Genomic DNA, 144,179 nt, shown 5'->3' with positions numbered 1-144,179 from the left:
AGTCTTGGACAAGACCGTCCACGACAGATAAAACTGTTATACAGTACATTGTGAATCTGCGTGACAACCTATCTCGTATGACTGAGCAAGCGCACCAATCTCTCGCTCAGGCACAAGTGAAACAAAAGACTTGGTACGATAAGAAAGCAAGACAGCGCAGCCTCGAACCAGGGCAAAAGGTGCTCGTCTTATTGCCCTCCCATCCCAGCAAAATGATCACACGCTGGCAGGGACCATATACAGTAACCAAACGGGTTAATGACCTCAATTATGAAATTGACATTGGGCAAAACAAAAGAAAACTGAAGGTCTACCACATAAACCTACTACAGTTATATCACGACAGACAAGCTGACAATACTACAGAAGCTGTCTGTCTTATGATACAGACAAGCTTAGATACTGTTGACCCAGGTACAGAGGATTGGTCTCCTCCTGAACCACCACTTAGTATGTTTCAAACTGAAACATATCAAGACATAGACATATCAGATGACCTGACAGAATCGCAGAAATACCAAATGCTATCGGTCCTGAAAAACTATGAAAAGGTAATGAGTGATGTCCCAGGCCGAACCGATTTAATGGAACATAGTATACGACTAACCTCTGAAACGCCCATACGTAGCAAAGCCTACAGATTACCCCCATCAAAAGAAATAGAGGTAAAGAAAGAAATTGAGAGAATGTTAGAATTGGGATTAATTGAGGAATCCAGATCACCCTATGCCTCCCCAATTGTTACAGTTCCCAAGCCTAACGGCACACTTAGGACTTGTACAAATTACAGGGCCCTGAACAAAATCACAATATTTGATGCGTACCCTATGGCTCGCATAGATGAGATTATTGACAAAGTAGGTCAAGCCAGGTATATTACAACCTTGGATTTGACACAGGGATATTATCAAATCCCACTTGCAGATGATACCAAAGAAAAATCTGCGTTTATTACCCCTTTTGGCCTGTACCAATACAATGTCCTGCCATTCGGAATGTGTGGATCTGGCGCCACTTTTCAACGCTTAGTAGACACAGTACTCAGGGGGTGTGAAGATTTTGCAAGAGCATATATTGACGACATAGCGATATATAGCATGGACTGGATTTCTCATTTGAAACATGTAGGAGAAATTCTGTCTCGCCTTGAAAAGGCCGGCTTAACAGCCAAACCCAGCAAATGTCACTTTGCTAGAGAGTCGGTCTCCTACCTAGGCCACATCATCGGCAATGGTAAGACCAGCCCTCACCCAGGGAAAATAGAAGCTATTGAGCAATTTCCACGACCCGTCACCAAGAAACATATCAGATCTTTCCTTGGGATAGTTAACTACTATAGAAAATATATGGGGTCCGATATGGCTAGCATAGCACTCCCCCTGACTGACTCAACTAAGAAAACTGAACCAACTACCGTCAATTGGACAGACGACAAAGAAACAGCATTTCAAACCCTGAAACACAGACTCTCCCATACCCCTGTATTAAGAACTCCAGATATGACCAAAGACTTCTTGATACAGACAGACGCAAGTAACCGTGGGCTGGGTGCAGTTTTGAGCCAACTTGACGACAATTCGGATGAGCACCCAGTGGCCTATTTGAGTCGGAAACTTTCTCCAACAGAAGAGAAATACTCTATTATGGAGAAAGAATGCCTAGCAATAATCTGGGCAATTAAACAATGGCATGTATACTTGTACGGACGTACATTCCATGTTCAAACAGACCACCAGGCAATTCAGTGGCTAGATCGAATGAAAAATACAAATAATCGACTGACACGTTGGAGCCTAGCACTCCAGCCGTACCATTTCACAGTGACCTACCGAAAAGGCTCAGCTAATGCTAATGCTGATACACTGTCCAGAATCTAGTATTAGACACTGAAAACAAAAATTCAGGCTGTTTAAAATTGCCTAAGAAGGACATTGAATAACTTTTCCAGAGATAAGAGACCAAAAAAAACCAAAATTAGGTTACCCTATTGATTTTCTGATGTGGATTTTATTATCGACAAAACTATTCAAAACAAATTTTAAACGAAAATAACTAAAATTGTAAAGAACAATTTAAATTGAGTATTTAATAAGCACCATTTGATTGTTATATTATATTTACTAATGGATAACTTGCTTGCAGTTCGCAAGGGGAAGAAGGTAATTCTAATGCCATGCCGTTTACGTTAGGCATGAACAGAGCAGAGACAATGCATTTTAGTAACACTCGATCTGCAGCTCTGATTGAATGAGATAACTTTAAGTTCCAGTTAGGAACTATGCTGATAAACTATGCTGATTTACCTGAACTATATTTATGCTGCTTATAGAAATCATCTCTGCCAGATTTTCCTCCAGAGAACACTATATGAACTATGACTATATATTCCATATTATATATCCTATATGGCGAAATGCTGAATGACAAAAAACTGTTCCAGTCAACTTCAAATTGTTTGTACATGTATAACCTGTGTATCCTGCTTACATGTACTATTCAACCCAGTTTTATGTGTAAAATGCTAATACACATATCTATCCATCCAGCTTGTATTCTGTATTCATGGTATTGTGACAAACTGTAGCTGAACCAAGGGCAAAGGTCATTTTGACCATGCAGATTTCCATGGTAACACAGGAATTTTGACATTTCCAGAAATGTTTTATGGCTTTGCAACAAGACACAGTAACTACATGTATGAGTGCAGGATTTCTACATAAGGGATCACCTTCAACTATGTCAACAAACTGTTTTACATGAAATAACTTTTAAAATGGTTGATATCAACGAGGACAAGGAGACTGGCTGTATTCAGAGAACATTGTTTTACACTTACAGGCATGTTTCAATGCAGATGTTCACGTCACAGAACTTTCCACTGAACAGACTTTCATGAAGATCATGGTCATATGCATTGGAAATGATAAACCGTCTGAACTCTATGTCACGTTTGACTTTTTGTAACTTTTAATTTCACCATTAATCTGCCCCGAGCAAATCTACTCATGGAAACACCGTTCCATTCTTAGAGAAGGGGGCATGTGACATAGGATGTTCCCCAATTGAGGGATATTTTGATAAAGAACAAATTGCTATTCATAATTGTTCACTATTTATGTTCATATTTATAGATTTAGTTTCAATTATAATTGTGTACCAAACAGTATACAGATTGACAAAACCATATATAATAGAATAGCTTTTAGTATTCAAAGAGAAAGTTAAAAGGCCCACCCTTGTACAGAGTTAAAGTTCGGGGTGAGAAAGTGAAACTTCTCACACATCAAAGTGAGGAGATACATTCCTAAAATGACCATGTCCACCAGGACAGATGGTATGTTCAAAGTAATGGCCAAATAGATCCTGCTTGCCGACTATTTGGCTAAATAATCATAAATGTGGTTTCGGCCAAGGAAATAACATGTCAAAATATTATTAATTAGTCCCTTCTTGGCCAAGCTTTTTCCGTTGTCAGGATGTAGACCATCTCAAGGGACACCGCCCACCTTGTTGGTGATCGGAGTCACACCAGTCCTGTGATTGGTCTAAAGTTAAATGAAAGTTAATATTATAAGCCTACTTGGAAGTTTGTGATTGGTCAGGAAAGTTAGTACCAATCACTGCTAGAAAGCTTCCTATTGGATGAGATTAATTATGATTCCTTCCATAATTGTATGTATATGGAGAAACTTCCTCTCCATCTTTAGTCTACTTTCCATCAGGACTCAGAGACCACCTGTCTGAGGTGGTCAATAAAGATATCTAACGAAGTTAATCGCCATCGAAATGTATAAAGCCTATATGAAGAAATAAATGAGTTACGCTTAATGATTGAACTTCATCAAATGAGTGTACTTTTGTGTTATTGCCACGCCACCACTTCGTTACAGCAGCCATTCAGGTCTCCCGTCTTAATTTTTCATTCCTTTGTTATGTCCATAGTTCTCCTAGTGATGCACTTGCAATTGTTCCTTCGATCTTGATGGACCAAAAAATCCCACCCACCCTCCCAAAAGCTGGAAGGGTGAATCAGTTAACTAAATATGGTTAAAGATACTCCAATAAAATGGTATGTCCAATTATGCTGCTTTATGCTTAAAAATAGAGGCTTTGTATGGAATTTCTTCAAATCTTGAAGAATATCATTAGTAGATGTCTCCACTTTCTACTGCGTTTTATAGAAGGGGAATGAATGCTTTGTATGGAGTTTCTTCAAAACCTGAAGAATCTCGTCAGTAGATTGTCTCCACTTTCTACTGCGTTTTCTTTTTATAGAGGGTGGTGGAGTTTCTTCAAAACCTGAAGAATCTCGTCAGTAGATTGTCTCCACTTTCTACTGCGTTTTTTTATAGAGGGTGGTGGAGTTTCTTCGAAACCTGAAGAATCTTGTCAGTAGATTGTCTCCACTTTCTACTGCGTTTTATGGTATTGATTGGTTTTATTGGGCTATTGAATGCTTTGTATGGAGTTTCTTCAAAACCTGAAGAATCTCGTCAGTAGATTGTCTCCACTTTCTACTGCGTTTTTATAGAGGGTGGTGGAGTTTCTTCAAAACCTGAAGAATCTCGTCAGTAGATTGTCTCCACTTTCTACTCGCGCGTTTTTATAGAGGGTGGTGGAGTTTCTTCAAAACCTGAAGAATCTCGTCAGTAGATTGTCTCCACTTTCTACTGCGTTTTATGGTATTGAATGGTTTTATTGGGCTATTGTTTGCTTTGTATGGAGTTTCTTCAAAACCTGAAGAATCTCGTCAGTAGATTGTCTCCACTTTCTACTGTGTTTTATGGTATTGGTTGGTTTTATTGGGCTATTGTTTGCTTTGTATGGAGTTTCTTCAAAACCTGAAGAATCTCGTCAGTAGATTGTCTCCACTTTCTACTGCATTTTATGGTATTGGTTGGTTTTATTGGGCTATTGTTTGCTTTGTATGGAGTTTCTTCAAAACCTGAAGAATCTCGTCAGTAGATTGTCTCCACTTTCTACTGCGTTTTTATAGAGGGTGGTGGAGTTTCTTCAAAACCTGAAGAATCTCGTCAGTAGATTGTCTCCACTTTCTACTGCGTTTTTTATTGAGGGTGGTGGAGTTTCTTCAAAACCTGAAGAATCTCGTCAGTAGATTGTCTCCACTTTCTACTGCGTTTTATAGTGGGCTATTGGTTGCCTTCATGCTTTCCTCCCTTTCTACTGCGTTTTTATACCAGGGTTATAAATGCTTTGTTGCTTATTTGGAGTATCTTTATTTACTTGGTTGTAAATACCGGTGGATTTAATAATATATTGTATATCAGTATTACATGTATGGTTTAAGCATTGATGCTGGATCTTGCTGAATACAAAATATTTGTTTCCTAGTGTTGGCATTGTTTATTCTTTTGGAGATTTCTAATTATTTAATTGCGGTTAAAAATGCTGTTTTCCAATCCAATCCTCTGTTTGATCCAAAGATGTATCTGCTTAAGATTTGCTTAAGATGAAATTTGGTTAAATGTGATTCAGAAGTCAACTTTTGTTTGTCCAGCCTGTATGGTTGGCTTGTACACATTTTTCCAATAATTCGTATATTTATTGATTTATATGAAGATAATAAATAATTCCAAATGCTTGCTGCAATTAATTATCTCAATGTATATAATTTGTTTAATTGATATGAAATCTGTTATTATCTCAATATAGTCTTAATTTCTATGAGATTGTGAAATTATTATAAATAAGCTTATGTGTATTAAATGGTCCTCCTGATCGTGGGGGCAATGCAGAGTCTATTCTTTGCGTTGTTGTGCTTTCCTGCTGTCTCGAGACAATCAAATAAAGGTCCACAGTTTTAAAAGTTTTTAAGCAAAAAGCAAACAAAAACAAGCATTAAAAGTACAACTTACCATTTTGTAATGAAAAATGATCTTTGGATTTTATCGGGTGGGGGTGCTGGCTGGAGTCCTTCATTCAAAAATCCTCTCCCATATGAAACTTGTCCATAGTTATTGACTGTTGCGCAACCTGTCTTGGCAATCTTGCTGAAAATATATAAAATACATATTTTGCAATTTAATAATTTTGCAAAAGTGAAATGTCGCCTGTTTTAACCTCATCCGTAATATTTTGGTCTCCTCATCTGAGTTCTTCCTGAATTAGGATCTAATTTGTGTAAAATGCTGAGTCCCACCACAGACCCTTTCTAGGGTCTGTGGTCCCACCACCACCCTTAAATGGACATTCAAAGATTTTGACCCTATTTGACATACATGCACTTGAGTGAGGAAATATCATCATGATCATTTGTCACATGGTATGGATCAAATGACGGTATCATTTATGCCTTCAGACCCCCTGGGGGACTAAAGTTAAGTTTTGGTAGGGATGTGAACTTTGGGAACTAAGATCTGACTTTCAGGCAAAATAGAGGCTTGATGAACTGAAATTTCAACATTTTTGGGGTATAGTGAAATAAAATTGGGCTAAATCATAGGCTGTGGAGCTAAAAATATTCCAAATTTGAGCTAAAGAGCTACAATTGTCAGAGTTTGAGGCTCAAAGAACTGGAGCATGATCCAAATATGGGTCTTACGGAACTGCCGGCAGAGCCTGAAAAAGGGATCCTTGACTGCCGCACATACCCGTACCACCTTTACATGTGAGTAACTCCCCCCTGGTTCAGACCCCTTCCTCATCTCATTATAATTTGGTCATCTCATCCAAAATCTTGAGCCTCACTACCACCCTTAAATGGACATTCACAGATTTTTAGTTTCAATTTTTTCACAAAGTTTGGTTTTTGGTGACTACTTACATATCAGCCCTGTACATCTACAGTTTGAGCTTAGGTTTGAGGAAATCCCAGAGGGAAATATCATGACGTACCTCATAGATCAAATTATCATTAATAAACCTTTTCATATTGAAGTTTTCCAAATTGATGACCCAGTTTTTAAAAATGGGTCATCATACGCAGTTCTTGGGCGCACATTACGCCAGTTGTGCATTGCGTCAATGCATGCAGTTGAGGAGACGCTTGCATCCATGTGATTATTTTGCGAACATTTCCGATGCCGATTCACACGATATGAAAAAGTCTATTGCCTATAACCCCCCTCCTGTAATTATACATTTTATTGCGGTATAATTCATTGTAGCTTACATAATTTTGACTGCAAGTTTATTTAGCATGAGTTTCCAATAACACAGTATTCACACAAATTACCATCAACAGGTTAATGCAAGAGCTGGTGAAAATTATTGGATCCAATAAATTTTCAAAAACATTTGCTTTTTTATCAATTTAAAAAATTGTTTTTCATTTGGTATTGGTAATATTCATGTTAAATTATAAGAAGGGGCTGTGTAATAATTATGAGCCCCCAAGGGGTAAAATTTCCAAATGCCCCCCCCCCCCTCTTGGCCTGCATAAAATTGCTTCCCCTACCCCTCTGTCTGCCAAAAAATCTTTGCCCCCCCCCCTTTTGCAAATGCCAAACTTTGGATCCCAATTTTCAAACCTTAAATGATCTATATAATATGATGTAAGCGCAGCGAGCAGGAAAATTCGCATATTTAAGCATTTCCGTACATAATAGTCTCAGGTTTTCCTAAGTCTTTTTAGAGTGTTTATTTAAAAGACGCCCCATGAATCTGTGCCAAAAATTGCTTGCCTCCCCCAACTTGGCTTGCCAGAAATTGTTCCCCGCCCCTTTTGGCTCACCAAAATTCTTGCCCCACAACCCCCCCCATTTTACTCTCCCACCAGGGTTCATAATTATTGCACAGCCCCTAAATGTACCAAACTGTGAAATCAATGTATGGACATTCTAAACATTTTAGTCTGAAATCATCAGCTAACTCTGTGAAATCTGTAAAATATAAAATATTGTAAATCATCACTAAGAAAAATCATTTTAACAATAAACTTTTCAAGGTCAGATATTTCTGTGCACTTGTTGTGATATTGTGCGCAGGGTTGCCAGAAATCTTCAGCCCAAATCACTGATCAAATGATCGAAAAAGTCACCCAATTTTTCTCTTGACCACTATTGCATTGGTATCTATGGGAAATGTTCAAAAGTTGCGGGGAATTTAGAAAATTCTTCAAAAGTCACCCAATTGTGCTACCAAATTGCGGGTTTGGCATCCCTGATTATGTGTGTAAATGGTGCAGTCATGAACTTCTATCAAAAGGACTATTGTTAAGAGTGGCAGTGTCATAACATTTTATTATTTCCAAACAAGCTCTGTTCAACCACAGAAGCCATGTTCAGACGGGCTCGAAGTTAAGTTAGTGTTATGCTAACACTAAGCTATATCTCTGAGGTAGCTTAGTGTTAGCAAATCTGAAAAAGTATCGTGTTTATTAGGGAACAACCCAAAAGTTTGATGAAGCCCTATAAGCGAAAGTCCTTTCGTTAGTGGGGAGGGGTCAGAAAGTTCGATTATGTTTGTAAAAAGTAGTAAAACATCGGCCAACATGCGCGTATTTTGGGGGATTTCAAATCGTCATGTAAGTTCATTTTAAAAGAAGCTGTCCCAGCAAACACAAAGCGTTTTAAACATGTTATATTTTGGGGTTTTGGTTGTTGTAAAAGCGTTTTAATAACATTAAAATGTCGGGTTTATATCAGGAACTTCGATATCTGGGAATTACGACTGAAAAAGGTCACGATTCACACAAGTGGTATATCATCTCTACGAACTGAATTGACATAGGTCAGTTAATTTACGGCATTTAGTCACATTTAATCAATATGATAACATATTTTTAATATTTTTATGGTAAAGAACTATTCTATAGTAAATCAGTTATACCAAGTAACAGATGAGGCATAATATGCAGGATATTAATAATAATCATCTTGCTATCACAAGGCGTGGCTTTTTACTTCCGCAAATGCCCGTAGTGCTATCATCTAACCTGACTCGACAGCAGTCTCACCCCCCCCCCCCCTGGGTATATAAAGGTCAATGTCATGAAAACGTTTTAAAACGTTATGCATGAAAACACACTACAAAACTACATGTATTTCTAAAATGTTTTCAAAATGTTATTGTAAAATATTTTTAAAGAACATTATGTTAGAATATGCAGGAGGTTATCAAAAATGTTTTTAAAAGTTTAATATGAAAATGCTTTTTTCCCTTTATATACCCTTTATATAGCCCGACATTTAAACGTTTTCTGGCAACCTTTTGTAACCTTTGGCCAATGATGTCGAAAACGCTTGGTGTTTGATACCACATTCTGTTTTTATTTGAAAATCCAGCATGTCCTATTTTTTCGGTGCCAAAAAAGATAATGAAGAAAAATGTAGAATGCAATAGGCCTATTCGTTTCTTCCATAAACGTGATCAATATCCTAGCATTGTCACACCCCTCCACAACCCCATGCACCATAGCGACTGCCCCTGTATCCTATATGAATACGGGTTGGAATTTTCGATATTTGTCATTTACGTTAGAGGGAGGGGAGGGGTTAGCCTTCTAACGAAAGGACTTTCGTTTATAGGGCTTCATCGAACTTTTGGGTTGTTCCTTAGCTTTTACATGAACGATTTACCACCAAGAAATCTGTGTGGTAGCACATTAAAACACAAACCGATCGATGCAGCTACATGGAGTGCTTAGAATTAGCTACCGTAAGGCTGAGTTCATATAGAAGTATACGGTATATGTAGTATTAAGCTATCGAAATCGCTCACAATTCGATCAGGCTGAGTTCATATAGGAGTATACTATGTGAACTCAGCCTGATCGAATGAGCGTATTTCGTATAGCGATTAGAGAGTATAGGCATGATAGGTCAGTTTACCAATTTTCTTCGTCTAATCAAATGCTTGTAACTTTACTTCTTGAGGTCGCATTGCATTCAATGAGGTGTCATAATGTGCAGAAATAGATAAAAAAACAATTAAAAACCCACATATGGTTTAGTTTTAAAATTAGGACGGTATACGCTGCACTAAAATCGAACACGCATGATTCCTACTTATTCCCACTATACTACTATACGCAGGTATACGGCCTTTTCGAATAGTGCCCTCTTATGTGACCCGGTACTATGAAATTACCTTGCTTTCGATTTAAGCTATACGCGTACACCTGCAAAACGTGCACCGTATACCCGAATAGTATACTTCTATGTGATCGTAGCCTTACATATATGTGACCGGTACTATGAAATTGCCTTGCTCGATTTAAGCTATACCGTACGCATACACCTGCAAAACGTGCACCGTATACCCGAATAGTATACTTCTATGTGAACGCAGCCTAAGGAGGGACTGTGTGGACAATCATTAATGTTAAATGACGACCTCGGACAACCTCTGTGTTATGCTAATAACATAGAAGTAAGCTTCGCATGCATCTGAACAAGCCTAGACTTCTATTCAATAAAGCCAGTCTACCATGAACAAATATGCATACCATGTACCTGGTATTGCAAAATAAAATCAAACCATGTCTTGTCACAGACTGTGTACAAACTTTTGTATAATTAGAGAAAAAGGTATTGTTTTTAAGCAAAAAAAAATAAATTGTTTGGTTGCACTATACAACTGGTCCAAAAAGTTAAGGTTGGTCGGTCGGTCGGTCGGTCGGATTTTTTTCTTTTTTCATATGGCCTTGTGGAAGCAAAAGAGGCAAAGCATGATAACATATAATTTTTAAGGTTTTTACATGATGTCTAGGTTTATTAAACACTTATGCAGTTGTACAGCAACATGAGTGCATGTACATGAATTAAGGCTGTTGATATCCGTTGAATGGTCTAAACAGCTGCCTAAAATGGTAAAAAAAATTGGCTGTTTAAAACATTAAAAAAAAAAAAAAATAGCTAGCAATGCATACTAATTCAATGTGTCCCTAGCTGTTCAATAGAAGCAAAAGTAATATACAATTTTATACAACTTAGAAAAAAAATTTAGTGGCAGTATTTCTCCAGTTTCCAACCTTGAATAACAACCCTGAATATGGACTCAGTATAAAGAAGAAATAAACAAACAAACAAAGTAATTTAGGGCCTAACTTCTTTTATTTTAATTTGTGTAAAAAAAAAAAAAAATTTAAAATGGGTAGGCAGTCAAAAATTGGGTCGGTCGGTGGAGTGCAACCAAACAAATTTTTGTTGTTGGCCTTAGCTGCTGGAGTGCATCTATCATCTCAAATAACACGGGCAACATCATTATTTTAAAACAACAAGGTGAAGCCAAGTTGTTTTACGCCAAAAATAATGATGTGGTGTGTTATATGAGACGATAAATACACGACAGCAGCTAAAAACAATACCTTTATTCCAATTCTTAAACACTTCAATTCAAATAAAAATATCATAAGTATTACAAATTTTTTTAATCAAATTAAATCCTACATTTTACAAGGAACAAGGCTTATATTAACCAGGCACCCAGGCTTTTTTTACCCCATGGTTGCCAAATTTTGGCTCCTGGTGTGTCCAATATTTTACACTACAAACTATAGGACCAGGAGCCATCTTTGGGACCAGAAGCTCATTTTAGCTCCTGGTCCAGGCATACTTAATATAAGGCCTGACAAGGAATTACCTAGGGCTTAGAATCAATCAGTCACGTTGTTGCTATGTGCCTCCGATTGGTTCAAATAGCCAGTACACAATCGTACACATGCTGAACCATAATTATATCACACGGATAAGAACCAATAAGATTGCAGGAATATTCTCAAGTGTTTAAGAATGTTTTCTATCAGGCAGCAATGTTGTTCTTTGCTGATTACTTTCTGTGTGGTCACAGTGATGTGTGGTGGCCTTATGTAAAATAGGTTGAAACTGTCTAATTTCAACCATTTTTGGTGAATATTTCTAAAAGTTGGTCAAAATTTTAAAAAAAATAGAAAAACAGGTCACATCTTCATATATCTAGTTTTTGAAAATCAATAAGAATTTTTTTTATTTGCGACTGTGAATTTGCGACTGCGAACATCTTAACACAAATACATGTATGCGCAGTGTAAACTCCATTCTGTAGGTCGGCATGACGTCACTCGCGATACATAATGTAGATCACTTCATCCCACTGATTGATTTTGCCGAAATTCAGCTGTTCCATCTTACACCCTCGGACACTAAGGGGACACTTACTTAAGGCCTACTGTTGTACTCACTGGTGGAAATCACAAAACATGTCATAAAATAAACACCTCTTGGTGAAACAATTCAAAAAGTTTGATTTCTTATCAAGTTATCAGAGGAATAAACTTCCAATAATTACAAAAGGAAAAGCAAATTGGTGTTTTCTATGCTGTTACGTTCGCTGCCACCATGTTACGTTCGAGAACATGGGACGGAACTGAAAGGTCCTGTACAAACCAATCTAGGGATTTCACGAGGATGTCCTCTAAAGATGTGATTTGGGCAAGTCCCAGCAAACATTATAATATTGGCCCAGTAATGGCTTAAACCGGTCTACTTCTGGCAATACCGGACACGGCTGACGGTATAACGCCAGTACAAATCGATACTGGTCAATGTTTGGCCGCCGTTTTCTTACCAGGATAAGCTGTGCCGCATTTGGTCCATTATTGGGCCAATTGAAGACTACCGAATATGGCATCGAGCCGGCACATACATACTGGTCCAGTTGCGTGCAGACACTTGTAGGCCGGGCTTGTAGGCCCCCAGTGCCGCCCTGTATTGGCCCAATGTTGCATTAATGTGGGTGTGGTTTTGAAACCCTGACATTTTCTACTATCTAAATACAATATTTGATCAGTATCATCTTCATTTTGAAGGGCCACATGTTATTATTATTATAAAGAAGAGGCAGTGAGTTTGCGCTTGTTCCGAATATTTCATTTACTGCCTTGTAAAAAATCTATGTGAGCAAGGCATAATTTTTATCTGATGACACCATAGAATATATATTTCATTTATCAATGGCTCAGTTTTGTGAGCTTGGTTTGTTATCGACCTTTAAGGGTACTTGCCCATCAATTTCATTCAGGGGCGTGTTTGAAAAACGGCACAGCGCCTTAGTAAAAATAATAAAAAAACTAAAATTTTCACCGGGGTTCGAACCACTGCCAATTGCACTATGAATTCTAAAGATGCCTACTGTGCCACGGTGACTGTGGTTAACATTCGGCGAGTTTCAAAGATATACATATCAACACGTTTCTAGTGTATTGAAATCAGATTTTGGTAGGAATACTGTCATAGAAAGACATATGACTCTACTTGTCTGTTTGTTTTTCATTTAATACAAATTAATTTTGATGAATTGAACTGGTACGACTCTTAGGACTCGTGATAAACGACAATTAATTAAGTAATAATAAAATGAAAACGCTGGGTCATTCACGACGTCATTTGTAATTCATGTCAAAACCTGGGGAGGACCACACACATCCGTGTTGCATGTATATACGACGGTGCGCAATCGATACTCAATGATCCAGACAATAGCATTTGAATATACCGCCCTTATCCTGCTTGACAGAAAAAGTCTATTGCCTATAACCCCCCTCCTGTAATTATACATTTTATTGCGGTATAATTCATTGTAGCTTACATAATTTTGACTGCAAGTTTATTTAGCATGAGTTTCCAATAACACAGTATTCACACAAATTACCATCAGCAGGTTAATGCAAGAGCTGGTGAAAATTATTGGATCCAATAAATTTTCAAAAACATTTGCTTTTTATCAATTTAAAAATTGTTTTTCATTTGGTATTGGTAATATTCATGTTAAATTATAAGAAGGGGCTGTGTAATAATTATGAGCCCCCAAGGGGTAAAATTTCCAAATGCCCCCCCTCTTGGCCTGCATAAAATTGCTTCCCCTACCCCTCTGTCTGCCAAAAAATCTTTGCCCCCCCCCCCTTTTGCAAATGCCAAACTTTGGATCCCAATTTTCAAACCTTAAATGATCTATATAATATGATGTAAGCGCAGCTTAGCAGGAAAATTCGATATTTAAGCATTTCGCACATAATAGTCTCAGGTTTTCCTAAGTCTTTTTAGAGTGTTTATTTAAAAGACGCCCCATGAATCTGTGCCAAAAATTGCTTGCCTCCCCCAACTTGGCTTGCCAGAAATTGTTCCCCGCCCCCTTTTGGCTCACCAAAATTCTTGCCCCACAACCCCCCCCATTTTACTCTCCCACCAGGGTTCATAATTATTGCACAGCCCCTAAATGTACCAAACTGTGAAATCAATGTATGGACATTCTAAACATTTTAGTCTGAAATCATCAGCTAACTCTGTGAAATCTGTAAAATATAAAATATTGTAAATCATCACTAAGAAAAATCATTTTAACAATAAACTTTTCAAGGTCAGATATTTCTGTGCACTTGTTGTGATATTGTGCGCAGGGTTGCCAGAAATCTTCAGCCCAAATCACTGATCAAATGATCGAAAAGTCACCCAATTTTTCTCTTGACCACTATTGCATTGGTATCTATGGGAAATGTTCAAAAGTTGCGGGGAATTTAGAAAATTCTTCAAAAGTCACCCAATTGTGCTACCAAATTGCGGGTTTGGCATCCCTGATTATGTGTGTAAATGGTGCAGTCATGAACTTCTATCAAAAGGACTATTGTTAAGAGTGGCAGTGTCATAACATTTTTATTATTTCCAAACAAGCTCTGTTCAACCACAGAAGCCATGTTCAGACGGGCTCGAAGTTAAGTTAGTGTTATGCTAACACTAAGCTATATCTCTGAGGTAGCTTAGTGTTAGCACCCGTCTGAAAAAGTATCGTGTTTATTAGGGAACAACCCAAAAGTTTGATGAAGCCCTATAAACGAAAGTCCTTTCGTTAGTGGGGGAGGGGGTCAGAAAGTTCGATTATGTTTGTAAAAAAGTAGTAAAAACATCGGCCAACATGCGCGTATTTTGGGGGGATTTCAAATCGTCATGTAAGTTCATTTTAAAAGAAGCTGTCCCAGCAAACACAAAACGTTTTAAACATGTTATATTTTGGGGTTTTGGTTGTTGTAAAAACGTTTTAATAACATTAAAATGTCGGGTTTATATCAGGGAACTTCGATATCTGGGAATTACGACTGAAAAAGGTCACGATTCACACAAGTGGTATATCATCTCTACGAACTGAATTGACATAGGTCAGTTAATTTACCGGCATTTAGTCACATTTAATCAATATGATAACATATTTTTAATATTTTTTATGGTAAAGAACTATTCTATAGTAAATCAGTTATACCAAGTAACAGATGAGGCATAATATGCAGGATATTAATAATAATCATCTTGCTATCACAAGGCGTGGCTTTTTACTTCCGCAAATGCCCGTAGTGCTATCATCTAACCTGACTCGACAGCAGTCTCACCCCCCCCCCCCCTGGGTATATAAAGGTCAATGTCATGAAAACGTTTTAAAACGTTATGCATGAAAACACACTACAAAACTACATGTATTTCTAAAATGTTTTCAAAATGTTATTGTAAAATATTTTTAAAGAACATTATGTTAGAATATGCAGGAGGTTATCAAAAATGTTTTTAAAAGTTTAATATGAAAATGCTTTTTTCCCTTTATATACCCTTTATATAGCCCGACATTTAAACGTTTTCTGGCAACCTTTTGTAACCTTTGGCCAATGATGTCGAAAACGCTTGGTGTTTGATACCACATTCTGTTTTTATTTGAAAATCCAGCATGTCCTATTTTTTCGGTGCCAAAAAGATAATGAAGAAAAATGTAGAATGCAATAGGCCTATTCGCTTCTTCCATAAACGTGATCAATATCCTAGCATTGTCACACCCCTCCACAACCCCATGCACCATAGCGACTGCCCCTGTATCCTATATGAATACGGGTTGGAATTTTCGATATTTGTCATTTACGTTAGAGGGGAGGGGGAGGGGGTTAGCCTTCTAACGAAAGGACTTTCGTTTATAGGGCTTCATCGAACTTTTGGGTTGTTCCCTTAGCTTTTACATGAACGATTTACCACCAAGAAATCTGTGTGGTAGCACATTAAAACACAAACCGATCGATGCAGCTACATGGAGTGCTTAGAATTAGCTACCGTAAGGCTGAGTTCATATAGAAGTATACGGTATACGGTATTCGCTATACGAAATACGCTCACAATTCGATCAGGCTGAGTTCATATAGGAGTATACTATGTGAACTCAGCCTGATCGAATGAGCGTATTTCGTATAGCGATTAGAGAGTATAGGCATGATAGGTCAGTTTACCAATTTTCTTCGTCTAATCAAATGCTTGTAACTTTACTTCTTGAGGTCGCATTGCATTCAATGAGGTGTCATAATGTGCAGAATTAGATAGTGCATCTATTAAAAACCCACATATGGTTTAGTTTTAAAATTAGGACGGTATACGCTGCACTAAAATCGAACACGCATGATTCCTACTTATTCCCACTATACTACTATACGCAGGTATACGGCCTTTTCAAATAGTGCCCTCTTATGTGACCCGGTACTATGAAATTACCTTGCTCGATTTAAGCTATACGCAGTACACCTGCAAAACGTGCAATCAGATAACCGAATAGTATACTTCTATGTGATCGTAGCCTTACATATATGTGACCCGGTACTATGAAATTGCCTTGCTCGATTTAAGCTATACCGTACGCATACACCTGCAAAACGTGCACCGTATACCCGAATAGTATACTTCTATGTGAACGCAGCCTAAGGAGGGACTGTGTGGACAATCATTAATGTTAAATGACGACCTCGGACAACCTCTGTGTTATGCTAATAACATAGAAGTAAGCTCGCATGCATCTGAACAAGCCTAGACTTCTATTCAATAAAGCCAGTCTACCATGAACAAATATGCATACCATGTACCTGGTATTGCAAAATAAAATCAAACCATGTCTTGTCACAGACTGTGTACAAACTTTTGTATAATTAGAGAAAAAGGTATTGTTTTTAAGCAAAAAAAAAATAAATTGTTTGGTTGCACTATACAACTGGTCCAAAAAGTTAAGGTTGGTCGGTCGGTCGGTCGGTCGGATTTTTTTCTTTTTTCATATGGCCTTGTGGAAGCAAAAGAGGCAAAGCATGATAACATGTAATTTTTAAGGTTTTTACATGATGTCTAGGTTTATTAAACACTTATGCAGTTGTACAGCAACATGAGTGCATGTACATGAATTAAGGCTGTTGATATCCGTTGAATGGTCTAAACAGCTGCCTAAAATGGTAAAAAAAATTGGCTGTTTAAAACAAAAAAAAAAAAAAAAATAGCTAGCAATGCATACTAATTCAATGTGTCCCTAGCTGTTCAATAGAAGCAAAAGTAATATACAATTTTATACAACTTAGAAAAAAAAAATTTAGTGGCAGTATTTCCAGTTTCCAACCTTGAATAACAACCCTGAATATGGACTCAGTATAAAGAAGAAATAAACAAACAAACAAAGTAATTTAGGGCCTAACTTCTTTTATTTTAATTTGTGTAAAAAAAAAAAAAAAATTTAAAATGGGTAGGCAGTCAAAAATTGGGTCGGTCGGTGGAGTGCAACCAAACAAATTTTTGTTGTTATCTTAGTTGCTGGAGTGCATCTATCATCTCAAATAACACGGGCAACATCATTATTTTAAAACAACAAGGTGAAGCCAAGTTGTTTTACGCCAAAAATAATGATGTGGTGTGTTATATGAGACGATAAATACACGACAGCAGCTAAAAACAATACCTTTATTCCAATTCTTAAACACTTCAATTCAAATAAAAATATCATAAGTATTACAAATTTTTTTAATCAAATTAAATCCTACATTTTACAAGGAACAAGGCTTATATTAACCAGGCACCCAGGCTTTTTTACCCCATGGTTGTTAAATTTTGGCTCCTGGTGTGTCCAATATTTTACACTACAAACTATAGGACCAGGAGCCATCTTTGGGACCAGAAGCTCATTTTAGCTCCTGGTCCAGGCATACTTAATATAAGGCCTGACAAGGAATTACCTAGGGCTTAGAATCAATCAGTCACGTTGTTGCTATGTGCCTCCGATTGGTTCAAATAGCCAGTACACAATCGTACACATGCTGAACCATAATTATATCACACGGATAAGAACCAATAAGATTGCAGGAATATTCTCAAGTGTTTAAGAATGTTTTCTATCAGGCAGCAATGTTGTTCTTTGCTGATTACTTTCTGTGTGGTCACAGTGATGTGTGGTGGCCTTATGTAAAATAGGTTGAAACTGTCTAATTTCAACCATTTTTGGTGAATATTTCTAAAAGTTGGTCAAAATTTTAAAAAAATAGAAAACAGGTCACATCTTCATATATCTAGTTTTTGAAAATCAATAAGAATTTTTTTATTTGCGACTGTGAATTTGCGATCATGTAACATCTTAACACAAATACATGTATGCGCAGTGTAAACTCCATTCTGTAGGTCGGCATGACGTCACTCGCGATACATAATGTAGATCACTTCATCCCACTGATTGATTTTGCCGAAATTCAGCTGTTCCATCTTACACCCTCGGACACGAAGGGGACACTTACTTAAGGCCTACTGTTGTACTCACTGGTGGAAATCACAAAACATGTCATAAAATAAACACCTCTTGGTGAAACAATTCAAAAAGTTTGATTTCTTATCAAGTTATCAGAGGAATAAACTTCCAATAATTACAAAAGGAAAAGCAAATTGGTGTTTTCTATGCTGTTACGCTCGCTGCCACCATGTGACGCTCGAGAACATGGGACGGAACTGAAAGGTCCTGTACAAACCAATCTAGGGATTTCACGAGGATGTCCTCTAAAGATGTGATTTGGGCAAGTCCCAGCAAACATTATAATATTGGCCCAGTAATGGCTTAAACCGGTCTACTTCTGGCAATACCGAACACGGCTGACGGTATAACGCCAGTACAAACCGATACTGGTCAATGTTTGGCCGCCGCTTTTCTTACCAGGATAAGCTGTGCCGTACTTGTTCCATTTTTGGGCCAATTGAAGACTGCCCGAATATGGCATCGAGCCGGCACATACATACTGGTCCAGTTGGCGGCAGACACTTGTAGGCCGGGCTTGTAGGCCCCCCGAGTGCCGGCCCTGTATTGGCCCAATGTTGCATTAATGTGGGTGTGGTTTTGAAACCCTGACATTTTCTACTATCTAAATACAATATTTGATCAGTATCATCTTCATTTTGAAGGGCCACATGTTATTATTATTATAAAGAAGAGGCAGTGAGTTTGGCGCTTGTTCCGAATATTTCATTTACTGCCTTGTAAAAAATCTATGTGAGCAAGGCATAATTTTTATCTGATGACACCATAGAATATATATTTCATTTATCAATGGCTCAGTTTTGTGAGCTTGGTTTGTTATCGACCTTTAAGGGTACTTGCCCATCAATTTCATTCAGGGGCGTGTTTGAAAAACGGCACAGCGCATTAGTAAAAATAATAAAAAAACTAAAATTTTCACCGGGGTTCGAACCACTGCCAATTGCACTATGAATTCTAAAGATGCCTACTGTGCCACGGTGACTGTGGTTAACATTCGGCGAGTTTCAAAGATATACATATCAACACGTTTCTAGTGTATTGAAATCAGATTTTGGTAGGAATACTGTCATAGAAAGACATATGACTCTACTTGTCTGTTTGTTTTTCATTTAATACAAATTAATTTTGATGAATTGAACTGGTACGACTCTTAGGACTCGTGATAAACGACAATTAATTAAGTAATAATAAAATGAAAACGCTGGGTCATTCACGACGTCATTTGTAATTCATGTCAAAACCTGGGGAGGACCACACACATCCGTGTTGCATGTATATACGACGGTGCGCAATCGATACTCAATGATCCAGACAATAGCATTTGAATATACCGCCCTTATCCTGCTTGACACATCTTGTCACTTGAGGGAAGATATACCATAAGCCTACCCTAATAGCTTACAATAGATACCCCACCGTAAATAGCTTTCTTCATTACCTCGCTGTCCCAGTATATATACGCGTAGTGTACGCACTTTTGAACCATATTTTGTTCAAAAATGATAGGAAGGGACTGTTTTCAGCTAAAATGTTGGTTATCAGCAGATGCTTAATGATACCGGGAAGTGTTGCAGAAAGGTAAGCGTACTCTTTATTTATTCAAAATATCACATATCAATGAGTTAAAATTAGAAATCCAAAAAGGAAATGTCAGGTCAAAATTCTCACCTTAGAATTATTGTGAAATAAAATCAAACCAAATTTAGGCTCCGCAAACAACGTCCAATTATTCCCATTGGTGTTTGCTACATGTGCATATAATAAATTATGATTTGGGGCTAATTTGAGAAGAGTTAATGCCTCGAGTTTCAAAATACACCGAGTGATGTTTTTTGATCAAAAACATCGACAATTCAAGACTCTGTAAAAGCAAATCAAGAATTTTCTGGGATAATTGCAACTAAGTATAATGAAAGTTATGATCTAAGCTACCAGATGCATCATTAATTTCCTGACTATGGTATTTAGTTGTGAGAAAAGATTACTTTAATGTTTTGGCGGGATTATTTCCCGCCAAAAATTTCAACCAAAAAGAGCATGTAGCCTTAATACTTTGCACATCAGTTAACACAAATTCAATTGTGCTGAGTGCAAGTAACCTGTAGGTCTCCTTTATAAAGAAGGAGATCTGGTTCAACAGGTGAAACTGACCAATAATGCCTGAACCAACCGGATAATCGAGGAATGAATAGAAGAATATTCCACAGCTAGACGTGGACCAAAATGAAATAAAATAAAAAGGACCAAAATTGGACCATTACCGTTTGCTTACGGTTGCATAATGGGAATATATTGGCAGTATTATATTGGCCCAGTACAGTATTGAATAAATTGGACCTCTACTGGGCAATGCTGGCAATATCTATTGGGCCAGTCGAATGCCCGTGTGCACGACCATGTCGGACCAATACAGGCTGCCATTCTTGGTCCTTTATAGCAGCTTTTATAGAGCCAGTATCGGGCCGATTGTATAATGTTTGCTGGAGTGCACTGGATGGAACAACCCCGACCGAGAGAATACCAATTACTGTTAACCTTTGATGAGCGCGCAACATCACAGTTGTACTACAACTGTGATGTTGCAAGGTCGGAGCTAAGGCTTAATGTACGATTTCCTTCAAATTTTTAATTTGTCATTATATACCGTACTCAAAATGCTGAAATAATACTAGTAATAATTATTGGGAATGGTTTCTGTCCATTTTTAGCTGAAATAACGAGGTAAAGTTAAAGAAACACTGCTTGTTATTTTGACCGTTTAACACGCCGTTCTATGGGAGGACATAAAGTCATAATTTCTTGAATTAATATGACTTTATGTCAAACTTTGCTCTGTTTACCTACAAACTCAACAAATATGGCTGATTCCATTTGGGTGCAAATTGTGACATGTGTAAACCTTACAAATATGCCAAAAAATCAGGTTTGAAAAAATTAACCAAATTCATAAGATCGTACATTATCATGACTTTAAAGTATGGAGCAAATTCAAAATTTCAAGTCCACCGGCAACGTCAACAGCGGATCGCTGCACGTCCATGACCTCAGCAGCATATATGTGACAAGGCAAGTGCGTCTGAACGCAATAAATAGGTGATGTACGCTTAACATAAGCTCTCGTCTAAACTTCAAAGGAAAAGCTTATACAATAGTAGGTCTACATGCATGGATGACATGATGCATGAATGATGGGTGCAAAATTTGACAGGGTTGTTTGTTTTATTCTTAAGCTTTTACAATTCCATATCAATCACGTTTAGAAGATGAAATCAGGTCGTATATTCATACTTACAAACTACTTTACTGGGATTTAATTCCTTCAGTCAATCATCTTGCTCTCCATCTAAATTCTGAAGGTGGTTGTTTCTTATAAAGTCGTCCAAAAAATCTGATGTCAGGCCAGAGATTTTATTTACAATCGTATAAATTTAGCATCACAGCTGTATTTAATACGCATGCGCAGCGAGAAGCTATCTATAGCCCGTAGGTTACATACATGATTTTGATTGGTTAGTGGTATGAGGCGCTTTCAAAACTTTTTAAAAGTAAATTTACAAATTGTATATATTGAAACCAGTGCAGCGTGATGTGGTATTACTTTTAAAATAAATGCATCATAGGATTAGGAACCGGGGGCTAGCGGGGGCTCAGCCCCTCCTCTCCCAAAAAAAGGCCTAATTTGGGTAAATTAAAATCCCCCAATATTCTGATATAGGGGGGGGGTGGTCCATATCACCTCCCCCATGTTGACGCCTCTATTTGGGGTTCTGACCAAATTAACCTGATATTTGGTCATTTTAGCCTAAAAAATGCCAATTTGTGTGCGCTTCCCGCGAATTTATTCCACTTTTGCACCATATTTCACCAGTTTAAATATCTAGCTTCAATATGCCAAAATGTTTCAGTCTTCGCGCAAATTTATAGGCTACCATTAACTTATTTTGTCGCCAAAAGGTGCTGCATTCACAAAGCATCCCATTTCCCATTCTCACCCCACCCCCCCCCCATGTCAAAAAGAAATCTACGAAAAGACATTTTGTTGTTGCTGTAAAACTTGTGAACTGAACATAGTCGTATGTGTCAGATCCTATAAACATGTATAGTCTTTAGAACGGTAAAAACATCTTTCATGACAGTTCTTATAAAAATCAGAAAATATATAATGGGTATCTCATACATAATAAAAACCTACGAACATGATGAATACAGATACTCAGCGCTGGCAGGGCCGGATTTACCATTGGGCCAGATGGGCCCCAAACTTGCCCTGCGCATCCGAACAGCCATGTTTTGGGCCAAGATATGGTAAAATTGCACAATTTTGCGCGCTTCTTGCGCACCAGCCTTAATATAGCAATATTTTTATGTTCATTTTGGGTTAAAATAGTCTGAAATTGATTTTTTTTTTTCGTGCGCATATTAATTGTAAAATCTGAACAATCGTCTTCATCTAAATTCAATTCAATGCTTCCGCCGCCACTGTCGACAGTATACGTAAAACAAAACTTGGCCACTTGACATGCTTGAGTGCACAATCTGCACAAGCCTTCCTCTTGGTGACTTTGGGGCCTCCAAATTTTGGCGTGGCCCAGGGCCCCCAAAAAGGTAAATCTGGCCCTGAGCGCTGGGTCGATACTAAACACATACCTGAATCTGGGGGTCGACGAGCGACGAGCAAAAGAAGTAGGCCTATTCTTGGCCAAGTTTTGCTCAGTGACGTAGCCTGAGCAATTAGGGAAGGGGAGCAACCAGGGGTGAATATTCTTAACAGTTGCAAGTCAGTGGCATTTGTATGTCTTTAAAAAAAAACAATTTTCGACTACACCCCACCACCCCCACCCCCAAAAGTCACCCATCACCCCTCGCTCCCCTTGCTCCATCGGCGGTGTAACTGGGAGGGGCAGGAGGGCCAGTGCCCCCCCCCCCCTTTAAGCCATAATGTGCTGTGTGTAATATGTCTGGGCTGGGTGAACATAAATAATCAAATCTCTATTCTAGACCCTTAACATGCTTAAAAAAAGTGTAAAAATGATGCACGAAATGGCTTCAATTGGACCTTAATTTTGCACAATTTTCCAACTCCCATAATACACAGTGTGTAGGCCTATGGATAAACAAATTCCCCTTTTCGCTTCTGCTTTGGACACCCAACACTAAATACAATAATTTATACAATAATAGTGAAAACTTATCCACGAATGGCTTCAATTTGGGCCTTCATTTAACCCATTTTCGGATATTTCAAACTAAAATTGTACACAATAATAGTGCCAGAATGGTCCACCAAATGGTTTCAATTGGGCATTCAGTTTGCAAAAGTTTCTCACTTCTGAGGGGGGGCTGGGGCACATCCCCCCTCAGACACCCCCCCCCCCTGCTTTCGCCTTTTTTTCTGCTTTGGACACCCGACACTTAATGTTTACAGTAATAATTTATACAGTTAATAATAGTGAGAACTTGCCCACGAATGGCTTTAATAGCTTCATTTCACCAATTTTCGGCTTTTTCAAACTCAAATTGTACACAATACACCCATTGCATTTTTTTGAGTTTTTTTTTTTTTGTATTGTAAAAATGGACAAAGTGGTATGCAAAATGAAGGGGCAAGTCTTCTCGTTCTATTGGTGGCATCGGTATCAATGTAGCTTACATGCTTTTAAAGGTAGAAGCCAAAAAGTGGTACATCAGTGATGTACCACTTTTTAGCTTCTACCGATGCAACCAACAGAACGAGAAGACTGAAATGGAGAGAGCAATTTGCATGAGCCTGGTCCCATCAGGACCCAAGTGTGTGTCCGCCCGGACCGACTGGTCAAACAAACAAACAAACAAATAAGAAATTGTCATCGAAATAACATTTTTTTACTTATACATGTATATATATATAATAATGATACCAGCTATAATGCATTTTACGGTAGGTAGTCTTTTTGAGTTCAAAGTGACCTTTTATTGTAATATGAATGGGAATTTATGATGAATTCCATTCTTAAATTTAACCACAATTATCGGGTTGTTTTACTTAAGGCGAGTGGGGTGTCAGGAGCCATATTTTTCCAGTTGGAGCAATTTAACTATAAAAAAAAAACCTGCAGCGTACTTTTTAATATTAATACATACATTGATCTTATAGGAAATGAGTCAAGGAAGCAACTAATCGCATTTATATTTTCGTACTTTCTCATGGTTCTTCAGTAGAGGCCAATAATACATAAAAACGAAAGTTTTGAGCGTCTACCCCCTCCGAAGAAAATCATGCACATGGGACAAAAATAGCACCCCTTATGTCAAGCCTTGGGATCTCCTTTATAGAACACATATACCATTCTTTTGGTTGTGTTAGCTTTATTTGTCTCAATATTAGAGTGCCAATACCACTAGTTCATGCTCCCCTCTGACCCGCCTTAACATTCGAAGTTAATTTTATAGTCATAGGTACATGTATTTTCGTACGGTTGAAGATACGTGTATAATGCTATATATTTTTTATTTTTTACTTTATTGCTGAATTCATTCATTGCCAGTTACAACATGCATGTATGTTTTAGCCGGGATTAAAACTTGAAGAAACTTTGTTATTTGTGCGGGTGTTTGGGGTAGGGGTGTGTGTGTGTGTGTGGGGGGGGTGTTGTGGAGGGGTGTTCTATCATGATTGTGTTTAAATGTTACATGGTATTATTCAATTCAAAAATTGAGGAGCATAATAATTGACTCATCCTATAGATATTATTTTATATATGCCATATGCCCTCTGACACTAATAGTAAAGACCCTCGCCTGGCGGCTCGGTGAGTGGGCTTTCGCGGTTGGTGGGTTTTGTAGACCAATATCTTAGGGAGACAGTGATCTTTACTGCATAGTTGTCCTACTGCATAGTGGCCATATACTTACTTGTTGGTGACTTATGTAGCTTGCCAATAGTGAAGCTTGCCTTCGGCAAGCTCTGTACCATGTACATGTACTGCTGGGAGTGGTATTAATTTTTTACAGAATGGTCTAAACCAGGCAGGGATTGGCCTATATACATTTTCTTTAAAAAATACCAGTCACTTGCTTGGGTTTATTTTACTTGGGGATCACTGGATCTTCTAAGGTACTGCGAGGGCTCTGATCAAGAGCTAGGGCCAGGAGGTGTGTGGGAACAACACCACCTTGGACATTGTTGGATTTTGTTCATAATTATGTGGGGCCGGCTAGGGCCAGGAGGTGTGTGGGAACAACACCCCCTTGGATTTTGTGCATGTGTGGGGAGGGCCAGGGTGTGTGTGGGGTGCGTCATGGTCAAATGGCATGGACACTAACTCTGGCCATTTACTTCCATGCCCTGACACAAATTATAATCACGCAGTATACAAAACTTACAAACAATATGCAAAGACACGTGTTAGGTACATTTTACCCCAAAATAATGCCTCTTTTTTTTTCAAATAAATTGATGGAAAATTACGATCGCTTTAAACGCCTTCATGGTCCATATACAGTTACGTGTAACACAAATACAGTTGAGTTTTCACATGTATGAATAGGGCCTACTTTCAATCAAGTTTTTCTCAGAGCTAAAACGCAGTCGACCTTTTTGTGCTTCAGGTTTGCACTCCAAGTGTGATTTCTGCCTAACTTTCTTGTCAGTAGGTCGGTAAACATGGCGTAAGTCTGCTCAACTTACAAGCCATCGTTTAGCAGCCTGATCTGAAATGCTGCCTAACTTCTTATCATTCACAATATCTGCAGTGTACTTGTCAGGTCAGCTCATTTGAACAGGGATGTTATTTGAAAAAGTGTTCTGAAATTAATATTATATTATTCACGTCTTGAACTCTGAAGTTCGAGGTACGTTTATGTTTTTGCTATAGGATAAAATCATATTGTGCACTATTTTTGCCCACTATATAGGCCTACTGGTAAAATTTTGTCCGGGAATTTTGTGTTTACCGTATCAATTTGGCAAAGTTACAATTTTACATGAAACATCATGCACATAATGGGGCATCAAACCAAATTTAAAGGCCTATTCAGTGATTTGCTCATCCGGACAATCGTAAAACTGATCAAAATTCAGTGTTTGGTATACCTTTGTCGTTGTCATAGATGTGCTAACATAGCTAGTGGTTCAGCCAAAAGCTGTGTATTTAAGACCAAATAAGACATTTACATGAATCTGTAATTTATATACTGACAGTATGTACAAGCTACATGTATTTGAATGGGGCTTGGTGTGTCAGATCTTTAACTGTCGGGATTCTAGTTCTAAATATATCTGACGGGTGTCAGAATTCTGGAATTTCGACAGCTGTCAAAAAGTTAGAATTATTTTGTAACGTCGGGTTCATGTTATTTTCTTAAAGTTTAAAGCGATTTCTAAAGGGGCAAACCCCGGGAAAACCCCGATTTAATTGCATAAACTGTTAGAGGCGCACTGAACTACTTGGGTTTGGACAGCACTATATTAGAAGGGTTGCAGGATGGTGGGGTGGGAGAGGGTGGCCTTCCCAGCAATAGCATGCCTAGTGCGGTATGAGAACCACATAGGCCTGAGCCTAAAAGTGAACTGCGGCCTACAGTTTAATAATGTAGAGGGTAGGGAAGTAGGCCTATACTGGAATCTGGTCAATTGTCTTTTGTATGTTGTTAATATAATTTTAATATTGATGAATGAATTAATGAATAATAACTAATAAAATAATAATGAAAAAACAAAATAAAACAAGAAACGATTTCGTCCATTGTTTGAAATTCAGTACACCTATCATATTATTATATGAACGTATATAGGCCTATGCTGAACATGTTTTACAACTGAATATACCTAAATATTCGTCTCAGTTTTACAATGCTTCTGATGTTTTAGTCACCATGCAGAATACCCCTTTAAATCACTTTATCGAAAATATCAGCCATAGCCTAATTTATTTCTGCACATTTTGACACCTCATTTGTAGCAATTGACTAAATATTGACGTCACAGCGTACATTTTAAAATCAATGCAACCCAAGATTTGAAAGTTGCAGTAAATTGTATTGATTTTGTATTCAGTGTATATTTTGGAAGGAAATCTGTGTAATGATATCTGAGTGTTTTTGTATTGGAAAAATTTGCATGTAAGTGCAACTTTCAAATCTGGACCTCACTACATTAAATTGACCGGTGTTTTATTGTTTTCTGGGCTATCGCATCAAATGAGGTGTCAAAATGCGCAGAAATAAATTCTGCTTCCAACGCATTTTACAGATTTGTAATACAATAGTCCCTTTTTGAATAATGGCCATTATTTAAGGGGGTTAGTTACTTTTTTGAGATGTTTAGTATGATTTCCATAGCGCCGTGCTAGTTTTCAGTTTACTTGTCAAACTACCATAAATTCTCCAGAACTACAAGTGAGGGCGTGCTATCCAGCCTGGCCCAGCCAATCAGATCTCGTTCTATTTCAGCGCATGCGTATTTATTTTGCGGTCCAAAGGTAATTATTGAAATAATCAATTGTCACAAGTTGGCAGTGTTCACGTTTACACGTATACCCTACCTTATATGTTCAAGATTAATACAACAATTGCATGAACTCCACGCCAAGTTCATGTTTTGTATTTGTAAAGCTTCATTGATTTAATAGAATGTATCTTCTTCTTCTTCTTCTTCTTTGTGATACTGCACAACGTCCCTTATGGAACTAGACGAGCAGGAAATAATGGTGTGCGCGTGTGCTGTGCTTAGTCCTTGATGTTGGAGTCTTGTGCTTTAATTAGGTTGCTTGTTGCTGTTTTGAACTGGTTGGGGTTTGTAATGCTTGTAATATCTGGTGGTAGATCGTTCCAATCCTTAATTGTTCTTGGCACGAATGAAAATTTGAATGGGTCGATACGTGTGTGGTACTCAATGTATGATGATGAACTTGATCTTCTGGTGATCCTCTGTATCGACTTTACACAGCTCAATGTGATCAAAACTCACACGGAAAATCGTTCTTACCGGAGCAGACTCCATAAAAAACTATGCAGAAACTTTCAATAAATTCGTTTCATGGACCTGTTTACCCCTACAATTATACTCCTGAACACAAAAATAAAGTCCCCATCAAACGTGATTAGGCATATTTTTTAAAACGATTTGCCCTGATTCAAAATTGTCTCGATAAAAATAATCAGTTTGTAAAAAATGTATCCAACATATCTTACAATCTGGCATTTCAATGTATTTTGATGTCCGAAAGGTACATTGGGTACCTTCCAAAATAATACCCATTACCCTTTAAACATAGCGAAATTGACTATCTTTTTAGATGTAAGGCAAAAGGCAGCCAATTGGCTACCTTTCAGACATGAACAAGGCAGACAATTGGCTATCTTTTTAGAAGCAAGGCAAAAGGCAGCCAATTGGCTACCTTAATTCAGACACGAACAAGGCAGACAATTGACTGCCTTTTTAGAAGCAAGGCAAAAGGCAGCCAATTGGCTACCTTTCAGACACGAACAAGGCAGACAATTGACTGCCTTTTTAGAAGCAAGGCAAAAGGCAGCCAATTGGCTACCTTTCAGACAAGAACAAGGCAGACAATTGGCTGCCTTTTTAGAAGCAAAACAAAAGGCAGCTAATTGGCTACCTTTCAGACACGAACAAGGCAGACAATTGACTGCCTTTTTAGAGCACACCCTCTAACTCTGATCATTTACTTCCATGCTCTGACACAAATTATAATCACGCAGTATACAAAACTTACAAACCGTATTTATGCATAGAAAAGAAAAGGTACATTTTATCCTAAAATATTGCCTTTTTCTTTTTGATGGAACATTATGATCACTTCAAACAGCTTCGTGGTCTCGCACTTTCCCCGTAAACTTGACCGGTTTGCCTACCCTGATGTCTTACCCATGGTAGCTGGTACGCCAGTGACAGAAAGGGAAAAGAGCAAAGGCGTAATCCGGGGGTGCATCCTCCCATATTTTGATAAGGGGGTTGTCCATGCCAAATCCTCCCAATTTTGACGGAAATCGTAGGCCTACATTATGGCTTTATATTGTGATTTTCATAGCGCCGTGCTAGTTTTCAGTTTACTTGTCAAACTACCATAAATTCTCCAGAACCACAAGTGAGGGCGTGCTATCCAGCCTGGCCCAGCCAATCAGATCTCGTTCTATTTCAGCGCATGCGTATTTATTTTGCGGTCCAAAGGTAATTATTGAAAAAATCAATTGTCACAAGTTGGCAGTGTTCACATTTACACGTATACCCTACCTTATATGTTCAAGATTAATACAACAATTGCATGAACTCCACGCCAAGTTCATGTTTTGTATTTGTAAAGCTTCATTGATTTGATAGAATGTATCGACTTTACACAGATCAGTGTGATCAAAACTCACACAGAAAATCGTTCTTACCAGAGCAGACTCCATAAAAAACTATGCAGAAACTTTCAACAAATTCGTTTCATGGACCTGTGTACCCCTACAATAAGGCCAAGTAAAATAAAAAACATGTTTCACGTCCGGGTTTTTGAAGAAAAAAAAGGAGGAAGAAGGGCCTTTTTATTTTTTATTTTTTATCGCAAAATCAGTGTAAATACCCGTAATTAGAGCTGTTTTAGCGTATACAATAATGCCTGGAAAAAGGAGGAGGCCTCTTTTTATTTGTTGTTCTGAGAGACAGGCCCCTCTAACTATCACAAAACCTTATAAAAGTGTTCCTTGTATATTAGCAAGGCTATAGAAAGCATCTCTACTTCCTAGACATATTTTTTGAAAAGTTATAACTGAATTTCAAAAAATAAAAATAAAATTGAAGAAACCTCAAAAAAGGAAGCAGGAGGGGACGTGAAACATGTTTATTTTTTATTTGGCCTAATACTCCTGAACACATCAAAAATAAAGTCCCCGTCAAACGTGATTAGTAGGGTGATTCACAAAAAATGAAATTGGTATTTTTCAACGGGACACTACCTCATTTTGTTCATTTTGGTAATAAAATTATACCTGCAAAATATGAAAAAAATTCAAGAAAGTTTAGGGGGTGCTACCGGTCAATGAACTTTTGTACACAAAGTCAATGAGATTTTTGTCAAAAAATTTCAAACGCTTATTTCAGGGCCTAAAAAGTCTACCAGGCTTGCAAAACTGAAGTAAATGTTCAATGATATACCTAACTTTTTTACCAAATTAAAGTTCATAGTTGACTGTAATAATAAAAAATGTTTCAAAAGTGACAGAGGGAGTGTAGCTCAAGAAAAGAATACCCTAGGATATGCCCTGGAATCCCACCGGGCACCCCAAATTTATACCTTATTGAACTGAACTGTTGATAAAAAAAAAGATTAAAATTCTTCACATATTAGTTTACCCCAATGGTGATACCAGCTTTTGAAATCTTATGTAATAGTAACTATCAAAATCCATACATCTGTATCAGGGGTGGTCATTATGGCCATACCTGATGAAGATTTGTATTGTTTGAATTGAATGACCACAGGAAGGATTAAATTCACCATGGTTGAAAAGAAATGTATATAAATTGGGGTCACAACATTGGATAGTGGCCAGTTCAAAACTACACCTTGTGCAAGGTACTTGTGACAAGAGCTAGAGTGGCTAAGACACATTTACTACTGGATTACACATTAAACATTACACTACACTTACATAAAATTACAAACCTACACACATTCAACACTTGAATAACATAATTTACAGTTACAAACCTACATTCATTTCAATCATTTTGACACATCAAAAACACATACAAAGCAAAAACAAACAAAGAAACAACAACAAAAAAAAAAAAAAACATTAAAAAAAAAAAAAAAGAACTAGAGCCCCATAAACACAACTTTATATTAGCCAAGTACCATAATATTTTGGCTGTTCCAGCAACTGCCTTGCCCCAAATGTAACAGTTTTCACAAAATGCAATTTTCTGGAAAGCGGTTTAACATGTTTACAATTTTCTTTAGCATTTATTTTAAGGACATTACTCACACTATGATCAAATATTTTTGGCACAATCAGGGAAAATTAACATGGCTTTTTTGTGTTGTAAAGAAAATGGCTCATAAATCCCATTGACTTTGTGTACAAAAGTTCATTGACCGGTAGCACCCCTAAACTTTTTGAATTTTTTCATATTTTGCAGGTATGATTTTATTACCAAAATGAACAAAATGAGGGGGTGTCCCGTTGAAAAATACCAATTTCATTTTTTGTGAATCACCCTAGTGATTAGGCATACTTTTGAAAACGATTTGCCCTTATTCAAAATTGTCTCGATAAAAATAATCAGTTAATAATAATCAGCCAATTGGGTACCTTTCAGACACGAACAAGGCAGACAATTGGCTGCCTTTTTAGAAGCAAGACAAAAGTAAGGCAGCCAATTGGCTACCTTTCAGACATGAACAAGGCAGCCAATTGGGTACCTTTCAGACACGAACAAGGCAGACAATTGGCTGCCTTTTTAGAAGCAAGACAAAACTAAGGCAGCCAATTGGCTACCTTTCAGACATGAACAAGGCAGCCAATTGGGTACCTTTCAGACACGAACAAGGCAGACAATTGGCTGCCTTTTTAGAAGCAAGACAAAACTAAGGCAGCCAATTGGCTACCTTTCAGACATGAACAAGGCAGCCAATTGGGTACCTTTCAGACACGAACAAGGCAGACAATTGGCTGCCTTTTTAGAAGCAAGACAAAACTAAGGCAGCCAATTGGCCATGATGCAGTCATGTCTACAGTAGAATTCAATTCGACCTTTGCAGGACTTAAACTCCATTAAAAGCTATTAAACCAAGATAACACTCATTGAAAACAGCTCAACTGATTAAATCATATCTTCTCTGGTTAAATACACACAACATATGTGTCTGCTTTAAACGTACAATGGAGCAATGAGCTGGGATTATACTTTCAGTTGGGTGAACGATTATAAAGCGAGCGCTAGAGAACAATTGTGTGTGGTCTTTGTTTACGAAATGAGACAATACGTGCTTATTGTTAACCAGCGTTCTTGAAAATGAGAAACATGGTGGTTTGCAGACTTAACACGGGTTGGAAATAATTTCTTCATATTTTTTGGTGTTATCTGTCGTTTACATATCCTTCCTAAAACACCAAAGTACGAGTATTTCCAAACATCTAAATTACCTAAAAATTTAGGACATGTTACAACACTATATTGTCTAGAATTTTAGAAGAGTACTTTTAATATTGGCCGGTTATTTTTCACACAGCGACGTTAACTAGGCAATGTACTATTACCTATAACATTAACTAAAACACCAAAGTACGAGTATTTCCAAACATCTAAATTAGCTAAAAATTTAGGATATGTTACAAAACTATATTTGCTAGAACTTTAGAAGAGTACTTTTAATATTGGCCGGTTATTTTTCACACAGCGACGTTAACTAGGCATATCCCCATACTTTTAACGTAGGCTATTTGTAGAGGTCACGCGTCAATGGGAAAGAGCACTGTGTATTTTGTATAGGAAAACGGACAGTAACTGCAGTATGCTACCTTTCAGACATGAACAAGGCAGCCAATTGGGTACCTTTCAGACACGAACAAGGCAGACAATTGGCTGCCTTTCAGACATGAACAAGGCAGCCAATTGGGTACCTTTCAGACACGAACAAGGCAGACAATTGGCTGACTTTTTAGAAGCAAGACAAAACTAAGGCAGCCAATTGGCTACCTTTCAGACAAGAACAAGGCAGATAATTGGCTGCCTTTTTAGAAGCAAGGCAAAAGGCAGCCAATTGGCTACCTTTCAGACAAGAACAATGCAGACAATTGGCTGCCTTTTTAGAAGCAAGGCAAAAGGCAGCCAATTGGCTACCTTCGAACAAGAACAAGGGAGACAATTGGCTGCCTTTTTAGAAGCAAGGCAAAAGGCAGCCAATTGGCTACCTGTCAGACAAGAACAAGGCAGACAATTGGCTGCCTTTTTATAAGCAAGGCAAAAGACAGCCAATTGGCTACCTTTCAGACAAGAACAATGTAGCCAATTGGCTGCCATTTTAGAAGCAAACCAAAAGGCAGCCAATTGGCTACCTGTCAGACACGAACAAGGCAGAAAATTGGCTGCCTTTTTACAAACAAGACAAAAGGCAGCCAATTGGCTACGTTTCAGACAAGAACAAGGCAGACAATTGGGTACCTTTCAGACACAAACAAGGCAAACAATTGGCTGCCTTTTTAGAAGCAAGGCAAAAGGCAGCCAATTGGCTACCTTTCAGACATGAAAAATAAGGGTCTCTGGGTGACAGATCAAATGGAAAAATAAGGGGTCTTCGGGTGACAGCCTTTTTAGAAGCAAAACAAAAGGCAGCTAATTGGCTACCTTTCAGACACGAACAAGGCAGACAATTGGCTGCCTTTTTAGAAGCAAGACAAAAGACAGCCAATTGGCTACCTTTCAGACAAGAACAATGTAGCCAATTGGCTGCCATTTTAGAAGCAAACCAAAAGGCAGCCAATTGGCTATCTGTCAGACACGAACAAGGCAGACAATTGGCTGCCTTTTTATAAGCAAGGCAAAAGACAGCCAATTGGCTACCTTTCAGACAAGAACAATGTAGCCAATTGGCTGCCCTTTTAGAAGCAAGGCAAAAGGCAGCCAATTGGCTACGTTTCAGACATGTACAAGACCGACAATTGGCTGCTTTTTTAGAAGCAAGGCAAAAGGCAGGCAATTGGCTACCTTTCAGACATGAACAAGGCAGACAATTGGCTGCCTTTTTAGAAACAAGACAAAAGACAGCCAATTGGCTACCTTTCAGACATGAACAAGGCAGACAATTGGCTGCTTTTTTAGAAGCAAGGCAAAAGGCAGGCAATTGGCTACCTTTCAGACATGAACAAGGCAGACAATTGGCTGCCTTTTAGAAACAAGACAAAAGACAGCCAATTGGCTACCTTTCAGACATGAACAAGGCAGACAATTGGCTGCCTTTTAGAAGCAAAACAAAAAGGCACAAAAGGCAGCCAATTGGCTACCTTTCAGACAAGAACAAGGGAGACAATTGGCTGCCTTTTAGAACCAAGGCAAAAGGCAGCCAATTGGCTACCTTTCAGAAAAGAACAAGGCAGACAATTGGCTGCCTTTTTAGAAGGAAGGCAAAAGGCAGCCAATTGGCTACCTTTCAAACATGAACAAGGCAGACAATTGGCTGCCTTTTTAGAAGCAAGGCAAAAGGCAGCCAATTAGCTACCTTTCAGACAAGAACAATGCAGACAATTGGCTGCCTTTTTAGAAGCAAGGCAAAAGGCAGCCAATTGGCTACCTTTCAAACATGAACAAGGCAGATAATTGGCTGCTTTTTAGAAGCAAAACAAAAGGCAGCCAATTGGCTACCTTTCAGACAAGAACAATGCAGACAATTGGCTGCCTTTTTAGAAGCAAGGCAAAAGGCAGCCAATTGGCTACCTTTCAGACAAGAACAAGGCAGACAATTGGCTGCCATTTTAGAAGCAAGGCAAAAGGCAGCCAATTGGCTACCTGTCAGACACGAACAAGGCAGAAAATTGGCTGCCTTTTTACAAACAAGACAAAAGGCAGCCAATTGGCTACGTTTCAGACAAGAACAAGGCAGACAATTGACTGCCTTTTTAGAAGCAAAACAAAAGGCAGCTAATTGGCTACCTTTCAGACACGAACAAGGCAGACAATTGGCTGCCTTTTTAGAAGCAAGGCAAAAGGCAGCCAATTGGCTACCTTTCAGACATGAACAAAGCAGCCAATTGGGTACCTTTCAGACACAAACAAGGCAAACAATTGGCTGCCTTTTTAGAAGCAAGGCAAAAGGCAGCCAATTGGCTACCTTTCAGACATGAAAAATAAGGGTCTCTGGGTGACAGATCAAATGGAAAAATAAGGGGTCTTCGGGTGACAGCGACGATTGGCTGCCTTTTTATAAGCAAGGCAAAAGACAGCCAATTGGCTACCTTTCAGACAAGAACAGTGTAGCCAATTGGCTGCCATTTTAGAAGCAAACCAAAAGGCAGCCAATTGGCTATCTATCAGACACGAACAAGGCAGACAATTGGCTGCCTTTTTTATAAGCAAGGCAAAAGACAGCCAATTGGCTACCTTTCAGACAAGAACAATGTAGCCAATTGGCTGCCCTTTTAGAAGCAAGGCAAAAGGCAGCCAATTGGCTACGTTTCAGACATGTACAAGACCGACAATTGGCTGCTTTTTTAGAAGCAAGGCAAAAGGCAGGCAATTGGCTACCTTTCAGACATGAACAAGGCAGACAATTGGCTGCCTTTTTAGAAACAAGACAAAAGACAGCCAATTGGCTACCTTTCAGACATGAACAAGGCAGACAATTGGCTGCTTTTTTAGAAGCAAGGCAAAAGGCAGGCAATTGGCTACCTTTCAGACATGAACAAGGCAGACAATTGGCTGCCTTTTTAGAAACAAGACAAAAGACAGCCAATTGGCTACCTTTCAGACATGAACAAGGCAGACAATTGGCTGCCTTTTTAGAAGCAAAACAAAAGGCACAAAAGGCAGCCAATTGGCTACCTTTCAGACAAGAACAAGGGAGACAATTGGCTGCCTTTTAGAACCAAGGCAAAAGGCAGCCAATTGGCTACCTTTCAGAAAAGAACAAGGCAGACAATTGGCTGCCTTTTTAGAAGGAAGGCAAAAGGCAGCCAATTGGCTACCTTTCAAACATGAACAAGGCAGACAATTGGCTGCCTTTTTAGAAGCAAGGCAAAAGGCAGCCAATTAGCTACCTTTCAGACAAGAACAATGCAGACAATTGGCTGCCTTTTTTAGAAGCAAGCAAAAAGGCAGCCAATTGGCTACCTTTCACACACGCCCCAGGCCGGTAATTGGCTGCTTTCTAGCAGCCACACAAAAGGCAGCCAATTGGCTACCTTTCAGACAAGAACAATGCAGACAATTGGCTGCCTTTTTAGAAGCAAGGCAAAAGGCAGCCAATTGGCTACCTTTCAAACATGAACAAGGCAGATAATTGGCTGCTTTTTAGAAGCAAAACAAAAGGCAGCCAATTGGCTACCTTTCAGACAAGAACAATGCAGACAATTGGCTGCCTTTTTAGAAGCAAGGCAAAAGGCAGCCAATTGGCTACCTTTCAGACAAGAACAAGGGAGACAATTGGCTGCCTTTTTAGAAGCAAGGCAAAAGGCAGCCAATTGGCTACCTGTCAGACAAGAACAAGGCAGACAATTGGCTGCCATTTTAGAAGCAAACCAAAAGGCAGCCAATTGGCTACCTGTCAGACACGAACAAGGCAGAAAATTGGCTGCCTTTTTACAAACAAGACAAAAGGCAGCCAATTGGCTACGTTTCAGACAAGAACAAGGCAGACAATTGACTGCCTTTTAGAACAAAACAAAAGGCAGCTAATTGGCTACCTTTCAGACACGAACAAGGCAGACAATTGGCTGCCTTTTTAGAAGCAAGGCAAAAGGCAGCCAATTGGCTACCTTTCAGACATGAACAAAGCAGCCAATTGGGTACCTTTCAGACACAAACAAGGCAAACAATTGGCTGCCTTTTTAGAAGAAGGCAAAAGGCAGCCAATTGGCTACCTTTCAGACATGAAAAATAAGGGTCTCTGGGTGACAGATCAAATGGAAAAATAAGGGGTCTTCGGGTGACAGCGACGATTGGCTGCCTTTTTATAAGCAAGGCAAAAGACAGCCAATTGGCTACCTTTCAGACAAGAACAGTGTAGCCAATTGGCTGCCATTTTAGAAGCAAACCAAAAGGCAGCCAATTGGCTATCTATCAGACACGAACAAGGCAGACAATTGGCTGCCTTTTTATAAGCAAGGCAAAAGACAGCCAATTGGCTACCTTTCAGACAAGAACAATGTAGCCAATTGGCTGCCCTTTTAGAAGCAAGGCAAAAGGCAGCCAATTGGCTACCTTTCAGACATGAACAAGACCGACAATTGGCTGCTTTTTTAGAAGCAAGACAAAAGACAGCCAATTGGCTACCTTTCAGACATGAACAAGGCAGACAATTGGCTGCCTTTTTAGAAGCAAAACAAAAGGCAGCCAATTGGCTACCTTTCAGAAAAGAACAAGGGAGACAATTGGCTGCCTTTTAGAACTAAGGCAAAAGGCAGCCAATTGGCTACCTTTCAGAAAAGAACAAGGCAGACAATTGGCTGCCTTTTTAGAAGGAAGGCAAAAGGCAGCCAATTGGCTACCTTTCAAACATGAACAAGGCAGACAATTGGCTGCCTTTTTAGAAGCAAGGCAAAAGGCAGCCAATTGGCTACCTTTCAAACATGAACAAGGCAGATAATTGGCTGCTTTTTAGAAGCAAAACAAAAGGCAGCCAATTGGCTACCTTTCAGACACGAACAAGGCAGACAATTGACGAATTTCTAGTTCTAATTGCCTTAAAATTTCTTAGTTTTTTTTCAAAATAAGTAACAAAATCAGTGCTAAATGAAAGTTGCTGTCCAAATTGAAAAATAAGGGTCTTTGGGTGACAGATTAAATGGAAAAATAAGGGGTCTTCGGGTGACAGAGCATGGGTTCGTAAAAAATATCGGGTCTTTGGGTGACAAGCAACTGAAGTAACCAAGACAAAGCAAAGGAGAAACCAAATCAACTGAAGTAACCAAGACAAGCCAAGCAGAAACCAAAGCAACTGAAGTAACCAAGACAGGCAAAGAAGATACCAAAGCACCTGAAGTACCAAGACAAGCCAAGCAGAAGAAACCAAAGCAACTGAAGTAACCAAGACAAAGCAAAGCAGAAACCAAAGCATCTGAAATAACCAAGACAAGCCAAGCAGAAACCAAAGCAACTGAAGTAACCAAGACAAGCCAAGCAGAAACCAAAGCAACTGAAGTAACCAAGACAAGCCAAGCAGAGACCAAAGCAACTGAAGTAACCAAGACAAGCCAAGCAGAGACCAAAGTAACTGAAGTAACCAAGACAACTGAAGTAACCAAGACAAGCCAAGCAGAAACCAAAGCATCTGAAATAACCAAGACAAAGCAAAGCAGAAACCAAAGCATCTGAAGTAACCAAGACAAAGCAAGCAGAAACCAAAGCAACTGAAGTAACCAAGACAAAGTAAAGGAGAAACCAAAGCAACTGAAGTAACAAAGACAAGCCAAGCAGAAGAAACCAAAGCAACTGAAGTAACCAAGACAAAGTTAAGGAGAACCCAAAGCAACTGAAGTAACCAAGACAAGCCAAGCAGAAGAAACCAAAGCAACTGAAGGAACCAAGACAAAGCAAAGCAGAAACCAAAGTAACTGAAGTAACCAAGACAGGCAAAGAGAAACCAAAGCACCTGAAGTAACCAAGACAAGCCAAGCAGAAGAAACCAAAGCAACTGATGTATACCCAAGACAAAGCAAAGCAGAAACCAAAGCATCTGAAGTAACCAAGACAAGCCAAGCAGAAACCAAAGCAACTGAAGTAACCAAGACAAGCCAAGCAGAAACCAAAGCAACTGAAGTTACCAAGACAAGCCAAGCAGAAACCAAAGCAACTGAAGTAACCAAGACAAGCCAAGCAGAAACCAAAGCAACTGAAGTAACCAAGACAAGCCAAGCAGAAACCAAACCAACTGAAGTAACCAAGACAAGCCAAGCAGAAACCAAAGCAACTGAAGTAACCAAAACAAGCAAAGCAAACCAAAGCAGCTGTAGTAACCAAAACAAGCCAAGCAGAAACCAAAGCAACCAAATCAACTGAAGTAACCAAGACAAGCAAAGGAGAAACCAAAGCGAATTTGGATATGGGGTCATAAAGGCTAATTAACCTAACTATTGCCCATCAACCTAAGCGTAGGCCTAAAGTGTAAGTGTTAAAGTTCACGTCAGCACCCAGGCCCTAGCCGGGGGTGCGAGACCACCATCAACGGGCTAGTCGGAATTAATGCTGAACATTACTTCCAAAGTGCTGAGATCACAGGGGTGACAACAAGGAACAAGAGAAGGGCAAACTTAAATCAAATGTACCCAACAAAGGATGTATATAAACACTCCTTTTCCCCCAAGACCATCAAGGGAATGGAACAGCCTGGACTCAGAAACCAAGAAGCCAAGTCATTAGATATCTTCAAAAGCAGAATGAACAAACTCGAAACCAAAGCAACTGAAGTAACCAAGACAAGTAAAGAAGAAACCAAAGCAACTGAGGTAACCAAGACAAAGCAAAGCAGAAACCAAAGCAACTGAGGTAACCAAGACAAGCCAAGCAGAAGAAACCAAAGCAACTGAAGTAACCAAGACAAGCAAGAAGAAGAAACCAAAGCAACTGAAGTAACCAAGACAAAGTAAAGGAGAAACCAAAGCAACTGAGGTAACCAAGACAAGCCAAGCAGAAGAAACCAAACATGATGCAGTCATGGTCCATGGCAAAGGCGATTCGACCTTTGTGGCATTAAACCCAGTTAACAGGAAATTAATCCAGTAAATCGATTCAGTAAAGCAAATAAGCTCATGCATTCGATCACTAACGGCAACAAGCTTCGGTCGATTACCCCAGCTGCAGCGTGTGTAAACTCTAATTTGCATAGAGGCTGTACGTGAAATTATTGATTGGCTCCAAACAAAGGATTTGAACCGGTGCACGTAATCATGGCGCAGTGCAGTCCATACAATCAAACGTTGTCATCAACCTATTTGATCGCAGGGCATTGTTATGTGTGTGAGACGAACTGTCGCGGTTGATTGCAATCAAACAAACGATGTCTTATGTATTACTTTGTTCCGTGATGAAAATCGTGATGTTTTATTCAATCACTCTTGAAAAATATATTTCTTTTGTAGGCCTATTACTTTGTTTTGTGATGAAAATCGTGATGTTTTATTTCATCACGCTTTAAAACAAACGATTTCTCATGTATTACTTTGTTTCGTGATGACAATGTTGATGTTTTATTTCGAAAAAAATTGATTTCTTATGTATTACTTTGTTTCGGGATGAAAATCGTGATGTTTTATTTCATCATCACGCTCTAAAACAAACGATTTCTTATGCATTATATTTGTTTTGTGATGAAAATCGTGATGTTTTATTTCATCACGCTCTAAACAATAATTATAGTTACATGCATTTCAAGAAAAAATCTTATTAAAACGGTAGGCCCTATGTTGTTTAGAAAAAATGTAGAAAGTGATGATGATGATGATGTCAATGATGATGATGATGATGATGATGATGATGATGATGATGATGATGATGATGATGATGATGATGATGATGATGTCTCCAAAAGTGTCCCGGTTTGTTTTTCTTGCCCTAAATCGTGCGTATCTATTAATAAGGCACTTCAATAATCAATAATCAGTCCGTGACGGCCTCCACTAACTAGCTACTAACTTGGGTTTATGGGCGCTGATATTTCATGTTCACTGTCACTTATTTATCAGAAAAGTGCGACCCTTTGTCAATCACCTACAGTACCCAATTTCGGCATACTATATAAAGAAACTCATCATGATGATTGCCAGAGAATACCTAAAATGTAGCTTGTACCGTTTTTTTGTGGCATCCTTCAGAAGTGAGCGGTCCGATACCAATATTTTCGGTCAAATCTCCATTCAATTAACACGGGGAGTTGGCTAGCTATGCCTTGCCCTCACTCATATTTTACAAAAGTGCGACTATTTCTGAACATCTAACCTAGCTGTAATTTTAGGTCATGTTAGAAAAATATATTTGCTAGAAGTTTGGAGAATACCTTAGATATTGACTGGTTATTTTTCACACAGTGATGTTAACCAGGCAAGTGCCCATTCTTACAACGTACATCATTTGTAGGGGTCACGCGTCAATGGTGAGAGCACTGTGTATTGTGTATAGGAAAACGGACAGTAACTGCAGTATGAGCAACTGAAGTAACCAAGACAAAGCAAAGCATAAACCAAAGCAACTGAAGTAACCAAGACAAGCCAAGCAGAAACCAAAGCAACTAAAGCAACTAAGACAAGCCAAGCAGAAACTAAAGCAACTGAAGTAGCCAAGACAAGCCAAGCAGAAACCAAAGGAACTGAAGGAACCAAGACAAGCCAAGCAGAAACCAAAGCAACTGAGGTAACCAAGGCAAGCAAAGCAGAGACCAAAGCAACTGAAGTAACCAAGACAAGCCAAGCAGAAACCAAAGCAACTGAAGCAACTAAGACAAGCCAAGCAGAAACCAAACCAACTGAAGTAAGCAAGTAACCAAGACAAAGCAAAGCAGAAACCAAAGCAACCGAAGTAACCAAGACAAGCCAAGCAGAAACCAAAGCAACTGAAGTAGCCAAGACAAGCCAAGCAGAAACCAAAGCAACTGAAGTAACCAAGACAAGCCAAGCAGAAACCAAAGCAATTGAAGTAATTAACCAAGACAAGCCAAGCAGAAACCAAAGCAACTGAAGTAACCAAGACAAGCCAAGCAGAAACCAAAGCAACTGAAGTAACCAAGACAAGCCAAGCAGAATCCAAAGCAACTGAAGTAGCCAAGACAAGCCAAGCAGAAACCAAAGCAACTGAAGTAACCAAGACAAGCCAAGCAGAAACCAAAGCAACTGAAGTAACCAAGACAAGCCAAGCAGAACCCAAAGCAACTGAAGTAACCAAGACAAGCCAAGCAGAAACCAAAGCAATTGAAGTAACCAAGACAAGCCAAGCAGAGACTAAAGCAACTGAAGTAACCAAGACAAGCCAAGCAGAAACCAAAGCAACTGAAGTAACCAAGACAAGCCAAGCAGAAACCAAAGCAACTGAAGTAACCAAGACAAGCCAAGCAGAAACCAAAGCAACTGAAGTAACCAAGACAAGCCAAGCAGAACCCAAAGCAACTGAAGTAACCAAGACAAGCCAAGCAGAAACCAAAGCAATTGAAGTAACCAAGACAAGCCAAGCAGAGACTAAAGCAACTGAAGTAACCAAGACAAGCCAAGCAGAAACCAAAGCAACTGAAGTAACCAAGACAAGCCAAGCAGAAACCAAAGCAACTGAAGTAACCAAGACAAGCCAAGCAGAACCCAAAGCAACTGAAGTAGCCAAGACAAGCAAAGAAGAAACCAAAGCAACTGAAGTAACCAAGACAAGTCAAGCAGAGACCAAAGCAACTGAAGTAACCAAGACAAGCCAAGCAGAGACCAAAGCAACTGCAGCAACCAAGACAAGCCAAGCAGAAATTAAAGCAACTGAAGTAACCAAGACAAGCCAAGCAGAAACCAAAGCAACTGAGGTAACCAAGACAAGCCAAGCAGAAACCAAAGCAACTGAAGTAACCAAGACAAGCCAAGCAGAAATTAAAGCAACTGAAGTAACCAAGACAAGCCAAGCAGAAACCAAAGCAACTGAGGTAACCAAGACAAGCCAAGCAGAAACCAAAGCAACTGAAGTAACCAAGACAAGCCAAGCAGAAACCAAAGCAACTGAAGTAGCAAAGACAAGCCAAGCAGAAACCAAAGCAACTATAGTAACCAAGACAAACAAAGGAGAAACTAAAGCAACTGAAGTAACCAAGACAAGTCAAGCAGAAACCAAAGCAACCAAGAAAATTGAAGACTCCGGAAACAGAATAAACAACTAGCACCCCCCATTTACAAAAGTATATATATTTTTTAAGTTCTTTTGGTCAAAAAAGGTCTAAATTTTGGGAAGAAAGTCCACTTTTCACAGAATTGCCTCCCCCTTGGAAAAAAAGTCTAACTTTTTCAAAATCAGCACCCCCCTACAAAAAATCCTGGCTACGGGCCTCTCAGCACCCCAAAAAAATCCACCCTGTGCCTATCAGGCCTACTTGACCCCCTCAGTTAGTTTAGGCCGTAGGGCAGTCTTGTAACATTGGCTTAGGAAGCCTTTTCAGCATTTGCTGAAACTTGGAAAAAAAAATTGACGGGTCACCCTGGGGATGCTTGAGGGGGTTTCCCCCCTCAGAGTCAGAAAAGTTTGCAAAATATAGGTCACAAACACCCATTTTCCCTCTATTTTAACTTCACCTTGGATTTTTTTTTTGGAGGGGGCTGAAAGGTATTCTAGCCCCGTACCAAAATTATTGAGGGTACTGAGCCCCAAGCCCCCCCCAGTTCCTAAGCCTATGTTGTATTAAAGATTAGTAGGCCTACAGTTGCACCTTATTCGGTATTTGGTCCGCCATATTTACTTAAAAATTAATGATTATTTAATAAATTCAATTTAATGAAAATAGAAAATTGTGATAAGCCACCCCTGGTGGGTGAAATATCAAGAATACCGCCCTCGTGCGATTGACATAATTAATCGGGTGACTTCGGAAAATCAAAATATGGTGGTCACGAAGAAGGGAGGTAGATGATTTTATTATGTTCGCAGAGAAGTAGGTGATAATTCATTATTTAAGTGATTGGTATCTGTATAAATCTAGAATTATGTAGAGGAATATGTTTTTAGTCGTATCATATGTTTTATATTAGTGTGCTGCTTTGTAACTGTTATAGAAACATGGAATTATTTTGCAATAATATCGTAAGACGTAACGTAAGCTTACACATTTTATGCATGTTACGAATGCGTGATTGATTGCAGATTACATTTGATGAATGTCAAGGTTGCTGGTACGTTGTATACAGTAACAGTGTCAATGTATATTGTGTTGGTGTGAAGATTGACAACTTTGCATCAATACCCACTATCATGATAATTTTTAAATTTACTCGAGAACTCTCCTACCTCAACAAATTATAATCAAATTAGGCAATTCTTGGCCAAACTGGAACATGCGCATGCCATTGCGTCCATGTAGTGTACTAAGCGTGTACGCAGTGTAAGGCGCATGTATACTTTCTTCTGTACCACGCTATATTCGTGTGTGTTTATCGTGGAGCCACTAGCGTTCACAGTATTCCAGTTTGGCCAAGAATTACTTAATTTGATATTAGCTACGCATTCGATCGATCATGAATGAAGTATGTAGGTAACCCAGGCAAACCTTAGTTAACACATTTGCTAGTCAGCCAAATTCGCCGACAATGTCAATGCATTTTTACATAGAAATTTAAAACAAGTGCCCGAAGAAAGAAACCTACATAAATATGTTTTCTATACTTCACTTGACCCAAATATGTGATTTTTATGGTGATAAGTCACCCGACATGGAATTTTAGAGGATTTGGATAGCAGTTCCATTAAAAAAAGCTGCTATCATAATGAGACTTAAGATCTAGAAACACCCCCGAAATGCCGTTTTGGGGAATTTTGCTAGCTGAAACTTTTTGATGAAAGTCAATCTTTAACAAGATGTAACTTTGCTACGGAAAGTACTATGAAAAAATGGTTTTCAGTTTTGGCTTTGTTTACTCAAGGGCTTTAATTTGATATATGAAATGATGCAGTTTGATGGCAAATTTGAATTCACCTGGGATACCTAAAGTATGTTGTTGCTATCGTTTTTCATTAATTTTTGACATTTTTTGCAACAGATGTTATTTATCTGTTACTGTTGAAATTTGGAAAGCCATATTATAACATTTCTTTAAAAATAGATTAGTATTCATTTTCAATAAAATGTTAGCATTTACTGTCAGATATGTCCCCGTTTAATTTTGAGTCGAACAAGTGAGGTAAAGCAAAGAAAATTGGAATTTACTACTAGCGCCAATGCATGTTACTCCGGCGGTTGTAATACGGTACGATCCTCTGGCATGTGTGTGTTACGCACGCCGTGTACGTAGGGGTGTGTTGACATTGAATACGCGTTCGACTAATATTCTGTCGGTCCGTGTCACGTCACCTCCGGTTGATGATGCGACTCACGGTCGAGGAAAAACAAGTCCCTGATTCGATTTTTTGTTGATGATTTCTGTCATTGGTGTTATGTAAATTTCGATCGCAAATAGTCAAGGAATCAAACAACTGTTTCTAAGTCTTCAGAGTGGAAGAAACTTACTTGATTTACCGTTTATATACTGACAAACTTAAAATTAAATTCCATGGTCGAGTGTTGTTTTTTCCGAAATTGAAAGTCACTCTAGACTTGATCCACCAGTCCTTCAACTGCTTACGCACGGTCATCGGGTTGTGCTTGCAGGTGAGGACTGGTAACGATTGCGTTCGAAAAGTGTCGAGCGCACGCCCCCATGAATAATTAATTAGTTGTGATCACGTGGGTGTAATAACTTTTTATGAATGAATTTACTACTTAAATACGATGAATGGCAAACAAATAAACAAGATTTAAAAAAAACCAAATAAATAAAGTGTTTACTATTTTAACCGTATTTTAAATAATATCATTTCTATTTTATTGATTAAAAAATAAAGTTACTTTTAAATAACAAACCAAGCAAATCAATTCAGTATCCCATTTTAATAAATTTCACTACTTTTTCAACCCGGTTTCCAAGAGATTTTTTTAAAGTTTTAGTTATCACCTTTGGCTAGTTCTTTGCCTTTGCCGTACGGCAAGTGTATGAGTACTATGACTATGTATGAATATGATCACAGATCTTTTTATGGTCTGTGGACTGTGGTATGACTCAATTTTAAAGATTGAACAATATTTTGCATAGGTTTGCATGATTTTTCAAATAATTATTGCATAGCCCCTAAGGGGGTCAAAAAAAAAGCCATGCGATAGGGGTCATAAAAAATTTTACTCCAGTCACCGACATATATGTGACCACCCCTTCCGAAGCAAATGATATCCCCCTTAGAGTATACCGATTGTAAGTCATGTGGCCCATTTCACGGTTAGGCGCCACTTTTTGATTTTCAACGTATCTGGCCTGGTGTGTAAAAAATAATGGGGTTACAGAATTGACTGTTGGTGATTTTTCATTGTCTCTGTATAGCCTACCTCCACTAGCTTAATCGGCCTTTCTGCTTTTATCTTTCAGGGCGCATTAGGGGTCAGAAGTGGTCAAAACCACATTTTACTAGCAACCTAAAAAGAGACATTTATTTTCCAATGCTGTCACTTTTAACTATGTTGAGCCTACCAGCTGCTTTTGTTGTTTTTATGTAATGAACAAGTTGCACTATACAGCCATACATGAACAAAGTAGTAGTTGTCAGTTAAACTAGCATGAGAACCATTTAAATTTCTGAATTCGGATGTGACATTTTCCGTTCACATCTATGTACCTTATTCAATGTGGAATAGATCGACTAATACTTTACATGAATGGCAAACTAGTGTGTTTTAGTAAAGTTCAGAGTCTTGTTACTATTTGTTGAACAAATTACACTTGTTGCTCTTAATACGTAGATACAGTGATATTTTGAATTTTTGCCAACAAATTCCGTTCACAATTTTGTCACATCCGATTAATTTTCCAAATAGTATAATTTATTAACAAATAAGTGGCAGAATTTGTTCTCCTTGATTTTTAAAAATCTCCTGCTATAAGCTATCTAATGACACCATTTAATGAAAACTCCTTCATCAACTTAGCTTGCAGATGTCATTTCAAAGTTTCCGTTCACATGTGTCACATCCATGGTACCTGTCACATCCAAAATAGTTTCTTCAAAGAACTAAGACAGGAATGGGACTAGAATGCCAGTTTGAAGTTATTTCATTACAGGTTTGTGGGGGATCAAAAGGCACAATAAGTTTTTAATTCAGCATGCCTTCTTTAATTGTGACAGGAGATTCAAAAAGCTTCAATTTCCGTTCACATGTCACATCCTCAAAATTAGTAGTTTTTAGGCCAAAATACTTAAACAACATGATATTTGACTTTCTAAAATAGGTTTATTATTTCATACATGTCACATATGATTATTTCATGGCTTTGTTGATTGTCTTTAGGGGACAGTTTTGTATACAATTTACAGAAGCGGATGTGACATTTTCAATTGTGAACGGAATATTTCAGTATTATAAACATTTTGCTTGGCAAAAATATAAAGGGTCAGGAAAAACATTTTAGCATTGCTCAATTCAATAGAATCTATCAAAATATATGTGTTAGAAGTGCTTTAAAGCTTATATTTTGACAAGCAAACTGTTTATAATAATGAAATATTCTGTTCACAATTAAAAATGTCACATCCACCTCTATAAATTCTAAACAATGTTTTAAAATGAACACTAACACAGGTTAATATGTTTCAATATATCCCATTTAATTTACTGAGTGTGTGAAAACTCTTTGAATCATTATTTTCTGAAACATACTCTGCTTTACAATGTGTGGTTTCCGTTCACATTGACATCTGTCACATCCAAAATTGCACAAACATAAGAATCTTGAATTTGACCTGTGCTTTCAAACTGGCTGATATTATTTGTGAACATTACCCATATTATGACCATCAAAGCTGTGAAATATCAGAGTCATTCATTGATTATTAAAATTTTTGAGTAAACCTTTTCATGTCAATTTCCCTTTTTTACCACAAAAATTACATTAAAGTGGCCATAAATTTGTCATTACACAACAAAATTTGCCCAAATTTGGTCAGAAGAGAGCCTATGACATACTTGTTTATTTTAAATATCTATTATATATGTATTGGACAGTAAAAGTATAAATATTCACTACTCAATATTTATCAAATTTGTTAAAATATTACATAACATGAGATAATAAATTATAATTTTCTTCAAGAAGTAGAGAGATTTAAGCTGGGAAATGATATTTTTATGAAAATCTGGTCTTATGTGGAAAAGAAAACCCCAATTAAATGAAATTTAATCTATTTTGAAAATTTCAAGTTTTTTTCACCAAAAGTGGCGCCCAACCGTGAAATGGGCCATGTATAAATGTGCAGTTGGGAGTGGGCCTAGGACTACGGTGCGGGATTGGTAGTCAGTATAGTGTTACGGTCACAGTGTTGTAGTCACAATGTTACGCAACTTACGTCACACAACTAACGTGGCGTAACTAACGTTACGTTGCATCGTTAATTTACGCAACATAACTTGCGTTGCTTTGTGCAACTTACGTTGCGTAACTTACGTTTCATTGCGTTGTTAAGTTATGCAACGTAAGTTACGTTATGCAACGTAACTTACGTTATGCAACGTAACTTACGTTATGCAACGTAACTTACGTTATGCAACGTAACTTACGTTATGCAACGTAACTTACGTTATGCAACGTAACTTACGTTATGCAACGTAACTTACGTTGCGTTGTTAATTTATGCAACGTAACTTACGTTATGCAACGTAACTTACGTTGCGTAATTTACGTTGCATTGCGTTGTTAAGTTACCCAACGTAACTGACGTTGCGTTGTGCAACTTATGTTGCGTCGCGCAACTTCTGTTGCGCAACTTAGGTTGCGTAATGTAAGTTTTCACACAACTTACGTCACACAACTTACGCCACACAATGTTACGCAACTCACAGTGTTACGCAACTTACGTCACAATGTTACGCAACTTACGTCCTAATAACAGTAGGATAACAGTAGGTCCACGGCTTACATACATAACGATACGATGTGTGTATAATAGGCCCAGTCTTAGACTAATGTGTGTATGCGTAGACTACGGCGAGTATAATGCCTGCCCCTGACAGTACGGTACGATGCATGAGGGCCCAGCCATAGACTACGGTAACTTGTAATGCCTAAATGGTGAAATGTGTGCAAGGCCCAGCCGTCTTGGAAAAGGTTCAAAGGTAAACAGAATTACATGTACCGTACAGAGTCATGGTACTACTACTACTGCTAGGCCTAGCAGGACCAGTATTTTGTCATACATTCATGCAAAACATATCATTCTTCTAGGCCTACTCACATTTGAATACTTTGTGGCTAAGCCTAAGCCATAAAGCGCGAGGCCTAGTCATAATTTTGGGACTCCGTTTTTGGATCGAGTCTTTGTCTTGTAAAATTGAGACTTGGAGATCCAACCCATGATTTGGCATGAAGACATGAACTTACCTTTTGTAACATGAAGAATACTATCCATTCGATTTCAAGTGCAGTGCAGCGTCTGATGTAGGAGCCGTGCAGTTGCACCGCACAGTTCTCGGTGAGGCAAGTTACAATGTATTGACAGGTTGGCACTAAACTTTCACAGCGGGATTGACAGTCGTGCAGTGACAAGCATACTAGTTCACCACGTAAACTTATGGCTCAAAATTCGGACCGCTCGCCAATAACAGATAGTATCAGTTTGTGAATGAGGACATCGTATAAGTTCCTTGTACTAAAGCATACTCAGATTCAGACATGACAAACACTGGGACATCGTAATGGTAATTTAAATTTGTAAACCAGCACCATCACGATCACACTGTTCATGCTAATGCTATTCCCGGTGCTATTCATTCATTGTAGGCCTATTCATGGTTTGATTTAATATGACATGAAGACCTGGGCGGGTTCAAGAACATGACAACATTCTGCTCTTCGTGCAGCATATTTGTCAATTATGCATGTCTGAATCTGATGTACATGATTGATGCCATACTCAGGATACTATCTATCATGCCATGGTATGCAATCATCATGATCATTCATGCATTCATGACCATCACGACAATGATTTTTTTTGTCTGTCTTGAGACCGTGCATGACTGAGCTTTCTGTAGTACTTACATGCTTAGGTGCCTAGCCTGCACTGACCAATGAATAACATACAAATCACTTGGTGTGTGTACAATCCGTATAGTTGAATTTATCAGGCTGCTTGTTGACAGTGCACATCCAATTCATGAATTGTAAACTAGAAAATGCCGATCGCCGTCTACATGGCACAAAAATGCCTCCTATTTTGCTCTAAAAGAACCCATGACTTCAGATAAACGGTCTAAAAGATAACAAGCAACGTCACCTTCAACTTCTCCAGCCAAAGTTTCACCATTGACAATCAGGTTTGAAATTAAACATATTTTGTTGTTTTTTCTATGCACTTTCACACAGACAAGCTGATGGCATCTCTCTGCTCTGATTTCACAAAAAAATTCAATTTCATGAATAATCATGTAATCATCTCTTTTACAAGCCCTTACTGGCCGTGCACAACAAGTATTGCACAGGCGCCAACGATAATACTGCTGATGAGACTGACTAGTTTCTATTGAGCTACTGCGCATGCACCCCGGAATTCCGTCGTGAAAACAATAAAATACAAAAGAAATTTCTCGACACTTTTTTGCATGTTTCGTTCTCAGGCCCCGAACGAGAAACGGCCATTTTATTCCGCCATTTTGAATTGTTTCGAGGTCGGGGCCAAGGGACTCAGGCTAAAGTCACTCCAGCAACATCGCTATGTAGCCTCCTTCACAGCCAGTTTCTGTTGTTCATAACAAACCGTGAGCCACATGCAGTTTGGGCCAGAGACTAGAGATAGCCCGGATGTTGGACCGACAGAATTGCCATCGTAATAATAAAACGCCGGTTCCAGCAGTTTATTCAAAATTTCGGATTTTGACTATAGCACCTGAAGTCTTGATTTTTGCAGAGAATCTTTGTTTACTAAAGTACATTACAATCGTGCAAAAACCTGAATTTAAAAATTTTTTGAGGGCGTTCTCCTCAGCAAGTGTTATAATATGGCTTTAAATAATGAGTCATCGTAGTAGGCCCTTCACAATTGATTTGTAGTTTCCTGTTTCATGGTTGAAAACAAGGGATGCAGCGACTTTTAATTATTAATTATCTATTATTTTCTTTATTTTAAAACAAGTGGTCGCCAGCTACATCAACCCGTTTCGACAAGAGACAAGCATTTAATTATTTTACAACTATGTTTGATTTTATACATAAGTAATGGTAGGCCTATAGTTATGTTCTTTGTAAATTCATCATTATAGTTGATATGATCAAAGTCAGAAAGTAGCAAATGGGAGTCATTAAAAGTTATTTTAAAAGAGAAAATCCAAAATATTTATAAATAAAATAATTAAATATTTTGCAATTCTCTTATTTGGACGCGGGCGGGAAACAGGAAACTAAGAATCAATTGTAAAGGGCCTTACATGTATGAGATCTTTATTGCCTATTTTGACAATGTTTGAAGAGTTCAACATTTTGTTGGAAGTGCAATTTTATTTTTTAGCAACATTTTTGGTACATTTACCGAATAGGGTGCAACTTGCTAGACTACTTGAGTCCTCGTTTATGGAGTTAGGTTTAGGGTTGGGGTAGGGCAGTCTTGTAATAAGTATAAGAGTACCGTAGTAGTAGTAGCTAGAGTTGCACCCTATTCGGCTATCGCTCCACATTTTTAATGTGATTGCCTGTTCAGGCTATTGTGATCGGCTGTGTTTACTTCTGAACTTCCATTGCATTACACCAGGCTGCGACAAATCGCCTGTCCAATAGCCCGGGGCAATCACATTTTTTGTCGGGCAATTAAAACTCTGAAGAGCTGTGCCCAATCGGGCAAGTCTAAATTTAAACCAATTAAAGCTTGATGATTTAAAATGGAGTATTTTGGGTTAATTTCGGGCAACCAATTTTTGGATATTGCCTGCCCGATCGGGCAAGCTAAAAAATAAAATTTGTCGCGGCCTGCATTACACCGTGTCATGCTTCAGCGAATGCGACTAGATTTCAAATGCAACAGTCTCCATGCCTCAAATGTGAAGCACATCAGTGAGCAAAATTGTGGCTAGACTTCTGGAGCAAACCCTCATGCTGGTCTGCAGGGGTAGCGCTAGAACTAAACACTCCGGTGGCCGCAGGGACCCCCGAACTTGCAGAAAATTAAAAAGTAGGGGGTCCGGAGTAGAGTTTGGCGAGTCCAAGTTGCACAAATGCAGCATAAATAGTATGTCTGCAATAGCGCTAGGTTGAAAAACTGGGGGTCTGCAGGGACCCCTGAACTCGCAGTAAATTTAAAAACAGGGGGTCCAAACTCTATTTTGGTGTCGCAGATTGTTAGAAAGATTGTACATCATGCATGTGATCATGACTCATAATAATGCCCGGGTTACAGGCTCCCTCACTATGACTTCTCCGAACAGAAGTATGAGGAACATAGGACATGTAGGATAGACCGGTGGAGGACATCAGAAACCAAAATATAAGTACCGTTTTTCCTCGAATAGTCGCCCCCCTCAAATAAACGCCCCCCATCACATTTTTCAACCAAGATGTTTCAAAAATGCCGATATTTCCATGCTATCTTGTGTAGTAAGCTTACCAAGCTGCTCACATGGTCGATAAATGTGGCGTAATTAAGCTGATCGTGATCAGGTCCTAGTTTAAATCCTCCAGTCCTCGATACTCACGCACGGCCATGATTAGCCGCCATTCTAACAGTTGCCGTCCTATTCAGTATATTGTTGAGACAATTATTTCTTTTGCCCATAGGCATAGTGCCTTGGCCTCCATACATACATACATGTAGTTGTAATTCTGTGGGTTTTTTTATTGCAACGATCAAGAGATTTTTATTCCTGATGCAAAATTTGGTGAAAGTTTGATGCTAATTATAGCATTTTTGGACAGTATGGCATACGATCCTTGATCTAATTTACTTGTTTCTATTCTTTTGCATGTTTAATAATAATATCGCTATCAAAATGAAATGTGTCAATCATGTGTTGAATCTGCAGGAATTAAGGGCAGTCGCAATTGATATTGGATTTGGAGTAAGAATATCTGCTTAACCCCATGAGAACTACCTGCCGATTGGCCAAAAAGAAGTTTTCATTATCTATTGGCCCAATCAGCAACATTGTTAGAATAATTTCACCACGCAAAAAAATTGGGGTGAATTATTTGCAAAGCTCCATTCTGATTGGTGATTAAAATGAAGATATCATGTAATTAACTAATCAGAGGCATGGCAGGTAGTGCTCAGGGGGTTAAATACCTTTCTGAAATTGGTGCAATCAGGTGCATTGCATGAAATTGAGCTAGATCCGAGTGGGGTACTTCATTTCTTCATGTGCAGAGGGATAAAATACCCCAGAAATGTATACTTATTTTTTATTTCTATTCAAAACTACAGTAAATTTACCCAATTTTTGCAAATTTGGCTAAAAACAACCAAAAAAAAATGGATTTGGGGAGAAAGTTTACCCATCACCAACCTGTTTTATCAGCAGGGACTGCCTTTTGAGGAGAGCAAGAGCAATCACTCTCTAGTCTCTACTGTTCCGGACTTTAAATATAATATAAGATCTGATTTTTAGCTCTCCTTTATACATGTAGGTGTCCATTTTCCCCGGTGGGGTCACTCCCTGGCATGGGGGGACGCGTAGGACCGTTACCACAAATTACCCCCTTTCGCAGTCGATTTCAAGGACAAATCATGACATTTTACCCCCTTTTTTACTCCAAAACAAGAACAAAATGGTACTCTGAAACACCCCTATTTTTCAGATTCCGAGGACACATTTGCAAATTTGACCCTATTTCAACATTTCAAGGACGAGGCTTTTATTTATGAATATTTTTTTTTTTCAGTAATTAACAGGGCATCACAGAATTCAAGTAGTACCCCTTGCATATAAATCGGAGATACATAGTGGTGGTTGTTGAAATACAAATATTTCTGTGACACCCTGTATAAATTAATACAGTGCTAACCTGTTTGATGTTCATGACAACTGGATACCCCAGATATTGATCACGGGATGAGTACAAAGTAGGAAACCAAATTTATTCCTGTGATTTATCTGGCCAGCTATCCACGGGATCGGGAGAAAATAATAAGAACCCTTTTTTCAATTTTGCGGACAAAAAAAAAACAAACCCTATTTTTCCAATTTCATGGACAATTTTGTCTGTGGACAAGCCCTAAAAATGACCCCTTTTTCCGTGATTTTGGTAACGATCGTGCGGTCAGTATTGCAAGTTGGGTGACCCCACTGGGCCATTTTCTTCTTACATTCTATTGTAAATGGTCTAAACAGCTCTCCTTGAAGGCTCCAGAAGTTGCTTTCCTGCAAATTCCAATTTAAGACAGTCCCTGTTTTATGAAAATTGCATACCGACAGTACCGGTAATTATTAAACTCATTGCTTCTTGAGGGTTCGCTGTCTTCTTTTTAAATTCTTTGAGTTTCATTTCTGGGTGATTGTATTTTCTCTGGGTCCTCCTTGGACAGCTTGCTAAATTCTAGCTTGAATCTACTTGTACAATGTAGGGCATGTGGTATACATATGTATGTTGCTGACAGGCCTACAATTGGTGTACATTGTACATGTATCTATACTTTCAAGAATATTATCAGAATGAGGTATTCACACAAAGCATGTTTTGCACAATGTATACGTACACATTAGCAGCACCTACATACATTGTATGTACACAAGCTAAACTTGACTTTGTATATGACTGAAGATTTTTGATGTTATTTTAACTGGCGATTTTACAAATTGTTTAAATTTCAAAAGTATGGGACATATAAAACATATTATTTAAATCTTTTGCAGCGTATGATAAGCACGTAGCATATGATAGCTACATGAAGTACTTACCATATTATAATGAGGATGTTAAAGAAATCAGTCAAATCACACCGCTAGCTAGTAAACATGTTTTATGTGTTGAAACACATGACATCACACACTGGTGACAGCCAGGGCTGTCAACTCTCACGCATTGGCCGTGAGTCTCACGCATTGGGTCACTTTCTCACGGTCTCACGCCAAGGTAGTATAATCTCACGCCTAGGTAGTAAACCTCACACAAAAAGCTGGAAAATGAGTAAAATCTCACGCATCGTCATGAATAATTTGCTGCTCCTACCCCCCAGTGTTCAATGAACACGTATCGTAGGAATATTCACACCAATCACATACCATGTTGCTCTTTAGTACATGACAGCATATTGAATGCTGCTGTGTCCACTGCATGGTCAAAGACGCGTTCAAAGATGTAAAAAATCGCCAGAAGTAGATTGGTGCAGCCATCATCCACTACGATAAATATTGGAGCTGCCTATCCTCTACCACATGATAGAGGGTAGTAAAAACAAAAATTGCTAATTATTGTTTATTCTCATTCAATAAAAAAATATTCTAATTTATTTACTATTTATGTGACCTCATACCTAGCAAAAAGTTCATTATACCTCAGTGAATAAAACTTGTTTACAACTTCAGTTGCGCATACTGTGATCTTGTGCGAGTTGAACACTAAGCATATATACATGTATATGCCTACAACATACTTCAGGTAAAATATCTAATTCTCGATCATGAGAGCCAACTGGGTATGCAGTAAGCACAGATATTTGCGTTGAGCGTACTACGCAAAACCACACGCTTACGGAGCAAGCACATCTTTTGAGAATTAACCAATCACGGTCTTAGGTCGCGCGATCGTGTTGTTGCATGAAAAATGCGCTGATGCAACAATACGTAGAAGGCACGGCCTCTCATGATCGAGAATTAGATATTTTACCTATTTGTCATACACCTACAATGCGCTGTGGATTTTTATATGCATGCCTTAACAAGCATGTTTGATGACGACATGGCCACTGTCGTCGATCACCTCATAGACCACACCCAGAAACCAATGAAATTTAGCGCTTATTTACAAATATTTGTTATTTTTGTCCAGAACTACAGCTCTCAAGCAAATATGCCACCCATTCCAGAGTTACTACCAGAAGGCCAGCCTGTGCAGATCGTCGCGGCCACAGGTGACCATTCCTTTGAGCTAAATGAAGAATTATTAGAGAAGATCTTGCTGGACCAGAAAGTGTGCAACAAGAAGATCTGCATAGTGTCGGTAGCCGGGGCATTCCGTAAAGGGAAGTCCTTCCTTCTGGATTTCTTACTCCGATACTTAAATACACAGGTAAGAATTCTTAGGGAAGATTTTGCTAGACCGGAAGGTCAGCAACAAGAAGATCTGCATGGTGTCAGTAGCTGGGAGGGCATTTCGTGAAGGGATGTCCTTCCTTCAATATTTCTTACTCCAATATACATCTAGGTATTAGGGGACAGATTAAAGTGACTGCTTTTTATGATATACTGCGCCAATAAAGTATCCTTACACTTGGAAAAATAATCACAATTTCCAAACTGAACAATATTGGGGTAAATTTGTTTTTTAATAGATGCACTATCTGATCCTGCACATTTTGACACCACATTGGATCCAATGTGACTTCAAGTTAAGCAAAGTTACAAGCATTTGATTAGATGAAGGGCCCGTTTTAAAAGTGACAAACTGGCCTACTCAAAACTCCACAGACTAGAAATCTGGTTTGAGAGTGGTGAATGGCTAATTTATGCGCTTGGCTTTAATTTTAAACAAAAGGAACAAAAGAAAACTGAAACAAAAGAACTGACAAATAAAATGTTATGAAAAGTACAGAGAAGTAAAAACTGAAATAAAAACTGCTTAAATAACGCTTCATTGAAGCAACTGTGTTGTCTCGTGCTTGTTGGAATCTTTTTTGCGCCTTGTATAGGCCAGTTTGTCACTTTTAAAACTGGACCTTCATCTATTCAATTGCTTATAACTTTACTTCTTGAGGTCACATTGGATTCAATGTGGTATCATAATGTGCAGGACTAGATAGTGCATCTATTAAAAAAACAAATTTACCCCAATATTGTTCAGTTTTGAAATTGTGATTATTTTTCCAACTGTAAGGAACTAAGGACACTTTATTGGCGCAGTACATTTGCAGGGTTGCCAAAAGATTTCAGCCCGAATCGCGGGTCAAATAATCGAAAAGTCGCCCAATTTTTCTCTTAACCATTGGTTTCTATGGGGCAGGAAACTAGCGGAAGTCGCGGGAGCCAATGTTGAAAAGTCGCCCAATTTTTTTCTTAACCATTGGTTTCTATGGGACCGGAAATTGTCAAAAGTCGCGGGAAAAATCTTCAAAAGTCGCCCAATTGGGCTACCAAATCGCGGGTTTGGCAACCCTGTATATTTGTTGAATGGAAGTGACAAGGAAGGTATTTCACACAAAAATGGAGTAAATTAATTAAGTCCTGGACTGATCCCAGATACCAGGACAAAAAAAATACAATTTACAGTACTGCATTTGTTGTACAGAATGTTAAAAATGTTAAGTGCCAATTTTTACAAGAATCTTTCTTTATTAATTGGTTATGCAGATTCTTGTCAAATTTCTAACATGGGGGTGGACTGACTTGGCAAAAATAAAGTATTTTAATTTCTAGAAGGTAAATTTTCTTTTCAATTTCTAACTTTAGTGAGCAAATTGTTTCCCATCCTATATGAAATTTGATCCCCAAATTAGATGTTACTGTATACGCCGATATTTTCGCGGGAATATATTTTCACGGTTTCATGTATCATTGACAATTTCACGGGTTGTTAAATTCAAGCGGTTGTGGATATCTCCTCAATAGGAGCTTAATTATCATGTTTTCGCCGGGTTTTATTTTCACGGATGCCTCTTGATCAGCGAAATCCGCGAAAATTAAACCACCGCGAAAATTTCAGCGTATACAGTACATAATTTACATTTTTGTGACTTCTTTCCTATTTTTTTTTCAAAGCTAATTTAAGCTTCTTCACAAAGCATTTGTATTCAAAAATTCTTGCAATTTCAAATGGCGACAGATCTTTGCCAGAACTTTGTCAACCTGGCAATTGATGTGTTTCCCCTTCCTTAGAAGAAATTGTCACCTGGTATTTTTATGCTGTAGGCCTACTTTGGTTTTTAGTTTGTAAGCGCCTTGAGACCCTCTGGGTTAAGGGTGCTATATAAGAGCATGTTATTATTATTGTATGGGGGATCCAAACTCATCGCCAAAATCATTGAGTAATTGACCTGTTGATATGTGTTAGGACATGCACACACTATACATGTTCAAAGTTTGTACATGTATGTACATGTATTAGCCTGCCCACATACATGTAGAGTATACATTATGTGACCCGCTCTGACGAAATCCGCCATAAGTAGCACTCAGCCATTTCAAAGATACGGCAAGTCAAAGTTGGGAAAGGGGTGAAAAACCTTGCAGATTTTGTTTTTCAGTTTTTGTTTACTTTTTAAACCTACCATTGAAAACAAAATATTCTTTAATGTCTAAAGCACCCAAATCTAGCATTTTCTGAGCCAAATCAAGTCCTTAAACATGTTATTTTACAACTTTAAAGCCATTTTTCTTGCATTTGCCTTTTCTTTATGTGTCGCTTCCCCCCTTCCTGTTGAAAGACCGTAGAATGAGGACCACATGTCCCAGGAACATAATTTTGGTATCAAATGAACGCTGAAGACCATATAAATGATAATATCAAAAACTCAATTTTCAAAATTAGTGACTTATGTCTGGTTTTGTGGGAGCAGGTCACATATATGTGAGTGAATCAAATGGTTGGATGTAATATGAGAGGAAGTTATACACATGTCACTTGTATGACCCACCCTATGACCCCCGGGAGTGGTGAGTCACTTTACATAGGTGCGTCGGATTTAACTATACCATGACCCACATGTGCGTCTAAACAATGACTGACATTTGCCGACAATGACTGAGCCCCTGGTCAAAATTGTGACGCACATGTTAAGGATTATGACTGTCCTCATGACGCAAATTTGACTCACCATTTTAGGCATTTAGGTATTTTGACTGACACTGATGCGCCTAACCATTGACGCACCTAGGTAAAGTGACTGACACTGACGCACCCCTCGGGTATGTTGTGACGCACATATTGAGTAAATGACCGTACCCTGCGTCACTAATTGGTTGGTAAATGACCCAACCATGACGCACATCCCCCGGGGGTCCTAGGGTGGGTCATACAAGTGACATGTGTATTACACATAAGTGACCATCAACGCAGGTTGTCAGTCAGATGTCCTTTGGCAGTGGCATTACTGTAGACAGGCCCGTACGCAGGGGGGGGTGCGGGGGGTGCGACCGCACCTCCCCAAATTTGCAAAAGTATACAAAAGTCCCAAATTTTGAGAATTTGCGGCGCAGTGAGCCAAAAAATCAGGTTTTTACGCATTTTTGGTCAAAAAGGTCCAAATTTGGGGAAGAAAGTCCACTTTTCACAAAATTGCCCCCCCTGGTAAAAAAAGTCCACTATTTCAAAATCAGCACCCCCAAAAAAATCCTGCGTGACGGGCCTGACTGTACATATGCCAAATTTAGAATAACATGTCAATTGACAACTTTATATAAGACCAGGATTTTGTGGTTTTCATAATGTGAATCTCAGCAATGCATGCTATGGTAAACAAATTGTATTATACTATGAGGAATGAAAGTGACACCATGTCCTCTCTGCATTTTTGGAGAAATTTATAATTTGGTATCAAAATAATCCTGAAAGCATTGGGAATATTTCCTGTGCTGTGCATTAATCTTTGAATTATAATTACAGGGTTTTCAAATTAAATTAAAAGGTATGGGTAATTGGATTTAGTTAGAACTATGTTTGCTATCAGGGGTCTTTTTCTTCAAAGCCACAAAGTCCTGTCTGTATAACTTGACATTCGTTCACTATTTTTTTAGGAAAATGGAAACAGTGTGAAGGAATTTAAATGTTTTCTTATAAAAACAAATTTATGGATACAGTGTGTAGGTTGGAGATCACTGTCTCAACTCAATTTTGATCTAAAAACACAGGAAAGTTTTTTGGAAATAATTCAACAATATGCCCTTCACACCCTAATGTGATTACATAAATTGTGATCAATGCAATATTATTAAAGCACACAGTCATACTGATTATGTAAGACACCCACATCAATCCCACTGGGATTTTATATAAGGCTAAAAAATAATGCCATGTCTCAAAGCCCATGCCCGTTTCTAAAATGAATGCAGAATGAGGTTTTTTTTTTTAAAGATTTTTATTTTTTTAAAGATTTTTTTGTAACAAAATTTTGAATTAAGATGTCATATTCGAGTGTTCTAAAGTACACAGCATGAAATTGTGGTTGATTTACACTTTATTGTTCAAAGTACAAGTATCAATTGTTTTATACCTATACATTGGGTCGATCCTTCACAACATTGCGAGTATCAAATCAACATCAAAAGTAACTTTTCTTCCAAATTTGTCTCAGAATTTCATGATTTTACAGCAAAAAACTATTAAAAAAATGAATAATTTGAGACATAACATTTTTTTTAGCCTAATGCTGCTTGAATTGGCTCAAGGAACAAATTATTTTATTATTGGCCCATACCCCGTTTAGACTAGGGAAAAGTCGCAATGCCGGGATTCCCCAGCAGGGGTAGTGCTAGCACAAAGTGCTCCAGAGTCCGCAGGGAACCCCGAACTTGCTGAAAATCTGAAAGTCAGAGTTGCCCAATGCAGCATAAATAGTATGTCTGCGGTAGCACTAGATAGAAACGCTGGGGTTCTGCAGGAATCCTTGAACTCGCAGAAAATTTAAAAATAGGGGATCCTAACTTATTTTGGTGAGTCCGGGACCCCAAAATGCAGCCTAGCACAACCTCTGTTCCCCAGTCAAACTGAGGATAGCTGCACACTGGTATTTAGGTATGGGCCCAAGACAGGAAATATTCATTACCAATGATTGATGAGATTACAGAATTTGTGATGTAATATTTTACATCATTCCATCCTGACTAAATGCATTCATGACTATATTTTATTCGCTTATAATTGGCAAAAAAACCAACAATCTTTGACTCGTAACACCTTGTCTTGATACATATTTAGAATGGCGTGCACGCAGTTGGGTGTGACACTTATTGGACATTGCGTAATGTGTGGAATGACTGGAATTGACACGAGTATGCATAAATGTGTTCATTCCATTTGAAATTCATACTCCCCCATGGAAGATATCTTCCACAGGATTTTAAATGGAATATTAGGGGCTGTGCAATAATTATCAGCCCCGAACGGCTCGCCAAAAACCGCTTGCCCCCCCCTCTCGGCCCGCCAAAAATCACAAGCCTTTATAGAGCGTTTTATTAAAAAGGTGCCCGTGAATGCGTGTCCCCCCTCTCGGCTTGCCAAAAATTGCTTGCCAGAAATTTCTTGCCCCCCCCAATTTTACCCTCCCCCAGGGCTCGTAATTATTGCACAGCCCCTTAGCCCAATATATGCCATCATGGAACTTGCCCATTGCATCAGCATTAGTCTGTCTATTGTGATGTGATACCGCTGGTCCATGATTGGGGGTGAGGGCGCTATGACATTGAAGTGATCACTGATCAATGCCAAAACTACATACGTATTGGTTAATTTAATTATTATGTGTGCATGTGCATGATTGCAGTGCTCCTTATATTTTTTCATAACAATAAATTGCTCATGTAATCAATCTTTGTTTGAAAAAAGTTAACTGCTTGCAAATTTAAGCATGAAACCATTTACTTATTTTGCAGCATTTATGTAAAATTTTACTCAGAATTGAAACTTACCAACTGGAGTGGGAATGAGAATATCATTTACTCTTAAGGGATGGGGTATGAACGTTTGGACAGTATTTATTTTGGGACATTAGAGCACATCAGACATATCGAATTGCATTCTGAATACAAAGAATGTCCTTCTGATATCAAATAATTTTGATTTTTGAAATTCGCAATTTAATACACATTTTATGGCAAATCATTAAAATTGATATTTTGATATTTAACAGTACTCGAAGTAAACTTTATAAATCTGATGATTTATACTTAAAGTGTATGTAGGTGGGATGAAAACCCGACGGATTGAAAATTTTGACCTTTCGTATCGAAGATATGGATTTTTTTCCAAAAACACCAAAAAAAATTAGGTCTTTTTGGGAAAAAATCCATATCTGCAATATGAAAGGTCAAAATTTTCAATTGACCGTCAGCTTTTCGTCCCTGCTACATACACTTCAAGAATATATCATTAGATTTATATAATTTACTTCGAGGACTGTTATATATCAAAAATTTGAAATATATCAAATTTTTATAATTTGTCATAAAATTTGTATTATATTGTGATTTTCAAAAAATGAAAATTATTTGATATCAGAAAGACATGCTTCGTATTCAGAATGCAATTCGATAGGTCTGAGGTGCTCTCATGTCCCATAAAAAATACTGTCGAAACGCAATAAACGCTCATTTTAAAGATCCCTTAAACTGATAAAATGTGATTCTGTAAATAATGACTAGCCATGTAGCTATATTGAGGACTCAGTGTTCGAAATAAGCACTTATCCTCTTGTCCTCTTGTCCAAAAATCACTGGGGACAACCATATTGAGCTATGTACTTATCCCCTGGACAACCACTATATTTTACCTCCAAAAGTATGACACATTTTGGGGACAACCAAAATGTAGTGAGGACAAGCAGAATTTATGCTTTAGTTATCCTCAGGATAACCTCCACATTTTCCTTATTTCGGACACTGATTGAGGTCATTATAATTAGTATGGTAGACATTAAAGGTCTGTTCATACTATGCAGCAATTGCTTTGCGGTGTGGTGCGTTGCTGATATATCGATTACTATTTGCCGCAACTCACCGCATTTTGAAGTTAAAATATGTATTTAACTTTATTGCGATACTGCAATGCATTATTTTGCAGTATGATGCAAGTAATTGTGGCGTAGTATGAACAGACCTTTAGTCTGTTACTAATTTCCTCAAAGTAGGCTATTCCAGTTGAAATCAATACCCCCCCTGAAGGACTGACCGTAATCACAGGGAGTGTGAATTTCAAATGGGGTTACCTGAATGCTTGACTCAATTTGAAATCTACCCGGGGGGGGTACTGAAGTTTGGTTTTGGTAGGGACGTGCCGCTGAGATTTTGGAAGTAGACCCATAAATATACCAATTTTTCAAGAAATTTGGACCCATTGATATACCAAAAGTCAAAATTTTCGGTCGAATTTACCAAAAATTGTCTTAGTTTTTACAAATTTTTCCAAAATTTTGGGAAAATTTTGACAATTTTAGCTAGATTAAGGAAAAATTGAGCTGTTTTCGAAAAAAATTGAGAAAATTTTGAAAAAGGACCCATTCATATACCAAAAAAAACATAAAAAAAGGGGTCATTGATATACCAGAAGGCTGAAAATGCTACCCATGTTTTATGCACGCCCCCGTATGGTCATTTGTAGTTGTACTGAGTACCCCCCCCCGGGAAATCTACACCCCTGTGTGGGAGATTAAGATGATGTCTTCTAAACAGGGGTGTATGGATTTTAACTTGACTTTAAGTTGACTTGCAAAATTTTAAATGGAATGTCCAATTTTTAAGTTGACTTGAAAAATTTCAAATGGAATGTCCAATTTTTATGTTGACTTGCAAAATTTTAAATGGAATGTGCAACTTTTAAGTTGATTTGCAAAATTTGATTTGTGAGGGCTACTTGACAGTGTGCAAACTGTACATTGTGTTCGCATGGTACGTAACGTGCAGATGAAATAATAATAACCCTACTTTTGACATTTGTCTGCTTTATATCGCGAAAGCTGAGTGCAAGAAACCCCTATCTGCAATAGCTGCCAAGTGTCATAGTTTTAGGTATGTGTACAATATAGAATGTAGAAATTGTCAAATGTCCATAGGGCAGCTATTGCAGATAGGGCTTTCTTGTGCTATATTGGTTGACTCATTCAAGCTTTCATTATTACTTTCATTTTAGTGTTAGTAAGTAGATTTAAGTGCACAAAAAGTGAAGCAACATTTTTAACATTTTTGTGTTTTCAAATTTAAAAAAAATCAATCACCGATATAAACATAATGTAAACTTACATTGTACTAGAAAAAGGAATTTTAAGTGTTGCATCTGGCCTTTAGTTTGTCATGTAGCTATATAAATTATAAAGTTTTGCAACAAAAAAAAGTTATATTTTTACAAGCCGACGTCAAACGTCGGCTTGTGCTGTCTCTTCTCAATTCTTCTTCTTCTTCTTCTTCTTTCTTCTTTCTTTCTTTCTTCTGGCAACCGCAATCAACTGCATGTAGCTCCGCAAGGGATTGACAGATTTCAACCAAAGTTGACCCAAATGACCACTGGGCTAGGCCAAACCTTCCATTTGACTTTGACCTCGCTGTGACCTTTGACCTAGCTATATGGTCAAAAATGTGATTTCACAAAAAATGCTACTCCTTCCACAAATTACATGTGATGATGACATGGTTAAGTCATGTGACTCAACTTTAGTCAGTGTCTATAGGGTGGTCACAGATAAGGGGTCAAAGGTCATTAAGGGGTCTTTTCCGGTCTGAAAGCTAAAAATATTCAAAAAATCACTGTCTTTACAAATTATATAGCAGAGAGTCGCCATTAGCACACATGCATTGCTACTAGCCAGGGTCTTTAGGATGCCTACAGTTTTGGGGTCAAAGGTCATTAAGGGGTTACTTCCGGTCAAAAAGCAAAAAGTTCAAAAAAAATTTATCTCAAAATGTAAACAGACCAGAGTAATATAACCATCATACATGAATTAGTGTTACCTGATGTATGCATGGTATTTTTATTTTGGGGGTCAAAGGTCATTAAGGGGTCACTTCCTGTTTTTAGCTAAATAACTTTAAGAATTTTTATCTCAACAACTAAACATAGTAGAATTTTTAAATTAAAATTGGAACAATGCATTTTGTAGGTGTACGTAAGGTTTTTTTTTTCATTGAGGTCAAAGGTCATTAAGGGGGTCAAAAGGTCAATCAAAAATTTTCAAAAAATCAAAATCCATGTATAAGTTCCGATTAAGCTGAAATTCACCAGGAATATTTCTTATGACATCCTAAGCACAATGCAAGAGCAGTTGACCCCATCCGTGACCCAGGGGTCAAGTTATAGGGTTCAAATTGCGGCTTGTATTCAGCGTCTGTTGACTCTAGTTTATTTTGTTTTCAATATTTATTACACTTACTATGAGCAAGTAGGAATTTTTGGAAACATACCACTCTGTGTGCATGATGCAATTAATGCAACATGTGCATTGGGACCATCTTGGGTACATGTACACTGAGCAGGGAAGGGAAATATATACATGTACGGCTATAGCCAAAATATCAAATTCTCGATCATGAGAGGATGTACACTGCATCAGCGTACTTTTCATAGAATAACACGATCGCGTGACCTGCATGACCGAACCTTGACCTTGCCTAGCAACAACTGTGTGATTGGTCAATTCTCAGAAGCTGTGTTTGCGCCGTAAGCACTGGTCTTTGCGTAGTATGCTCGGCGCAAATAACAGTGCGTACCCAAGTTGGCTCTCATGATCGAGAATTTATTATTTTGGCTATAATCAGGAATCTAAAATCGTTTGAAATGTTTATGAAGTACTTACTAAAGTCTGCACAAAAAGAAACTCAGCTAGTTATAAACACGACTATAGCTTCATACAGAACTAATAATTGTTTTCACAATATTTCAACATAGAGGGAAGGATGACTTATTTACACGCATTTTGATACCACATTTGTCAAATGTTGTTCAATATTAACAACACAGTATTAGTGTTTTTAAAGAAAAATACCCGAATTTAAAAGTTGCAGTTTACAGCGATCAATGGTTATTATGCCAGCACGGTAGCACGTAAAGCCCGCCATTGTCTTCATGCTTACTTCAAAATCAATACAAATAGCTGCAACTTTTAAATTCAGCTATTTTTCTTCCAAAACACTGCTGTATTGTTAATATTGAACAAAATTGGACCAATTAGGTATCAAAATGCGCGTAAATAACCCATCCTTCTTTTTATGTTGACATAATGTGAAAACAATTATTAGTTCTGAAGCTATAGGCGTGTTTGTAACAGCTGAGGTTCTTTTTGTGCAGACTTTAGTTCCTTATACCTGCATCCAAGATGGCCATTATCGTCCTACGCATAAATCGCAATATTGCGATTTTGCGCTGGAAAGGTTATTTTGTGCAATATTCATGTTGCATCTAGGACATTTTAAGGTTTACTTCAAGATTTCAATGCCCAGCTCAATTCAGAAGTGTATAATTTAGCAAAGTTAATTGCAATCTATCACAAATCAGAGAGTTTTGCTTTTTGTGCACAAGAGCTTTATTTTATGTATGTTACTTTTAGTTGTCATGATATTTCTACCTGTAGTTTATTTGATACATTTTAGTAGTCATCATATCTTACTTGTAGTTGTTTTGAATGCATTTTAGTTATATTTTCATCACCTCCTTTAATACCCAGCATGCTCACTATCAAAAGACCAAAGACAACTTCCAGGTAAGTCTCAGTACCAATACGCTTCTCTTTGCCTAGTATACAATGTAGTATATATTAGTGATATTATCGATTTAAACATTTTCTTTGTCAACCATTCCCTGACATTGTAAGTGGCAGGGGTAGCGCTAGGTTTTCAAACAATGGGTCTGATTCCCCGTCCCACCACCGTGTTGCGCCCTTGGGCAAGGCGCTTTGCCTCTGCTTGCCTCACCCCACCCAGGTGCAATGGGAAGCTGTTAGGGGTAGTCACAGTTGTTGTACTGATGAACCCGGCGCCACTTGTAGGCTGCAAACGTGGTTCCGACATATTCTAATAACGGCGGAATAAATGTAAAGCGCTTTGAGGCTGTTTACGGCATAAAGCACTATATAAATATCTACATTTATTTTTTTTAATTTATTTTTTATAATATAAAAAGAGGATGCTCAAACCACAAAATGCCCCTTTAATTCTGATGATATGAATAATGTTGCCTGTACAACTGGTTGGTTTGTACATCATAAATTGATATTCATGAAGAGAGTCATTTGTCCGATGTGTAGAAATGATAGATTCATTTCATCTTGCTAAAAGCAATTAATTGACACTGACCGCACAGCTAGATATTGGACATCTTTTCCAGTTGAATGGTCAGCACTGTAGATGACCACAGTGGTAGATGACCACTCAACTGGAAAGATGTTGGATATAACACCATCAGTGTGATGACGGCTGGTGTCATCCAAAATGGCTGCAGGGTCAGTGTCAGTTAATTAGTTTTTGCAAGATGACATTAAAAATTTTCAAAAATGGTTCCAAGAAAATTGCTTATCGATAATATCACTACATGTAAATGTGTTTATGTCATCATCACCACTAGACGACAAAAAAACCCTGTTCTACGGGCTCGATTGACCCCAATTTAACGTTTTGCAAGTTTTTTTAGCTGTGTATCATGCAAGCAAAAAAGATTGATTTTGACCAAGATTTTTTGGAATTTCAATTTTCAAAATTATGTTTGCACAATTTGTTTCAGATTTTTTTAAGCTTTCTCTTTTACTAACTATAGTCAAATTTCGCCTTTTCCAGAAAAAAAAATTAATAAAAATAGACTGACCGTGTGCGACTCTACTTGGACAGTCTGTCATAGGACAGGGGTTTTTGTTGTTGTTGTTTTTGTCACCATATCACAATCACCACATTTCTTAATTGGAGAGGCTTGGGTAAACTGGTATTTATTAACCATGCTAACTATATTGTATTTTACATTTTATAGTCACTCCCTGACATGTCCAATAAAGTCATGAATATTATTCATTGATTCATTATGTGGGCCATTTCTAACCATTATAAGGCCAAAAAAAAAATTGTGTTGCCCTCAACCGTCCTACCCTAAATCCTGAAAAATCAGGGTTGCAATTTTTTTTATTTTTTTTTGGAATGATGATTTTTACAGATTTGTTCAAAAACTCAATGTTTTTCACTTCAAATTAATATTTTATTGTAAGACTAGTCTTTAATTGTTGTCTAACAGGTATCCAGAAGTCAAAATTGACAAATGTCCCCTAATTGAACAAGCATTATTTAATATTTGAGGGGATTTTTAAAAACCTGAAGGTTTAAAAAAAAAAAATAATAATAATAATAATAATCCGACCGTCCTACCCAAATTTCCCATTTTTCCACTTGAGGGCAACACAACAATATATTTTTTTTGGCCTAATGCTAAGCAGGCATCTGGAAGGAGCTCTTAACAGTTACACACTCATGTTATAACTTGATTATTTGTTTGTTTATTTATTTATTTTACATACATGCAGACACCTTCTTATTTACTTGCTTGCTTCCTTATTTGATTGCTTATTCACTTTATTACTCAATTGCGGGCCTGCCTTACTTACTTGCCTACCTACTTACTTGCTTACTTACCTACTTACTTACTTATGTATGTTACACACATGTGGGGGTGTACATGCTTGTTGTCAATGTGGAAACACATCTTTATGAAAACTAAATGCAGACACCCACTGAACCGTGGACATGGTTCCAAATGTACACACATTATTTTGTGTTTCAAGAACCTTTAGCAATTTAATTCAACACCTAGAATAGAATGTTTGGGTGATGGTCCTCACTGTGATTATTTGAAGAAAACACAATGTGTACCAATTGCACCATCCATCTTCGACCAATTCTAGCTTTTAAAATTACCATGTAGAATAGATGTCATCATTTTTTGCAAATTCACTGAACTTAATTCACAGAAAGGAGCTACAATCAAGTAAAATAATGTTGGCATACTTTCAATGTGTTAACCTCATTGCTTCCCCAATACAGTGTTGAGCAAAGCCATCAACAGCGGACCAGCAAGACCCGTCAACATTGATGTGGGTGGGGTATCTTTATAGCCAGCCACCCATCATTTTGAACAGGCTGTGGGACAGGCAAGATTAATTTAATGCCATTGACAGATGCAAAAATAATGCTTGTTCAAGTTCTGAGAACTCAAAACAAGACCATACTCATACATCAAAGGCTATAGCAATAGCTTTTTGAACAGACTATCAAAACACCCATAAGGTGCAGAGGCTGGTTTATGCAGGGCTGTCAATTTTTTGGAATTGCTTGGCGTGAGACAGAGACGTACCGGGATTTGCCGACTCCAATGTTGGGGTAGGAGCAACAAATTATTCATGACGATGCGTGAGATTTTACTCATTTTCCAGCTTTTTGCGTGAGCTTTACTACCTTGGCGTGAGATTATACTACCTTGGCGTGAGAAAGTGACCCAATGCGTGAGACTCATGGCCAATGCGTGAGAGTTGACAGCCCTGGTTTATGTTTTCAGCGTCAATTTTTCGGACAGGCAGTTTTGGTGAAAATGACAGGCAAATCCTAGCTAATAATATGGTGGGTAGTGTGGCATAAAGAAGTGAGTGTCTGCTTCAAATACATTGACAGACTTGTGTAACTCGGATATGGGGAACCTTGTGATAAGGTTCTCGTTCGAAAAAGCATACGCAAGTGTGTCGACTATTATTTCCTTGATTGTAACTTTTTCATACATGTGTAGTCCAGCATTTTAATCACCATGCAGCAAACAGCCATTTTTATTCTACTAATATCACATTCATTTGCAATAACTTACTGCATGGGTAGCACCTGGCTGTATATGTGCTTATTTTTGCATTCAGAAATTTTCACAATTTGGGATTTTTGGAAATTATGTGAGTTGTTTATTATTTCGGAATTTATGTGAGTGTATTGGGTAGCATTTTAAGGGGTCTTGGGGTCCAGGACTCCTAGATTTGGCAGGTCCCCGTGATTTGGACCCCTTAATTTTGTACATCTGTGTAGAATTAGATGCATGGACCCCTTTATTTGCCAATTTGGACCACTGGACTCAGCAGGCCACCACTAACCATAATAATTAAAGTACCGTATTCGTTCCAGTAAGCTCCCATGCCCCAATAAGCGCCCACCTAGGGTATTTTCAATTTGCTAAAGGTTACCATTAATGTTGAAGTGACAGATAGACCTTGATGTAGTACTAGAACATCTCGGGACCCTTTCATAACATACGTAAATTTGTCTCTAATAAACGCCCAAAAAATTAGGTAATCCGGGTAAAAAATAAGCGCCCACCCAAAATGACTTTGAATCCAAAGGTGTAAGTTGGGACATGTGTAAACATTACAAAATATGCCAAAAAATCAGGTTTGTCAAAAATTGACCAAACTCATTTTCAAAGATAGTACCGGTACATTAAATCCTTAATTTACTTAGTTGTAGATTGATTTTCATTTCCTTTTGCTTTTAAACAAATTGTGTGAGAAAAAAATGTGCCATTCATTTTATTTCCAAACATTTTTTTTTGTTGATTTCTCAAATAAAAAACTGAAACCGCGTAAATTGCTTCGAAAAATGAAATATGCACTGCCTAGAACAGGAACCTTTTTAGCAAGCAAATATGAATGATGTAGGCGAGTGATAAACAGCTCTCCTCAGCTTCATTTTAGGCGAGTGATGGCTCTCACTCGCCTCTAAAGACAAGGCCTGTGTACTGCAATATTTTCAATTCAAAAGTTAAGCAGAAATTAGGAATTCAATGCAGTATTATGTAATATCCCTTATTACATGTCTGCGATATATATCAAAACATAATATATGGCTAGGCTACTATGTAAAACGAAATATACAGTACCACTGTGATACAGTACTATAACTTGCCCAAACACACGTTAGGCACTTGATGCACATGTCAAATTACACCTAACATTTAATTTATTTGATTAGTGAGTCATGTCATGTCACATTCTATAATAATTTTTTAAAGCTTTAATTTTCACCTAAAAATGTTTCATAACAGTAAATTTGAATTGAAGCCAGCCAAAAGTTGATTTAATATAATAAAACATCCATGCACTGACCGTTTGGAATAACCCTTCAAAAATGTTTATTTGAAGGAAGATTTGGTTTCAGAGATAGCTTCTCCCATAATCATCTACATGTATGTTAACCCCCCTGAGCACTACCTGCCGATCTAACATTGCCTCTGATTGGTCAATTACATGATATTTTCACTTTAATCCCCAATCAGAATGGAGCTTTGCAAATAATTCACCCCCAATTTTTTTGCTTGGTGAAATTATTCTAACAATGTTGCTGATTGGGTCAATTGATAATGAAAACTCCATTTTGACCAATTGGTAGGTAGTTCTCATGGGGTTAATTATAGTGAAGCAAAACATCTCTCCTGATGCCATTTTCTTAAAAATTTCAAAAATTACAACCAAATGCCAACATTTCTTAGGAAAGGTCTTCCTGGATTTCACTTTTTTTGTCAAGAATACAGCAGATTTTGACTTTTGCAGAAGAAGCTTGAAAGTATACATGAAGCAGCACAAAAATATATATGAGTGAAAATATTTGATTGCAAATTGAAGTCTAAATTCATTTCAGTATCATTCTGTTATCTCATGCTAATAGATTAAACGCTGTACATTATGTATCATTGCATTGTTATACCATAGTCTATGGTTATACCATGCAAGTGTAAATGCAGTGATTAAAATAGATCTGAACTTTCTGTCAAACACTTGAGCTGAGACTGACTGGGAAGAAAAATGGCATGAGATTTATTAGCCATAGTTTGTGGCCCTCACGGACTTAGCGAGCGCGAGGGCGCAAAGCGTCAAGCCAGTAAGTAGTGCTAGAGATCTGTACAGTTGCTGACAGGGTTTTACAAAATGGATTAAAAGGATCAAAATCTCAACTAAAAACAATATGAATAACTTTTTTTGTTCTTTCACAAAATGACATTTACATACAGAGGAAAGAAGACACTAGCACAATTAAACATGAAATTACAATGGAAACGAACATGCAGAGGCAGATAAACCATACCAAAAACTCCAGACATGTATGCCTGTGTGGGGAATTGAACCCCAGACCTCTTGTTTACAGAGCGAGTGCTCTAACCACTGAGCTACACAGACTGTCCCTGATAAACATGTTTAACTGTTTTTATTATGGGCTGTTTCTATAATGGGCTATTCCAGTTGAAATTCATACATACATGTAGAGGATGTTGAGTTCAAATAGGCCTATAGTCATCCGTTCAGATAACCCCATTTGATGTCTCCCCGGGGGGTGTATGAATTTTAACAGGCATAGCCCAATTAATATATCTCTAATTTTCATTGACTCAGGTTAAGTTGTGCTGCTGACAATATACTAATTTTTCAAACCAAAATTTTGACCCATCGATATACTATTTTTACAAATAAAACAAAAAAACTTTTTGGGGGAAATTCAAACAAATTTGGCTACGATTAGAGCAAAATTGGGTTATTTTCCGTGGAAAAAAAGAGAAAATTAAAAAAAAATTGATTAGGGAGAGGGGCATGAAAATCACTAAAATAATTTTGAAGAGAAATGTCACAGCTAATTTTCATGACATCTGACTTGTTTTGCCAGGCATCACACATATTGCTGATGTAAACATTGGCACTGACCATCACACTTATTTCACACATCTTGACTGTGCTCTACTCCTAACACCAGTTCACCCATAGTTCAAAGAGTTCACAGAACAGATAACTAGTCTTTGGACATGACATGTGTAAACAGGCACGACATGCTTTATGTAAACAAACTCGGCATGCCATATACTAAGGTTTACTTCATATCATTCTGATCAAAGAGTCACAAAATTTTGTAAAATTATTGCAAGAAATTCTATTATAATAATAGCTGCCTTTTGTGTTTTGAAGTTTTTGCCGGCAAAGTGGCAAAAACTCACAAAACTGTTTTTGCCAAAAACCATGTTTTTTCCACCTGCGGCAAAAACCTGCGAACCCTGGTTCTGTATCTGTATTCTGATATATCCACTATTCTGTTTTTATCTTCTTTGATTATCAGGGTGCTGTTGATTGGCTAGGCCATGATGATGAACCGTTGTCTGGGTTCTCTTGGAGAGGAGGCTCAGAGAGGGAAACAACAGGAATATGGATATGGAGTAAATTATTCCTTTGTCCAGGACCAGATGGAGAAGAGGTTAGTGTTTTCTATTGATTACCAGGGTGCTGTGGATTGGCTAGGCCATGATGATGAACCGTTGTCTGGGTTCTCTTGGAGAGGAGGCTCAGAGAGGGAAACAACAGGAATATGGATATGGAGTAAATTATTCCTTTGTCCAGGACCAGATGGAGAAGAGGTTAGTGTTTTCTATTGATTACCAGGGTGCTGTGGATTGGCTAGGCCATGATGATGAACCGTTGTCTGGGTTCTCTTGGAGAGGAGGCTCAGAAAGGGAGACAACAGGAATATGGATATGGAGTAAATTATTCCTTTGTCCAGGACCAGATGGAGAAGAGGTTAGTGTTTTCTATTGATTACCAGGGTGCTGTAGATTGGCTAGGCCATGATGATGAACCATTGCCAAGCTTTTCGTGCCCATAAGTGCGTTCGTACATGTATGATGACGCAATTGCATCACACATTCCGTGCCCGTAAGTGTGTTCGCATGATGATGCAATTGCATCACACGTTCCGTGCCCATAAGTGTGTTCGTATGATGACGCAATTTGCATCACACATTCGGTGCCCATTAGTGTGTTTGCATAATGACGCAATTGCATCACGCGTTCTATGCTCATAAGTGTGTTCGCAATTCGCATGATGACGTAATTGCACACACACGTTAAACTTGCGCATGCAGTTGCTTGGTGCAGTAGCATTTTGTGACTTTTGCACCATCATTATGCTCCCAATTGATTGGATTTCATCCTAATTAACTCTTGTTTGTGAATTTCAATCTACAGGTTGTTGTGATGTTAATGGATACACAAGGTGCATTTGACACAGAATCCACTGTCAGGGATTGTGCTACAGTATTCGCTCTTAGTACAATGACTAGTTCTGTACAGGTAAGGATATGCACACAGAATCCACCGATAGTGATTGTGCTATAGTATTAGCTATTACATGTAGTACAGTGACTAGTTCTGTACAGGCAAGTACATACACATAGACACAGTAGTGTAGCCAGGGGGCAGAGTGCTCCCTATCAAAAAAATGAAAGAGAAAAGTGCCCCTCTGACAAAACATGAAAGAGGAAATGGGGAAGGCAATGGAAAAGCAATAGGGCAAGCAGCCCATTTTCCACCAAAATTCACCCCGATCATGGGCCAAAATAGTGTAAATACCAATTGTCACAATAAAGCCCTTTCACCCAGATCATGGACATAAATTGTGTAAAATGGATTGAAAAAGGCAAAAAAAATCAAACCAGCCACACCAGGAATTGAACCCGGGATTCTTGCATGGTAGTCTAATGCTGATACGACTGAGCTATCAACTCTGCGGTATTCAGTGAGGAAATTTTAATTTGTATATAACATATCCGAGACAAACTTCCGTTCCTTGGTGTACCCAGAATTCCAATTTTTGTAACCACAAATGCATTGTTTTTTCAAGATTTCATCGGAAATGCATGGATTTGGAGCATCAAACTTCAGGATGGTAATGAGAAAAATATGATCTATTATATCATACCAAAAACTCATCAACAATGAGAAAAATCCAGGGATATGATCAGGCTGTCAATCAAATTTACGGACCTTTAAAAGCTTATGTTGTGTAACCCAAATTTTTACATGTTTGTCATAGATTTTTGAGGCCTAATCCTAAACCTTTTCTCTTACTTTCAGGTGTATAATCTGAGTCAAAATATCCAAGAAGATGATCTCCATCATCTGCAGTTATTCACAGAGTATGGTAGACTAGCTATGGAGAGCACAGAGGCTAAACCCTTCCAGGTACGGTAGCCAAAAACGAATGTCAGTACAACAAATGATTTGCTGTGCTTGATCATCACAAAACATCAAAAGGTGTCGGATATTATATAGAAACACCAATCTATAGACCAATCTAATTTCACACATTCCTACACCTCAATGGCAGCCATTGCTGGGTCCCGTTGGGTAAATATGAAATGATGCGTCCTTGGCGGGGATTTTAAACTGCATTTCATCACCCGTGTTACATGTAGACAATAGAATGATGAAAGTTTACAACACAATACAACATAACATCGATTTTTAAGCGGCTTGAATCCACCCAATTGGGCAGTCACAACACCAGTTTGGTGCACGGGGACCCAGTCATGGCCGACTAAATTCTGACCATCCCTTGGCTGGTTGGATTTGTCTATAGTACAATAGAATAAAATTGCAAGGATCTGGGCCCGGTTCTTGACACTTGGTCGTAAACTTATGACAGTTGTATATGTCATGCATGAATGGACTGTTAATCTTATTTTAATACGTACATCCTGTGATATGTCCATTTCAAAGGAAATACAACTATTGTTTGTTAATTTACGACCAAGTTACGATGTTAATGCTGTTTTTATGCCTCCACCGGAGGTATTATGTTTCCTGGTTGTCCGTCCATCTGTCCGTCCGTCCGAGCTTGCGAGTGCAATTTCTCGGAACTGGTAAGGCATATTGTGATGCAATTTGGTGGAGGGGTGGCAATTGGTGTTTTCCAAATTTTAGCAGTTGTCGTCGCAAAATATGATAATTAAGTACCTAATTTGCATAATTTATGCATATCAAGCAAAATAACCTTGTGCACAGATTATCTGGAGATCTGTACGAGTTACAGTGATAAAACTTGGCGGAGAGTAGCACAGCCTGAGGTTTTTGACCTGATTTCATGAAATTTTGTGGGGACGACCACTGAAACAAGGCAAAAATGTCAAGGTCATTTTGGGGTCATTCGAGGTCATCTGGGGTCAAATCGCCATAGACTGTTGCAGGTTCATGAAATTTGGTGGAAACGGCCACCTTAGTGAGGCAAATAATGTTAAGGTAATTTTGGGTCAAGTGAAATTGCACCGGTAAAAATGATGGGCGTCAAGGTGGAGGCATTGCGGCCGACACTTTGCGTCAAGAACCGCGCAGGTCGAAAACCGCGAAATTCTAGTTTTGTCTTGACAATAGTTACTGGTAAAATCATAGAGCAGATTTTGGCAAAAGTTTGTTAAGCAACTGTCCAGAATTATACAACGTTATTTTGCAGCACAAAATATAAATTATTTTTGATGTATTTTATGTTTGCAGTCATTAATGTTCCTAGTTAGAGATTGGAGTTATCCATATGAATATGACTATGGAGAAGAAGGTGGCAAGAAAGTCTTGGACAGAAAACTCAAAGTAAGTAGATTCCCTCTGAAATAGCACTGTATTTATAGTTAATATCATTGGGTAATTCCAGTTGAAGTCAATATACCTCTACAGAAGACATGACCATAGCCTTCTACACTGGGAGTGTGAATTTCAATTAGAGGCACCCATTCAGTGTCGTCTGATCCAAAATGGGTTATTCCAGTTGAAATCCATACACCCCCTATTGAAGACATGACCTGAATCTTGCACAGAGGGGGTGTGAATTTCAAATGGGGTTACCTGAATAGGTGACTCCACTTCAAATCTACAACCATATGAGGGAGATTGGGGTTACCTGAATAGGTGACTCCACTTCAAATCTACAACCATATGAGGGAGATTCAGGTCGTGTCCTCCATAGGGGGTGTATGGATTTCAACTGGAATAGCACATTTGCTTGACATGTATAGACCACTTGACATGTGACGTCATTGCCCTTCAGTATGCGCGCAAATTATGGTAATTTCCATTGTTCTTTGCCCTGCAATGTGCGTACGCATCGTAGTTTGCTCAGGGCACATGCATTTTAAATCGACCACCACATTTCATATAGTACAAGAAAGCCATTGAACAGTGTAGCGGTTCGTTTAAGCATATCGATAGACCAGTTCCTCGCCTTTGTTGATAAACAATGATGTCAAGTGGTCTATATGTTAATCCCATTGATTGAAAGCCAATTAATATAGCCGTATAGCATAGTACCAAGTTGAAGACTGAGCAATACAGTGCGACAATTACGCGCTACTTGTGTCATATGCTGAAGGTTACCTGTTCCTCCACGTCACTTGCTGGTGATGGCGCTTTCCTTTACCTGACGATGGCTGACTGAGAAGGGTCTACCTAGAAGATTTGTAGGGATTTTGTGGATACGAAATAAAATAGAAATGATGCAAAGTCATTAACCTCATAACCATAACTTTTCAACTGTGTGATACCGTCTGTATAATATTATCATATTATTTTTTAAAACAAAATAAAATTTTAACTTTATCTTTCATTTTCCCTTTTAGCTACATGTATCGAACTAATTATAAAGTGCTCAATCATGTGATGCTCAAATACTTTTATTATTTTTTGTGTATGGACAGCAATCCAATAACCAACATGAGGAATTACAGCAAGTGAGAAGACACATCCATGCTTGCTTCCATAAGATAGCGTGTTTTCTTATGCCGCATCCTGGCCTAGCCGTAGCAAGGAATCCCAAATTTGATGGCAGGCTAGCAGGTAAGTCAACAATTCTTCCTATACCTTTTTACACAAGCTAACCATAGTTAATCGATGACGAATCCGCACTTTTACGGTAGCGTACATTTGTCAAAATTTGTCATGCCTGGAACTTGTGTGCATATATGTGACATGATCAAGGAGAATGAGTCACATGTCGACCCTAGTCGAAAATGAGTTTTACATATGTTTCTAAAGAGGTCATTTCGAACTTTCAGAAACTGAAAACCCCATGTTGATACGACTTTTCGTTACAAAGTTATGTCAATTTATCAATCGCTGAAAACAATATAAAATAAAAGAATTTTAACACTTTCTTTGCTAATATCTCAAAATCAATATTAGCGACATCCGACTCATTTCCCTTGATCGTGTCACATATACGCTTACATGTTGTTTTCATTATTTTGGAGGAAGCAGCTAAACATTGCCATTTTATTTTGTAGTTTTATTGCTGATATCAACAAAGAAATCATTGATCTTCTTGTATAGAGGTAATCATTGTGACATCAACGCCGCCATCTTGTGGGTACGGAATGTCTTGTTGCTAAGATCACCGCGTTGACTCTTGACTGAAGAGGTGCGTCATGCGCTGCGACTTCCGCGTAATCGGGGGCGTAATGTATAACGCATGACATGCAGAAAGGCAGTACCCACAAGAAGGCGGATCCTGTGGAAAAGGCTGACAGCCTTTATTATATTGTTGAGTGGCAATGACTAAACTGACATTCCTTGTGAAATATTTGTGTGAATTAGACGATCATTAGCTTGTTTTCATTGTTCACCATCGTTTAACAACTTGCGTCCCGCGTGTCTGCGTGAATTAACCATGCAGACGTATCATTGTTAAACGGTAATGAACAATGGTGTAACATGATTAAATCCTATGGCAATCATTGCCAAAAGTTTACTTTGTTGGTTTGTCTTATGGTAAACTTTCATTTCTGACTTATGCACATGAGATACTATTATCATAACTCTCCCTGAAGTGGCAATGACGTCAGCATGTTGAGGCAGCTGTTTCGCGCGTACGTCTATGCGGCGTCTTAAAACGCATGTGTGTGTACACCAGCACTTTGAGCGAATGCTACTAGCGATTTAAACCTGCGCTCAATGAAATATGCACTGACGTCACTGCCACATCAGGCTGAAAAATGGTATGGTTACGTTGAATATAGGGTAGGTGATCCAGTACCTGCAGGATTATAGCATGCCTGCATTGGCGTAGCAGTTTGATTGTGTATGCTTGGAATACCCCAGACACTGAAAGATTAAATATGAAACATTTCCTAAGATGTGAAGTAATCTTCTGTGCAATCTTTTTCTATTTTTCATTTCAACTTTGAGTTGGTTATGATGTCAGTGCCATTGTATGGTTGCGCCACAAACGATCCGACAAACCACCATTGTACGCTTTTGTATATGCTCTGCGCAGTGCAGTTGGATATTGCGACCAGCAAAATACGCACATATGTCACTACCAAACTGGAGTTATAGCTGCCTGTTTGTCTAATGATATTGATTGACAGTTTGAATAAAACATGTTTCTATTTAACATGTTTCTTCATTTTCTCTGCAGATATTGATGCTGAATTCAAGAAGTATCTGGAGATGCTAGCGCCCTCATTGTTGAGCCCATCTAGTTTACTCGTCAAAGAAATTAATGGTGACAAAGTCACTTGCAGAGCTTTATTAGAATATTTCAAGGTGAGTCATTAACACTAACACCAGTAAATACCACAAAGTACCATGAGGATAACCACTGTGCATGCATCCTACATGATGCAATAACCTGAAGTCCTATGTATGCACAGAATCACTGCCGAGGCCAGCAAAACCCTGAGCTTGGCATGTGAGGGGTATAAGGGGGGTACCAAGTGACTTTTTTGTTCATCTACTCTCCTTTTTCATTTCTTCTTTAACTTTTTATATCAAAAAACCATGGGCACTTCTAGCACCCTCATTGTTGAGTCCATCTAGTTTCCTTGTTAAAGAAATTAAAGGAGAAAAATATACTCATAGAGCTTTATAATACTTCAAAGGTGAATCATTTGGGAAATTGTTTCAATTGAACAACCATCCAGTTGACTGAAACTGATATTGATCATCAGGTTGTGACTTTAGACTGTGATCAAGTCCAAGGTCAAAAAGGTCATGAACTGATGATCAACATCACAGTCTCAGTCTCACTGATGAAAGATGGAGTAACCACCTGAAAATTCTGAGAGGTAGGAATAACTTTCTTGTGTTTGGATCAAAAGTTTTAAACATTAATCATCCTTTCATGTGTAATGTTAATTCAATGCATTGAAATCGAATTGAATTGAAATGAATTTTGGGCGATTTTCATTTCAATGCATTGGAATTGAATTGGAATTGAAATGAGTGGGCCTGGGCATGAATTGAATTGGATTGGAATTGAAATCATCGTGAGCAATGAAGAATTGAATTGGATTGGAATTGAAATCATGTTGAGTGATGAAGAATGAAGTGGAATTGAAATGAAATTCAGCTTTGATTTCAATTCAGCATTTCAATTCACAAGCAGATATCTGTGATTCCAGATCATTCCACCTGTAAAAAGTGCCCTTCTCCGTTCTGAATTCTGATACACTTCCAGGTCTATTCACACAAGAGACACACATTAAAAGTTTAGCATCAATAGATGGTGCCATATAATGACCAACCCTGCCAAACATCTTGAACTTTTGGGACTAATCATAAAGCCCTGTTTTTCTCAAGCTCCTAATTTTAATGCTCAAAAGTCATTGTACATTTGAACAAATTGTGAAAAAACCATTTAAGAAAATGCATATTTTTGACAGCTTTTTTCACACTTTTTCAAAAGTACAGATATTTTGGGTGTAGAATCTTAGGAGGACCAGGAGACGAGACTATCTAATAGTATCAAAACCTTGATTTTGGACATCTTTGAGGGTCCTATTATCGATCGTACCACACACCTTAATAATGTGCATGGTGGACAAGAAGTTAAGACAAATATTACCGGTAGGAAGGCAGTCACCTAAGAACTATAAGAAGTTCCAAAGTTTCATAAAATAGGACCCAGAGGTCAATCACTCGCATTGTTTGAATGTGAAAAGTGAGTTAACATAACAATTAAGTATCTTCTGTTTTAAATGCTTTTGTGTTGCTGACTATTGGTAGTTCAATTTAAAACATGCACTGCAAAAACAGTGTCTAGATATTAAACACCATTCTAGACACCATCTTGTCCTCGATTTGTAAACATGTCTAAATGCTAAACATGTTTAGTAATTTGATGCCTTGTGTTTTGATATTTTTAAACCCTTAATGTTTTGAAGTTTGACATTTGTGTTTAGTTTACATGTGTTTACAAATCGAGGACAAAAAAATGTTAAATTTTAAACTCAGTTTTTGGAGTGTGCCTTTGGTCCATTAACACAAACTACAACTGTATTGGAATTGGAATTGAATTGGAATTGAAATGAATGCTCAGAATTGAATTGAAATTGATTAGCTGTTAATTTCACTGCATTGGATTGGAATTGAAATGAAATGATTTTGAAATTGAAAAATTGAATTGGAATTGAATTGAATTAATTCTAAAGCAAGGTGGATCGAATTGGAATTGAATAGCAAGACTCCAGGTATAATAAGAATTGAATTTGAATAGAATTGAAATCAATTTTCTGGAGTGAAATAACAATATTCATGTGTTGGTTGTTAGAGAAGATATTTCTCTTTTTCATTTCAGGCATATATGAAAATCTACCAAGGCAATGAGTTACCAGAGCCAAAAACTATGCTTAGAGTAAGTATTTAACGCCATGAGCAGTCAAGAGCAAATTTTATGTCATGGAAATTACATAGATGGGAAAGAACCGGTGTCCTTACCGTAATCATGGTGCAGTGCAGTCCATTCAATGTTGTCATCAACCTATTTGATCAAAGTGCATTTGTTATGTGTGTGAGACGAACTGTCGTGGTAGATTGCAATCATGCTTTTGTTGAATGCATATGAGTAGTCCGCCATATTTATGGTATGATATTCATATGCACAACCTCTGCAACCTCTATTGGTAAAATACCAATCACTCGCTACTCAGCGACGAAGTAGGCCTATAAATTCAACTTACTTTGTTAATTGGCACTTGACGCTGTGATTATAATTCCACATGATTTGCTGCACATCTTATTTCTATTGGTTGGTTTCATGCCTGTACAAAATAATAATTTACCTGGTGTTGACACAGTGCCTCATTAATTAACAAATGATGCTGGACTTTGCATGCTGGTGATCGGTCTGTATCTCTTTAGTTTATGAGAAGAACACTTCATTCAGTTAATTGCCCACAATGCAGTCTGTTCTGACTTGTCAAATGTGCATATTATCTGCATAATGGAGTTTAAACAGGCCAATTGCACTCAAAAATTACCAACTCAAAATTTCACCATATGTGTCCATCCATATCAAAACAATGCATTGTCGTCTGCTACATGTGTTTCATTTCACATATAGCTAGGAGTAAATACCAGACTCATCTCAAGTGGAAGTCACTTCAAAACATGGAAGTCACATGGTTAAGGAGTGTTTTCTATATTCCTAAACCATGTGACTTGGGGCTGATTTGAAGTGGTTTGAAGTGGTCTCCACTTGAGATGAGTCTGGTATTTATTCCTAACTATTGTTTAAAAAGAGAAACATGTAGCAGCCGACAAGTGCATCGTTTTGATATGGATGTACACATATGTAACTTTATGGTAAATCCGCCATCTTGGTTTGTTGCTCAGGAAGGCCACTTAATGTACCTCCTGCATACATCAGCAAGGGTCTGAAATCAAACAATAAATTGCATTTTTATCTTGAGCATTTAGTACCAGTTTACAAAGACCTGTGCAGAATGCAAACAACCACACACTTTGAATCAAAGTTTGTTGGGCACATATCAAAATAATCCATAGGTACATAAAGTTGCCTTATTGAGCGTCACACAAATGTGGCTGATTCGGTACTCTGTGATACTACCTCATTGATGCAGCCATACTTTAAAGCATTTCTTGCATGTTTATTAATTACATGATTTGATTTCATACTAGGCCACAGCAGAAGCCAATAATCTTGCAGCAGTAGCTGACGCCAAAGAAAAGTACATCAAAACCATGGAACAAGTAAGTTTAATGATTTAGGTGTTTAGCACCTCCTACGTTAGACCAATCAAATTGAGGTACCGTATTTCGTCGAATAGTCGCTCCCCCTCAAATAAACGCCCCCACCACTTTTTTCAACCAAGATGTTTCAAAAATGCCGATATTTCCATGCTATCTTGTGTAGTAAGCTTACCAAGTTGCGCACATTGTCAAAAATAGCGTCAATAAGTGGCGAAAATCTGGATCAGAAACCCGGAAGTGAACCAAAAGTCAGTGTCAAAAGTCCATAGTTCGCCATTTTAGCGTGACTTTTAAGCTTACCTAATGATTTTAACGGGAATTGTCGTGCTAAAAATGACCTCTAATAAACGCCCCCCCCCCTTGAGAAAATGTAACGCCCCCGGGGCGTTTATTTGACGAAATACGGTATTTGAACTTCAACCTGATTACCACTGACATAACAGGGGCACACAGAAAAAAAATTATCAACAAATTCAAATTTTGTACCTTTCCTCATGTGAAGTTAAATTAAAGACATAATTTCTGGTTCATCAGTATAAATTTTGAGCACATTGAAGGTGTAAAATGACCAGAAGTGTGACTGAAATGACCCCTGTTAAAGTTATTTATCATGCAGTCGTTAAACCAGACTGTATGTGGCTCAATCGTGGACATACAGTATTAGGAACAACCACAGAGGAGGAAGAAACAGAGCGCGTACAACCAGTCAAAGTTCCTGTGTATTGTATGGTGTAAGTTCTCGCATATTCATGAGGGCCGATTGTTCGATCTTGCCGTGTCTAACTATCACACCAGCGCTGCGTGGCTTTGCGTATACGCGATAGAGCGTCACATGCTTTCGCGATTACGCGATAGACTGTGAAAATACGCGGTAATTGCGTAGCAGTCTCGCCTGTCGCATTTCATGGAACAATCGGCCCTCATTATCGGATGATGCTGAGACTTTGACTGGTTGTACGGGCTCAGTTTCTTTCTCCTCTGTGGGAACAACAGAAGCAAGGTGTGAAAGAGACTGCTTGGTGTAATCACTATGTAGACATGAGTAGCAAGGTGCTCTGCTTATTCCAATACAGACTCATCCATGGTTATAGGATAGGAAAGAGACAGACGAACCCTGTATAACAGTTTATTACACCTCATAAATATTCATGAACTAACTGTGCCAATTTATTAGCCAATTCCTATTATATCACTCATACATAAATTGATGAAAAATGTATTTCCTACCTTAAATAGTATTTTAGTAATAGAATTTATGCATGAGTGATATAAAACAAATATTAACTGTCTTAGAATTAGGTGTAATGGTCAAAATATAATCACTCGGTGAAAGATGTATTGTTCCATTCCACTCGCCGTTCCGGCTCGTGGAATGGAACAATCCATCTTTCAACTTGTGATTATATTTCGACCATCACACTCATAGACAGTTAATATTTGTATACTATATCATATTCCACTTGATGTGGCAGTGACATCAATGTGTTAAAGCAGCGTTTTTGCTTTCGCCAGCACTTTCCGTGAACACTAGCAATTTTAGGATGTGCACATTGAAATGCTCACTGACATCGCTGCCACATTTTGGCCCATCCCTCATCCCCAGAATCACAGTGAGGTGTAAGAAATTAAATACTACATGATTTGTACCAGGGGAAATAAGGCACAACTAATTTCCCTCGGTACTGGCTACAGGCCTATCACCCCTCTCCCTTTGGTCGGGTTCAGGGTGATAGGTCCGTAGCCAGTGACCTCAGGAAAAATAGTTTGCCCTATTTTCCTTGTAACCATGTAGTATTTGTATAATATATTATGTGTGTGGTATTTGGATGTCTATATGTTAGTCTGGGGGTCTGTCAGTCTGTGTATGTTTGTTCCATTTATATTGACACCAATGTTGGTTTCATCACAGGTGTGCGGAGGAGACAAACCATACCTCAGTCCCGAAGCCCTACTGAAGCCTAGGTGTATGCTTGTGTGTCTGTACGTTAATAATGCTGTAATCATGCAGTTTGTGTATAATGTTGTTCCATTTATATTGACACCATTGTTGCTGTCATCACAGGTGTGCGGAGGAGACAAACCATACCTCAGTCCCGAAGCCCTACTGAAGCCTAGGTGTATGCTTGTGTGTCTGTAACGTTAATAATGCTGTAATCATGCAGTTTGTGTATAATGTTGTTCCATTTATATTGACACCATTGTTGCTGTCATCACAGGTGTGCGGAGGAGACAAACCATACCTCAGTCCCGAAGCTCTACTGAAGCCTAGGTGTATGCTTGTGTGTCTGTACGTTAATAATGCTGTAATCATGCAGTTTGTGTATAATGTTGTTCCATTTATATTGACACCATTGTTGCTGTCATCACAGGTGTGCGGAGGAGACAAACCATACCTCAGTCCCGAAGCCCTACTGAAGCCTAGGTGTATGCTTGTGTGTCTGTACGTTAATAATGCTGTAATCATGCAGTTTGTGTATAATGTTGTTCCATTTATATTGACACCATTGTTGCTGTCATCACAGGTGTGCGGAGGAGACAAACCATACCTCAGTCCCGAAGCCCTACTGAAGCCTAGGTGTATGCTTGTGTGTCTGTACGTTAATAATGCTGTAATCATGCAGTTTGTGTATAATGTTGTTCCATTTATATTGACACCATTGTTGCTGTCATCACAGGTGTGCGGAGGAGACAAACCATACCTCAGTCCCGAAGCCCTACTGAAGCCTAGGTGTATACCTGTGTGTCTGTACGTTAATAATGCTATAATCAGTTTGTGTATAATGTTGTTCCATTTATATTGACACTATTGTTGCTTTCAACACAGGTGTGCGGAAGAGACAAACCATACCTCAGTCCCGAAGCCCTACTGAAGCCTAGGTGTATGCTTGTGTGTCTGTACATTAATAATGCTGTAATCAGTTTGTGTATAATGTTGTTCCATTTATATTGACACCATATTGTTGCTTTCATCACAGGTGTGCGGAGGAGACAAACCATACCTCAGTCCCGAAGCCCTACTGAAGCCTAGGTGTATGCTTGTGTGTCTGTACATTAATAATGCTGTAATCAGTTTGTGTATAATGTTGTTCCATTTATATTGACACCATATTGTTGGTTTCATCACAGGTGTGCGGAGGAGACAAACCATACCTCAGTCCCGAAGCCCTACTGAAGCCTAGGTGTATGCTTGTGTGTCTGTACATTAATAATGCTGTAATCAGTTTGTGTATAATGTTGTTCCATTTATATTGACACCATATTGTTGCTTTCATCACAGGTGTGCGGAGGAGACAAACCATACCTCAGTCCCGAAGCCCTACTGAAGCCTAGGTGTATGCTTGTGTGTCTGTACATTAATAATGCTGTAATCAGTTTGTGTATAATGTTGTTCCATTTATATTGACACCATATTGTTGGTTTCATCACAGGTGTGCGGAGGAGACAAACCATACCTCAGTCCCGAAGCCCTACTGAAGCCTAGGTGTATGCTTGTGTGTCTGTACATTAATAATGCTGTAATCAGTTTGTGTATAATGTTGTTCCATCTATATATTGACACCATAATGTTGCTTTCATCACAGGTGTGCGGAGGAGACAAACCATACCTCAGTCCCGAAGCCCTACTGAAGCCTAGGTGTATGCTTGTGTGTCTGTACGTTAATAATGCTGTAATCAGTTTGTGTATAATGTTGTTCCATCTATATATTGACACCATATTGTTGCTTTCATCACAGGTGTGCGGAGGAGACAAACCATACCTCAGTCCCGAAGCCCTACTGAAGCCTAGGTGTATGCTTGTGTGTCTGTACATTAATAATGCTGTAATCAGTTTGTGTATAATGTTGTTCCATTTATATTGACACCATATTGTTGCTTTCATCACAGGTGTGCGGAGGAGACAAACCATACCTCAGTCCCGAAGCCCTACTGAAGCCTAGGTGTATGCTTGTGTGTCTGTACATTAATAATGCTGTAATCAGTTTGTGTATAATGTTGTTCCATTTATATTGACACCATATTGTTGGTTTCATCACAGGTGTGCGGAGGAGACAAACCATACCTCAGTCCCGAAGCCCTACTGAAGCCTAGGTGTATGCTTGTGTGTCTGTACATTAATAATGCTGTAATCAGTTTGTGTATAATGTTGTTCCATCTATATATTGACACCATAATGTTGCTTTCATCACAGGTGTGCGGAGGAGACAAACCATACCTCAGTCCCGAAGCCCTACTGAAGCCTAGGTGTATGCTTGTGTGTCTGTACATTAATAATGCTGTAATCAGTTTGTGTATAATGTTGTTCCATTTATATTGACACCATATTGTTGCTTTCATCACAGGTGTGCGGAGGAGACAAACCATACCTCAGTCCCGAAGCCCTACTGAAGCCTAGGTGTATGCTTGTGTGTCTGTACGTTAATAATGCTGTAATCAGTTTGTGTATAATGTTGTTCCATTTATATTGACACCATATTGTTGCTTTCATCACAGGTGTGCGGAGGAGACAAACCATACCTCAGTCCCGAAGCCCTACTGAAGCCTAGGTGTATGCTTGTGTGTCTGTACATTAATAATGCTGTAATCAGTTTGTGTATAATGTTGTTCCATTTATATTGACACCATTGTTGGTTTCATCACAGGTGTGCGGAGGAGACAAACCATACCTCAGTCCCGAAGCCCTACTGAAGCCTAGGTGTCTGCTTGTGTGTCTGTACATTAATAATGCTGTAATCAGTTTGTGTATAATGTTGTTCCATTTATATATTGACACCATATTGTTGCTTTCATCACAGGTGTGCGGAGGAGACAAACCATACCTCAGTCACGAAGCCCTACTGAAGCCTAGGTGTATGCTTGTGTGTCTGTACGTTAGTAATGCTATAATCAGTTTGTGTATAATGTTGTTCCATCTATATATTGACACCATATTGTTGCTTTCATCACAGGTGTGCGGAGGAGACAAACCATACCTCAGTCCCGAAGCCCTACTGAAGCCTAGGTGTATGCTTGTGTGTCTGTACATTAATAATGCTGTAATCAGTTTGTGTATAATGTTGTTCCATCTATATATTGACACCATATTGTTGCTTTCATCACAGGTGTGCGGAGGAGACAAACCATACCTCAGTCCCGAAGCCCTACTGAAGCCTAGGTGTATGCTTGTGTGTCTGTACATTAATAATGCTATAATCAGTTTGTGTATAATGTTGTTCCATCTATATATTGACACCATATTGTTGCTTTCATCACAGGTGTGCGGAGGAGACAAACCATACCTCAGTCCCGAAGCCCTACTGAAGCCTAGGTGTATGCTTGTGTGTCTGTACGTTAATAATGCTGTAATCAGTTTGTGTATAATGTTGTTCCATTTATATTGACACCATATTGTTGCTTTCATCACAGGTGTGCGGAGGAGACAAACCATACCTCAGTCCCGAAGCCCTACTGAAGCATCACGAAACAATCAAAGATGCTGCCATGCAACTGTTTACTGCAACCCGTAAAATGGGCGGAACTGAATTCAGCGAATCATACGCTGACAAACTGCTCTCGGAAATGGAAGAATCTTTCTTGCAATCACGAGAAACATAACGAAGGAAGAACCTCTTCAATGCTGCTCGCACACCAATAACTCTTACCACTATCATGGTCGCTATGTATATCTGTTCCGGACTCTTTGGGATCATAGGACTCTATTCCTGGTCCAATTTTGCTAATTTGATGTTAGGTGTCTGTCTAGTGCTGATCATCGCATGGGCGTATGTGCGTTACACAGGTTACTACAGAGAGTATGGCACGTATATTGATAAAGTAGCCGAGATTGCCTGGGTGTATGTAAGTATATTGCATTCATCGTTGACATGACTTACAATAATTTTTGATCTCTATACAATTGTCAGGAAGTTGTTACTGGGATCCTTTTCAGGTATATGGTTGAATACCACTATTCTGTGCTTCGCGTTAAGTTTGGTAGTGACGTAAGTTTGTATTTTGCTGGTTGCAGTATCAAATTGTTCTCTGAAAGTTAATCGTGCTGAGTGTACATGTATAAGGGCGGTTTGTCGACACTCTTGCAGGGCAACAGCGAAAAGGCATTGACATCAATACCGAAATTATGGTGAACCATAGTATAATTGCATTTTACAGAGCAGAATTTTTTCATATTGTGAACTCTTGCAATTGACCTTTTCAGTAAATCCCATAAGCCTTGCAAGTACACCTGAGATGTCATCATTTGATGTCACACCGACTTACAATGCGCAGTAATGATGTTCGCTAAACGATGTGTGCATCGGCCTGACGTCAAATGAAGACATCCCAGGTGTACTCGCAAAGGCTTATGAGATTTACCGAAAAGGTCAATCAAAAAATACAAAATGAAACTAGATTACTTATATCCTTCATATTTTTGCATGGGTAAAATTGAATTGAACTCTGATCAGCAAATCAATTGAATTTACAACTATCTCATTTGTATCATAGGGTCAGTCCATGTCGAAACAGATTGAGTGTACACCCACCCTCTTGGATTTTGCTCTCCTTTGGCTCAGGGGTACCTTTCATGGATCCCTAGGTGAGGTCACAAGAAAAAATTCAAATTCCATTTCGATTTATGAATGGCGGGCAATCAAAGTTTGGCGACCTCGGCCAAAATTGTGAATTTAAGGGGTCCAAATGACAAAGTGCTCTCTTTGAGGGGCACTTTCTTCTTAATTGAATCAGTTGTGATCCTCTTTTTGAATGTGGTCACTCACTGGCTGTGTCTGAAATACCTAATGCCAAAAAGATAGATTTGAATTTCGTTGGGATTTCAGGGGGTCAAAATCAGCACTTCGTACTGTTCAATCAAATTATCTTGATTTTGAAGGAACCATGATAATGTCACAGTGCACTTATAGGTCCTAATTATGTTCAGAATGGATTAACCATATGCCAATGTCTATGAGCAACTCAAAAAAAAGAGAAATTTCTAGACCCCTACAGAATTTTAGGCCACCCCTAAAGTGGTTCAGCCACAAATGGCACTTAAAAGTCGGCAAATTTTGACCCTTATAACTTTAGGTGTACACCAGATATGAATTTCTAGTCTTTTGCATCTGAAAGAATGTAGTTTAATGTTACTAGGAACATAAGATTTGTTTTGTATTTTTGTGTTTTAGTATTAAGTTGACGCTTTCAAAAATAGTCATTTTGCCTAACATACCATGCATACAGGATACGGTACAAAATGCCAATTTTAGTATGATATTTTTTATATTTTTGATCACTTTATAGCCATTTGTATTATTTATCCTGATATTTCAAGTTGCTCTTGAGTCAAGTAATAAGAAAAACTACTTTCTAATCCTCTGTATGGATTTTTAAGGGGTCAAAAATGCACTTCCTGGCAACGATGCACATGCAAAGTACAGGTTATGGGGTCAAATTTTCAGAATGCTCCCAATTATGTCAAGTAATATATCAAATTACTCGTATGGTCATGAGGATTCCAAAATGTATAGTTTGTTATGTGTCAGACCTTTCAGGAGGCGCTATGATGAAAAATGTTCATAGGTCAATGACCTTTTGAAAGTATCAAAACACAAAAATACAAAACAAATCTTATGTTCCTAGTAACATTAGACTACATTCTTTCAGACTTAAAAGACTAGAAATTCATATCTGGTGTACACCTAAAGTTATTAGGTGTCAAAATTTGCCGATTTTAAGCGCCATTTGTGGCTGAACAACTTTAGGGGGCCTAAAATTCTGTAGGGGGGTCTAGAAATTTCTCTTTTTTTGAATTGCTCATAGACATTGGCACATGGTTAATCCATTCTGAACATAATTAGGACCTATAAGTGCACTGTGGCATTATCATGGGTCCTTCAAAATCAAAGATAATTTGATTGAACAGTATGAAGTGCTGATTTTGACCCCCTCTGAAATCCCAACGAAATTCCTAAATCAATCTTTTTTGGCATTAGGCATTTCAGACACAGCCAGTGAGTGACCACATTCAAAAAGAGGGTCACAACTGATTTAATTAAGAAGAAAATGCCTCTCAAAGAGCGCTTTGTCATTTGGACACCTTAAATTCCCAATTTTGGTCAAGGTCGCCAAACTTAGATGGCCCGCCATTCGGAAACGAAATTGAATTTGAATTTTTTTCTTGTGACCTCACCTAGGGGTCCATGAAAGGTACCCCTGAGCCAAAGGAGAGCATAATCCAAGAGGGTGGGTGTACACTCAGTCTGTTTTGACATGGACTGACCCCATAGGATGATGATAAAAAGACAACCTGAATTAACGTAAGTCTCCTCTCTTATTTTTGTTGTTTTTTCAGATGATAGCGCCATCTTACAGTTACGCAACCCAGACTGGACATCAAGCAATGGCCAGACAAATGAATAAGAAGAGCAAATAAGCCAACAGCTACGCCATTCGTTAACCCCATGAGAACTACCTGCCGATTGGCCAAAAAGAAGTTTTCATTATCAAATGGCCCAATCAGCAATATTGTTAGAATAATTTTACAACACAAATAAATTGGGGTGAATTATTTGTAAAGCTCCATTCTGATTGGAGATTAAAGTGAAGATATCATGTAATTGACCAATCAGAGGCAATGTTAGATCGGCAGGTAGTGCTCAAGGGGATAAATTAATTGTGATATGATCAAGCAACATAAATCTCATTTTTGCTGGTTCCAGGTAACTTTTGGTGTTTCATACAGGATTAGATAACAGAGAATCTGCGTTCCATATACTGTGCAAGTGGTAATTTTTGTGTACAGTTATTTTCGCGATTTGGAGTGAGAGACACATTTTCGCAAATGTTATTTTCGCGATTGCCCAGTCCTTCCCTGTAATACATTATTGCATATATTCGCAAGGTGTTTTTTCGTGAAATTCACAAAAATAAAACCCTTGCGAAAATTACTACTTATACAGTACTTGTCCCGGTCACAGCCGGTTTGTGTTCCTCCGTCACTAAATAAACAGTCTGGCGACAACCTCATAGTACATCTTTTCTGATTGGTCAATCATCGTCATAAGAAAATTTCTGACTGAGAATTGGCTGTCGATCAGCGGCATGCAGCGGTTGTTGGACAGCTATGCGGTTACATCTGCGAGTCGCTGACATGAAAGGCGATACCAGACGATTGGCACTCAGTAACTGTGAGCTAGCGTATATTTTGCATTTGTGGTATCTACAAATAGTGGGAGGCCTATGATGTTTAGTGTCACTTACACAAGTCACATCCTCTAGCCAATTGAAAACAGTTTTATTTGGGAAAATCTTAAACCACTCAGCGATCATCATTTCACGGTAGTCGCCAGACGGTTTGTTTAGTGACGAAGGAGCACAAATTGGCTGGGACCGAGACTAATACAGTACTGCCCTTTATAATGGCGCTCTGTGTCATGGAACAGAACTTTTGGACAGAAACAAACTATAATGAAAGACAGAATTATAGACTAGTTTGTGTCTGACATCATCTGTCAATCAAACTCGCGCACCGTTTGTTTACGAGTATTGTGACGATAGAATTCCTTAATGCGGGCGGGTAATCAGTATGCCTTTTATGGTTGATTTTACACCTTCAAATATACAAATTGTCTCAAAAGTTCGGTCTTAGTAATTGGAAAGTTTCCTTCCTGAAGGCACCATGTTAACAAAGCCTAGAAAATTCTCTGGGTTTTTTAATCAGTCTACTCCTTGGATAACAGTGCAAGACCTATTTTATTCAATTTCACCTACAGCAGTGAGACTTATCGTCTGCTTGGCCATATCACTGATATTTCTGTGAGATTTGTCGTCTGCTTGGCCATATCACTGATATTTCTGTGAGATTTGTCGTCTGCTTGGCCATATCACTGATATTTCTGTGAGATTTGTCGTCTGCTTGGCCATATCACTGATATTTCTGTGAGATTTGTCGTCTGCTTGGCCATATCACTGATATTTCTGTGAGATTTGTCGTCTGCTTGGCCATATCACTGATATTTCTGTGAGATTTGTCGTCTGCTTGGCCATATCACTGATATTTCTGTGAGATTTGTCGTCTGCTTGGTCATATCACTGATATTTCTGTGTGTATATTCTATAGATGTAAGAAATTTTGAGAAATTTTTCATATGCAAATATTATATTTGCATGAAGATCTTTTTGTACACCAACATTTTTGTTAGGCCCACCCAAAAAGCAAGATGGTGCTGCAAAATTGGCACTTTTTCTTCATGTTCTTGTGAATTTTGATAAACCTTAGGCGTTTTGTGAGAGAGTATCGGGATAGAATTTGGGATCTGTCAGCCACTGCAGCAGTAGGAATAGGTATGTAAGCTACCATTGCCCTGCTGTCACTTATCCCGGAACACCGGGCTCCCATTGGGCACAATTCTGCGCTTTCACCCATTGTGTGTGTCCACTGTCCACCGTTCAGGACACGTTCTAGCGACTGGCGATTTGACGCTTGCCAGCATATGTGTAGCTCCCCTAGTAGATCCCATGTGTGTACCAAATTTTAAATACCCAGTGTTTTATTTTCATTCAGGCTCTATAGCTTGTAAAAAACAGCTAAATTTGGTCAGAGCGCTGGTATCATGTTCTGAAGGCTAGAATTTCCATGTACCAAGAATCAGTGAATTGATTTTTCAAACAACTTCTTTTGTGGAATTCAGCTCTGCAACAACCAAAACATGACACAGTTGTCTGATCCCAATATTTACATCTTTTTTCATTCATTTTTTCAATCAAAATTTGATTGTTAAAAACTGAAGAAAACTTGCAGATGAAACTTCATGAAAAGTCTCAGGTGTACAGAGTACTTTTCCCTAAAACTATTGGAGGAAAATTCACAAATATTGAAAGACAAGTTAACACTATTTTAGCACCATCTTGAAAAGCTTCAGAATGAGTTAATTTGTGATAATCCACCGTTATTGATCATTTTAGAAATTAACACTGGTAAATTTGAAGAAAAAAATGCTTTTTGCTTAAAATTTATAACTTTTTAGAGGTCAAGTCTGATTTCTTGTTGTAGGTTGATCAAAGGTGGTATGCATTTGGCTACTCCAGTTAAAATCTATACACCCCGTATGGAAGATTTGACCTTAATCTCACACAGAGGGGGTGTGAATTTCAAATGGAGTCACCCATTCAGGTATCCTTGCTTGAAATGTAAATGTGTGGAAGATTAAGGATATATCTTCCATAGGGTGTATGGATTTCAACTGGAGTAGTCCAATCATGCCTTCCCATCATGTAGTCCCCAATGGAAGACATGACCTTAATCTCCCAGACTGGGGGTATAGATTTCAAATGAAGTCACTCACCCATTCAGGTTGTATTCCTAATACATTTGGGTGTATTCTTAATACATTTGAGTGTATTCCTGATACATTTGGGTGTATTCATAACACATTTAGATGTATTTTGAATACATTTTGGGTGTATTCCTAATACATTTGGGTGCATCCCTAATACATTTGGATGTATTCCTAATACATTTGGGTGTATTCCTAATACATTTGGGTGTATTCCCAATACATCTGGGTGTATTTTGAATACATTTGGGTGTATTCCTAATATATTTGGGTGTATTCCTAATACATTTGGGTGTATTCCTAATACATTTGGGTGTATTCCTAATACATTTGGGTGCATTCCTAATACATTTGGGTAAATTCCTTATACATTTGGGTGCATTCCTAATACATTTGGATGTATTCCTAATACATTTGGGTGTATTCCTAATACATTGGGTGCATTCCTAAAACATTTGGGTGTATTTGGATTAAATGTCCTTGTATCCTGAGGATTATTATGGTTATTATCTTTGATCAATTTGTAACTTTGAGACAGATGAGGGTTTTGCAATTCTTTCTTGTGACGGTACGTCGGTAGCACCTAAAATTAACCGTTTATTGAATCTCACCGAATGGTGTTGGTGAATTTGTGTGTGTCCAGTGTATATGTATAATCCAATATTCAAATCAACACACACTGGTAAAATAAACATCTCATGATTGTATCATGGGTTTTTCCATTTACAATTCATACTCCCCCTGTGAAAGATTTTGGAAATATCTTCCACAGGGGGAGTATAAATTTCAAATGGAATAAACACATTAGGTAGCTCCATTTGGATTTCATACACACTGTGAGAAAGATTCAACATGAATCTTGCACAGAGGGAGTGTGACTTTCAAATAGAGTTAATTAATGTGGTAATTCCATTTGATTTTCATACTCCCCCTGTGGTAGATATTTCCAAAATCTTCCACAGGGGGAGTAGAGACAATAAATGTATTAACCCACAAATGTACATACTGACGAATCCCAGCTAGCTATAAACCGTTCACTTTGTAGAGCAAGGCTGACTTGATCCACCTTTTGCAATGCAAATCTATTTTTGCCATGGTTGGCCATGCTTGGCAAATCACATAATATACTTCCCAGGTTACGTAGGGACATAGACATCAATCCCAGGGGTGACCCATGTTTGGTTGTTTTCTGCCACTTTATGACTATTCAGGCTGATTTCAAGCCAGATTTGCCGCTAATGCATATGGACAATTTTATATTAACCTGGTCCGGGAGGGGTACTCAAATTAATATTGATAAGCTGCAGAGAATTTGAAAGTGGACCCATCCAAATACCAATTTTCCAAGACATTTGGACCCATATTGTTATACCAAAAGTCAAAATTTTCGGAAAAGGCAGAAAATGAGACCCATGTTTGCAGCACATCCCTATATGGTCATAATATATACTGAGTACCCCTCCCCCTTAATGATAGATTCTGGTATTTGTCAGTTACTTATAATCACAAAGGAAGAACATATCACAAGTAAGTGTTGTATGATATGTTTCACATTATTGTCCTATTAATATCCAACCACATTCAAAATTTAGTGTGAAAACTTTTCATAAAAACAAAGAAAAACAAAAATGTAATTTTGAGTCTAAAAACAGGAAAAAAGTATTTCGTATTTTATTTTTATGAATTCTACGGACAGATATTAAGCCATTATTATGGTATAAATATATATATAGATATTTAATGTACATGTACAGCACTCGATGAAGCACTTACTTACAGCAAATGTAATTGGCTAATATAAAGTGAATGGAATTACTCTAAATCTTTTTATTTTTGTGGCAAATTTTTTCCTGAGAAAATTACTCAAACGTAACCTCACAAAATTTGCACAAATTTATGATATTTTGCAGTAAGTAATCCATTGGGCTATTACGGTTGAAATCCATACACCCCCTATGGAAGACATGAACTAAATCCCCCACAGAGGGAGTGTGAATTTCAAACGGGGTTACCTGAATAGGTGACTACATTTGAAATCTACACCCCTGTGTGGGAGATTAAGGTCATGTCGTCCATAGGGTTGTGTGGATTTCAACTGGATAGTAGGATAATATGAATAAATGTAAGGGGTTAATTATTGCAGTTAAATCCAAAATTACAAAGTGTCCAAAATGTCAGCAGCTATGTATTTACAGTGCCGCGGGCTGTTCCAGTTGAAATCCACCCCCCTTGTGGAAGACATGACCTTATTCTCCCGCACAGGGAGTGTGAATTTTAAATGGAGCCACCAAAAAATGGTAACCCCATTTGAAACGCGCACTCCCTGTGTAGGATATTTAGGTAATATTTTCCATAGGGGTGTAAGGATTCCAACTGGAATAGCCTCATACATATCCATTAACCCCATGAGAACTACCTGCCGATTGGCCAAAAGAAGTTTTCATTATCAATTGGACCAATCAGCAACATTGTTAGAATAATTTCACCACGCAAAACAATTGGGGTGAATTATTTGCAAAGCTCCATTCTGATTGGTGATTAAAGTGAAGATATCATGTAATTGACTAATCAGAGGCAATGTTAGATCGGCAGGTAGTGCTCAGGAGGTGAAGTACAAACATGCCTCATATTGGTTCTTCAGATATAATATACTTGGATATTTTGAAAGATCAATATGTGTGTAATTTTGGTGAATCTTTTGTACCTGTCTTGCAAATTATTAAAAATTTAAGTAAATTGCAACGTGTTGAAAGCCGGTCTCAAAGGTCAAAATGATTGTCTGTGAATTTAATTACAATAAAAATTTATACCAAGTTGTACCAAAGTGGTTTAGCTATGAGAGTCTGAATTCTGTATACACCAAGGCTCCCGCTGGACACAAATTCTTGTGTCCAGACGCATTTTTGTATTGCTGGACGCAATGTTCAACAAATTTCATCGCAAGTTGATACAGCCCAAAAATGAGTGATATTTAACTGTAAGCTTACCAAATTGGTGTTTGCAATGATCCTATTTCGTAACTTCATCATCATAAAAATCATGACAATTTCTTAACCTCCATCGTGCATAAATTAATATTTTTAGCAGCATATTGACCAATGGATCAATCAGCACATGAGTTATTGACCTTTCACATTTAACCACTTCCCATTTTGCAACACTTCCGGGTCACCTGTCAACCAGTCAATGAATGAAAATTCTTACGGCAGCGAGACGTGATAAGCTTTTGATCAAACACAAGAGCAAAAATACAACTTTCTAAACTATCTTTAAAATCTCATCAGGAATCTGAAAGGAAATAGTCAAATATTTGCATCAAACTGCGATGTAAATTTTTGTAAAATTGTATTCCCTATTGCCCAACACAAAAACATGTACGGACGCATACAAATTTTGTGGGACGCATATTTCCCGACCAGGTTTTACAGATGTGCATCCGATCGGACGCAGAGTTTTTGAAGGCTAGCGGGAGCCCTGGTGTACACCCATGGTATATCTATGGGAAAGAAATCTGCAATGGGCTATTGAAGTAGGAAGCCATACACCCCGTATGGAAGACATGACAATAAACCTAACACCTAGGCCTATAACTCTTACAAGGAAAACGTGATGCCATGACACATAAGTTGAGGGCACGGTGGCTCAGTGGTTACGGCCTTGGACTCATAATCTGAGAGCTTGCTCGACGTCCATGAGTTTGATTCCCCATCATACCACCGTGTTGCGCCCTTGGGCAAGGCGCTTTGCCTCGGTTGCCTCACCCCACCCGGGTGCAATGGGAAGCTGTTAGGGGTAGTCACAGTCGTTGTACTGATGGACCCTGCGCCACTTGTAGGCTGCAAACGTGGTTCCGACATATTCTAATGACGGTGGAATAAATGTAAAGCACTTTGAGGCTGTTTACGGCATAAAGCGCTATATAAATATCTACATTTATTTATTTTATTTATAAGTCACAGAATAGCTGGCCAGGCCAGCAAAACCCTGTGTCTACCAGTTGGTGATTTTGTGCTTGGCATACGAGGGGTCAAAGGTTCAATTCCTGGGGGTACCAAGTGACTTCTTTGTTGACCTTCTCTCAGTTTATGTTCCATCTTTTCCTTCCAATAGCATAAAACCATGGGCTGTGTTAGGGTTAATCTGTCACTCAGGGGGTGTAGGTCACCCATTCATGTAACCTCAGGCTATTCTATTTGAAACTTGCACCCCCTGTGTGGAAGATTAAGGTCATGTCTTCCATAGGGGTGTATGGATTTCAAGTGGAATAACCCAATATATATTTGTCACACATGGGGGTCAAAATAATAACTATACTGCTAGCATTTTATGCAAATGAATAAAAACATTCAATATTTGTTTTATATAACTCTTATATAAATTACTTCTTTTTCACTTAATTTTAGTCTTTTTGCAGCTGACATATAAAATAACAAAACTAAGGAATAGTAATTGGCCAATCAAATTACAGGAAACTTTTTATGAGTTATACAATGAATCTAACCGGGCATTGGGTTATTCCAGTTTCTCCTATTTCTGAAAAGTTGATTAAATATATTTTGGTATATAAAGAAACCTTAAATCGTTAGCTTTAATAAACCAAAACAATTATTTCAATCGGCTCATAACTTTTGAAGATATGTCCTTTTAAAGAAATGTATCCGTTTTTCACTCTGTCCACGGAGGAGGTTTGGCTACTTCAAAGATTGAAAAGTGCATATACCATGCATGAATATAAAACATTCCTCGATGATAACTTTATAAAATAACAACTTTATTTTAGGGAATGGGCTTTACAGGTGGGCTTATGGGTTATGGAATTTGTTAAGTGTCATTAATTTGGGCGAAATTGATGTGGGATGGGACTTCTTTTGCTATACTTGCAATTATGTTTTTCTCGTTTCTTGCTTTCTTTTTATTGACAACATAAGTCATTTCTCTTTTTGGAATAAAAGGTAGCCCTGAAAAGGGATGTTTAGTTTGTCTTTGGTTCTTTTGAAGTGAGTTTACTGTGCTGTTCTGCCCTCTACCTGGTTGCCTCCATGACGAATACAGGTTTCAGCCCTAGTTCTCATTGCATTAATTGCGTTGCGTACCATCCTTGTGCGCCGGATACTTGCGAATGCAGCAGAAATACGGGGTTGCAAAGATGTTTGAAGCTAGCTGGTGATCCTCGCTTATCGCTAATTCTACAAAATCCGGTGCCAATCCACTAAAAAAATTGAAAAAATAAAAGTTGTTCAAAAATACCTGCTTTTTTGTTTATTAAGAGTAAATGTATCACTACTTTCAGATGTAAAAAATTGCCAACACCAGTTGCATATTTTTCTTTCAGGAAGTCATGATGTTTTTTAACACTAAAACTCAATGTAATGTGAGCTACGTTACCGACTACAAAATGGGCTGGTTTTACTCAATCCAAGGTCATAAAAAGCAATCTAAAGATCACTTGAGTGAAATGTAAAACAGATTTCACCATTTCATAGAAGTTTTGAAGATGCGTAAATGAGTGTGTAACGTAGCTCACAGTAACGTAGTTCACTGGTTTTTAATGTTTTTAATGTGATTTGCGAACATCAGAACGTTATGTCGGTTAATTATAATATAATGGGGTTCGACCACTGGTAGCTTTCACATATTATTAGGAAGTACATCTAATACAAGTGCATACTATAGAATCCTGGTAACGTAGCTCACCAATCTTAACATGGTCGGTCGAAATTTCAATATTTACAACATTTCTATGCCAAAAATGCTACAGCATCACAATTTTACTGTGATTTTTAAAACCTATGAGTGTTTCCTTTCAAAAACCGCAAATTACATTGATACCTCTGTTTTACTTCTTTCCAATAACGTGTTTTAAAAAGGGGTAACGTAGCTCACAGCGTTTTGGTGGAAAGTGCAATTTATTTTAGAATTACACAAAGGCGTTTTAATCACTACAAAATAATGTTGATAAACAATATGATGGTGCGTTATCTAATTAAAAAACAACAAATATGTAAAGAAATCGCATTTATTCAAAGAAAATATTCAGGGTTAGATGTGAAACTTGAGCAGTGGAAACGCATTTTGAAGCGATTTTGAGCCTTTGCAAGGGTTAATCAGGCTGAAGAAAGCATTTAAAGTATGGAAAACTATATATGTCCGTGTAGATCTCGTTGAGTTCTACCAGAAAAACAACATATTTGATGCCCTAAATGCTCGACAAAGTGTTTGTGGACCAAAGAACGGAAAAAAGGCTATTGGCACCGGATTTTGTAGAATGAGCGTTATAGTGAATGCTTTCCCAAGCCTAATGCTATTATCTATCCATGTCATTAACCGTGTGTTTCGTTTAAATCTTTGATGTAGCCAAACCTCATCCGTGGACAGAGTGAAAACGGGTACATTTCTTAAAGAGGGCATATCTTCAAAAATTGTGAGCCGATTGAAAGAATTGTTTTGGTTTATTAAAGCTAACGATTTAAGGTTTCTTTACATACCAAAATATATTTGATCAACTTTTCAGAAATAGGAAAAAAGAGGGCGCAATGTGGGGCCTCTTTTTTTTGGGACACCCTGTAGATACATTAATACTGATACCAAACAATAACTGCGAGTCGGTGATGTCAATGCGTTGAGGCTGGTATTTCTTGTGTGCATCTATTTAAACATGTGAATGTACGTCAGCACTCGTGATTTGAAGCTGTGCCCATTGAAATACACCATGACAATGACATCACTGTCTCATCAAGAATAAAATTGCTTTAATATTAAGAAAGATTAAGTATCTGCATGTAACCTAATGCTTGCACCAGGGATTAGATATTGTGGGATACTATGTCAGTCTGTTCAGTAATAGGTAAAGCTATATGAAACGCAGTGTTTTGTTTTCATTCATGCTGCATAGCGTGCAAACGCAAACCAGCCAAGTTCAGTCAGGGCCCTGCTTAGTCCTTTACCCTCATATTGTTATCTGATTATTGTAATTCTCTTTTCTATCACTGCCATTGATTTTGTATTACCCCAAAAGCTCCAAAATCAGGGTTGGTCAGTTGGTAATTTGTTTAAATATTTTATTTAGCTTAACATAGAGTTTCATATGTACATTAAGTTGACTTACATACCCACATAGCTTACTCTTTCTCCTCTGTTTGATTTGCCAAAGGTCCTGCTAATTGCATGCAGAAAAAACACTAGTTTGATTGTCACCCAACTGTTTAACCCCATAAGAACTACCTGCCGATTGGCCAAAAAGAAGTTTTCATTATCAATTGGACCAATCGTCAACATTGTTAGAATAATTTCACCACACAAAAACATTGGGGTGAATTATTTGCAAAGCTCCATTCTGATTGGTGATTAAAGTAATGATATCATGTAATTGACCAATCAGAGGCAATGTTAGATCGGCAGGTAGTGCTCAGGGGGTTAATTGTATCAATGATCTATTTATCTTTGAATCATCGTCATTTTGATACATATTTTTATGTAAAAACATGAATAATTTGGTACTAATAGCTAGCTTTCAATACCACTGGATCTGTATATGAATATATTAAGTGAGTCTGTATACAATGATAACTATGTATTTATATATGTTGTATGGAGAATTTATTGCTGGAGATTTCTTATTACGGAGTAACAATTAGTGACACGATCTGATCCCAGAGACGATATCTTGCCCTTCCCAGAATCCTTTGCAACATGATGCATCACCTCATTACAGCCAATGACACTCCTATTACTTTGTATAGATTCCCTGTTTGTTCATGTTGAGAATAGACTGGCTATACATGGGTCGATAGTCAAGGAATAAACATATTTTGCAAGATCAGGATGTGCTCTGTGTATTGAGGTACTTTTTGTCACTATCTACCCATGTTGCACTAGATAGCAAATTAAATCAGTACAGAAAACTGAAGCGGAAGAAATGCATTGTGGGAAGTGTAAGATATCTTCTAGCCCAAGGTTTAAAATTTACACATTTTTATTTATTTTTAGCCCAACTTTGGGTTGTTTGTGCTAATTTTACGCTGCTTTGTGTACGGTCTACTTCACAAGTAAAGCCACTATCATGCCTGTAATTTGAGATAGGCCAAACTAAGGAGCAAAAACAATGCAAAAATAACAAAATGAAAACTTCAAATGTTCATAACTATGGTTAATCCAGTTGAAATACATACGCCCCCTATGGAAGACATAAACTTTCAAATTGTAAATTTCCAATGGAGTCACCCATTCAAGTAACCCCATATGAATTTCACACCCCCTGTGTGGGAAAATAAAGCCATGTCTTCCGTAATGGGTGTATGGATTTCAACTGAAATATCCCTACATGTATACCATGGAGTTATAGATATCAATATGAGTAAGCTTTGATAGTCATGGTAATAAATCAATTTTCATAATTTCTGATTTTAGTCCGAGTGGATCAGATCGTGTCACAATGTACAACTAGCTCTTACATATTTGAAGTTCGTGTTTGTCTATGTCACCTATTGAGTTGTAAATTGGATGGCTTGAACTCAATTCAGATTTTCGGTCAAAACATGATTTTTGGTCAAAAAATAATGTGATTTTTGGTTAAAATGCAATTTTTCGGTCAAAAATGTGATTTTTGGTAAAGATATGACCATGGGTCAAAAATGAGTTATAATTGTTGAAAAAAATGATGGGGAAAAATGTGAGCCAATCCAACACGGTCCAAGTGTTAAAGCCAAGTGTTGATTATATTAGACTCTGTATAAAGTATAGGAAGGAAGATTCTGAGAACATAATAAAGTTTATCTGCAGTATGGCAACAACATGTAAGGTGTTACATATTCAAATGTTACTTAGACCTTCTGATTGGGTTATTGCAGGTGGAGTCCACTCTCCCACTATGACAGATTTTGGAATCATTTTGGAAAGTATTTTGGGAGTATGAATTTCAAATGGAATTAGCGCATTAAGGGCTGGGGTATGAGCGACCTTGAAGTTCCGGTATCTGGAGAGGGGAAGCAATGAGTTACCCCAAATCACAGCGGCAGGTAGTGACTGGGCGCCGAGTGCTAATATATATTTATTTTGGAAGGTTCGTGTTTGTTTTAAATTTTGGGGCGTTTTTCCAAAATTTGATATTTTAGTCATATTTCAAAAGCGACATGCCAAAGACAACTCTTTGGGCACATAGTTTGTTATTGTTATTGCAGTTCTTTTCCACATACCTACGTTAACATTCGATTGGGTGATTTAATAATATTATATATTTTATGACTGCAATTTGGCGTTTTCAATGCGTTTTACACGTATCATGAAATTAACGCAAATATCTAGTCACGCTGCTTTTAGAATTTTTACCTGATCGTCGGCTTTTGCAGGCAACAGAATGCAGATTGGCTCACGATAGATGTCGTATTCCTCTGTGTGTTTCACTCATTGATAAAATGAGTTTGCGTTCCTTGTAACAACACACACATTGCCGTCTGAAACCGGGTCTGGTACTGATTTTGGGACAGCCAATAGACTTCAGCGCCGTATCAAATCTCATAAAAACCACACGACTGACGACTATGTGTTTATGTTTCCATACTAAAGCTTGTGTCTACATCTATTACTATACTTCTTTGGAAACGTTGACCTTTGACCATTCTTTGTATAATGCCCTGATATGACCTTGATATGTTCGCGTGATAGGGGACGGTATAGCATCCATTTCATTGAGGTGTTAGGACTTGGTCAGTAGATAATACTTGCAGGGATACAATAGTTTAACATGGTGTGTGAGCATGGTGAAAGACTCATTATTGATTAGGCGCGGACATATTAAAGGCACAGGTCCTTTGCGTGTATAGCAGAAAATTATAATAGAATGTGTGAATAGAATGTTTGGAATTTTGCAACTAAATACTAACTGCATTCTGCATTATGTATTTATTTATTTATTTAGGCCTATGCCTATTTATTTATTTACTGACTTATTTATTTATTTTATTTATTTGGTATATTAGTTAGTAGGCCTAGTTAGTAATATTCCATGATAGGCCTACGTCGGTTTATTATTGATTGTTGATAACTTGACAACTTGATTGATTGATCGATTGATAGTCATTTCACATTATATTCCTAGTTTATAGGCCAATTTGAATAACATCGTACATTAGATAAATAGACCTATCAGTATTGATTTATTCTATTCAGCAATATCAAGGATTACTATCAAACTTCTCATAGCTGATTGTCAGTTGGCTCAGTGGTAGCATGATAGGTTTTACAACACCGAGGTCCCGGTTCGATTCCCACCTCTGCCTATTTTTTGCAAGGCTGAGAAAAAAATGAAATTTCTGGACTGCAAACTTATTTGGCATGCTTGCGATCTGAGCTGGTCCTTTTCTGGTGGCTGTGTCTGTTACAGGCACACTCCCTCTGCATCCAAACCAGGTTCACGCTCATTACACCTCCCTTAACTAACTCTATTTGAAATTCACCCTGCCTCTGTGGAAGATTCAGGTTGAATCAATCTCAGGGGGTGTATGCAATTTAAATGGAACTGCTCCTCTCGGGGGGTGTATGAAATTTAAATGGAGCTGTCATGTCTAAGGCCTAAAAAAATTGTTTGATTGGTGTAAGATGAAAAAAAAAGGTATGTCGGTAGGCATTTTTTTTTGTACACACACTTTTTAAGGTGTAAACTGTGTATGATAAAGGCCTTGGAACTTTTTTTTAAATTTTAATTAAAAAATTTTGTTGTTTTTTGCGAAAAAATAAGAAAAAATGTCTAGTGTCTGGCCTATTTTTAAGGTTGGTAGGGTTACGCTAATCAAGCAATTTTGTTTAGGCCTAATGTGTTCATTCAATTTGAAATTAATACTCCCCTGTGGAAAATATTTCTAAAATCCTTCACAGGTGGAGTGTGGATTTTGAATAAAATTGCCCATAATTCTGTCGCACAGTGCATTCTTGATTCTTGCAAGTTGAAAATGCAACAGAGGAATCATTCATTTAAAGACACAATTTATTGTTTGATTTCTGGTTCTTGCCGACAAATGCCAGAGGTACATTAAGGGGGTACGACACCCCTGCCCAATTTTGTACCTATTTTTGCATTTTTCTCAAAAATTATAGTGCATTGGTGACGGGTAAGATATGTATATTATAGGGGCAAGGACTACAACTACTGTACTGAAAATTCAGCAACTCAAAGCTAGTAGTTATTGATTTATTGATCAAATATTGGTTTTCCCTCATTTTTGACTGTAACTCCACAACTGTTGTCTGTGCTGAAATAAAATTTCCAGTGCAGTAGTTGTAGTCCTTGCCCCTATAATATACATATCTTACTAGTCCCCAATGCGCTATAATTCTTGAGAAAAATGCAAAAATAGGCACAAAATTGAGCAGGGGTGTAGTACCCCCTTAAGTATCCTCCATGAGCGATAAACCAAGATGGTGGATTTACCATAACATTACGTATGGTGCAATTTTAAGTTGGTAATATTTTCGTATAATATCTGTGAGAAGAGCTCTTATCTCATGAACAAAAATTGTTCGGCTTATAATACTAGGTGAAAACTATTTGGTTTTTGTTACTGCACGCATCAATGAAGTCCCCACTCACACTCGCGTTAATTCACATAGGCATGCACAAGTTATGCATTATTCAGCGCACAACTAGCATAAGTGATGCGCCTTACTGCGTGCACGGCTGCATGCCATTCTATATTCATAACCTCTGCGTATTACGCCATATGTGCGTCCCAATTAAATTGCTCGTTAGATGATATACGCACACCGGCGCGGAGGTTATTGATATCCATCAATGACCTCCGCGTATGCTTGCGCGGTACAATGACTTCCGCGTAGTGCGCATCTGTTGCGCCGGAACTCTACACGCGCACGCAACTACCATATTTGCACATGGCGTGATTGCGCAGTGCTGTAATTGGTAAGTCCGTTTTAGCCTGTTCGACTTTTTGAAGGGCGAAATATAAGTTTTGATAAAAATATTTTATTTCAACAAATTTCGGAGAATAAAATCTTGAGATTTGGTTGAGTGATGAGTTAAAAGTAGCGGTTATGAATTGGTTAATAACTTTGCATCAGTTATATATCGGGCATTGTGAAAAATCTAAACATTTTGCTTTGGACCTCGGAATATTCCTCGGTTCCATAGGCAAAATGTTTAGATTTTTCACAATGCCCTCCAAATAACTAATGCGCAGTTATTAACCTATAATCAATACACAATATTATGAGTCTTTATTTTTTTCACCAATTATAAGCTGAACAAACTTTAGAATGATGCTATGTTGTAAATGTTTATAGAATTGAATGACAAAATACTTGAATATGTTCAGTGCGTGTTGGTAATTTCATAGCAGTCTTGTGTATCTCAGTGCCAGGGGAATAATGGTTGAATAATACTGTAAAGATAAGTGCACATCAAATTAAAACCAAACGTATTTTGTTTATTTATAACGAATACTAACAAGTCAAACATTAAATGTCCATTCAGTTATTTGCGCATCCGCAGGATTGTAAAAATCATCAAAATTGTGAAAGCTGAAAACCATATATTAAAGATAAAATGAGACATTTTAGAAGAATCTGTAATTTCTCTACTCAGGCCAAATAAAAAAATAGATTTGTCTCCCGTGCACATGCTGCGAAATTGCAGTAGGGTGAAATGTCAAGTATTTGGTCAGGTGTTTCATTGGCCCAGCCAATAAAAACTTGCATATACATGTACATGTATATATACATGTATACTGTAAGCGTTAAGCCTAATGAAGCACGTACCCTGGTCTCCTTTGCCTTGGGTAAATTTCTTGTGCAAATAGAGAGCTCCCTCCTCTGAAATCCCAACAATCTGTGCCCTTATTTGCTGGTGGGAATTTTACGGCAGGGCACTTTTAGGTTGTGCCTAAAATTCCACTTATACCAAGGGAGCCCATAGCGCCATTAGGCGAACGTTTACGGTATATGACTTGCGTTGCATAATCACATCATGCCCAGCGCAGTGCATATATTTCATGTAGTATTTTGTAATACCTGGGAGTGTTAGGGTTAAGGTAGCCTTAATTATTTCCAAAATTTTGAAATGATTGTTTAATTGTGGTCAGATGATCTACAAACAATAGATATAAATCAAATAAACAATACATAAATGTAATTCATTGTAATAATAACAGTGTTTTATTTCTGTTGGAATATTCAGTTGAAATCCATACACACCCCCTGTGGAAAAGACATGGCCATAAGCTTGCACACAGGGAATGTGAATTTCAAATGGGGTTACCTAAATGGGTGATGCCAATTTGAAATTCACACTCCTTTTGTGTGAGATAAAGGTCATGATTTCCATATGGGGGTGTATGGATTTTAACAGGAATAGCACATTTTAGTCATACCTTTTATACAAGCAGCTATGGAAGTTTTGTCAGGAAAGGGTCAGGGTTGCCAAACCCACGATTTGGTAGCCCATTTTTCCCGCGACTTTTGACAATTTTCTGTCCCATAGAAACCAATGGTTAAGAAAAAATTTGGGTGACTTTCAACATTGGCTCCTGTGACTTCCGATAGTTTGCTGCCCCATAGAAACCAATGGTAAAGAGAAAAATTAGGCGACTTTTCGATTATTTGACCCGTGATTCGGGCTGAAATCTTTTGGCAACCCTGGGAAAGGTTTTCACTACATTATGTGGACAAAAAATCAAAGCAGAAAGGCCTGTGAAAAAAATCTCATGTCATATATTCGTAATTCTAATCGTTCACCTGTTTTAACCAGTCAGTTGCACAAAAGCACCAAACCAGTTGCAGCACCAGGAATTTTTTTTTTTCGGGTGGCATTAGGGGGCAAAGTGAATTTCAGGGGGCAAAATCAACAAATTTTGCATAAAATTACATAAAAAGTGAAAAAAATTTTAATTTCGTTTTTTTTTTCTGGGGGAAACAGGGGGGGGGGGGCAAGAGTTATTTTCCCCCATGGCACCGCCACTGCACCAAACCCTTTTTTCACAGATCTTCTGCTTTGATTTTCAAGGCACTGTCCACGTAAATAATAAATTATGAACATTTTTACAATGTGTACAAGAAAAAAAAACTTTTTTATAATGTCAAAAGGAAACACCAACATCAAGTCTTTTTTTTTCATGAATGTGCAAAAACCAAATATGTGTCCATCCATATCAAAACGGTGCACTTGTCAGCGGCTACATGTGTCTCATTTTACATAATAGCTAGGAATAATTACCAGCCTCATCTCAAGTGGAGCTGACTTCAAATCATCCCCAAGTCACATGGTTATGGAATGTTCTCTGTATTCCTAAACCATGTGATTTGGGGATGATTTGAAGTGAGGTCTCGACCTACTTGAGATGAGTCTGGTATTTATTCTAGCTATTATGTAAAAAGAGACACATGTAACAACCATTTCAAGTGCATCGTTAAATATGAATGGACACATATACTGCAATTGGATGATCAGATAATTTCCTCTTTTTCTTTGCCAAAATTTACATGTTCTCTTTCATTTTCAGCCTATATACATGTTTTTTGGTGTTTTTACCCTGATTTTACACTTTTTCAGCGAAAGGAATGTTAATTTTTTTTGGTCTGTGGCCTCTCTCACACACCTGTGTCATGATGAGTGGTGGGAGTGGGTTGTACATTATGTTGGTGGCAGTAATATAAATTGTTTACTATGTGTAGTAACTTTTACATTGTGCTACAGTCCAACCCAATAGACCCTATCGAATACTACATCACTCGTCCTCATTTAAATAAAATTCTGTCCACCATAAGGTACCACAGGGCAATTTGCACGATAATACAATAACACATGTGATAGTTATGAATGGTTTTGGAATCGAACTAGACACCTGTCCCTCTGTCACTTAGAACCAACGTGGCTGCCATTTCAATTGTTATACCGTTCCGCTTGAGTTTATTCGATACGGTCTATTACTTGTAGCGTTTAAAGGCCCATTCAGTGATCCCAGCGAAGGGGTAAAAATATTATATTGTTTAAAAATTGCCTAAGAGTGAAGGATAAGTCATTACAATTGTCATTAGGTAATATATATATATATACAGCAATATTGACAAATTTTAAGCCCCAATCAAATACATTTAGTTTATTTCTCTACTTAAGGGCTGGGGTATGAACGTTTAAAGTAAAATTTATAAATCTAATGATAACATAGCTGGGAGGAAAAGCCGATGATCATTTGAAAAGTTTGATAATTCGTATCGAAGACCTTGATTTTTTTTCCAAAAGCACCTGAAAAATTAAGGCCTTTTTGGGAAAAAATGTGTTATCTTCAATACGAAATGTCAACATTTTCACATGATCGTCGCATTTTCCTCCCAGCTACATACACTTTAAGTACATATCATTATAAATTTTACTTTTAGGACTGTTGAATATGGAAAATAACAAAAATATAAATTTTTAATAATTTGCCCCATTATAAAATTTGTATTATTTATATCACCAATTTTAAAAAAATCAAAATTATTTGATATCATCAGGACATTCCTCGTATTCAGAATACAATTTGATATGTCTGATGTGCTCTCATGTCCCACAAAAAATACTGTGCAAACGTTGCTACCAGAGCCCCTAAGTATAGAAATTACAGATTCATGAAAAAGGGCTTCCCTTTAATCTAGTGCTCTTTGCAGCACTATTGGGTATTGCCCCTGGAAATTTGGACCCATATATATACCAAAAGTCAAAATTTTCGGCCGAATTTAACCCAAATTGTCTTAGTTTTTACAAATTTGTGGAAAATTTTGAAAATTTTGGCTAGAAAAAGGAAAAATTGGGCTATTTTCCGAAAAAATTGAGAAAATTTCATATACCAAAATAGGCTTTGAAAAAGGGGTCATTGATATACCAAGAGGCCGAAAATGCTACCCATATTTATGCACGTCCCGTATGGTCATTTGTACTGAGTACCCCGGGTATTGCCTGTGCTTTTGCCAAATATAATAAATAAATGTCTTATTTTGTCTTTAATACAATGGCTTTCAAATTAACCACTTGCACTATGACACTAACAGAGATGCCAAAATTTTAATGATTTTTACGATCCTCCGGATGAGCAAATCACTGAATGGGCCTTCATGTTGACTTTACAAATGAAATCTCTCTAAACATGATTGTCAATTTGCGCCTACATTGCCTATATATTGGCCTATTCCTGTTGATATCCATACACTCCCTATGGAAGACATGACCTTAATGATCTTCTACACAGTGTGAATTTCAAATGGGGTTACCTGAATGGGTGATTCCCTGTGTGGAAGATTCAGGTCATATCTTCCATAGCAGGTGTATGGATTGGAATGGCACATTTTATGAAGAAAAGTTAAAACATATAAATTCATTAACCAAGGATGACATAGAGACAAAGAAATTACACTTAATATGTTCATGTATCATACAATTTCAGAAGATATAATATTATTGTCAAAGTTCACTTTTAAAAAATACACAATTTTTATTGCAATGTTGAATTTTAGATTTATTGCGTAGAAATTATCTACAACATTTTTGAATATATCGATGGAGGATTGTTATTTGGGCTGTTCCAGTTGAATTCCATACGCCTTCTATGGAAGACATGACCTTAATCTCCCACACAAGGAGTCCCCCATTCATTTGAAAGTCATATCTTCCATAGGGGTTGTATGGATTTCAATTGGAATAGCCCATTATTCGATGCAATACTGTAATTCACTTATCAAATTATGTATTAGTTACCTATTGCTGGCCCTGAGAGTCAGGGGCGGCGGAACGATTTTGAAAGTGGGGGGGCCAGTCAGGGTGATGTAAAAAATCAAAATAATGGCCGCGAAGCGGCCATCGCGTCGGGCTTGCGCGACGCAGGGGGGTGTCTGAGGGGGGATGTTGTGCGACTGCAGAAGTGAGGGTGTCTGATGAAGCCATTTGGTGGACCATTCTGGCACTATTATTGTGTACAATTTTAGTTTGTAAAATCCGAAAATGGGTTAAATGAAGGCCCAAATTGAAGCCATTCGTGGATAAGTTTTCACTATAATTGTATAAATTATTGCTTTTAGTGTTGGGTGTCCTAATACAGGGGAGTTGGAAAATTTTGCAAAATGAAGGTCCAATTGAAGCCATTTTGTGCATAATTTTTACACTTTCTTTAAGCATGTTAAGGTCTAGAATAGAGATTTGATTATTTATGTTCACCCAGACATGTTACACACAGCACATTATGGGTTAAAAGTGGGGGGCAGGTCCCCAGTCAAAAAGTGGAGGGGCCACTGGCCCCTCTGCCCCCCCCCCCCTGGTTCCGCCGCCCTTGCTGAGAGTAGGGTTTACTTAATATCCCCCCTCCAAAAAATGATGGGAGTAACCAAAAAGGAAGCGTGTGTTTTTTGAAATAATTTCTGTTCAAAATAAGCCAAAAGTTCTAAAACAGATTCTAAAAATGAGCACATTTTCCAGATTTACAACCCACTATTTATATTAGGCATAGAACCAAATTTGTTTGACCTTTGGATTGACCGTTGATGCTGCTTTGATGCTTATTATTAACTAACTATCAACTAATTAGTTTGAATTAATGGTAAATTTGTAGTGGTCAATATCATTACATACAACGACTAATACATAATCACAATTAACAAAAGTCAAATAATTGATTTCCTAAATATTAAGGATCAACCAAGCATCGATGGTCGATCAAAAGATCAAACTAATTTGATTCTATTGCCTTACCAAAAGAAACTATTTGTTATCCCATATTAGACATGTTCTCTCATATTTGTAGCACATCGGTAAGGCAACAAAGGATTACGTATGTGACATGATCAAGGGGAATGAGTCACATGTCGACCCTGGTCAAAAATGACTTTTACAAAAGTTTCTAAAGAGGACATCTAGAGCTTTCAGAAATTGAAATCCCCATGTTGATACGACTTTTCTTTGCGAAGTTACATCAATTTATCAATCACTGAAAACAATATAAAACAAAAGAATTGGAACACTGTTTTTGCCAATATCTCAAAAACAATATTAGCGACATCCGACTCATTTCCCTTGATCGTGTCACATATTACCCCACACTCTCTAGAGACAGGACACACTGCCATCCTATTTGTACCTTATCACCCGCACACAAATGTCTGCCATCAAAAAACTGCCTTGTGTGATTTCTTATTATCATTGTTGTATTTCATATTATTTGATATTTCAGCATGCTTCTCTCTTTTATGAGTGGACATGAGATTGTATTGTGATAATACCTCAAAATTAATATATAAAAGTTAATTTTAAAGGTAAATTTCATCACAATAAGATGACAATAATAAAAACAACCACACAAAGCAGCCTTTTTATATGCAATAGTATGTGTTGCGGACAACAAATTTCTTCAAATGTTCTGACTAGCTTCATTTCCATTACCATCTACAAGGGTTTTACTTTTGCCTACATTTCCCAATGAGGGTTGCACAATCTGAATTTTAGGGATATCAAACTTATGGTCCAACTCATCTAACTTTTGCACCTTGGACAAGTTTTTGACAATTTGGGAAGGAGGAGGAGTACCATCTTCCTGTTTTCTGGGTGTGGCAGCTGATTGAGATACCGTCGCGGCATCTTGTGATTCTCCATCTACATCACCTGATGCGTCGTCTTTTGTATCCGTTTTAAATGGTGACCTCCGTTGAGACGCCACGACCGGTTTTGGAACACGAATAAGCGGAGCGTGTTTTTGATGACTCACCAGTTTCATCTCGGCAGTTTTTCTCATCAGTTCAGATTGTGCGAGAAAAGCGCCCTCTAACTCTGAAGAAGCTGATGAATATTCAGAGTCGCTCTCAGTTGCGCTTTCTCTCCTCCGCCTGTTATTAACGGGGAGCTTGCTATCACCGGAAGCAGTACGTTTTAACAACCTCATAGCGGTTCGTTCGAAGTACCGCTCATCATCTTTGGACCTCGGACTAGTAGCAATGGTTGCGGGTATTCGCCGCATATTTCTATTGTTCATCTTCTCACGTGGTGTTTCATCATCACTTTCATCTTCATCACTAGAACTTGTGTCATCTTCATCATCATCATCGTTGTCAGGCTGGCCAAGACTCTCTGAGATTGCACGTTCAGTGTTTTTGCAAAGTCCATTTTCTTTGACCACTAGATCGGAGAGATTCGTTGGGTATGTGTTTGTTAAAGTCAGAAGAACCTGCAGTATGGGAAGATGAACATAAATTGGAAAAGCAATGGTGACAATTTTGTAGTAAAAGCATCCATTCATACAATCACATGAACACACTTGCCTGCATGCCCACAAGCTACACAGCATATTGCACACCCCCTACACCCCACACCCCCCTCTCACACCCTCAAATTGTACATTACCATGGGTTCACACAAAATGTACCCAAAGAAAATGGGCTTTTTGATGAAAATATTCTCAATATTGAATTGGCAAGTGAAAGGTCTTTCATAACTAGACACATAATATTCTTAAACACTTGATAATGTTCCTGCAATCTTATTGGTTCTTACCCGTGTGATATGACACGATATCACACAGGTCAGCGCGTATGCATCGATGCGATACGCGTACTTGCTTTTTTAACCAATGGGAGGCGCACTGCAACAACGAGACTGATCGATTTTAAGCCCTATGTAATTCCTTGTAAAATGTAGAATTTCATTTGATTAAAATATGTAATACTTATGATATTTTTATTATTTTGAATTGAAGTGTTTAAGAATAAGAATAAAGGTATTGTTGTTAGCCGATGTCGTGCATCTATCGTCTCATATAACATGGGCGACATCATTATTTCTAGCGTAAAACAACTCGGCTCCACCTCGTTGTTTTACTTAAAATAATGATGTCGCCCATGTTATATGAGACGATAGATGCACTCCAGTGGCTAAAAACAATACCTTTATTCTCTAAACATAGCATATATCCCAAATAGTCAAGTTTCCAGAACAGGGACTGCCTTTTGAAGAGAGCGAGAGCAATAATATTACTGTCTATTGCTCTCCTTAAATCTGATATAGGAGAGTGATTTTAGCTCTCCTTATTTGACCATTCTCTCCTTACATTATATTGTAAAGGTTCTCCTGAAAGCTCCAGAAGAGCTATTTTATGCTGTCCTGTCAAAACCCCAACTTTGTGTGATTGTGCTATTCTGTACACCCCCTATGGAAGACATGACCTTAATCTTCTACACAGGAGTGTGAATTTCAAATGGAGTCACCTACCTATTCAGGTCCAGGATTCAGGTAACTCATTTGAAATTCACACCCCCTGTGTGGGAGATTAAGATCATGTCTTCCATATGGGGTATGCAGCCTTGGCACACATCTTACTTTTGCACCAATTGAATACCTGAGTGGAAGAAGGGCCCAACTTCATTTTACAAAAATGAGTTTATCACATTTTAAAAGACCTGTACCGTTGCTATTGCAACATATATCATTTCACATGTATGTTATAATGTATGTTCTGTACCAGTACTAAGGTCCCCTGAAGATGAAAACAATGTGTCTCTTAAAACTTTTCCAAATATTGTGTTTTTTATTAATATGTCAAAAAATGTGTTGATGGAGTTGGGCCCTTCTTCCACTCAGGTATTCAATTATAATCCACATTGACCTCTGGCCCCTGACCTATGACATGCTTACCTTTGCACCATTCTCTGATACCCCTGTACTCTCCAGATCAAGAACTTGCAGTGATTTGCAGGCAGCAGTTGCTACTGCCAATACAGTAGCACCAAAGTCACCAAGTCGATTATAATCCACATTGAGAATCCTCAAGGTACACCCAGCTGCTATGGCAAGGGACAGGTTAGCCCACCCTATTGGGGTAACTCTGGGGTTAGCACTCAATGTTAGCTCCTTCAAGCCTAAAAGAATGAAAAAAAAATGTTAATGTTACATGGTAGTGTGGGGTTCAATTCCCTGTGTGTTATTAGTCCACATTCAGTGGCGTACCGTGGCCGCCCCAACCCCGGGGGGCTGAAGAAAATTCAATTTTGCCGCCCCTTCCTCAACAGCCCGAAAAGGTAGAGGTTTTTTCTCGGTCGTTTGAAAAATGAAGAGCAAAAAAAAAAAAAAAAAAAGTGTTTCAGGCGCATGCGCCCTAAAAGCACCACATTTTCATGTATAGTACCATTTTTTTCAAAATTTCGCCCTTTTTTATTTACCAATTCTTTTGGCCGCCCCCTTCGTTTTTGCCGCCCCTGTTTTTGCCACCCCTTCTTCTACCGCCGCCCCTTCATTTTAGCCGCCCCATGGGGGGTGGTGCCCCCAAAGCCCCCCACAAAAATACGCACATGACATTAACAATTCTCAAGTTATACCAAGTTGCTATGGTAAGAAATAGGTTAGCCCATCCTATTGCGGTAACTCTGGGGTTTGCAGTCAGTGTTAACTCCTTCAAACCTAAAAGAATGGCAACAAAATATTGTTACTGTAACATTGTAGTCTGGGATTCAATGAAAAAAAAGAGCATTGTTAGTGTCACAAGGTATAAGGGGGTTCTAACCTAGTTTAGCATAAAACTTACTAGGTTTAACACCATTAGCTGAAATCAGTCTCTGTGCCAGTAATGACACACCACCATCTTGTAGTTGACAGTCTCCAACATCCAAACTCACAAAGAATTTATTAACCCAGTTTAGCATACCACTTTTCTGTAATCAGTTGCTATTATCCAGAAATGAAACATTTATCTCTAAACCAAATCACTAATCCAGTTTAGCATAACACTTACCAGGTTTAGCACCATTAACGGGAAGCAGTCCCTTTGCCAGTAATGAAACATCTCTAACCAAATCACTAACCCAGTTTAGCTTAACACTTACCAGGTTTAGCACCATTAGCTGGAAGCAGCCGCTGTGCCAGTAATGATACACCGTCATCTTGAAGTTGACAGTCTCCAACATCCAAACTCACTATACCCGGATGAAGGGCCAAGCTGTCTATCAGGATAGACAAGCCTTCATCTCCAAGTGGAGAACCATGTAAACTGTAGTGATAAACAAAACAAAACAAAATCTGAGTAGGGTATTATCATGAACAGAGATGAAGGCAATACAATCTTAGCTGAGTTATACCCGGATAACATTTGCTCTGATTGGTTCTCACTATCTTGGAGTGTATGAATATCAGGTAGTTCATCAATGGCATATATCTACTGCTGATATCGGGTCGTTCATCAATGCCTTATATATCTGCTGCTGATATCAGATAGTTCATCAATGCCCTATATCTACTGCTGATATCAGGAAGTTCACCAATGCCCTTTATCTACTGCTGATATCAGGTAGTTCATCAATGCCCTATATCTACTGCTGATATCAGGTAGTTAATCAATGGCCTTTATCTACTGCTGATACCAAGTAGTTCACCAATGCCATATATCTACTGCTGATATCAGGTAGTTTATCAATGCCCATTATCTACTGCTGATACCAGGTAGTTCACCAATGACATAATCTACTGTTGATATCATGTAGTTCATCAATGCCCTATATATACTGCTGATATCAGGTAGTTCATCAATGCCCTACATCTACTGCTGATATCAGGTAGTTCATCAATGCCCTATATCTACTGCTGATATCAGGTAGTTCATCAATGCCCTATATCTACTGCTGATATCAGGTAGTTCATCTATGCCCTATATCTACTGCTGATATCAGGTAGTTCATCAATGCCCTATATATACTGCTGATATCAGGTAGTTCATCAATGCCCTATATATATACTGCTGATATCAGGTAGTTCATCAATACCCTATATCTACTGCTGATATAAGGTAGTTCATCTATGCCCTATATCTACTGCTGATCTCAGGTAGTTCATCAATGCCCTATATCTACTGCTGATATCAGGTAGTTCATCAATACCCTATATCTACTGCTGATATCAGGTAGTTCATCAATGTCCTATATCTACTGCTGATATCAGGTAGTTCATCAATGCCTTTATCTACTGCTGATACCAGGTAGTTCACCAATGACATAATCTACTGTTGATATCATGTAGTTCATCAATGCCCTATATATACTGCTGATATCAGGTAGTTCATCAATGCCCTATATCTACTGCTGATATCAGGTAGTTCATCAATGCCCTATATCTACTGCTGATATCAGGTATTAGTAGTTCATCAATGCCCTATATCTACTGCTGATATCAGGTAGTTCATCAATGCCCTATATCTACTGCTGATATCAGGTAGTTCATCAATGCCCTATATCTACTGCTGATATCAGGTAGTTCATCAATGCCCTATATCTACTGCTGATATCAGGTAGTTCATCAATGCCCTATATCTACTGCTGATATCAGGTAGTTCATCAATACCCTATCTACTGCTGATATCAGGTAGTTCATCAATGCCCTATATCTACTGCTGATATCAGGTAGTTCATCAATACCCTATATCTACTGCTGATATAAGGTAGTTCATCTATGCCCTATATCTACTGCTGATCTCAGGTAGTTCATCAATGCCCTATATCTACTGCTGATATCAGGTAGTTCATCAATACCCTATATCTACTGCTGATATCAGGTAGTTCATCAATGCCCTATATGTACTGCTGATATCAGGTAGTTCATCAATACCCTATCTACTGCTGATATCCGGTAGTTCATCAATGCCCTATATCTACTGCTGATATCAGGTAGTTCATCAATGCCCTATATCTACTGCTGATATCAGGTAGTTCATCAATGCCCTATATCTACTGCTGATATCAGGTAGTTCATCAATGCCCTATATCTACTGCTGATATCAGGTAGTTCATCAATACCCTATATCTACTGCTGATATAAGGTAGTTCATCTATGCCCTATATCTACTGCTGATCTCAGGTAGTTCATCAATGCCCTATATCTACTGCTGATATCAGGTAGTTCATCAATACCCTATATCTACTGCTGATATCAGGTAGTTCATCAATGTCCTATATCTACTGCTGATATCAGGTAGTTCATCAATGCCTTTATCTACTGCTGATACCAGGTAGTTCACCAATGACATAATCTACTGTTGATATCATGTAGTTCATCAATGCCCTATATATACTGCTGATATCAGGTAGTTCATCAATGCCCTATATCTACTGCTGATATCAGGTAGTTCATCAATGCCCTATATCTACTGCTGATATCAGGTAGTTCATCAATGCCCTATATCTACTGCTGATATCAGGTAGTTCATCAATGCCCTATATCTACTGCTGATATCAGGTAGTTCATCAATACCCTATCTACTGCTGATATCCGGTAGTTCATCAATGCCCTATATCTACTGCTGATATCAGGTAGTTCATCAATACCCTATATCTACTGCTGATATAAGGTAGTTCATCTATGCCCTATATCTACTGCTGATCTCAGGTAGTTCATCAATGCCCTATATCTACTGCTGATATCAGGTAGTTCATCAATACCCTATATCTACTGCTGATATCAGGTAGTTCATCAATGCCCTATATGTACTGCTGATATCAGGTAGTTCATCAATACCCTATCTACTGCTGATATCCGGTAGTTCATCAATGCCCTATATCTACTGCTGATATCAGGTAGTTCATCAATGCCCTATATCTACTGCTGATATCAGGTAGTTCATCAATGTCCTATATCTACTGCTGATATCAGGTAGTTCATCAATGCCTTTATCTACTGCTGATATCAGATAGTTCACCAATACCCTATATCTACTGTAAGCGTCTGCTGATATCAGGTAGTTCATCAATGCCCTTTATCTCTACTGCTGATATCAGGTAGTTCAAATATTTCACCTATGACGCACATTTACGGCTCAGGTAGTTCATCAAAGCGTCATACTGTTGATATCAGACAATCGTCTTTCTCCCTTTCTACATCTATTCCAGCTGTATTTCATTTCTGCTTTCCTGTATTTGCTTCTCTACGGAGTGTTTTCATTTATTCTCTAATATCTTTATAGTTATTTTACAAACTACAAGAATCCATAATTTATTTTTTATTTCGTTATAGTCAATTGCTCTGCTTTGGAATCCTTCAGCCAAATATACGGTAATATCCAATGGCACTGATCGATTTCTGTACGAGGGGGATTCACCGCGTGAGGTCCACGCTTTGTTAACTACGCGGAAAAGGTTGAAAATACAAGGCAGGTGATCAGTAACGCTATTGATTGGTGAAGTACGTCAATGCTTAAATATCATCAACGTTGTCAACAAGCATGAACAAGTGCAACGTACCCCGGGAACGTACAAAATGTACCAAATTATACTAAAAGTAACAGGAGTGATCAAAGAAATGTGCAAATTAATAGAGACTAATGTCATTATTATTATTGTAGTAGTGTAGTTTATAAAGCTAAAAATAAGTTTGTTCCTGTAGTCGCGCATTTCGTTTCTGGGAGCGAATTTACCGCATTTCGGTTTTTTTTGTTTAAGAAATGTTATTTTCAAGCAAACGATTATCTTTGATTTTCCTAAAATATTCGATTTTCATATCTAACCTATTATTATGCACTGATTTTAAATTTGTGATATGAGGCATTATGTTACCATGCAAATCAAAATTAAAACCCGCATTTCGCATTTATGTTTTCAGCAGGAAACAAATTTATTTGGCTTATTGCTCATAAAGCCAAATGTTTGCAAATTTTAAGCTATTGGTGCATTCAGATTTTTTAATGGTTTTGATTAAACTGTAAAATTAAACAAAGCTATAGCCATCCGTTGGAAGTTAATACCAAGATTTCTACTCGAGTGTCACGATCATCATTACCATAATAAAAGCGTGGATTTGGGCACGAAATACAAAATCATCACCATAATCAACATCATCATCTCCATCATCATCAGCACCTGCACCTTCGTCGTCATCATCATCATCTTCTTGTTTCTTCATTTTAACTTCTTCTCCTCCTTCATCCGTATCTCCTTCTTATCATCATCTTCATCACTATACCATCACCACCATCTTCTTCATTTCGTCTTATTCATCCTCACCTTCATCATGACATCATCCTCATCCTCACCCTAATCATTATCATCATCCAACCTCGTCATCATCATCATCACCATCATCATCATCATCATCATCATCATCATCATCATCATCATCATCATCATCATCATCATCATCATCATCATCATCATCATCATCTTCTTCTTCTTCTTCTCTTCTTCATTTCAACTTCTTTTCCTTCATCCTCATCTTCTTCTTATCATCATCATCATCCTCACCATCATCATCCTCTTCATTTCATCTTATTTATCCTCATCTTTATCATGACATCATCACCGTCATCCTCGTCCTCCTCATCATCATTATCATCATCATCATCATCATCATCATCATCATTACCGTCATCATCATCATCATCATCATCATCATTATCATCATCATCATCATCATCATCATCATCATCATTATCATCATCATCATCATTACCGTCATCATCATCATTAACACCACAATCATCTTCTTCATCTCATCTACATCATGACATCTTCATCCGTCATATTCATCCTCACCATCATCATCACAAAGTAGTGCGTGCAAAAGGAAGGATCACTATCAAACATGAGGCGTTAATGCAAGAATGCCCTTTCTGCAATAGCTGCCAGGTGTCATATGTTTAGAAGTGTGTACAGCATATCATACAGAAACTATCAAATATCTATAGGGCAGCTATTGCAGATAAGGCTTTCTTGTCAAGTTACCAACTTACAAAAGTCCAGTAAGTGAACGGTTCTTGCTCAAAGCTTGAGCCAAACACTGCACCCTCTCTCTATTGCAGACCACACCAAGATTCAGATTCAACTGTGATATAGAATGACATTCACCCAAAGCCAGCATCATGCGTGTAAAATGTCTGTCGGCAACACGACATCCTCGGAGAGACAGAAGCTTGATGGAATCACTTCGTAGAGATTCACAGATATCTCGGACCTCGGTGGTGGAGAGGGTTTCTCCTGAAATTTGGACTGTTCCAAGCAACATTTCGATGGTTGTATAGAATTAAAGTTTGAATAATAATATTAATATAAGTTATAGTATTGTTTTACGACTACGCCGTTGGTTATCACAGGACCGGTGCAGTAGTAGGTCCCTGTGTGAGTGGTCGAGCTTTCGTTAGGATCTCTGACTTCATCAGAAAAATTATTGCCTACAGTTTGACAATAATCAGGTTATGTACATGTGTAGGTAATAATCAGAGTAACTCTGGGTGATAATCATGATAATCCAATGCATTTTCAGTATTTATGTCACAGTTAAAAGAGCGGAGATGCATCATTAAAACCAGGTCTTCCCATCTTCTCAGTTGAAACAATATTGTTATGACTCGACTACCAATATCAGCAAAAATGCATCAAACTTCTGACTTCAGCAGCAAAAACGAAAACACTCGTCAACTATTGAACTGTTAAAGTAAATCAGTAAATGATCAATGCACGGTATCGTCTATATCGATGTCTTCAATCAAATATATGTCGCCATTGAGAGAAAAAAAACGCACATGTCCAATTTTTCCAAATCATCATCAGCAATTATAACTTAAAATTGAAGAATACGTCCAAAGATGATGTTGCGTCGTCATAATATTGAGATGCGCGAATTCGTTATCAATTTATTTTATTCCAGTGATAACAGCCTACATACAAAATGAGAGACTCGTTCCGTATGTCCATGAAGACCGTTTCGTTTGTTAGCACTCGCAAGTAATGACTGAAGAATAGCGTAGATGGTTGTAGTAAAAATATTGACGTCAAATTTGTCAATAAATCATCCATTGAGAGCACTCAATCATAATTTTTGTTTTCAATACATCGGCATTGAATGCTATCGAGCTGTCGCATATTTCTATTGTATTTCTATAAAATAATATCTATGTATCAATTCCTTCACAAGGTTTATATTTTAATAATCAAAAATATATCACCATCTAAGACCATAAAATGTAATATCGTCGACGTTCCATTTGATGCACATCAGCCTGTTGCTTACAAATTCAACGTATAGCGTCCTACGCAACGTCGGTCGCTATGCATTACAATGGCACTGTAAAAAGGCAGTTGAATTCAATAGTAGGCCTACAGTGCGTTGGTTCCCCGTGTAAGCAGTAAAAATGCGAGTAAATATTAATATTAACTCAGGTCTTTCTGTGAATTGATTATTTAGTAGTAGTAGTAAAATGACTGAATGAGGCTTATTATTTATTTATGAGCTTTACGTACATGTTAACAAAATGCCTGCATGGAAAGAAAAATGCTCCAACAATAATTTTATCAAAATGATCTTCCGTGGCTTTCTGTTTAACAAACGAAGAAAAAGAACGTTTGATTAAAAAAAATGCAGAATTATTATTATTCATTATTATTCATTATTAATTATTAATTATTTATTATTATTTATTATTACTTATTATTATTATTATTTATTATTTATTATTATTTATTATTTATTATTATTTATTATTATTTATTATTATTATTTATTATTATTTATTATTATTATTTATTATTCAATATTGTTTATTATTATTCATTATTATTTATTATTATCTATTATTATTTATTATTATTCATTTTTATTTATTATTATTGATTATTATTATAAAAAGACAATACTTGTCAAGTGCAATGTCCATCAGCCCAAAACACAAGTTTAAAAATAATCTAGCAAATAAATAATTATAGCAAAATATAGCAAAGACAAAGATGTTAAAGCAAGCATTATTTTAGTTTTATTTTATTTATTTATTTATTTATTTATTTATTTATTTATTTATTTATTTATTTATTTATTTATTTATTTATTTATTTATTTATTTATTTATTTATTTATTTTACTTCATTACTAGTATTAAAATACATCGAGAATACAATACATTAATTGAAATCAATATATTGCGCACAATATCTAGAGCACTGAAAGTTAAAATAATTAATAGGCCTAGGACCCGGGCCTAGAACACATGAGATGTTATAACCCAGCGATATAAAGGCAACGAAAAAAATAAAAAAATTTGAACTTTCGTATATTTGAAGATATTGATCCCCCCAACACCAAAAAATGTAGGTCTTTTTGGAAAAAAAAAGTATATCTTACATACACTTTAAAGTACATAGGCTATCATTAGATTGATAAAGTTTACATCGAGGACTGTTAAATATCAAAAATATCAAATTGTAATAATTTGCCATAAAATGTGTATTACATGGCGAATTTTAAACAAAAAAATCAAAATCAGAAGAACATTCCTCGTATTCAGTAAGTATTTCGATATGTCTGATGTGCTCTCAGGTCCCACAAAGAATACCGGTACAGTGCAAACGTTGCTATCCGACCCTTAACGCAAAAAGTTTGAAAATGGTGTTTATCGGCTTTTGCATAGAACTCATCCTCATTAAATAAACAACAACAACAAATTAAATTATAGTCATTTTCAGTCAACACTAACAATTAAGGGACCGTTGGCACTTGTTGGGGGCCCTTAAAAGTTTCGACCCAGGGAAGGGGGCCTGAAAAAATTGACCACAAATTTTCCCGGGAAAATAGAGTTTATATGCTTTTCTATGGGGTTGACCCATAATTTTCATGTCAAAAGGGGGGCTAAAATTTGTGAGATTTTAAAAGGGGGCCCGAACACATTTTGCGATGAAATGTTTTTGAATCAGCCCCCCTAACAAGTGTTTGTGAACGGTCCCCAACCAAAAAGACGCATGCCGTTTTTTCTGACGTTTGCCAATTCATAATCATGATAATGGGAATTTCCAGTTCATATGGAGGTTGTTATTGCAGGTTGAAATTGCAATCGTGGCTATTTTTTTTTAATTAGAAAAAAAATAAAACGTACGATGAGCAACAATTTTCATTTCAAAAATGACGATGACGATATTCATCGTATTCATCGCTATATGCATGAATGCGAATGAATATTACTGACATTTTTGGAAATATTCAAGAAGACTCTCTATATAAGGGGCGCACCATTAGATTTCCAGGGGGGATGGGAGTTTTTTAGAAAAAAACTTCGCCCACTAGTGAGACGAAAAAAAACTTCACCCACCAGTGAGACTAAAAAAAAAATTTTACCTCACTGATGAGTAAAAAAAAAAATTTCCCACACCCAACTTTGTATAAAAATTGCATTAAAATTGAAAAAAAAAAAGGCGGCGAAAAAAAAATTTTTTTGCCCCCCTTGGAGGCGAAAAAAAAAATTCTGCCTGACCCAAACTCCCATGCCCCCCCCCTGATAATCTAATGGTGCGTCCCTAAGTGAACTAAAATTGGGCCAAATTATAGGCTGTGGAGGAGTCTTTTTTTTTTCAAAGCACGTATTTGTACTTAAATTGTATATAGCAATATGACAACATTTGGTTCATTTTCATGCAAATACACAAAAAGCATGAAAGGGAAGAAGCATAGCGCAAATTTTGGCCATATAATATATACTGCGCCAATAAAGTATCCTTACACTTGGAAAAATAATCACAATTTCCAAACTGAACAATATTGGGGTAAATTTGGGTTTGTAATAGTTGCCTATCTAATCCTGCACATTTTGACACCACATTGAACCAATGTGACCTCAAGAAGTAAAGTTACAAGCATTTGATTACACGAAGGTCCAGTTAAGTTAAAAGTAACAAACTGGCCTATTCAAAACTCCACAGACTAGACATCTGGTTTGAGAGTATTGTTATTTCACTCCAGAAAATGTGTTTCAATTCTATTCAAATTCAATTCTTTCTACACCTGGAGTCTTGCTATTCGATTTCAATTCAATCCACCTTGCTTTAGAATTAATTCAATTCGATTCCAATTCAATTTTTCAATTTCAAAATCATTTCATTTCAATTCCAATTCAATGCAGTGAAATTAGCAGCTAATCAATTTCAATTCAATTCTGAGCATTCATTTCAATTCCAATTCAATTCCAATTCCAATACAGTGGCAGTTTGTGTTAATTGACCAAAGGTATGCATGTTTTAAATTTTACTACCAATTTTATAACACTTGTCGCAACACAAAGTCAAAATCAAATACACTATACTTGTCACTATAGCATTTCAACAGAAGATACTTATATGTTAACTCACTTTTCACATTCAAACAATGCGAGTGATCCTTGACATCTGGGTCCTATTTTATGAAACCATGGAACTTCTTAGTTCTTAGCTAACTGACTTCCTAATATTTGTCTTAACTTCTTGTCCACCATGCACATTATTTTCTAAACTTAAAGGAGGATTTCGTGATCCTATCATCCTCTTTTTATGACATTTTTCAGTGGATATCTACGTAAAATGCTTATTCCCAAAATTTGAGTTGATTCCGATTTTGCGTTTGCGAGTTGTGCATGTTTATGTGTATATTACTCTGCTCCATAGGCCACTGTTGTAATTTCGTTCTGGTATACCAGAACGAAATTCAAATTTTTGGTACATAAACATTATGTAGCCAGAGGTTTCCAGTGGTATAAAATCTCAATTTTTTTTTGAAAAAAGTGGGGCCATGAGGCTGGTGAACACAAAATGCCCTTACGATCGATAATGGGATCCTGTCCCCACACTGTCTCAAAGATGTCCAAAATCAAGGTTGTGATACTATTAGATAACCCCTACTTGTCTCCTGCTCCTTCTAAGATTTTCACCCAAAATCCTTGTACTTTTGAAAAGTGTGAAAAAAGCTGTCAAAGATATAAGCATTTTCTTTAATGGTTTTCTCACAATTTGTTCAAATGTACAATGACTTTTGAGCATAAAATTTAGGAGTTTGAGAAAAATAGGGGCTTTGTGATTAGTGCCAAGTGTATCAGAATTCGGAACGGGGAAGGGCACTTTTTACAGGTGGAATGATCTGGAATCACAGACATCTGCTTGTGAATTGAAATGCTGAATTGAAATCAAAGCTGAATTTCATTTCAATTCCACTTCATTCTTCATCACTCAACATGATTTCAATTCCAATCCAATTCAATTCTTCATTGCTCACGATGATTTCAATTCCAATCCAATTCAATTCATGCCCAAGCCCACTCATTTCAATTCCAATTCAATTCCAATGCATTGAAATGAAAATCGCCCAAAATTCATTTCAATTCAATTCGATTTCAATGCATTGAATTAACATTATTTGAGAGTGGTGAATAGTTAATTTATGCGTTTGGCTTTAATTTAAAACAAAAGGAACAAAAAAAACTGAAACAAAAGAACTGACAAATAAAATGAAAGTTATGAAAATACAGAGAAGTAAAACTGAAATAAAACTGCTTTAAGTAACGGTTCATTGAAGAAACTGTGTTGTCTCTTTGTTGCGTTTGTTGGAATTATCTTTTTGCGCCTTGTATAGGCCAGTTTGTCACTTTTAAAACTGGACCTTTGTCTATTCAATTGCTTGTAACTTTGCTTCTTGAGGTCATATTGGATTCAATGTGGTGTCATAATTGCAGGATTAGATACCGTAGTACATCTATTACAAAAACAAATTTACCCCAATATTGTTCAGTTTGGAAATTGTGATTATTTTTCCAAGTGTAAAGATACTTTATTGGCGCAGTATATCAGTACACAAAAAATTGAATTGGTTGACCCAAAAAATTGCTTACGACGGCGCCCAGGGCACGTGCCCTCTTGTCCCCTAGCTATTATACCCGTCCCCGGACCTGCTCATACGGTACCTCCTTTGAATTTTATCCTTTGATCCCAGCCAGCCTTTGACAAGGGCCGGATTTACCTTTTTGGGGCCCTGGGCCAGGCCAAAATTTGGAGGCCCCAAACTCACCGCGAGGAAGGCATGTGCACTCAAGTGGCCAAGTTTTGGTTTACAAATAAGATCGACACTGGTGGCGGCAGAAGCATTACAGTTTAGAGGGTGACGAATATATATATTTTGCTCCAAATTAATTTTACTAGGACATTTAAAAAAATTAAATTTCAGACTATTAATTAGGCATAGGCCTAATTAATATAAAACGGGTGCAAAACGAAAAATTGATTTAGGGAAATTCCGGGGGGGGGACTTACCCGGGAAATCACCTTTCATAATAACTTCTAGAAATAATGACACCCTTCCGGGATTCTATCTATCGAGTTTGATTACCCTTTACAGTTTCCGAGTTTCTCGGAGTTCCCTATCCACTTTTTTTCGTATAGGCCTAAACCCAAGTTCACCCCAACCAAATTCCAAACTCTAAAGTCCAATCTTCATTTTTTATGAAAAAATAAACTGACAGATTGCACATATTGGGAAACTCCGAGATACTGTAACACTGCAAATAAACATAATATTGCATGCCGGCGCCGGGGTGCAAGATATTTTCCCCCTTTCTTGATAGAACTAGCAGATAAATGGATCCTACCCGGTTTTGTAATAATTGTTTCATGATTTTCCTGGATAGCCGCTATCCCATTGCTATAGGCCTATATTAGTGCATATTATAGAAACAATACGGAATTTACACTATAACACTTGATCACCATTTATTTCGAAAAACGATTTTAATATTTCTGACTGTTTTTGGATAAAATGGGGACGGCAAAGAGTTAAGGTGTCCTAAAAATGGGACAAAAAATGACAAAATAGGGCGGAATATTTGACCCCTCACAAAATCATGCTACTGCTTTAGACGAATTCTATCCAATAAATCAATCACAAACTTGCAAGTGATAATAACCATTTATATCGAAAAATGATTTTAATATTTCTGATTGTTTTTGGATAAAATGGGGACGGCAAAGAGTCAAGGTCCGGGGTCAAGGTGCTAAAAAAATTTGACCCCTCAAAAAATCACGTACCGGTAGCCTACGCGTATACTGCTGAGACGAATATTCTACGGGTAGGCAGTTTTCTTGGCCGGTGGTGGGGGGCAAAATACAATTTCGGGGGCACAGACAGAAACTTGTGCTTCCAAGACAGGCTTTACTGTGACTGGAACCGGTGTGCGCGCGTATAGCGAGCAAAAATTTGTTATTTTTCACTATTTTCGCCCATGATCTGGATGAAAAGGGCTTCATTGTGAGCGGCGCGTGAGGCCTAATAGGCCTACGAGCAAAATTTTGGTATTTTACAATATTTTAGCCCATGATAGTGGTGAATTTTGGTGGAAAAGGGGCTCCCCTTTTATTTTCCTTTGCCCTCCACTTTTCTCTTTCATTTTCGTCAGAGGTGCACTTTTCAGTTCCCCCCCCCCTCCAGTTTTAGATTCTTGTGCGTAACTGGGCCAAAAACATGGGGTCAACAATTCACATGCTTAGGCCTAATCGGCAAAAAATATCTACGCCTATGATGAGCTCTAGTCTCATGATGTGTTACACATTACGGGGAACCCCCAGATTGTGTAACACATAAGCCTACTTTTCCATTTTCTTGTACATTTTTAGCTATTTTTTATATAGAATACGTAGGATTCCCGGCCACAGGGACTAATAGTTTGTAGGCGTAGGCCTAATAATACCTCGATTTATATTTGTCAATCGGTGACTGAAGTGTAGGCCTAAACCTAATTATAAATAGAAAATCCTAAACGCGGCACAGTGTTTGGAATAAATTGTTATAGGCCTACTCCCAAAGCAACGGCGACAAGCCCCGAGTCCTCCCGACCCCCTAAAAAATCGTTGTCGGTGCACAAGACCCTGTCCTTGGATCATGTTTGTTGGGATTTGCAAAATCATGAGCGTAAACTGAAATTTTAATATGATTTTTCCGACATAGTAAGTATAGTAGGCCTATAGGATTCGCTAGGATTCGTTAATGGATTTATTTTTGGGCTTTTTTGTGTGTCAGACTCTTAGCCTTATCAGACTAGTCTTATTTGGACACTCTGACGTTGACGACGTGGCATGCAGTTTTTCTCTCGTGTTTTTTTTTTTTTTTAATTCTATTATAGGCCTGCTATTCTGAACTGAAAATTAAGCTGATTATTGTAACACGTCAACATGGGATTTTACATACTGTCCTCTGGTATTGCGGCCCTTTTCGCATTCCGTAATTATAAAATATGCAAAACAGCACTCAGTTTGGGATTCCCGGAAATTCTCAATCCTGATTGGTTGAAATAGGCACGTGTACGCTTTTAGCCAATCACAAATGCTTGCAAAACTGGGGATTCCCCATCCACGTAAAAAGACCATAAGTGGTGCGAAAACGCCCGATGTTTCATTCTTTTCTGGCGTATTGGAATGTTCAAACGTACATCGGTTAAACCTGCAATAATTAAGATTTCTTTGTGTCAAAATTGGTGTGTATCTCAGCTGTTTTACTTTACACAATTTGGTGTATTGATTAAGAGAAACGTGGACTAAAACTGCGAGTTCTAGTAAGCTTAAAACTCATTTTACTGTACTGTGACTTTAATCTTTATACTGTGTTTGTGACGCACTTGTTTTCGGCAAAAATGAATGCAGACAGAATCGTCGAACCTTTCCCAGTCAAAGATAATCTATCAAAATCGAACATGGCTTCATCATCAACATCAACAGGATCAGCAGCATCAGCAAAAGACTCTCAGCACATGTGCTTTGATCCCAAATTTAAGAATTTACCAGCTTCGACGTCAGACGATTGGTACGATTCTGGACTCGCTTCTTTTGGGTCTGAATACTGTCCCAGTGGAGGACTGGAAAATATTCAAGATGCTTTCCAGAAATTGAGATTGGGTGGCACATTAGAGCAACAGACAGCATCAGCAGAGCAGCAGCCAAAGCAGAGAGAACAGGAGAAAGAGGAGTTAGAAGAAATTGAAGACATAGAAGATGAAGAAAGTGAGGAAGAAGTCCAGCTCACAGCTGATGCTTTTGATCAGGATCAAGAAGGGGACACGTAAGTTTATTCAAATTTTAATTTCAAAAATTCACCATATTTCATGTGAAATTAATATAATTTTCATGATATTTTGTAATTTATGTAACTAACATGATTGATTAATAAGCTAGATTGAAAGCATGTGTTTTTGAAGTGATCAAACTGCAACATTCTACAAAAGCCAGTGAACTACAAAATACCTGCAGGATATTTTGTTCGAACTGAAAATTTAGAATTTTTGTACTATTTAATTATTAAAATCCGAAGCCAGGGCTGGGAACCATATTTTTATAATATGCAAGTTTTCAATATATTTGGTGGAAATAATTTATTTTAATTAGAACAAAAGAAATTGTGATTTGAAAATTGCGGTGTCATTGCATTGTGCTGGGAAATCCCAGCCTGGGTAAAACCCATTCTACTAATGCCAAGCCCATAATTGTTTGTACATTGTGGATTGTACCACTGGTATATTGCATGGGGAAAACCCAGACCAGATTAGATTGTGTGAAAAACCTCAAGGCCATTCATTTATGTGGGTGATAGGGTACATTTCTACAGTCATCGGCCCATGATGTAAAGTGAAACATGATCATGTGATTTATTTTTTTTCCATGAATTTTATTTTTTTAAATTTTATTGTGCAATGATTTAAAAAAATAGTTTTCTCTCTGTGCTTTCCTGAATTAGACCTGAGTGATTGTATTAAATTTTTTACAAGTTGAAGTGTAGCGAGCAAAAAAATAAAGTAAGAGTTTTATGCTTTTTTTCGAAAAAAGTCAACATTTTCCAAAAAATTCCAAGAAGGATGACTGAATCAAATTTTTTTGGGATGAAGACTTAGCGTTACAATTTCATGTGTACAAATGTGATAGCAAAATGTGATTCCTTCAACATGAATATGGTACATCAACTGAAAATAAGTGTATTCAGCTACTTAGGAGGACGTGGTCATACACGTCAATTATCATGCAAGTTATACATTTGTAACATTTTTATAAGTATTATACCAGTAAATGTATTTTTTAAATTGAACACATACAATAAAATTTATATTTCATTTTATTTTTTTCCCTTTCATTTATAGGCCTTTGCATCTTGCAATAATTCATGAAGATGACATCGCCCTACAGTTCATCAGATTTGCCCCAACAGAACACCACCTCAACATTGCCAACCACTTATATCAGGTAAGAAGAAGTTTTAGGGACTGACAGTGAGGTCATTGTATGCATGTGCTACATGTATGCACTTAAAATGCAATTTTGGAGAGCATGGCTTTTATAGATAAAAATAAGATAAATTACAATTTGACTTCCATTGAACATGAGAAGATGTGAGACATGTTGAATTGTAAACAAAAGATGATCATCGTGCTGGTAGCAAAAACAATTGCTGGGGTTTAGGCGATGAAAACTATTTAAACAACCCAGTTCCAGTTTTGCGTATTTTTTTTTAATTGCAAATGACCTGTAAATATAAAAAAATGAAATTGAATAAAAGACAGACAAATGAAATATGACATGCATGTAACCATCTCATCACACCAGCTCTACAGGTTATAATAATATTACAGTCAAACAGAGTTCCACAGGAAGGAAATGCACACAAATAGAGGCACTATGTTGCACTGGTAGAAATTTGTTGATTCGAAGTCGAAAATTTCCCACCAGAATCAAATAACCCTAACCTGATACTGATAGTCTATTCTGCAATTACATGTCCAGATGGATTTAGGCAGGACAACATTTTACCCTGCGATTCATCCAAAATGTTTTTCTTTCCTTTTTCACAGACCCCCCTTCACCTCAGTGTCCACACAAAACAACACACAGTTTGCAGAGCACTTGTCGTAGCAGGTGTCCCCATGGAAACGGTGGATCGAGATGGCAACACCGCCCTCCATCTTGCCTGTCGCCAAGGTAACTCGGAATGTGCAAAGATCCTTACCAGCAAAGTAACAGCGCAGGAGTTGGAACAACAAAATAGACACAACAAGGCAATACACATACAGCAGTTACCACAGAATCTGGAACTGAGGAATTTTGATGGTAAGTTTTTTTTATCAGATTTATTTTATCAGTAAATTGTAAATGTTTTCTACAACTTACAAGTATGCATGTAGATGTAGGCCTGGAGAGTCCCCGAGAGTAAGCCTGGGGGTACCAGGGGGCCGAACTTAAAGCCGCCGAAGTTTGGTTTAGGTAGGAAGGTGCCACTGTAAAACTGAAATTGGACTATCACTCTGGGCCGTCACTATACCAATTTTTCAAGAAATTTTTACCTATCAATATACATAGCAATTTTTCAAGAAATTTTTACCTATCAATATGTAGCAAAAGTTAAGATTTTTGGCCAAATTGAACAGAAATTTGTTGTAAATTTAGAAAATGACGGTAAATTAGGCTGTTTTCTGTACAAATTTAAATTTATTGAAAAAATTATATCCACCCATATACCAGAATTGGCCTAGAAAAAGGGGTCATATTCATGTACATGTACCAACAGGTATGTTTTCTGACAGTCATTGCATTTTAATGAATTGAAATTGGGGTGAAGAAGAGCTTTGATGAAAGCCTATGGAAGGCGGATCCAGGGGAGGGGATAATGGGGAGAGTGTGTCCCTTTGCTGACCATGACAAACATAGGTTTACAACCGAACAAACAATGTCACCACATATGAAAACCTAAAAGTAACCCAAACAAACAACGTAAGCACATATGAAAACCTAAAATTGGGCTTACATAATGTACTCGAAAGATGGAAATTTTCACGACTCTTTACTGCACGGCGGAAAGTTAGGGGAAGCCCAAGATTGAACTGAACATTGTGCTTGTATGTATACCGAGAATCAAAACTGATTCTAATTAAACCATTTTAAACGATCTTGCAAGAACCTTTCCCCAAAAAATTCTCTGTCAACTTTTTTTTTACCATGTGATTGTTTCCTGTTGGCTATGTTGGCAAGTCCCTGGTAAAACGATATACCATACATGTCCTATATCTAGGAGTTGTAGAAGGAACAGGAACTAAACAATGGGGAACAAGCAGACTGAGAAAAACTTTAGTATTTAATCTTAAAACCCCAAACCCAGAACATTTGCATTCCAGTTCAACATCCTGGTTTTAAAAGTTGTAAAAAATCCCCTGGTTTTGTCCATGAGGTTTTATCTTTCATTTCATTATGTAAATGCAGAGAGGATAGCATACACCTCCCACAATGCATTTCTTCCATTTTAATTTTCTGTACTGATTTTGCTATCTAGTACAACATGGGTTGATAGTGACAAAAAGTACTTCAATGAACAGAGCTCATCCAGATCTTGCAAAACATGTTAATTTCTTGCCTATATTGACCCATGTTTATAGCCAGTCTACATGTATATACGAAGGGAATCTGTACAGTGTACAAATTAGTGTCATTTGATGTAGTGAGGTGATGTGTCATGTTGCAAAAGATTCTGGGAAGGGTTATAATATCTTGATGCAAATTGATGTGTTGAAATAATTGGTTGAATTTTTTCCTGCTGTCAACTGCACCATAGTAGTCATGTTCACATTTTGAGTTACACACAGCATAAACTTACACTAACAGCAGTAAAAAGTCTGACACAAATATTTTCCCCACTCCTACCGCATGTCCACTCCTAACACTACGCCAACCAGTTCCACCAAGCATTCACTTCTGGTCAGCGTAAACAACAGCTACATTTTGTACCACTTACATGTTTCTGTGATCTTTTTCAAAATAATGTGCAAAATGTAATTTCTTTGGTCATAAAGGTCAAACTTGTGCCAGGCATAGCAGCGTTCATATTGCAAAATACCCCTGGTGGAGATAACACCTAGCTGGCTACAAATACTCCTAAATTTTGTTCGATTTACCTGGTGTAGCAGAGCAAAATACTTCCCAATTTGGACACATTATATCTCAGCTTGCAGCAATTTTGTAAGAACATCCCCTAAATAATGTTTTCATTAAAAATTGTGCAAATTTTTCAAAGTAAATCGAACCCTGAAGACATAAAGTTGTTATTTTGCATTAAAAAATAACTCGTAAATTTTTCTCAAATGTCACAAAAATGTCTGTTACAACCTTTTTTTCAATTTTTTTTTTTTTTTGGCAAAAAATGTATAGGATTTTTTTCAACTTCTGCCTCCTCCTGCCCCCCCAGAAAAAATTGCAAACACATTTTTCTGTGAATTTCAATTTACAAAAATTGTTAACTGTGAAAATATATTCTCAAATTTTGCCCTAATACTATTACTACAGGTCAATACAAAAGATAAGATAACAACGTAACAAGCGCATGATTGATCAACGTGATAACAATATATGCATACTACAATGTAGATAGATCTGGAATTCCCCGTGGATTTTCCCCATATGCGCTGTGTGTGAAATTGCAGGTACTTGTGCAGGCTCGTACGATGCTAGACAATGGCCTGTGATTCCCCTTGTAAATTTCCCAACTTTGTTTACGTGTGTTGCTGGCAAACAGTGCAGGATGTGTATTCATTGGATTCAGTGAACCCTAACATACTTGTACACAGTAAACAGTCGGTAAACCATTGAATGAGGAGTTCCAAGGTTTGTCATTTTATGTGTATTGTTCCTCTTTGTTTTAGCATAATTGAGGTTAAAATGAGGTTTGGTTTTAAATTCCTTTAGTTTTTTCTTCCTCCAGCACCAACATTTTGGGAGTGCAAAGAGGACATGAAACAACAAATATCAAAGGATATGTTTTTGACCCAACTCTTTTTAACCCCTCAAACTGGAAATTTGTTGAAAAAAAAGAAGGAAAAAAAAGGGCCATTACGACAAAAAACCCTGAGCGTGAACGAACCTTTCAAGTAGGGTTGGTTAGTCACATTTTGTTCATATCATTTAAATGAAAATTATCTGGGCGTTGAATTTTATTGGGGTAATGAACAAAAGTAGCTCTTTCTTCTGATACCAAAATCTAAGTTTTTATAAAGAAAAATGGGGGATGAGGCTGTCTATCGGGTCATGGACCTTTAATTAAACAAACATGAAGAGAAAGCAGTTTGCCTTGTTTTGACAAAAGTATCGCCAATTCACAATTTACTTTTAGTTTGGCTTTTGGTTTCTATGAATTGACAGTGGAATTTCCAATGTACTACTGTACTACAATTATATATTCCCCATTGAAAATGAAACCATTTAATTCATGGTTATAATAGTAAGAAAACAAAAAAGAAATGCAATTGTTTTTTTGCTTCATCGTTGTAATGCTGAATTTGAAAGTATTTGTAGTCAACATGAATTAAAGCATACAATTTTTTCACAAAAAAACACTGAAATCGACTCTCGACTCCAACTCATTACAAAATAAAATTTAGTAACATACCACTTACAAATTTATTATTTGTGAAAATTTTGTGATTTTTACTTGCAGTTGCATTCAACGCGAGTTAAAGCATTTTAATTTTGTTCACACAAAAAAACCAGTGAAATCAACTCTCCGGCTCAGATTTAGAATGACAAAATGTTTCATAAGATACCAGTTGCAAATTCATAATTATTTGTGAAAATTTGGTGCTTACAAATAAACCAATGGCGAGGTCGAAAATTATGTCTTCCCCCCCCCCCCACTGAATATTGAAAAAAAAAATTTAACCATCTTTTTTCTTTCATTTCTTCTTCTCTCCTCTTACAGGTCTGACATGTTTGCACTTAGCAGCCCAAGCACAAAACTTTCATCTTGTCTGCTACTTACGAAGCATTGGAGGCCAAATAGACGCCCCCGACGGCAAGAGCGGGAGGACGGCGTTGCATCACGCGGTGGAAACAAACAACTTCAACCTTGTGCAGTATCTCATCAGTCTTGGTGCAGACGTGAACGCGCTCACGTTTGATCAGTGTTCGCCGTTACACCTAGCCATAGGCAGAGGGCTACAGAGAATCATCTTGTTGTTATTAGAACATGGTGCAGACATTAACGTGTTCAACTCGGAGGGTTTGACGCCGGCTGATCTGGCTACGAACCAACATCAGTTGATGTTCCTTCATCAGCAACCAGAATATAACGACTTTCAGTTACAGGGCTTGTAACTTTGATCATGACTTTCAGTTACAGGGCCTGTAACTCAAGAGCATTAGAATATAATGACTTGCAGTTACATGGTTTGTAACTCAAGAACATTAGAATATGACTTTCAGTTACATGGTGTGTAACTTCAGAAGAATTAATGGACAGCATATTGCACCCAGATAATGACTTGCAGTTACACCATTTACAACTTTTGAAGAAATAAAATGGACAAAAACTCCTCAGAGAAATTGAAGTTTTAAATCTCTTGATCTTGACTTAGTGTTTTACATTGGTAATTTCAAGTTGCTGTGCTACTTAATAGCCTTCATTAGAAGAATGGTGACCTCACAGAACTGACCTGTGACCCCAAACTTGACCAAGGTGGCACAATTGGGTCATAAATATTTGGTAGCATGTAACACTCTCCATTTGTCCGTATACCCAGGCTGAGGATTTTCAGGCTTTTCAGGCAGTTTTGTTGTCCAAATTTACATTTTTTTTTTCCAGCCTGTTTTGGGCCTTTTAAGGCAGATTTCACACACTTTTTCAGGCAGTTTTCAAGCCATTCTCATGACCGTGTACCACATGCATGATAATTTTGACACCTGTTTGGAGTGATACCATACCAGATTATCTCATCATATTGCATCAAATGCATGATGATCAAAATCAAGAAAACAAAACTTCACTTTTACTGAATAACTCCTTTTTCCAACTGGTGGAATGTTCATTGAAATTACAATCATCCGTTTTTTGAAACCTTTTGGATGGGAATTGTATATATAATGTGATTTATGTCAACAAAAAACATACCCAAACCCAGTTAATCTCTAAGTAACTGAATTGATATAATTTGATCTTATATTCATTTGATCTTATATTCATTGATCAATGTGATATCATAAACAAGTGTAAATTAGCACTCCCTTGTAAAATATCCTAAATTGTACATTTTGTACATAATGTACATAAAATATGTAAATATTTACATACATTGTAGCTGCTACTCAGTTTTACAGTTGATCTCTACAAATAAATAATTTTGGAGTTCGTGTTTTCTGCTAACATTTTGAATCATTCAAAAAAGATTTTTTTTAAAATAAAATCAAGCATGGCTAAGGCACTGATTAGCTAACCTCTGAAATGGTACAAAATCATCAAAAATGGGATGTTTGCATTTTTGTGAGAAGTACTGTGGGCTATAATTAGAGCTAGAATTTCAGCAAGAAGGGGCTATTCCAGTTGAAATCCATACTCCCACTATGGAAGACATGTCCTTAACCTTCCACACAGGGAGTGTGAATTTTAAATGGGGATTACCTAAATGTATGACTCCATATGAAATCTACACTCCCTATGTGGGAGATTAAGGATTAATGTCTTTCATAGGGGGTGTACATGTGACAAGTTATTTTATACAAAAGTAATGACTCAGTTCACATTTCTGATTGAGCAATGAACTAGAGGCTAACAGCATTCACTTTTAAAAAAAATCCAGAAAGGGTCTTTTCTGCTGTGATTTATGTAAATAGATTGCATAGTGAAGTACAAGATCAAATAATGGTATAAAGCTAAAAATTTCTTTCTCGCTAGTTATATGCCAACATAAATGAACTTATCCACTGCCCCTGAAAAATACTTTTGGGGCTACCGTAAAAATTTGATAATAAGCATATGTTCCTATTGACGAGTTGCTCTGACAAGAACAAATTGTGGCACAGGTATTTTTGAGTAGTGGATGCCGGCGCAGCCGGTATCCACTACGATAAAAATATTGGCCAGCCCATCCATTATGACACGATATTGGATAGGCAAAAGACAAAATCCTATCTTTTATTCTCATTCTTATTCAGTTTTTATGTAATTTTTGGGAGAAAAAATGCCTTTTTTCAGAAAAAAATAAAGTTACTTTTGTGAGGACATCCCCGTTTTAAATGAACGAAACCATTACGAACATCTAAGCCACCGAATCGCGTTCAATAGTTCTCGCACATGTATTACGCGAACGCATTATCGCGCGATCATTGAGGAGCAACAAGCGTGCCCTGACTAATATCACTATCAACTATTGTGAGATATTATACACCAGAAAACCAATCAAATTACATGAATTCTTTACAAGACGCACCCATTGAATAAGAATGTACAATTGTTTGCATGTTTACACATATTCTTGCTACCTGCATTTGAAGGGAAGCTGGGAAATTAGTCGTCTTTAGTAAGGGACCAACCCAAAAGATGAATGAAGTCCTGTAAACAAAACTAGTTTTGTTTCCCTCCCTGCCTGATACAAAATCCTGAAATGTTGAAAATTGCCTTCTTCAGACCAATTTAATCAGGAATTTCAACCCCCATCTCCTCAAAATGAAACTAGTTTTGTTTATAGGACATCATATATCTTTTGGGCTGTTCCCTATTTACAGTTTGGTTGGATCATTGCAGTACCATCCACAATTATTATTTATCAACATAATTTGTTTCTCAATATTCATTTATTAACAGAAATAAAGAAATTACCCAAAAGAATTTGAATTTGTGATTGTGTGTTTTGAGTCTATTGTGAATCTCTTCTAGGGAGACCAGTAATTAGTATTGATAGAATTTCTTGAATAACAAATAAATCAGAAAAAATCCTTTTAAAAGGGAACGGTCCGGCCAATTAATGCAAGAGTCAAATGGCGTCTTGAACCTACCCTCCTCAAGCCTTCACCTTGGTTCACTCTTTCAAAATATAAATTCAGGATTCACCACAAAATAATTATTAGGTCAGGATTCCCCTATCAGTGCTATAGGTACTAAATGTAAATTGTTAAGGGGGTACTACACCCCTGCCCAATATTTTGTGCCTATTTTTGCATTTTTCTCAAAAATTATAGCGCAATGGTGACAAGTAAGATGTGTATATTATAGGGGCAAGGACTACAACTACTGCACTGGAAATTTTATTTCAACACAGACAACAGTTGTGGAGTTACAGTCAAAAATGAGGGAAAACCAATATTGAATCAATAAATCAATAACTACTTGCCTTTAGTTGCTGAATTTTCAGTGCAGTAGTTATAGTCCTTGCCCCAATAATATACATATCTTACTTGTCACCAATGTGCTATAATTTTTAAGAAAAATGCAAAAATAGACACAAAATTGGCCAGGGGTGTAGTACCCAGTTTCAACCAGTTTCAATCAGGCTTCCGCACTGGCTACTCTACAGAAACTTGTCTGATCTTTTTAACAGATTACATTAGGTCTCAACTTGACAAGGGTAATTATGTTGGCATGCTTCTTTTGGACGTGCAAAAAGCTTTTGACAGCGTCAATCACAACATTCTTTGTTACAAGCTTGAGGCCATGGGCATCAAATCCGATTGGTTTAAATCATATCTTTCTAACAGGCAGCAACTTGTCAGTGTTGACGGCATTCAATCTAATCTTATGCAGCTCTCCTGTGGAGTTCCACAGGGAGCCTGCTTGGTCCGCTGCTTTATCTTTGCTATAGCAACGACATGGCTATGTCGGTAAAAAACAAGCTGCTCCTGTATGCCGACGATAGTGTTATTATATCTTCAGACACAAACCCAGATGTGATTGCCAATGATCTTAGCTTAGATTTGAAATCCTGTAACAACTGGCTCATCAACAACAAATTATCCTTGCATGTTGGTAAAACCGAACTGATTTTATTTGGCTCAAGAAAAAAAAAAAAAAAAGCATCCAACTTTCACATTTCATACAATGATCATACCATTCAACCAGCTCCCTGCATAAAATATCTTGGGTGTCACTTGACCAACATCTCTCTGGAGAAGTTATGGTCGATTCTCTCATTAAGAAAGCTACTGGCCGGCTCAAATTTTTATACAGACATTCTCAATTTTTCAACCAAAAGCTTCGCAAAAATCTCTGCTCTGCATTACTGCAGTGTCATCTTGATTATTGTTGCACCTCATGGTATACTGGTTTGTCCAAAATTTATCAGCACAAACTTCAAGTTATTCAAAACAAGATGATTCGTTTTATTTTGAACCTAGCTCCCAGAGATCATGTTGGTCAGGTAGAATTTGACTTAGTTAAACTTCTAGATATCCAAAACAGGGCTAGGCAGCTGAGACTCAACCACATGTATAATATTTTCCATTCACAGGGCCCTTCTTATCTTACCCAGTTTTTTACCAAAATTTCTGATATTCATTCTCATGCCACTAGGTCAAGCTCTTGGAATTTTCATGTCCCAAGAGTTGGTTCAAATACCAAAAAATCTTTTTTCTACCATGCAACTCTTGATTGGAATAACCTACCTTCGCATATCAAATCCATTCTGGACAAATGTACTTATAAACATGCTATGAAAAAATACCTGGCTAGAGTTGCTATGACCCATGAGTCTGCTGAATTTGTGTAGCTTACTCCTTTAGGTCCCCGCCTTTGTTTTATCTTATTGTTTCACACGCTCCCAGGCATCTTTTTGTTCTTTTGTGGGACCCCATTGGAATTAAGTCTACACAGGAAGCTAGACTTTATGGGTCATCCTGGCAATTCGGCATTTTGGTGTCTTTTTGGTGTGCAGCTTTTCAATGTGTTAAATTTTTGTATGTTTCATTGTACTATTTTATGTCGCTTTTGCCAAATAAATATGAATGAATGAATGGACCCCCTTAATTAAAACAACCATCCAGTCAATCCACATGAGGGTAAAGATGTATGGCCGTCGGTAGACGGAAGGCGTTGGTGAAAAAAAATGGGTTAACAATAGACTATTTTTTACCCAGGATGACAGAAAAAAGATGAGAATTGTAAAAAAAATTGTGAAAAATTGTGAATTATACATAAAAAATTTGTGATTTTTTGTTGGTACCTCCTATTATCTTTTTTTTTTTTTTTTTTTTTTTTGCTCTTCACTTTTTCAAACCATGCAAAAAATTTTGGGTCAACAAATCACAACTTCCGTCGGGAAAAAATATTTCCGTCGGTACATTTACAAGTTGTGCCCCCACCCGGTTCCAAAATCCTGGCTATGCCACTGATCCGCCACTGATCCACGCCGCATCTGAAAACACATCAATTTGGCCAATACCAGCATGGTATTAAATTCACTTGTATCAACAAAATGGTGAAGATTTGTGCACTTTTACCATATTTTGGTCCAAAACAAGGTGGCTAAAAGGAACATGCACAGGAATATTTGGCGGGCCCCAAATTTTTTGGGCCCTGGTCCAATGGTAAATCCGGCTCTGTCCAAGGGGAAATGTTCCCGTGCTGACTCACTCCTAAAAATGAAATGCGCGCGGCACACTACTAATGCCAATTTTCTAAAAAAATACCTATACCAAAAGTCTAAATTGTCTGCCAAATGAACGCAAAAAGTATTTTAAACTTTTCCCAAATTTCGAAAAATTGGGTTATTTTTCACCACAGATATTGGAATTTCAATATATGTGTTTCCACAAAGTGATGCTTGTTTTATACCATAAACTTATTGTTATGTAATTGTCTTAATTTTTTGAAAAATCTATAAAAAAATAATGATAATATGACAAATCCCAAAAATTGAGGATGTTGGCAACATTTGCGCTGTCATCAATATCCAATCCAAATGTAGACATAAGTTCAGTGGCCTGGCGGCCTGGGCTACAGGAAACAACACATGGATATCGGGATGTGGGGTTGAGCCTCATTACCTGTCCCGTGATGCTATACATTGTGTCAGTGTCACCACGTAGCCTAACCAGTAAATTGCGTTGTATAAATATTTGGAGGGAAACATTCTTGTTACATGTATTTGTCAATATGTTTGGCATTGAGGTACTTTTTAGGCCAGATAAAAAAAACTGAAATGGGAGAATCCCACTGAAATTTCCCTGAATACGTATGAGCCAATAGGGCAGGCCTAGACATATTTTTAATAAATAAAACAAAATTTTTCAAAATCGATTTCTTAATTGAACATTGTTTAAATTGTGGGATAGGGAATTCATAACAATCATCCCGGGTGTGGGATTTTTAGAGGGTCGCCGTCGGGCAAGTTTAGAACTGTCAAGGTTTCGTCAGGAGTAGCTCTTACTTCTTCAGGACAAAGTACCTGAAATTGATAGACTATTGATCGAGACATGTAGGGTATGCCGCCCCTTATGGCTCTGAAAAGAGCCGCTCTGAAGACGGCCCTTGTCAACAGAGAACAAGCAGATCTTGCTAAATTTGAAGGTTTGGTGGCTATATTGTTTAGGGGTGGTGCAATAATTATGTGTACCCCCGGGGTGAATTCTCAAAATGGTCTGCCAAAAATCGCTTGCCCCCCCCCCCCTCTGGCCGTGGAAAACCTTCTTCCCCCCCCCCCCTTTTTGTTTGGCAAAAAACCTGCCCCCCCCCCCCCCCCTTTTGATGTGCCAAAAATCTTTACCCCCCCTTACACATGCAAGATTTTGGGGAACCCGAATTTAAAACCTTAAATTGTCTTATCATATAGTGCGAGCGCAGCGAGCAGGAAATTTTGCATATTTGAACGTGTTCCTAACGTTTTCCTACGCCTTTTTAGAGCGTAATATAGAAACGCTGCCCAAAATATCTGTGCCAAAAATTGCTTGCCCCCCCCCCTTTCGACCTGCCAAAAATCGCTTGACCCCCCCTTTTGACCTGCCAAAAAATGCTTGCCCCCCCCTTTTGGCCTGCCAAAAAATCTTTGCCCCCCCCCCCTATAATTCACCCCCCCGGGGGGTACACATAATTATTGCACCACCCCTTATCTGTTTATAGCTCTATATTGTTTAGGAAATGTCCTGATACGGTGATGCATGATAGGCCCTATCAGTTTGGCGATGATGATTGCGTTATATATTCATCTTGTTATTTGCCAATATGTTTGGCATTGAGGTTCTTTTAGGCCAGACAAAAAAAAAAAAAAAAAAAAAAAACTTGAGGAGTGGGAGATTCCCACCCACTGAAATTTCCCTGAATACGTGAATTTGAGCCATTGATTATAAAAAGCAATGCATTTAATACAAGACTGAAACAAATACTGATCTCTGTCAGAATAGGCCTAAAAATACAATTTTATTTAAAATTTCCTTTGAAATTCATTGTTTATCCGTTTATAGCTCTAAGAATTAAACATCATTGTTTGTAGTGCTAATTAATATCCCTATAATAGGCCTAGCCCGGAAGGGTCATTCAATGATCTTGAATTAGGCCTACTAGCTATTGCTTAAGAAATGAAATCTCATAACGTTTTCAAAGTTTCCCTTATTTCCTACCTAAGTATTCAACTTTGTTTAAAATAACATGGACATATTTATTATTCGGAATAAACACGTACAGGCCCAGTCACAAGGTCATGATAAGAAAAGTTAGTTCGATTTGTTTTGACGTAGACTAAAAATCACCTGCAAATCAAGTTCTTTGTACTTCGGTCACGGGTACTTTAATCTGGGACTTTACCAGGGTAATTCCCCACTTGCTGAAAATGCAAATTATCGTGCCAGGGATCTACTATAGCTTTCCGTAGCTCGTTGTATCGTATTATGATCGAATTGCCCAAGCCTAAAATTGACAACAAATAAATTATATTCCAAGAAAATCCTGATAATTTGAATATTTATTTATAGGTTTATAAGTCATATTTTATTAAATCAAAATTACTGTCACGTACTCACGTTTTATTCAAATTTTGATTATTATGCTTTAAATATAAAATAATAACTTCATTTTCATCATATTGAAGTAAGATTTGTAAATATTGTCATGATAAATTTCAAAAGTATAGTCTCCCAAAAGTATCTTGATATGACGTCACGTATTTATTATTCATATTTAGCAATCTTGCGTATTGTGTATAATGTCTATCCAGGTACAATAAATTTGCCGGGAAACTCATGATTGGAAGAATTCCGCCTCTGCAGATTTACTGACTAAAATGACTGAAATTAGCGAAGAAGACTTGATCTCTGAATTTGAGGTGTTTGATATTGATCTCACTAATGCTGAAGTAATAGACAAATGTAAGTATCTATGTGATGTCATCTGTCCAACACAAAAAAGTATCATCATCCAGTTTTTGTAGTCCGAATAATCAGACCCAGAAAATTCCTGTTCCCCGTATTGCGCTGACAGAACGCAAAGTGTATTTGTATTCAAAGGGCGACTATGATGCCTATTCTGAGACTGTGAAATCCACGAACTGGGTGAGCCTGTTTTCAAATAAGAATTTGGATGAGAAATGGAACTTATTAAATTCAAAGTATGATGAATGGAGGGACAAGTTCATTCCAAGTAAGTTAGTTAAGTGTGGGCAGCGACATAAACCGCCTTGGTCGACATACAAATCTGTGAAACTTGCAAAGAAAAAGAAGCGAGTAGCGGAAGTTAAGGCCAAGAAATCTGGTTTGAATGTGCACCGTGAACACTTTAATACTGCAAAAGCCAACGTGGACAATACAATTAAGAAAGCCAAACTAGACTATGA

General features: G+C 37.7%; 3 protein-coding genes and 1 non-coding gene across 4 annotated transcripts; 2 read left to right on the top strand and 2 right to left on the bottom strand.

Moving 5' to 3' along the window:
- Window positions 1-43,715: 43,715 nt before the first annotated feature.
- On the top strand, window positions 43,716-96,734 carry LOC140138915 (atlastin-1-like). The gene is made up of 13 exons (XM_072160697.1): window positions 43,716-43,802; window positions 55,912-56,151; window positions 66,440-66,475; window positions 73,039-73,173; window positions 73,781-73,885; window positions 74,669-74,776; window positions 76,085-76,177; window positions 77,278-77,416; window positions 78,996-79,123; window positions 81,156-81,212; window positions 82,499-82,570; window positions 87,974-88,405; window positions 90,897-96,734. Exons 2-12 carry the CDS (start codon window positions 55,933-55,935, stop codon window positions 88,160-88,162), a joined length of 1,281 nt encoding a protein of 426 aa, XP_072016798.1. The 5' UTR covers window positions 43,716-43,802; window positions 55,912-55,932; the 3' UTR covers window positions 88,163-88,405; window positions 90,897-96,734.
- Window positions 71,881-71,953, bottom strand: Trnat-ugu (transfer RNA threonine (anticodon UGU)). Its single transcript has one exon. It is a non-coding gene; the product is annotated as a tRNA-Thr (tRNA).
- A 14,472-nt stretch (window positions 96,735-111,206) lies between the features above and the next one.
- LOC140138913 (leucine-rich repeat-containing protein 73-like) lies at window positions 111,207-120,931 on the bottom strand. The gene is made up of 4 exons (XM_072160696.1): window positions 120,594-120,931; window positions 115,711-115,874; window positions 114,527-114,750; window positions 111,207-113,063 (listed from the first exon to the last, which is right to left on the bottom strand). The coding sequence occupies exons 1-4, from the start codon at window positions 120,863-120,865 to the stop codon at window positions 112,254-112,256; spliced, it is 1,470 nt and encodes a 489-aa protein (XP_072016797.1). The 5' UTR covers window positions 120,866-120,931; the 3' UTR covers window positions 111,207-112,253.
- Window positions 120,932-128,973: 8,042 nt separating this feature from the next.
- LOC140138912 (NF-kappa-B inhibitor epsilon-like) lies at window positions 128,974-137,467 on the top strand. Its single transcript, XM_072160695.1, has 4 exons — window positions 128,974-129,688; window positions 130,758-130,860; window positions 131,466-131,721; window positions 135,353-137,467. Exons 1-4 carry the CDS (start codon window positions 129,264-129,266, stop codon window positions 135,745-135,747), a joined length of 1,179 nt encoding a protein of 392 aa, XP_072016796.1. The 5' UTR covers window positions 128,974-129,263; the 3' UTR covers window positions 135,748-137,467.
- The last annotated feature ends 6,712 nt before the right edge of the window (window positions 137,468-144,179 follow it).

The sequence above is a fragment of the Amphiura filiformis genome, chromosome 18 (assembly GCF_039555335.1).
Source record: "Amphiura filiformis chromosome 18, Afil_fr2py, whole genome shotgun sequence".
Taxonomy (NCBI): Eukaryota; Metazoa; Echinodermata; class Ophiuroidea; order Amphilepidida; family Amphiuridae; genus Amphiura; species Amphiura filiformis.
The sequence above is the reverse complement of the archived record's forward strand: the minus strand, read 5'-3'. Positions and strand labels throughout refer to the sequence as shown.

What these genes read in the sequence shown, in the direction of transcription:
- LOC140138915 (XM_072160697.1), top strand. Translation starts at nt 55,933, where the DNA reads ATGCCACCCATTCCAGAGTTACTACCAGAAGGCCAGCCTGTGCAGATC. An exon ending in CAATGACTAGTTCTGTACAG is followed by an intron (nt 73,886 to 74,668) that starts GTAAGGATATGC and finishes TCTTACTTTCAG; the next exon opens with GTGTATAATCTGAGTCAAAA. An exon ending in ACATCAAAACCATGGAACAA is followed by an intron (nt 82,571 to 87,973) that starts GTAAGTTTAATG and finishes CTTTCATCACAG; the next exon opens with GTGTGCGGAGGAGACAAACC.
- LOC140138913 (XM_072160696.1), bottom strand. Translation starts at nt 120,865, where the DNA reads ATGTTGCTTGGAACAGTCCAAATTTCAGGAGAAACCCTCTCCACCACC. An exon ending in CGTTCACTTACTGGACTTTT is followed by an intron (nt 115,875 to 120,593) that starts GTAAGTTGGTAA and finishes TTATCACTACAG; the next exon opens with TTTACATGGTTCTCCACTTG. An exon ending in TATCAGAGAATGGTGCAAAG is followed by an intron (nt 113,064 to 114,526) that starts GTAAGCATGTCA and finishes CCCATACTGCAG; the next exon opens with GTTCTTCTGACTTTAACAAA.
- LOC140138912 (XM_072160695.1), top strand. Translation starts at nt 129,264, where the DNA reads ATGAATGCAGACAGAATCGTCGAACCTTTCCCAGTCAAAGATAATCTA. An exon ending in CAGGATCAAGAAGGGGACAC is followed by an intron (nt 129,689 to 130,757) that starts GTAAGTTTATTC and finishes TTTCATTTATAG; the next exon opens with GCCTTTGCATCTTGCAATAA. An exon ending in GGAACTGAGGAATTTTGATG is followed by an intron (nt 131,722 to 135,352) that starts GTAAGTTTTTTT and finishes CTCCTCTTACAG; the next exon opens with GTCTGACATGTTTGCACTTA.